The 106,680-nt window shown below is 43.2% G+C and overlaps 1 protein-coding gene, 3 long non-coding RNA genes and 2 pseudogenes across 7 annotated transcripts; 3 read left to right on the forward strand and 3 right to left on the reverse strand.

Moving 5' to 3' along the window:
• Positions 1-17,790: 17,790 nt before the first annotated feature.
• LOC147127745 (uncharacterized) lies at positions 17,791-21,080 on the reverse strand. The gene is made up of 6 exons (XR_015084189.1): positions 20,696-21,080; positions 19,657-19,731; positions 19,254-19,392; positions 18,973-19,074; positions 18,296-18,437; positions 17,791-18,026 (listed from the first exon to the last, which is right to left on the reverse strand). It is a non-coding gene; the product is annotated as an uncharacterized LOC147127745 (long non-coding RNA).
• Positions 21,081-27,201: 6,121 nt separating this feature from the next.
• LOC147127746 (uncharacterized) lies at positions 27,202-33,094 on the reverse strand. Its single transcript, XR_015084197.1, has 3 exons — positions 32,943-33,094; positions 27,646-27,911; positions 27,202-27,567 (listed from the first exon to the last, which is right to left on the reverse strand). It is a non-coding gene; the product is annotated as an uncharacterized LOC147127746 (long non-coding RNA).
• Positions 33,095-33,801: 707 nt separating this feature from the next.
• On the forward strand, positions 33,802-67,184 carry LOC147127747 (uncharacterized; annotated as a pseudogene). The gene is made up of 2 exons (XR_015084160.1): positions 33,802-34,252; positions 65,296-67,184. The product of XR_015084160.1 is annotated as an uncharacterized LOC147127747 (transcript).
• Positions 67,185-67,421: 237 nt separating this feature from the next.
• On the forward strand, positions 67,422-68,248 carry LOC147127748 (uncharacterized; annotated as a pseudogene).
• Positions 68,249-70,676: 2,428 nt separating this feature from the next.
• On the forward strand, positions 70,677-101,889 carry LOC147127749 (uncharacterized). Of its 3 annotated transcripts, XM_086020362.1 has the most exons (3): positions 70,677-70,908; positions 71,412-71,607; positions 99,557-101,889. In XM_086020362.1, exons 2-3 carry the CDS (start codon positions 71,544-71,546, stop codon positions 100,666-100,668), a joined length of 1,176 nt encoding a protein of 391 aa, XP_085876488.1. In that variant the 5' UTR covers positions 70,677-70,908; positions 71,412-71,543; the 3' UTR covers positions 100,669-101,889. The 3 variants fall into 3 exon arrangements, with proteins under 3 accessions (XP_085876488.1, XP_085876489.1, XP_085876487.1); XM_086020363.1 differs by lacking the exon at positions 70,677-70,908 and having other exon boundaries at positions 71,372-71,607; XM_086020361.1 differs by lacking the exons at positions 70,677-70,908; positions 71,412-71,607 and adding an exon at positions 94,810-95,304 and having other exon boundaries at positions 99,557-101,887.
• Positions 101,890-103,963: 2,074 nt separating this feature from the next.
• On the reverse strand, positions 103,964-106,374 carry LOC147127750 (uncharacterized). The gene is made up of 3 exons (XR_015084191.1): positions 105,669-106,374; positions 104,799-104,921; positions 103,964-104,639 (listed from the first exon to the last, which is right to left on the reverse strand). It is a non-coding gene; the product is annotated as an uncharacterized LOC147127750 (long non-coding RNA).
• Between the last annotated feature and the right edge of the window lie 306 nt (positions 106,375-106,680).

The following is a 106,680-nucleotide window of genomic DNA, read 5'->3' on the forward strand; positions in this document are numbered from 1 at the left end:
AAAACAGGCAGGACACCGGCCCTCGGGAAACAGGATTGAAGACTCCTGGTCTAGATACTCAGACAACTTACAGAATTTGTTGTCAATTTATGTTACTGTAAGTGGTGGGTTTTATTCTTTTTCACTTTTCAAACAACTTGAAAATGATGTGCCATTAGTGTTGCACAGTATGGTTATGTCTTTGCACCAGTTCCGACAATTTACAGATTACTAATTGTTTTTTTTTTGTGTGTGTTTTGTTCCTTGCACTACTTCTTCCTTTGTTTTGCACTACCCCAGGCTCAGACAACTTAAAATGTGTCATTGGTTCCAGGCATTGACTGTACAGAGGGTTGTCGAAGTTAAATACTGAAGTTGAACTATTTTTTTGCACTACCTCTTAAAAAACTAATGTATTAATGATAAGTACATTTTTTGGCGATAAAAAAAGTTTTAAAGTGAAATAAAACCAAAAAAAAAAAGAAAACCCTGTGCTTTAATTTGTTCCGTGTGGTATCGAAATGGTATCAAGTATCGATACTGAATTGGGTATCAGTATCGAAGTTGAAATTCTAGTATCGTGACAAGCCTAATTTGCACTTTAAATTTTTTTTGAAAAATAATTAATCTAATAAATGTTGTTGGGTCCAAAATGAACTTAAATTATTATAGCGTTTCAAAGAATTTGGGATTAATATTTTTTTAGATGTTTAAACCTGTTCTTGTTTTGTAGCAAAAAATAAAGAATCGTTTGAATAATCGTGATTTCAATAATTACCAAAATAATCTTGATTTATATTTCTTTCATAATCGAGCAGCCCTAATGTGTGGTGTCACAAATAAGATTTCAATTAATTGAAATTGATTTCACACAAAAAAATTGCCTGTTGATAGCATCCAATGATATTGACTAATAAATGTTATGTCTTGCCATGTCAAGGTGAAGTGATATGGTGCAAGTGGTATAAAAATGTAATGGTTTAATAAGCCCTCGAACCATTGGAAGTAAAAAGTTTTAAAGTGCACTTCCAGACTTTGAACACTGGATGACCACATTCAACACTAATTTGACTACAATGAACTCGCCAGCTCAGCTCAAGCGTGGTGATGTCGCTGAACTCATCTTAATGCAGCAGAAGCTGGCTTTACTACCTGCCAGGGAGGTCACTGTGTATGATGGTGATCCACTGGCACATCATTCTTTCATCTGTGCATTTGAGTATTTAATTGAGGGCAAGACTAGTAGCAGCGCAAGACAGGCTCTACTTTCTTGAACAGTACACCTCTGGCCAAGCCAGGGATCTTGTACGCAATTGCCTGCACATGGATGCACAGCGAGGTTATACCAAAGCCAAGCGGCTGTTCGAGAAACATCTTTTCTTTCTATCATGCCATCAGGACTATTCCAAAAGGGAAACCTCTATGCACAAAGAAGATGGAGGCATGCACATTATCTTGCGGACCTCTTCTGTAAGAGGTGGGTAAGAGAATATGTCCCCCTCATGCAACCAAGAAGCAAGTGGAATCATCCAAAACAAAACCTCAGTCCAGATGTCTGGTTGTTATTGTGGATGACACAGCACCAAGGAACTCATGGCTCATGGGCCGTGTGGTGAAGGAATTTACAGGATCAAAGGGACTTGTTCGGAGTGTGCTTGTAAGAACCAAGACCAGCACTCTGCAGAGACCGGTGGACAAGCTTTGTCTGCTTTTGAAAGCAGCAGGTTGAGCTTCAAACCTCGTGGACAGTCCACTCACATGCATGCACGAGTGCGCATATACACCTGACGTGCATACACCTGGGACTGCCGAACTGAAAACATTGGCTGCTGGGCACAATTGTCACCCACATACACACAAAGGGCACAAACCTTACATGAATTGCGAACTTTTGCTTCATGAACTATGGACTTTGCGTGCTCGTTTCATGAACTATGGACTTTTCTGTGTTAGTTTCATGCACTATTCCTTTCATGAACTCTGGAATTTGTGCGTTCACCCAAAGGAATATGGACTATACTCATGATTTCTGAATTTACTGTGCATATGTTTGTGAGGAATCACTGTTTGGGATATGATTTTTTTCCAAAAATGATTCATTATTGGCCCCTTGAATTATTTATTGGGTAATTGCTTCGCTATAGCCTTACCAATTAGGGGCCGGAATGTTGGGGCCAGAAGGAACATATGTTAGGGCTGCTCAATTATGAAAGAAATACAAATCACGATTATTTTGGTAATAATTGAAATTACGATTATTCAAACGATAATCTATTTTTGCTAAAGAACAAGAATAGGTTTAAAGATGTTAAAAAATATTAAGACAAAGGTCTTTGAAACGCTATAATAATTTAAGTTCGTTTTGGACCCAACAACATTTATTAAATTCATTTTAAAAAAAATGTAAGTGCAAATGTATAAAATAAAATATGATTTCCTTGTATAAACAAACGAGTTAACTTGCTATGCACTTATAAATTGACAAAGTAGTAAACTGCTTGGAGTAAAATGCCAAATTTTGACAGAATAACAGACATGCTATTCATCTATACATTTAGACCTTTGTCTGGAGCCTTTTTTTGTTTTGTTTTTAAAGTAATATTTACACATAGTAAACAAAGTTAAAGTAATTTGCTTCTGATAAATTATAAATTTAATATGCTGATTGGGTCAAACTAATTTAAATGTTGACTGCTACATACTAGTACGTAATCTATACAATACTTCTAAATTACAGTGGGCCATATATAAACTGTATTACAATTTAATGACCAATAATATGTTTGCAAATTGCATTTTTAGCAATTTGAAACAAAATGACCAAAAAAAATTGACTTCATATTATAGAACAAATTTAACTTAAGTGACAGTAATAATGTTTAGCATGGTTTCTATTTTTGTGCTCGTAAAAGTAGTGCATATTTGCACAAGATATGTTATTTAAAATAAATTCCCTTGTGCCGATTGCGAAGTGGAGTCTGTGCCCTAAACATTTTAAGCCTTGTCTGGGCAATAGATTCTGTTAAATTTTTGTGTCTTTCCAATGTTGATGGGTGGGGGTTGCTGCGTACAGTGTTTCTACGACTGAGATTTGCGTTGCAGACGCCGCCAAATCTAGCTCGGTGTTTTCTTGCTTTGCAGCGTTGCAGCGACAACTTGCACTTTATACGTCTTTGCTCGCCAACTTCCACGGCAAACCCAAAATGTAACCAAATAAGCGATTTGCCTTGCCTTGCTTGTTTACAAGTCATTCCTGTGGCGGGTCTTGTGCCATTTTTAGGTCTGTTACTCTGTTAAAACGTTGAGTAGGAGCGTGTGCAGTGTGACTTGCGGGCTGTCTGGCTGGCTGAGCTAGCTTAGAGAGGGCGGCGCAGCGGAGTAACTTGTGTGCGCATGCCTCAAAATAACTCAAAATTAGTATTAATAATCGTTTTTTTTACAATCATGCCAATTTTGTAATCGTGGAGTGTAATAATCAAAATTGTAATTGAATTTCGATTAATTGCACAGCCCTAACATTTGTTGTTCTTTACATAGAAAATAATGTGGACATGTTGATTTGATTATGATTATGTTTTTTTTGTTGTACAATTGTGCTGCATTATTATTGTTGTTGTTTTTTAATTGTCTGTGCTGCATAGTTTACTATGGTTGGTGGTGTCCAATATTCTCACTTGTCACAGTACGCCTTTCTGAACAGCATATTCGCATAGACCCTTCCCTCTATAGATTGAAAGTGGTAGTGCGGCCTGGGATCTTTAAATTAGATAATTATGGCACCTGAGGGTGTGTGAGACAAGAAGCCAGGCAGAAAAAGTGTTTGACCACATACACATATCACAAGCTGACCGAACCATAGTAAACCGTGACGACAGATTTGAAGTTGCAGCTTGATACTTTTATTGTTTGGTTCGGAGGACGATGGGGAATGTTTTGACTTTTTGTTAATGTTTTGGATCACCATTTGTTCCACTGTGATCAGTGCGTCAACAACACCGCTCAAGTGGCTTATTTTTGAATGGATAGAAGGCCACTACATCGATGCTTCCACAATGTCCTTACAATGCCTTTGCAGATGTTTTTCGCCTCTGCAAATGCCTTTGCAAAGGTCATGATGATAACAAAGGAGCATGTTATGCTCCATGATAATGGGGCACATTATGCTCAGAGTGAAACCCAAAGATGGAATTTGGTCATACAGTACTACAAAGTGATTACTGTTGATAGCAGTGCAACTTTTACTTTTTACTTCACAATAATTCTTGCTTTTATTTCCTTTTGAATGTTGTAATGCAACAACAACGTGGAGAAAATGAAAGAATATTCATGAGACCCTTGTGCGTTTATTGCTCTCAAAGAATGTCACACGCGTTGTGGAGAAGTAAACAAGAATAGAACTGTTGACTACATGAGAGAGAATGTAGCAATAAGATTGTGTTTACATGTTATTCACTGTATTGCGCTGCTGAGATATACAATGTTAAGTGTCAGGAATGTCTTAAAGCAGCACTGGGCAAGAAATCGACCTTCATAAAAAATTTTCACAACTCTTTTGATGAAACATTGTCATTGAGCGGGACTTCATGCCCTGACGTGGTCTGCATCGTTTTTACTGGCACAAAGCAACTTTGAGGAGGATGGGATCAACCCTGGCACACGAAAAAATACCAATGTCCTGACACTCACTTCCTCCTTTCTCTATAAGGACGATTCAGGATTTCACGACACTACGCGCTGGCACGTATTGGAAATGCAGTTGATTTTTGTCAAAACACTACCGCTTTTGTCCACAAGGCGCTGCCATAATCAACAAAACCTGACATATGACACAGTGTTGCTTTAATATTAGGTTCATTTTTACTTTATATTAAGTTTGTTTTAGACTATGACAAATGATGACAAATAACATACCTGGTGAATTAATACTATGATGTCGATTATACAGTACTATGATGTGTTGTATGTTGTATATATGTTATTGTTATAGTTGTCACTTTCTCGTGGCTCTGTTTCGATCTCCCCAAGTCAGGTGGTCCATCTGAAGGCATGTGTTCATCTTCGATCTAGATTGTCATCAGTGTTTGTCTCCAGCTCAAGTCAGCTGTTTTTTCATCCCACTCCGTCTGGATCTCAGCCGTCACCAGTGACTCAGCATAGGGTCAATGTGTACTGATATGTAATTTACTCTTCTTGTTCATATACAGCCAACAAACATATCCATGACAAAAACATCAATGACAATCAATAATTTGTTAGAAGATAAACCCCACTCGTGTCACTACATTTCTGTTAAAGATCGCTTAAAGTACACTGAAAAAAATGCTGGGCATCATTTACTCCAGGGGGTGTCAAAGTCAAATCGACGGAGGGCCAAATAAAAAATTTTGCGACAAGCCGAGGGCCGGACTGATAGAATATTCATTGAATTTTTTTTAAATATCCAGATTGGATCAGGTCCTTCGCGCCTGCTAATGATTTCACGCTTTATATTTCTGTAATATATTTCTTTGCCTCCATGTTTGTCACCCATCTGCTACTTTTCAGCTCGTACGTCACTTCTGCTTATGACCCGAGAAGACGCCGCTGCCCGTCTTGTGAAACAATATCAGTGGAACGTTTGTGTTTCTTCTGTCAAACTGGAAGCAATTTTCTGATTGACTCGGGCTGCAAGATTGTATGAACTGTACATAATGTGAAGTAAAACGGAGAGGATCATATGATTGGTATGATGTCTCCAGCTGACCCTATTTTAGAGTGGCAAGGTATGAATGTGGGTGATCCTGTCAGAAAACATAGGCCCGTATTCCACTTGACACGTCTATTTATTGTGGTCTGCAACAACAAAGACAAAGAATAACCTAGCAACATAATCCAATGCATATCCATTTGTTAACAATTTGCCTAAACATTACAATTCAATGTATTAAGAAATTAATCAGCCAAACAATACATACAATACACATTTCATCACTAGAATAGTTAGCATATGAGCCAAAATAACTAACTAGTGTTCATCAACATGACATCACTCACGAGAACATATCCATGCTATTATGTACCTGACACGAACCTAAATGATTAAACTCACTTGAACATTTACACACAACAATAAACGTGGTGAAACACGGGAAATCTGCAACTACTGAGTTTGCTGACACGAACAAACTACTAGCTAGCTGTGTTGAAGGAGGAGAAAGAAAAGAAACCAACCCGTCTCTCGCTATCAACACTTATCACTCGAGGAGCGTTCAATGCCTGCTCACAGTGTGGGACATCTCAGCACTACATCGAAACTCAATGAATTTATCAAATGCCAACAATTACTAATAATAAAACAACGTGTGATTGCTAACATTCAGTATTTCTTAATAAAGCGTGTGAAATCCTTAACGCTATTAAAATGCATGGATAATTTAAACAGTTGAATCATAATATTTTGTTAAATAAGTAATTAAAATATCCATCCATCTATCCATTATCTATACCGCTTATCCTCACGAGGGTCGCGGGGAGTGCTGGAGCCTAGTATGATTAAAAGGCAATTTGACTATCAATACATCTACTTGCTTTGCCTGTGGTCTAACAAGAGACGTTTGGAGTCTGTTAGCCATTAGCGGCTAGAGGCAGATGCGCGCCTCTTCGTTGTCGTGTACGGGCAGGGATTGAGCGAGTTGTTGAGTCTGTGGAATGGAATGGAGTGCTAACTGAAGCCACATTGCTCCCTATCACTGTCCGGTCACGCTCTTTGATTCGAGTGACTGTTTGGATGAGGCGCTCCGGTGAATCCCCCCAAATTCACATATAGTGAATGTAAGCTAAATGTTACCATAGCAGCTCAGTGGAAATGTGTACTTGGCGCACAATTTTAATATTTTGATTTATATGGACACATTTATCAGCGTTACGCGACGGAGGCAACTTGGCTTCCAGGTGGTGGAGGGGGGGGGCGTTGTGTAATGTAACGTAAGCATACCGTTCAGCTTGTTGTCTCTATTCTATTTTTATTTTAAATTGTTCGTTATTGAAATTTTAAATGTCATGTCTGAGGGCGGCACGGTGGTCGACTGGTTAGCACGTCCGCCTCACAGTTCAGAGGTCGTGGGTTCGATCCCGGCTCCGGCCTCCCTGTGTGGAGTTTGCATGTTCTCCCCGTGCCTGCGTGGGTTTCCTCCGGGTACCCACATTCCTCCCACATTCCAAAAACATGCATGGTAAGTTGATTGGACTGTCTAAATTGCCCCTAGGTGTGATTGTGAGTGCAGATGTTTGTCTCTGTGTGGCCTGCGATTGGCTGGCAACCAATTCAGGGTGTCCCCCGCCTACTGCCCAAAGACAGCTGGGATAGGCTCCAGCACGTCCGCGACCCTTGTGAGGATAAGCGGTATGGATAATGAATGAATGAATGTCATGTCTGTTCTTGATGTTGGATTTTATCAAATACATTTTCTTTAAAAATGCGACTTATACTACAGTGCGACTTATACATGTTTTTTCTACTTTATTATGCATTTTATGGCTGTTGTAATTGAATTAATTTTTTTTTTCAATGTTTAACAAAATCGGACTCAGTGACATCTACAAACTACAACAAATCATGGGACATATTTTGCTTAAGTTATTTTCTTCTGCATTACAATATCCTTGTTTTTTTTTGGTGTTCTGCAAGACTACTTGAATTCATAAATAAAAACGGAGCGACCAATTTAGCAAGAGCTATTAACAGTATTCATACAATACATACATTTTTGTCGACGTGCTGAATTATGGGTGCAGATGACTAAACTACAGTATGGTTACAGATATGACTAAATGTTGAAAACAGAGCTACATTAGCCACGTGCTAATGCTAACAGTGAAATGCATCATTTGATTGCAATCTATAGCCGTAAGCCTGTGAATCCAAAGCTATTATTTGAACGACTTTACGAAAAAAATATGATTAATAAATTGGATATACACGTTGCTGACCAGGTGTGTAACGGTTCACAAAAGTCACGGTTCGGTACATACCTCGGTATGGGGGTCACAGTTCAGTACGGGTTTGGTACAGCAATAAGTCTCAAATGCATAAGACTAGGTTGTTGTTTTTTTTTAGTTAGTTTTAACAGACAGCAGGCTACAATTCAATTTACTATAAAGCATAAAACATTCCCTGTTATGAAAGCACAAAATAGAATAAAAACTTGCGCTTTTGGGTTGTTCATAAATACTGATAATAATAATGATAAAACAGATTAAATACAGGAACCCCCCCTTTCTTGTATGGATAGAATGAGGTTGCAGCCAACTAGTAACTTTACCTTCATGAAAAAGAGCAGCAGAGGACAGCTCGTGCTCCACCAAGGCTCATGTGACCATGGTCAAATGTGACGGTTGCTTGGATTGATGCTGCAGCGGTTCATTTGCGTACAGCGGAGACGAGAGGGGCTTCGCTTGGTGGTAGGACTACGACAGCATTTTTCAACATCGCAATCAAATGGCCGACACACTATGCTAATGCTAATGCTAACAATATTGCTGTCTTGGTAAAGTTCAAGAACTGTAAAAAATAAAAATAAAAAAATTTTTAAAAGCCACCGAGTGAACATGACGCTGTTTGGCTATGTGTGACGTAGTATGCCCAATGCTGATTGGCTGCCGTGAGGCGGAATGGCCAAAAAGTTGATTTGTTTAATACCAGAGCTGGGCACTTGACCATTTTTTGCCGGTCCGGCAGCAACCCTACACCCTTGAACTGGGTACCCTTCCGGCCGCGACCCTCCGGCCATATTCATAAACATTGTCGGCCCTGCCCCATTACGCCCCCCCCCCCCCCCCCCAAAAAAAAAAACGTCCGTGATTGACGTCGCTGCGGGAGAGACGCTAACGGCAGAGGCTTTTTAAGGATCATTAGCTGGCTAATTTACTATTCGAACCCGCTGGGGACACACTTCAAATCCGCCAGTAGTACTAACCCAACTGCATGCTTACTTGCATTGCGAGCCCCGGGGTTGGATTTGTCGTATTGTATAATTATTTGGGTCCAACAGACGGCCAAAAGTCACAGTCAAGTTACTTATTTATTTTGCACACTTCCCCTCCTTCCCGGCCTTCAAAATAAAATCGTACCAGCAAACCACTATACAATGCAGGTTTGCTATGGCGTATTTCCGGAAGTAGGGAACGCCAGAAAAAGTGCATGAACTCCACCTTGATGTGCTAGTGTCTGAATATACTCGTGGACACAAATTGCTTTGAAATAAGTCGGGGGGCATCGCTTCAAAAGGACAGCGACAACAATGGATATCGTGTCTGCAACAACCATAAAGGGACCGCGATGACTAGTAGATAAATTTAATTTTATTGCGAAAACGATCTTGAAGGTGGCGGCTAAGGGGGAACGTGGGTGAGTAGCTTGTTTAGTAATGTTTACTTTGCAGCAGCAGCAGCAACGCGCTGCGTGGTGCATCCGTCTCCATGTGGGAAACTGTATGTCATCGCAACATGTGAGACAGCAACGTGAGCTCAAGCGTGTTTGTATTTCCTTATCGTCACATCACGTAAGCCGCGCTTCCCACCTGCAACTGGGGCATACCATTACAAGAGGGGGCGGGGGGGGGGCAATACCACAATCCCTATAACAGCAGTTGTCGCTCGCGCAGACGCGGGAGTAGAAAGAAGCCTAAAAAGAAGCCTTTCACCGAGTAGGCTAAGATTATTTTTGGCCGGCTCGCAAGCACGTCATACGCATGACAGCCGATTAGTGGGCCGGACTAAAATCAACTTCCGGCCATGCTTAGTCCAACCATTTTTTAAAATTTGTCACCCCCCCGTCCCAAAAATGGGCATCCGGCCGGGCCGGAGGGTCCGACCGGTCTGGCCCAGGGACGGACTGCCCAGCTCTGTTTAATACTAACGAATGGGGCGAATGGGCGGACTTTCTGTGCTTCGCTCCACGTCCCAACGCTCCAAACACATCATTTGCACCGCCCGCGCAAACTACATTGACTCCAATTGAAAGGCGCCGCCAGAAACGCTCCCAAGAGTTGGTGCGAACGTAGCATGAATGCAGCATCAGGCGTTGACCTTTTATTTCCCACCATCAGACGTATTTGTCGTACGACTGCATGCACCGAACCGTGAAGCCCGCACCGAAACGGTTATGGACGAATACAAAAATAGTTACACCCCTATTGCTGACTTTACCTGCTGTGAAGATGCGTCTCCTGAGCTGCTGGAAGCGCCGTCTGATCCGCTCGCGTTCGCCATCTTTGTTTTGTTCTCTACGCATGCGCGGGTGGACGAATCGCGGCTCGATCAGCTCCCCTTGGGACATGCCTGTGGCCTGCGTGACGCCATCCTAATTTGCATGTTGTGTTGATTCGTCCTCTCACAAAAGTGATTCGTATCCTCATCTGGCAATTCGTGCGTAGTGAATATTCGTAGTCGTAGAAGCGAGAGTTCACAAAACAATGCACTCACAGGTTTTTGAGTCCTACTAATAAGAAAATATTTCACACCCACAATTTTAATTCGCACTCATAAGAAAACATTCAAACCCTCACCATTTTGATTTGTACTCAGAGGGAAATAATTAAAACAAATTATTACTATTACGGATATGAATCGTTAATCACGCATATGCCTTTTTGAAAGCTATCTTACTCCATATAAACGAGGGTGTATTTTGCTGCTTAACTCATATTCCACAAACGCAATATTAATCAGAATGCCTTGTTCCAACTCGTGGGCCTGAATAGAACATATTCTGGAATAAATATGTTTGTGTTGACTTCCACTTTAAGGGTCCAATCAGTTTTGTCCATCCTTGTTTCAAGAGTTTGTTTTTACTTCTGCTGAACCACATTTCAAAAACAATGTGGTTCAGCATTAATTTCATTCATTAACAAAGAGTACCAACAATTTTGTTAAACTGTATATAGTAACAAGACTGACAGCGTGCACTGTATATTGTTAAAATTGTAAAGCATTTCCTCAAAAAGTGAACGTAAGAAGCGACCATACCTGCTCTGTGGAGAACGATTCTTGGCGGCATCCTGCTAATGGCGTCCAGTAACTGACGTTGTCGCTCGTTGGCCTCTTTTGCTCCAAAAAGTTCCTCCTCGTACTCTGCTGTCCTTCTTGCGTACATTTTCACACGGCAATCACCTCAACACTTGCAGCTCAAACTTGATCTCTGCTGAGCGATGTTGATCACAAACGCGTCTCTTTGTTAGCTGCTAGCAAGATAAGCTAAATTTAGCTAAAATAGGCCAGGAAGCTCCAACGTGCACCGAGACGTCTTTAATCGGACACAAAGATTTGGATTTAGATGTTTTACTCTAGAAAAATAGTGATAGGCGTCCTGTGTTGTGGCATGCGCACATCTGAGAAAAAAAATCAGGAAAATACAATTAAACGTGTGGAGCGAGTGAGTGAGTGTTTGTGCGTGTGGTGCGTTTGTGAGACACGTTTGTGATCAACATTGCTCAGCAGAGATCAAGTTTGAGCTGCAAGTAGGGTTGTCAACCGTCCCTTGAAATCGGAATCGTCCCGTATTTAGGAACGTAAATACGTATTGAGTTGTAAAGGGACGCACTTTGTCCCGTAATATCGTCAGGGTAAAAAATAATCTGTAAAATGTCGATGGGATATATGGACAACAGTTCTTAATCACACTACCTCCGCAAAGGCTAACTTCAAAATAAAGCTACCAAATAATACATTGCGTCATTGATGCCAATGCAATAGCCTTATCACACTTTTACCTTGTAGTTGACCTCCGTGGTGGCGTAACAGCTAATTTGACTTCCGTTTCTGACGTCTCAATTTGACACCTACATCAAACACAACGCCATCCGGAAGTCATATTCAGTCGCTAATTCAGGTCGCTAACAAACCGCTCGTTAATTACGCTGTCATTGTATGATACGGCACAAGTCTCCGGCGTTAGTGGGTAGCAGCTGTTATCATTAGCAACAAGTGCCTGGCTGGTAGTTCAACAGCTTGGCTTACTTTTTTAAAAAACTTCTTTTTCAATATTGTGGAGATTATTTTGTAATGCGCTGTCCATGTGTAAAGGAAGGTGCCTTAAATTGCACTTCAAGGTAAAAAAAAAAAAAAAAAAGAAATAAAACCATGTCTTCATTTATTTTATAAAAAAAACTTTTGCTCATTAAATAGTTTTAAGAAAACAATCAGCTCAAAATGTCTCGAAGAATACCTTATTACTGCACGTATAAATAAGAACATTCTTATTGTGTACGAAATAACAAGGTATCTTGCCTTCTATTGCGTTCTTAAATGCTAAACGGCCATAATAGACATTAGGAGTTTTTTTTAATGGGCAAAAGTGTTTTAATAAATAAATGAAGTCAAAGTTCTAATGATATTTTTCTTTTGCTAATCCAAAACACAATCTCCAACTCAAAATCTGTGACCGATCTGGTCATGATTTATGTGATCCGTTGAACCACTTGTGAGTTCCAAAGTCAATCTCCTGGTACTAATGTGAGTAACCCATCCATCCATCCATTATCTGTACCGCTTATCCTCACAAGGGTCGCGGGGCGTGCTGGAGCCTATCCCAGCTGTCTTTGGGCAGTAGGCGGGGGACACCCTGAATTGGTTGCCAGCCAATCGCAGGGCACACAAAGACAAACATCCGCACTCACAATCACACCTAGGGGCAATTTTAGAGAGTCCAATCAACTTACCATGCATGTTTTTGGAATGTGGGAGGAAACCGGAGTACCCGGAGAAAACCCACGCAGGGACGGGGAGAACATGCAAACTCCACACAGGGAGGCCGGGGCCAGGATTGAACCCACGACCTCTGAACAATGTGAGTAACCCATGCATGAAAAAAATTATGTGCACCCCCGTTAATATGGGAATGTGCAATGAATGTCAGTATTGTATGGACAAACAACATATAATAATTTTGGGGTGGAATAAACAAGTACAATAGATTGACAAATATGTTAAATAGATTAATAATACATCCATTCATCCATCAATTATCTATACCGCTTATCCTCACAAGGGTCACGGGGAGTGCTGGAGCCTATCCCAGCAGTCTTTGGGCAGTAGGCGGGGGACACCCTGAATCGGTTGCCAGCCAATCGCAGGGCACACAGAGACAAACAAACATCTGCACTCACAATCACACCTAGGGGCAATTTAGAGTGTCCAATTAACCTACCAAGCATGTTTTTGGAATGTGGGAGGAAACCGGAGTACCCGGAGAAAACCCACGCAAGCACGGGGAGAACATGTAAGCGCCACACAGGGAGGCCGGAGCCGGGATCGAACCCACGACCTCTGAGCTGTGAGGCAGACGTGCTAACCAGTAGACCACTGTGCCGCCCTCTCACAAGATTTTGATTAACAAAAGTAAAGAGGTTTCCTATAAAATTCTAAAAATTTACCGAATAAAACATTTTATGATGTCCACTGATAGTGTAGCGGTACACACGCCCGAGTTGTGTGCTTTCAGCGTGGGATCGATTCCCGCTCAGTGACGGTGTCTGTGTGTGCCCTGCGACTGGCTGGCGACCAGTTCGGGGTGTAGTCTGCCTTCGCCCATTGACAGCTGGGATAGGCTCCAGCAATTCTCCGCGACCCTGTATAAGATAAGCGGTTTGGAAGATGATATGACATGACATTTTATGATAACGTTTAAAGTTGATATTGATACCGGTTGTTCATATTGCTCAGCTTCTCCTGAAACTTTATCTAATTTTTTCTGGTATTGTGAGCCTACAATGAAAGGATGTAGCAGGATCTATTGTGAATAAACTTACTGCAAATGTTCTGTTGTTTTATGAGCATGTTATTTTGTAAAGAGTAAGAAAGACGACAGTGACACAGTTTTGGTGGTAAATCTGCTAACTATATTGGCAAATTTCTACATAAATGTAAATCACAAACCGCATTTTCCGGTGTTTGACAAGGGCTTTGAATTATACTTATCAATTAGTGCCTGCCAAAACAAGAAGGTCAAGAATACTTTGGCTGCATGTGTAAAGGTGCTGCAAGTATAAATTGTAAGTTAAAAAAAAAAAAGGTAATGACACGTTCCAATGACAACTGGAATAAAGTGGATCCCACAAACGTAGACAGAACTCAAAAATTTGATTTAACAAAAAAAATTGACAATAATGATTACTACCGAATAAAGTACAACAGAAGTCGCTGGCGAAACACTGCCAGGAAAAAACATGAACAAAAGGACGCTCGCTAAAATGCGAGGAGAACGAGAAAATACTAAATCACTTGTTAACCACGGAACAAGGAAAAACCCAATTAGAAATAAAACAAAAACAGCTTTACACGAACAAAACTCACCAAAGATACAAGCTAGGATGTCTAGAAAATCATTTCACTTGAGGCAATAAATGCGAGCAAGGAGGAATAATCCGAAGATCTGTCGCGATGGCAGTCCTTTTAAAGTCACTGATTGCTAAAGCACCACAGGTGCGGCAAGGTAGGACACGAACCCCCAAGTTCCAGACAAGGGAGACAGGCCCAAAACATGACAGTACCCGTCTCACCCCCCGCCCCCCCCTCAACGGACGCCCCCTGGCGGGCCACCCGGCTTTGACGGGCAATGAGCGTGGAAACCACGAAGGAGAAAAGGGTCAAGGATCCAGGAGCGGGGAACCCACTGGCGCTCCTCAGGGCCATAGCCCTCCCAGTCAACCAGATACTGGAAGCCCCTGCGCCAAGAGTACAGGATGGCCCTGACTGTGTACATGGGATCACCGTCGACCAGACGCGGCGGTGGCGGCGGCACCAGCGGGCAGGAACCCACAGGCTTGACCAGCGAGACATGGCACACCGGGGACCCTCAAGGTAGGTGGCAGGCGCAGCCGCACCGTCTCGGGATTCAACACCTTCTCCACCTCGAACGGCCCGATGAACCGAGGCCCCATCTTACGGGAAGTTCCTCCCAGATGCAGATCCTTTGTGGACAGCCAAACCTTCTGACCAGGAAGGTAGACCGGTGCCGGACCGGACCCCGTCTTCGGTCTGCGATCCGGCGGTTGCGAGAAGCATTGCGGGACAAGGCCGCCTCCTTACAAATCCGATGAGCACGTCGCAGGTGAAGCTGGACAAGGGAGTTCCACCTGGCCTTCTTGGGAAACAAGGGAGGTTGATAACCGTAAGCGGACATGAACGTGACCAACCAGTGGCAGACGAGACGAGTGTGTTGTGTGCATACTCCACCCATGGGAGCTGGACAGCTCAGGAAGACGGACAACTGAGGCACACACATCGGAGCGCTGTTTCCAGGTCCTGATTCAACCGTTCAGTCTGACCATTTGTCTGAGGATGGTATCCAGAAGACAAGCTGGCCGTGGCTCCAAGCGCCTTGCAAAACCTCTTCCAGACCTTCGAAATGAACTGGGGTCCCCGGTCAGAGACGAGGTCCGCCGGGATGATATGGAGTCTGAAGACGTGCCGGAATAGCAGCTGCGCCGTTTCTAGAGCTGTGGGAAGCTTGGACAGTGCCACGAAGTGGGCCATCTTCGAGAATCGGTCAATGACCAAGAATGACGGAGTTACCTCTGGACACGGGGAGTCCCGTGATGAAGTCCAGCGAAACATGGGACCATGGACGAGGCGGAACTGACAACGAGCGAAGTAAGCCAGCCGGGGGTTGATGAGTGGGTTTGCTGCAGGCACAGGTCGAACAGGCCCCCACAAAGTCCGTGATGTCTTTAATGAGTCCCGGCCACCAGAATCGCTGTGCAATCAGCGAGTGAGTACAGTGGACCCCCGGGTGGCGAGTGATCTTAGATGCATGTCCCCACTGCATCACGTTGGTGTGTAACGAACAATTTTCCCGCTGGACATCCCCTTGGAACCTCATCATATCCTTGGGCCCCCCTCCACCAGCTTCTCAATTTCCCACTGCAAGGCGGTCAGGAAGAATGGGTTCAGTCTTTGTGCATCTTCTGATGGCTCATGGAGGCGTGAAAGAACGTCGGGTTTCAGATTTCTCGAACCTTTACGGCAAGTCAGTATGAAATTGTATCTGGTGAACAACAAGGCCCACGTGCTTGTTGAGAATTTTGTCTTTTGGCTGATTTGATGTAGGCTAAATTCTGGTGCTCCGTGTACATAGTAAATTGTTCTTCGGCTCCTTCAAGCCAGTGTCTCCACTCAAGTAGGGCAAGCACGATGGCAAGCAGTTCACGGTTCCCCACATCATAGTTTGCCTCGGCGGTGCTGAGTCGACGGGAAAAGAAGGCGCAGGGGTGGAGCCTAAGGTCAACGCTGGAATAAGACGGCCCCCACTCCTGAATCTGATGCATAACCTTGACCACAAAAGGAAAATCTGGGAAAGGATGGGTCAATACAGGTGGATTTGTACATAATGCTTTCAGGCTGCTAAATGCTGCAGCCGCACTCTCGGTCCACTTGAATGGAACCTCATTAGAAGCAAGTCTGGTCAGGGGCGCCGCCTTTTGACTGTAATTCCGAATAAAGCGCCTGTAAAAATTGGCGAACCCCAGAAATCGTAACTGTGCGTGGTTGGGGATGGCCAGTCTACGACGGCTTGTTTTGACGGGATCGGCTCGGAGCTAACCCTTCTCGATAATAAACCTTAGAAATTGGACGGATTGGGTATGGAATTCACATTTCTCGGCTTTGACATACAACTTATTTTCTAACAGTCTTTGTAGTACCATACGAACATGTTGCTTGTGTTCTACCGCCGTGCGGGAAAAATTATGAATGTCATCCAAATAGACAAAGCAAAATACGTTGGGCATGTCTCTCTGTACGTCGTTGATGAAGCATTGAAATACGGCCGGGGCGTTGGTGAGGCCGAATGGCATGACTACACTGTAAAAAAAAAAAAACGTTGTTTTTACGGAAAAAAAAACGGCAGCTGTGGTTGCCAGAATAATACTGTAAAAAATACGGCAGACTGTAAAACACATTACAGAATAACCTGTAAATTTTACAGTATAAAACTGTAATCCTCTACAAAAATTGACATGATAAACTGGTAAATTCAACACAATTTTGCAGCTAAATTAACACAACTATGCCTTTTATTCAAGACATTTTTCCCGTATAATTTACATGCAGCAGTTGCTTATTTTACATCTAATCCCATTCAATTTCACTGAAAAAAACCAGACGCAATACATTATTAAACAGTAAAAGCTTCATTAAAGGTCAGTGATTTTACTGAATTATTCTGCTTATTTTATTAAAACGTTGTTTCATGCAATATAATTTGTAGAATTAATTACGATGTTTTGTTGTGAAATAAACATCTACTTACTATCATTGAATTATTTGACGAAAGTCTTCATTAAATGAGTATTACTGGTAAATATGGACATACAGTCAAACTGACAATGTCTAACCAAGATTTTCATCTGTAATGTTTACTGTTAAAACTAAAACCACCAAAAGAAAAATTAATGGGACACAGATAAAAAGTAGACCGCTTCTATACTTGATGATTACATTTAAACTGCCGTGAGATTTTGTTTGACTTTTACCAGAAATGGGAATAAAACTGTGACCTGTGGTATGCAGCAACTTAAAAAATATACAATACCAATTTGTCATTTCAAACCCCAATTTTATTTATTTTACTAAAAAACAAATACACGTGCAACAAGACTGTCACAATATCTTCATCTGTAACATAGTAATGAAATCTTAATGCAAATCTTTTTGTCCATCTCGGGGGGGGGGGGGGGTCATTTTGACACTTGGTGTCGACTGAAAATGACATTACAGTTGCTCAGGTAAGAACCAATCACAGCTCACATGTTTTCTGAAGCTGAGTCATGATTGGTTCTTACCTGAGCAACTGGGATGACATTTTCAGTCGACAGAAAGTGACAAAATGGCCACCCCCTGAATTGGCTAAAAAACGGTGGATCTTACTGCTTAATTTATATTCCACAAACGTAATGTTAATCAGTATGCCGTGTTTAAGTAACCTTGGATCAAATTGAGGGCTCGGGTTCATGTGTAGACGGGCACAGCTGCTCTTCTCCACTTCCATGCCATCTATATTGATGGAGAAGTATCTAGGGAGGAAGAAAAACAAATAGATGAATAAAATACAGATTTAAAGACACACACAAAGACAGACACAGAAATTCACAAAACACACACATCAACACTGACAGACTGACTCACAGATGCACTAAAACTCTGCACATTCATAAACAATCAAACTAACAACCTTTTAAAGATGTTAATCTAGAATGTTTATCATTAAAGTTTAAAGAATGAACCTACCCCCCAAAAAGTTATATGACTGAGACATCACCCCAGAGGTCAGACCATGACTTACTTGAGTCCAAATTCAGATGTCGTGCCACTCGTGATCAGATAGGTCTTGGATCAAGGTGAGGACTGTGGGGTTCAAGTGTAGACGGGAAGTCCTGTTCTTTTCTACTTTGATGCCCTTCTCAGGATTTATGGAGAAAAAGCACCTTGGGGAAATGGAATAGCAACAGACAAAATGTATTAATGATAAAGTGACTTCCAAAACAACTATAAAATATCACATCAAGTTACTTTTTACTTGTTTAAGATAAGAAGATAAGATAAGAATGCCTTTATTGATCCCACAGTGGGGAAATTTTCATTGTTACAGTAGCAAAGATATAGGTCACACAGGGGCGGCGGCATAATGTGGCCATTAATGTATAACATTGACGGCAAACATTTAGAATCAAACCTATGTAGATATACGCAGTAACATGTGTATATACACATGTGTATACACACCAACCTACATCTACATAAAAAATATGAGGAACACTCATTTCGGCCTGTACATAGTACAGAGGAAAAAATACTCTAAGTGACAGTGCTGCAGTGCTGTAGTGAAATGTAAGGAACAGCATTGGATAAAAATAAAACTAGACTAACAGTAGTGGGGAATGTTGAGTATTGCACGGTATTAGTTTGTAGTTAACATTCAATACACAGTAAATGTTGGTTGACGAATCCAAAATGACACACCTCTGCAGGAACTCTAGGGTGGATGCCAGCTTGGATGGATAATGGATGTTGAAATTGAAGTAGCTTCCAAACATCACCGTGTGGAAGTAAAACAGGATTGCCCTAAAAAAGAGGGAATCACACACAAATGAAACAAATGGTTATGCACCTGAAACTTTTCTGGGCTCGGACAGTCAGACAGACTCAGACACACATACACAGGATATAGTTCACAACAAAAACAAGAACCAAGAATTCATCCAGACCTAAAAAGAAAACAGACCAACAAAGTGTTAACTTACCACAGACAATGATGGTAGGGGTCAAAGGGAGCTTGTCCATCTGGACTTCCTGTGCCAGACAGGTGTCCTCCACATTAGAAAGCATCATCGCTTCAGTTTCTTCAAAATAGGCCATCAGCAGCAGGACCATTTCTTTTACCTATGAAAACAGGTAACAACCTCAAAAAGTTCCAGTTCTGGATGGCTTGGCCAGAAAGCTTTGGACCCTTATTGACAGTACATGGCTTTGTCAGCGCATCGGACCCTTTGTACTTGAACTGAGTGATTCTGCGATTCAGATGTGTATATGTAAACCACATATTTTTCTTGATGAAATATTTCAAATATGTCGTGACCCAAACAAGGCGGGAGACCCGGCTGACAAACATGAAAGAGATTTCAAAGCATTGAACACAGGGTTTACCTTAATGCCTTTGACGCCCTCCCCGTCTCCAGATGCGAGATCATTGATGGCTGAATTGTACGTTTCAGGAGTGCGCTGTGGACCACAGACATTGGGATCATTTTCAAACTCACTTCGTGTAGTTTCACAGTATCTACAAAAATACTTTGAACAATGAAAATTCTCTGTAAACCCCCCAATGACATGTGACCCAAGGTTGTCACCTGCAATGCTCCTTTAATGGTTTTCCCGCCCACAGAGATTCCATTCTCCGCCAGATCTTTCAAATCATCTAACATTTCTGAGAAAATCTTAGCACAGCCAAACCGTTTTAGGTCCTTCTCTCCGCACAACAACACAAGGGACATGACGTCTGTATTTGACCGCACATGAGCAGGCAAATTTGCCACAGATAGACCGCGATGACTTCTTTTTTTTTTTTTAGCAGAGCCAAGAGGATTCACGATTTCGAATGCATCCTGATACAAAATTAGCTTCAGGCAACCTGGATTTTCAAGGTAGAACTTGTTTGACTTAAAGGTTTGTCCCTATACATATCGTTTATGTTTTCCACCGAACTTCCTCTGTGTTTGCGTGACTTATGAGCAGTGAAAGATGATTTCTTGGTGAACACGTTTTTACAACCAATTACAGGACATGATATAGTTCGCCCTTCAACTATGTGCCCTTTCAAATGTTGTAGCAGCTCTTTTGCAGTCTGAAAATGGCGCGCGCATAGCGAAACGGCACATTTCAAATCTGTGACAACTGCTCTGCTGTGCGTCGGTTCGTGCACATTGTGTAAGCGGTAGAAATGAGCTTTGAAAGCGGTATACGTGCGAAATTACCGTTAGCAGTCGACGCTAACACACTGGAAAACACAACGTGGTTCATTTCTATGAACGCGGCAATGCATAACATAGTCTCTCAATGTTAGCAGTGATTTGCTACAAAAATGGCATGTAATCATGTTAAAGCTTGAATGCGCGGTTAAGCTAGCTACTCACAAGGTGCAAAAGACCAGAGTACTATGACTAGTAGCTAAAGTCAGTTATCTTACCGCTCCTTGTCTCTGCTCATCCACGTCGCGGCTCCTCTTTCACCTTGCTGTCCTCTCCTCGTCTTCCACGCTCCTCCGTCGATTTCCGAATTCCCGCCGGTTTTCTGCTACTCCGTCGTCTCGTCTTCCCTGCTATTGCGTTGTCTCGCGTTGTCTTAACTGCAACTGTGTCGTGTCTTCTCCCGCGTCGTGTTCGTCCCTATATTTCTACTCTTCACCTATTTTTGTCGCTAGTTGTAACTTTTTGTGTCTTGCTGCTCCTCGCTAGTATTTCTGCTTTGGGTCAACTGCTCCCGCGTTAAGCAAACACCCTCCAATGACAGAAGAGTTCACAAACGGTGGCGCTCTGTGATTGGTACTTGCAATTTGAAATTCTAACAAGATTGATCGAAATCATCTACACGCAGACCTTAATTTACGGCAGAAAAGTGTTTTGTAGGGCGAGGGTAGGCTGTATAAAAATAAACTCATTTTTCTTGACCAATTATGTATCCTATAGTATGGTGCTGCTTTTCTAACCACACACTGTATTTATAATGTAAAACTAAACTAACATTACCTGATAAATATATATATATATATATATTGTAACCTTACTATAATATGATACAAAAATAGGGAACTGATTAACACATAAGAGCTGTCAATTTAATGTCAAAATATAGGCAATTTTTTACCATGATTACTACAGTTCTACTAGCTGTAGGTTTCAGTTCTAAACATGTTTATATTGAGTCTCAACTTTTTCATGTTATCATAATTACAAATTTAACTGGAAATCACAATATAGGAATTTGTAAAATGGGATACAATTAATTTCCGTTCTTTAAAACAATCCATATTGTAATTTTAACTGTATTGCATTGGTTCAAGTATTACAAGTTTTTGATGTATATTATACAGTAATATGTCAATTCTACAAGGAAATATGATCATTTTCACATACACTAACTGTAAAAATAACAATTATTAATTGTTCTTTCTTTTACAATATATTGCTTTAAAATATACACTGATTCATTGTTATTCCATTTACGGATTTTTAATGTCAGGATTTTACGGCATATTAATGTTAATTTCACGGTCATTTTTTACAGTGTAGATACTCGAAATGTCCTAGGGGTGTCTTAAACGCAGTCTTCCATTCATCGCCTTCACGAATTCGAACCAAATGGTAGGCACTAGGGAGGTCTAGTTTGGTGAATATGGTGGCGGTCTTTAATGGTGCGAATGCAGAGTCCAACAGAGGAACAGAATACTTATTCTTTACTGTGATTTAATTAAGTCCGACAGTCGACGCATGGCCTCAATGTCTTGTCTTTCTAATCGATGAAAAAACCTGCTCCAACGGGGGATGTCGATGGGCGAATCAGCCCGGCCGCAAGCGAACTTTATATATAATCGCGTAGGGCTTCTTGTTCTGGTTGAGAAACTTGATACAATCTCGAGTTCGGGAGTGGGGACTTGGGCACAAGGTCTATAGCACAATCATATGGTCGATGGGGTGGCAAGGATTGGGCACGATCCTTGCTAAATACTTTGCCAAGATAGTGGTATTCCTCGGGGACATTGTCTACGCAAATTATTTCCTAAGGGGTCATGTCAAACCGAGGGTTCTCTCCTCCCGCGGACTTGAGACAATGCGCATGACAAAAGGTACTCCAATTTTCCAACGCTGGCATATCCCAATCAACGTCAGGGTTATGAAATTTTAACCATGGGAGGCCCAAAACGACGGGAGCTGCCCGCGAAGGCATGACTAAAAAATTTCTTTGTTCCCTAGGGCTTCCAAAAGTTTAAGGTCCACTGGACCGGTGATATGCGTAACTGTAGCCAGGGGACGCCCGTTGAGATCATTCCTTTAGCTCCTCTAAAGGGCAATCTAACGCGTCCACGATACGTGGGTCAACAAAACAGTAGTCCGCTCCGGGATCAATGAGCGCTGTAATTCTAACAGTATGACCATATCCCGCCACCTCCCCCGAAAGTTCCAGCCGACTCGATTTATTAGCACTGTTCAAAAGTTCACTCGGTTCCTTCTGAGTAGGAACCTACTCAGTGTTCGTTCCGGCCACTCCAGGAGGAGGTGTCGACGCACTGCTACCGAGCTGGATGGGGTCTCCGGTGCGGCGATCGAGTCTGGCAGTGCAGTTCGCCACTCGATGACCTACTTGTCCGCAGTAGAGGTACGCCCCGGTCTGGAACCGCCGTCGTCTCTCCTCCGGGAGCAAACGTCCCCCTCCGAGTTGCATCGGTTCATCTCTCGGGGTTGCTCTGCTCTGGGAGGCCGGCCAGTCCGGAGCGTTGGGACCAGGGAAGTGACCTTGGAGCCCCCTGCTGGGCCGGAGGGTCGCTGCAGTCATGCGAGTGTTTTCCCCATTCTTTCAGCGTCCCTCCCTCATACGATTATCTACTTGTATGGTCAATGTGATGAGTTGCTCTAGATTGCGAGTGTCGTCACGTATCGCTAACTCATCTTTCACGGAGAAGCGGAGCCCGCGACGAAATATGCTACGCAAAGCAATCGAAACCACTTTCTGCCGCAAGAACGCGGAAGGAAATAGCATAGTCGGCTACCGATTAGCGTCCCCGTGTACAATCCAACAATTGCCCCCCTGCCTCTCTACAATGGACGGGTTGGAAGACGCGACGAAATTCATGAATAAAGTCTGTGTAGGAAGACCGGAGCTCCGGCCGAGCGTTGCTCACAGCCATTGCCCAAGAGGCAGCCTGACCAGTCAATAAGATAAGATAAGATAAGAATGCCTTTATTGATCCCACAGTGGGGAAATTTTCATTGTTACAGCAGCAAAGATATAGGTCACACAGGGACGGCGGCATAATGTAGCCTTAATGTATAACATTGACGGCAAACATTCAGGATCAAACCTATGTAAATATAAGCAGTAACATGTGTATATACACATGTATATACACGCCAACATACATCTACATAAAAAGTATGAGGAACACTCATTTTGGCCTGTACATAGTACAGAGGAAAAATACTCTAAGTGACAGTGCTGCAGTGCTAGAGACTCATCATAAACGCTATCTTTGAATCATCGTGGTAGTAGGTGGAAGGTTGCTGGTCGAAAATAAGCGAACACTGGTTAATAAACTGACCGCACAGTCAAGGTTCCCCCCCATAACCGCAAGCCCATCTCATCAAACCGTTGCCGAAGCATGGACACAGCGCTAAGGAGCTCGGCTAGCGAGGACTCCTGCTGGCCCATCATCCGCCCTTGACTGACCAGCGCTTTAAATTTCTCTGCGTCTACGGGATCCATGGTCGGATTATGACACGTTCTAGTGACAACTGGAATAAAGTGGATCCCACAAACGTAGACAGAGAGAACTCAAAAATTTGATTTAACAAAAAAAAATACAATAATGATTACTGCCGAATAAAGTACAACAGTACAACAACAAAGGACGCTCGCTAAAATGCGAGGAGAACGAGAAAATACGAAATCACTTGTTAACCACGGAACAAGGAAAAACCCAATTAGAAATAAACAAAAACCCGTCAGCATAAACGAACCAAAAACAGCTATACACGAACAAAAACACGCGAATCAAAACCAAAGATACAAGCTAGGATGTCTAGAAAATCATTTCACTTCAGGCAATGAATGCGAGCAAGGAGGAATAATCCGATGAAGATCTGTCCTGGCAGTCCTTTTAAAGTCACTGATTGCTAACAGGTGCGGCAACGTAGGACACGCCCCCCAAGTTCCAGCCGAGGGAGACAGGCCCAAAACATGACCCTTTATTGAGGTAAATTTGGTGCAAAAGGAACTTGTACTTGTACCAAGGAAATATGTACTTGTAACAAGGAAATGGTAAAAAATTATATTCGTAGAGAAAACAATGGGGTGGCAAGGATTGGACGTGTGAAATAATTTTGTATCTGAAAAAAAAAAAAATTGTACCTGAAAAAAAAAAATTGTACTGTAAAAAAAAGGAAAATTTGTACCTGTAGAAACGACAACTTGTATGTGTGAAAAACAAAATTCTCATTGGTAGGAAAAACGACTTGTAATTGTGGAAATAAATTTTGTACTTTAAGCAAAATTTACTTGTACTTGTGGGGAAATACTGATTTGTGCCTGTATGGATGCCAATTGTAGTTGAAGAAGTCACCACTTGGAGTCACGAGTGGTTTTTATGCTACTGTACGCACACGTGACTTCTGCACCACATTTACCACTACCATGTGGGGCAAAACAGATTTGTACTTGTAGAGACTCACGATTGTACATTTGGAGGCGGGTGCTGGGGCGGGGCTAGGTGAAATGCGCCATCTCGACCAATCAAGTGCGACGGATTTGGGCGGCTGAAGTTCAACCTCATTGGTTAACCTTAGTCGCCCAGCGGGAGCGCGCACGCTGGCGAGCTTCATTTTAGTGATTGATGCTTCAGGATAGGTGGTGTCTCTTACCGTTTTTTTTGGTGCCATGCAGGGATAGAATTGCATCTACCGCTGTGAAATACCGCGGATATAGTACAGCAATACCTGTACGATGGTCCCCTGTGTTGGTTAAAACATTTCTTAAGATGAGTTAGCTGACCTACAAACGGCTAACATAACGCTAATGTGACGTTCACAGGTGCACGATGCACTCAGTAGTAATTACGGTGTGTGTGCATTGACTTCATATTCTTTATTTGAGCTATGCAGAAGGCTAAACGTGCAGTTGTAATCCCGATGTAATCGCAGCACTGCAAAGTACTTGCTCTAAATTGTCGTATAGCGCAGGTGAGTAGCACTCGACGTTTTTTTTTGTTTTTTTTAAACTCGAAGCACAGTGGCCCATCACCTGGAGTTTCAGGGGAGCAAGTTAAAAATTCTAGGGCCCATGCCGCAAACAGACTTCCATCCATCCATTATCTAAACCACTTATCCTAAAATTGAAAAGAAAAAAAAAACTCACTTTCTAAAATCTTAAGGGGGAAATGCCAACAGAGAATGTAATCCTGTAGTCCTGCATTATTGGCAGACCTCATTTCTACAAGAATAACATTAGAGCAGTTGCTATTATTAATATTAATTATGATTTGTATAGTGGAAAATTTGCAGTACAGTATAACCACTACACTGAAGAAATTGTCTTGAGTTAATTCAATTTTGTTTTGTTAGTACAAACAGTTCACTGTGCACTATATAAATTAAGATTAAGATTAGGAAATGTGAGTAGTGTAAATAGCTACAGTATTTCTTACTTTGTTGCATGCACTTCATCAGTGTTTTTTTTTTTTACTTTCAGTCTCAAGAGCATCTTCAACAGCTCCTCAAGTTTTGGGTGGGATGGGAGATAACCCATGCCTGATATGAAAGTGGTCGGTGGTGGGAGTGGAACATCCCACTTCAGCAACGTGCTTCTGGAATTTAAGATTGCCTGGCCATTACAGAAATTATACCGAATTTTGTGATCATTTAAAGTGGAAGTCAACCCAAACGTTTTTATTCCAAAAATATATTTTGTGCAGGCTGACTAGTTGAACCATGCCATTCTGATTAATATTGTGTTTGTGGAATATGAGTTATGCAGCAAAATCCACCCCTTTTTAGCCATCTCTGGAGGCGGCCATTTTGTCACTTCTGTCGACTGAAAATGACATCACAACTGTTCAGGGCTCAGGTAACGACCAATCACGGCTCAGCTTCAGAAAACAGGTCAGCCGTGATTGATCCTGAGCCCTGAGCAACTTCGATGTCATTTTCAGTAAATGAGTGGATTAACTCTTATTCCACAAACACAATGTTTATCAGAATGCCTTGTTTCAACTAGTAGGCTTGCATAGAACATATTATTGAAAAAAATATGTTTGGGTTGACTTTCCCCTTATAAAGAACTGCAATGCCACAACTGATAGTGGCTTTGGATTGTTATAGACTGAGGTTTTAATTTTGCAAGTTTTAACCAAGTAGTATTGATTTTGTGATCGATAGTTTAGTTACAGTTCATTCGATATTTGTACAGTTTGAAAACATTTACCAAGCTAGTTTTTTGTTTGGCCACACAACTAATGACCCAATTGTCACTTTGTCACATAAGCAAATAAAGACTTTGCTTGACATTTCTTGTGCAGTTTTTTCTCTTTACTTGAATTGAAATAAATACAGGTATCGCAATGACAAAAATAATATAAACGTAATACAATATATTGTATTATAATAACTTTCAGGCCACAATTTTGCATGGATACTGAAAATCTGACTGAATGTTGGCAATATGTAATATTCTGTCACATGGACAATCAATGTAGTAGTGGAGGTGGTTACATGTTTACGCAGGTTTTGCATAAATTTCAGTCATCGCAATCCTCAATCGGCCCGTGAACAAAAGTTTTTGCGAAAGGATTATACTATGTTTTTCCACTGGGATTAGACAAACTTCAGATGACCTTACCAGGTTCCAGAATGCCCCTAAATGGTGGCATTTGTGTACTTGAAATTTAAGTCAGAATTAAATATAATATATATCTTCATTTGTAACCAATAAATTTGGTGATTTGTGGTTTTAAATTGTTAATCATTTTATTTTCAGGGACTAACTCTTGCTTCACACTTCCATCCATTTTTAGGTAATGTAGTTTAAATGGGTGCAATTGTGAATATATATTTTGAATATCAATTTGTGATTAATGTGGCCACTGATTTTTCTACTTGCACTACTAAAATTTCCGGTTATGCCTATGCCTAAAATGAATGAAAGATGTCTGGAGCCCTGGGCCTTAAGCATACAATGCCGTGCGTGTACACTGCTGCTAAGTATTTGTCTATTCCCAAGCATGTGGACGGATTTGTTGGGTCCACAGCAGGATGAAGTCCAGCCAGTTCAGTTAATCATGGAGATGTGCAAACCCTGTAGATGATATGTAATAATTAATTATGTTGCCTGAAAAACTGCATGTTTTGTTTACCAGAGTTCAAAAGGACTTACACAATCATTAGACCCCTGTAAATTGTGCTGCAGTCCTATGTGCCACAATTGGGTAGCGGTACCATTTCACTTAGTGCTCATTGGATGATTGTCCCAGCCATCTTTGAAAACATTGTTGGGCTTGTAAGCGGGGAACAAAGACATTGACGGCAGAAATGGTGAACGCTGCTGAACAGGTTCAGATCATCTTCCTCCAGTTGGTGCAGCACGGCATGTAGTGGAGGCAGGTGATTGCTGCGTAGACATCTCGACAGAGAAGTTCAATTCTGTCAAGTCCAAATTTAATTAGTTCAGCTTTTAAAATACCCTTGTCTAGAAAGAAGATAAGTAGATATCATTGCAAACCATTTAAGTCATAAAATAAAAAATAAATCGAGTATAGGTTCAAAGATGAATCTACTAATTGGCTATCAAATTATGCTTTTATGATAATTGATTATTTTCATACTTGGTTTAAAATGACCCCTTATGAAGAATAAAATTAATGGACCACGTTTTCCCTCGCCCGGACGCGGGTCACCCCCTTCTGGAGCCAGGCCTGGAGGTGGGGCTCGATGGCGAGCGCCTGGTGGCCGGGCCTGCACCCATGGGGCCCGGCCGGGCTCAGCCCGAAAAGGACACGTGGGTCCCCCTTCCCATGGGCTCACCACTGGTGGGAGGGGCTAAAGGGGTCGGGTGCCGTGTGAGCTGGGCAGAAGACAGGGACCTTGGCGGTCCGATCCCCGGCAACAAAAACTAGCTCTTGGGACATGGAATGTCACCTCTCTGGCAGGGAAGGAGCCTGAGCTGGTGTGTGAGGCTTAGAGGTTCCGACTAGATATAGTCGGGCTCACCTCCACGCACAGCTTGGGTTCTGATCCCAGTCCTCTCGAGAGGGGTTGGACACTCTTCCACTCTGGAGTTGCCCAGGGTGAGAGGCGCCGAGCAGGTGTGGGCATACTTATTGCCCCCCGGCTTGGCGCCTGTACATTGGGGTTTATCCCGGTGGACGAGAAGGTAGCCTCCCTCCGCCTGAGGGTGGGGGGACGGGTCCTGACTGTTCTTTGTGCTTATGCAGCAAACGGCAGTGCAGAGTACCCACCCTTTTTGGAGTCCTTGGAGGGTGTGCTGGAGGGCACTCCACCTGGGGACTACATCGTTCTGCTGGGGGACTTCAATGCTCACGTGGGCAATGACAGTGAGACCTGGAGAGGTGTGATTGAGAGGAACGGCCCCCCCGATCTGAACCCGAGCGGTGTTCGGTTACTGGACTTCTGTGCTCATCACGGATTGTCCATAACGGACACCATGTTCAAACATAAGGGTGTCCATATGTGCACTTGGCACCAGGATACCTTAAGCCGCAGTTCGATGATCGACTTTGTAGTCGTATCATCGGACTTGCGGCCGCATGTTTTGGACACTCGGGTGAAGAGAGGGGCGGAGCTGTCAACTGATCACCATCTGTTGGTGAGTTGGCTCCGATGGTGGGGGAAGATGCCGGTCCGACCTGGCAGACCCAAACGTATTGCAAGGGTTTGCTGGGAATGTCTGGCAGAATCCCCCCTGTTTCAACTCCCACCTCCGGCAGAACTTTTCCCACGTCCCGGGGGAGGCGGGGGACATCGAGTCCGAGTGGACCATGTTTCGTGCCTCCATTGTTGAGGCGGCCGATCGGAGCTGTGGCCGCAAGGTGGTCGGTGCCTGTCGTGGCGGCAATCCCCGAACCCGCTGGTGGACACCAGCGGTAAGGGATGCTGTCCAGCTGAAGAAGGAGTCCTATCGGGCCTTTTTGGCCTGCGGGACCCCGGAGGCAGCTGACAGGTACCGGCTAGCCATGCTGAATGCAGCTCTGGCGGTTGCTGAGGCAAAAACCCAGGTGTGGGAGGAGTTCGGGGAGGCCATGGAAAATGACTTCCGGACGGCTTCGAGGAAATTCTGGTCCACCATCCGACGTCTCAGGAGGGGGAAGCAGTGCACCATTAACACTGTTTATAGTGGAGATGGGGTGCTGCTGACCTCAACTCGGGACGTTGTGGGTCGGTGGGGAGAGTACTTCGAAGGCCTCAACCCCACCAACACGCCTTCCACTGAGGAAGCAGAGCCTGGAGACTCTGAGGTGGGCTCTCCTATCTCTGGGGTTGAAGTAACCGAGGTCGTCAAAAAGCTCCTTGGTGGCTCCTCGGTGGATGAGATCCGCCCGGAGTTCATAAAGGCTCTGGATGTTGAGGGGCTGTCATGGTTGACACGTCTCTACAACATCGCGTGGACATCGAGGACAGTGCCTCTGGAATGGCAGACCGGGGTGGTGGTCCCCCTTTTTAAGAAGGGGGACCGGAGGGTGTGCTCCAATTACAGAGGGATCACACTACTCAGCCTCCCCGGCAAGGTCTATTCAGGGGTGCTGGAGAGGAGGGTCCGTCGGAAGGTCGAATCCCGGATTCAGGAGGAGCAATGTGGTTTTCGTCCTGGCCGTGGAACAGTGGACCAGCTCTACACCCTCAGCAGGGTCCTCGAGGGTGCATGGGAGTTCGCCCAACCAGTCTACATGTATTTTGTGGACTTGGAGAAGGCGTTCGACCGTGTCCCTCGGGGAGTTTTGTGGGGGTGCTTCGGGAGTACGGGGTACCGAGCCCCCTGATAAGGGCTGTCCGGTCCCTGTACCACCGATGTCAGAGTTTGGTCCGAATTGCCGGCAGTAAGTCAGATTCGTTTCCTGTGGGGGTTGGACTCCGCCATGGCTGCCCTTTGTCACTGATTCTGTTCATAACCTTTATGGACAGAATTTCTAGGCGCAGCCGAGGTGTCAAGGGGGTCCGGTTTGGTGGCCTCAGTATTGCATCTCTGCTTTTTGCTGATGATGTGGTACTGTTGGCTTCTTCAAGCCGCGATCTCCAACTCTCGCTGGAGGGGTTCGCAGCCGAGTGTGAAACGGTCGGAATGAAGATCAGCATCTCCAAATCTGAGACCATGGTCCTCAGTTGGAAAAGGGTGGCGTGCCTTCTCCGGGTCGGGGATGGGATTCTGCCCCAAGTGGAGGAGTTCAAATATCTTGGGGTCTTGTTCACGAGTGAGGGTAAGATGGAACGGGAGATCGACAGGCGGATCGGTGCAGCGTCTGCTGTGATGCAGACCCTGTATCGGTCTGTGGTGGTGAAGAAGGAGCTCAGCCGAAAGGCGAAGCTCTCAATTTACCGGTCGAGCTACGTTCCTACTCTCACCTATGGTCATGACCGAAAGAACAAGATCTCGAATACAAGCGGCCGAAATGGGTTTCCTTCGCAGGGTGTCCGGGCTCTCCCTTAGAGATAGGGTGAGAAGTTCGGCCATCCAGGAGGGACTCAGAGTCGAGCTGCTGCTCCTCCGCGTTGAGAGGAGCCAGTTGAGGTGGCTCGGGCATATGATTAGGATGCCTCCTGGACGCCTCCCTGGTGAGGTGTTCCGGGCATGTCCCACCGGCAGGAGACCCCGAGGACGACCCAGAACACGTTGGAGAGACTATGTCTCCCGGCTTGCCTGGGAACGCCTTGGGATCCTTCCGGAAGAGCTGGAAGATGTTGCTGGGGAGAGGGAAGTCTGGGCTTCCCTGCTGAAGCTGCTGCCTCCGCGACCCGACTTCGGATAAGCAGGAGATAATGGATGTATGGATGGGTTTAAAATGTTCCAAATCCCTCAATTTTCACCCTCTCAACAGTAAATACTCTCAGGTCTATGTAGCCTTTGATGAAAGCACCTTTTTTTTTGCTTTTTCAAAAATAAGATGTTTGCAAACATTTGCTCTTACTTAAATAAGAATGATCAACATTTTCAATATGCTCGGATGTGCCAAAGACAAATCTAATCGCTGAATCATAAAGGATTTGTGCATTTTCTGCACAGAAAATGTGAAAGACATGTTTTAGATTGAAAGGATAGAAATAAAATGTTTGTTTTGATTCATAAGGTTACTAAATAAAATTAATTATTTTAATAAGCAATAGTTGCAGCCCTACAGCAATTATGTTTTGAAAGTAGGTGAAAATTGCTGCGTTTGAATGACTGCTGGCCTTTGGTAAATTGTTGCTTTAAATTGTTGTCTTTACATTTTTAATTTAATTATCAACAGTAAAAGATAAATGCACTGATACATTAAAAAATAGTCATTATTTTAACTACAAAGAAATACACATAAGAGGTTTGAATGTCATAGTTATTGTAAAGCAATTCCATGAAAATGCAGTGCATCTAAGTACCTCTGATTGTGCACACTTTCCCCTACATCATTCTTCTACTACTAAAACATTCTGTTGGAAATTTACATCCTACTCAGTATGTTATTTGCGTCACGTTTAGCCTTCTGCATAACTCAAATAAAGAATATGAAGTCAATGCACACACACCGTAATTACTAAAGAGTGCATCGTGCACCTATGTACGTTAGCGTTATGTTAGCCGTTTGTTGGTCAGCTAACTAATCTAAGGCTAGGGTCACACGGCAGGCAAATGCGACCCAGATCGGATTTTTTTGCCCATATGCGACCTGTATCTGATTTTTTTATGACAGTCTGAACCGCTTAATTCCGATTTTTTTTTAATCCGACCTGGGTGGCTTTCGTATGTGGTCCTAGATCGGATATCCGATCTTTTCCAATGCGTTCGCGGTCTGAACCGCCAGGTCGCATATATCCGACATTAACGTCACGCGGAGCCCAAAAAGTGCTGCACGCAGGCGGAGGGAGACTGCTGGCAGCGAGGGATCGAATCTGCAAAGTTGTTTAGAGTAACACTATTGACTTAATATTTTACTTTAATTTAATCCCACTTGAAACATTAAGCATAAAGTGGACATTTATGGCGATCGTAGTAATTCAGCCACGGCTCAGATCGATTGATTTTTTACGCACGGTTGTGACGTGACGACATCATTAGTGATGTCTCCATGAAATCAGATGTTAAAGCGTCGCCTCGTGATTTTCCCCAAATACTGTATTTATTTCTACCTCCTATATAATCACTTGACTGTATAAATGCCGAGACACGCTGGACCGCATTTACTTCCACACACACTTCTTCTGCACATGCGCGTTACTTTGACGACGCATGTGTTCATACAGCAGACAAGACCCAGGTCGCATTTATAATGTAATATGAACGCGTATGCAAAAAAATTGAGCATTAAGACCTGCGGTGTGAACCTAGCCTAAGAAATGTTTTAACCAACACAGGGGACCAGCGTACACGTATTGACTATTGTTGTACTATAACCGCAGTATTTCACAGCGCTAGATGCAATTCTATCCCTGCATGGCATAAAAAAAACGGTAAGAGACAATACGTACCCTGAAGTCATGTCATGTCATCTTCCAAACCGCTTATCCGAAACAGGGTCGCGGGGAGTTGCTGGAGCCTATCCCAGCCGTCAATGGGCGAAGGCAGACTACACCCCGAACTGGTTACCCTGAAGTATCAAACACCAAATAGAAGGTCGCCATTCGCCAAGTGGTGGCTCTGCGTGCGCACTCCCGCTGGGCGACCAAGGTTAACCAATGAGGTTAAGCTTCAGCCGCCCAATTCCGCACTTGATTGGTCAGGATGGCGCATTTCACCTATCCCCCCCCCCCCCCCCCAGCACCCGCCTCTAAATGTACAAGTACAAATCTGATTTGTTCCACATAGTAGTGGTAAATGTGGTGCAAAAGTCACGTGTGCGTACAGCAGCAGAAGAACCACTCGTGACCCCCAAGTGGCGACTTCTTCAACTACAAATTGCCATCCATACAGGTACAAATCATTTTCCCCCGCAAGTACAAATTACATTTTGCTTCAAGTACAAAATTTATTTCCACAACTACAAGTCGTTTTTCCTACCAAGGAGAATTTTGTTTTTCACACAGACAAGTTGTCGTTTCTACAATTTTTTTTTCCAGATACAAAATTATTTCACACACCTTCAAATTGTTTTCTCTACGAATATAATTTTTTACCATTTCCTTGTTACAAGTACAAATTTCCTTGGTAAAAGTACAAGCTACTTTTGCACCAAATGTACCTCCATAAAAACCCCAATTTAAATACTTGGTTATTTGCATCTATCATATTATATAGGATAAGTTTCGATATATTCATCCCCGCTTATCAAATGCATTTTTAATGTCAATTCGCGCCCGACTTAAAGTGTGTTCTAGTGGTATCGCCGTAGATTCAGCCGCCCCCTCCTCGCACGCTCACGAACGTGCCCCTCCACGATCTACACGCTTGATTGTATTTTCCTGATTTTTTTTCCTCAGATGCACTCATGCCACAAAACAGGACGCCTATCACTACTTTTCTAGAGTAAAACATCTTACGGTAAATCTTTGTGTCCAATTAAAGTCTTCTCGGTGCGCCTTGGCGCTTCTTGGCCTAGCTTAGCTAAGTGTAGCTTAGCTCGCTAGCTTGTAACAAAGAGACGCGTTTGTGATCAACATCGCTCAGCAGAGATCAAGTTTGAGCTGCAAGTGTTGTGGTGATTGTCGTGTCAAAATGTGCGCCAGAAGGACAGCAGAGTACGAGGAGGAACATTTTGGAGCAAAAGAGGCCAACGAGCGACAACTTCAACAACTGGACGCCATTAACAAGATGCAGCCAAGAATCGTTCTCCACAGAGCAGGTTTGTTCACTTCTTACTTTCATTTTTGGAGGAAATGCTTTCCAATTTGAACAGTATACAGTGCGGTCTGTCTTGTAAATACAGTAAGTATTCTCTAGTAAGGAATCATATTTGCAATTTTGCATTGTTCAATCTTTACTTATAACAGAATTTCCTTATGTGGGAAACGACATGTCCTGTATGAACTGCAAGTATGTTAACAAAATACATGTGTAACAACACAAGCAATATAATGCCCCCCAAAATATTTTCCCCCAAATTTTTATTAAACACAAACTAAACTATAAAGTACAGGTATATGAACAAAATGCAGTACAGTATAACAAACATGGTCCAAATACTGAAACACCAATGCGTACAGTACTTAACTACAGTAAACTGTACTGTATTTTAGTGTTGATTTTTCTCATATTTGGGAAAAAAATTAGTATTATGAGTTGTTGTGTTCTTCATTCTTTGCTGTATGAAAATGTTTGTCTGCGTATCATTCAGTTTTGTTGCTAATTGCAAGAAACTGTCACGTTGATCATCACTGATGTCTGCGGATTCTTGTGCATACAAAAGCATTTTTCATGCCATCTCCATAGCTCACTTGCTGGACGGTGGCTTTCCATCAGGACCTTTCTCGTAGATTTGAGTTTTTCCGACTCCAAGTGTCTCCTGGATGTTTTTTACTTTGTGTTCATAATCGGATGCATTTCACTCTCTCTTTCACGGTCATTACCGTTCTTTGTTTGGACGCCATGAGCTACAGACGAAAATGTAAAGGAATACATTTTAAATCTTCCGCAATTTCGGTAAAAGGCATGCCAAAGAAGTAACTTACATGTCGCCGTTTTGGATCCGATGATGGCGGAGTGGTCAGAGTTTTTCCATAGTACGAGCGGGAGCTGCTTGAGTTTACGCGACTGCGGGCTTCCCTATGGGTTCCAGGTACAGTACCGGAACTTCCGTTGGAAGTAATCGATCGTTAGTGTAATATCGTGGAAGAAAATTTAATGCATACATTTTTTTTCAGAGTGAGGGAATTACCGTTTGATCCGATGATGGCGGAGCGTGGACTGCTTGACTGTGCGCTACTGTGGGCTTCGCTATTGGAATTCTTTCGAGTCATAATGGCTAGGGATGTGCGCGACTAGTCGTTTAACCGTTTAATCGTCTCCGATTTATTAAACGTTTTGTATTTTACTAGTCGGTTAAACATGGCATTAAGTATCACGCATCTTGTTCCACACGCCTCTGCCTCTGTAAACATGCTGAGCACCAAGAGGGAGAATTGCTCCCCCCCCTAAAATAAATCTTTTTTTTTTTTGCGTAAGCGTTCATATTACATTAAAAATGCGACCTGTCTTGTCTGCTGTATGAACACATGCGTCGTCAAAGTGGCCCGCCTGTGCAGAAGAAGAGCCAACATCACACCCGACATTGTGTTTGCGGAAGTAAATGTGGTCCAGCATGTCCAGGTCTTCAAGCGATTAGGTAGCAGGTAGAAATAAATACAGTATTTGGGGAAAATCACGAGGGGAGGCTTTATTATCTCATTTCATGGAGACATCACTAACGATGACGTCACGTCATAACCGTGCGTAAAAAAATCAATCTATCTGAGTCGTGGCTGAATTACTACGATCGCCATAAATGTCCACTTTATGCTTCACGTTTCAAGTGGGATTAAATTAAAGTAAAATATAAAGTCAATAATGTTACTCAAAACAACTTTGCAGATTCGATCCCCCGCTGCCAGCAGGCTCCCTCCGCCTGCGTGCAGTACTTTTTGGGCTCCGGATGACGTCAATGTCGGATATATGCGACATATATCCGACATTGTCGGTCTGGTTCAGACCGCGAACGCATTGGAAAAGATCGAATACGTATCCGATCTAGGACCACATATGAAAGCGACCCAGGTCACATTTGAAAAAATCGGAATTGAGACGTTCATAATGTCATAAAAAATCAGACACAGGTCGCATATGGGCAAAAAAATCCGATCTGGGTCGCATTTGCCTGCGGTGTGAACCTAGCCTAACACGGTGCTAGTGAATGAGACCCTGCTGGACTGGTAGTCGGTACCATTACTCATTACATTATTCATAATAAATGCCATGCATTGCATTGGACAATGTATCAGAAATGTATTTCTCTTTTAATTGTTCACCTTTATTCAGTCAGTTGTTGTTACATCAATAGAATTTAAATGAACAAACTGTCCTGAATGTTTGTGCTGAAATAGCCCCTAAATACACACATTTGCATTTTAAACTTTGAATTCAATATGTATTAAAATTCAAGTTTTCTTCCTTATAGATTAGTCCACGAATCGCAAATAAAATTTGAGACTAGTCAGGCAAATTAGTCAAAATTCCCATCCCTAATAATGGTGGACGCCATCGATCGTGGGAGCTTTGAAATAAGTAACGGCAGTGATTTCGACGCTTGTGGACTTTGAACCAGTAGAACCAGTCGAATGTGATATATGATTAAAGGGACGATGGCCACATTTTCACTAACAAGTTCATTTTATATATATTTTTGATCAGGAAAATGAAAAAAGTTGTCATTTTCTATTTTATCAATATATTTGGGAGAAATTAGAAAATAAGCGACTCTATGAATAACGCCCCTTGTTAATGAGCAGAATTAAGCCCCTACCGTTCTATCCTTGTTCGGCCGGAGTCACGGGAGGGACCGATTCCAAACTCTCCATTGGACATCATTGTACTTTCATTGCTTATAACGTCCAAAAACGGCGATCAATTGACACCAAAATTTATGTGGACATCTGTACTAATGCCCACTTCAACATATCAAAAGGATTAACCTCTCTGGCTGATTTATATGAGAATGAGGAAGTCAGCAGAGCTACATAGGCTGGAACCAGCGCACACTGCTTCTTTGCTCGAAAAAAAAAAAAAAACACTGCTTCTTTGCTGATCACGGTTAGGACGGGCGAGGCTGTAAACACCAGTCAGGATATTTACAGAGACTGAAGTGGAAATGAGACGTGCACATTTATTTGGATGAGGCTTGCCCCAGATTTTCAGCTTACAACGTGCCGTCCAATTTGGAAGGTAACAGCCGAAATCGCACGTTCCAATGCGGCCACTCTCGGCTGTGCAGCCAGCCCCGCTGGAACTTTTCGTTCGCTGTTCAATGAGGGCTTTTGTCACTCTCAAGCCGCTTCACTCGTGTAGAAGCGGGCTGCAAGCAAAAAGCAGAGACAACGCGTGCAACTGCTTGCGAGGCGACATCAAGACAGGCTCATCTTCACCTCCACACGCTGGGCAGACAGTAAGGAGCTAATGTTGTTGTGCTAACGCCTTTTGTTTTAACGGCCTGAAGCTAGTTGTTGCTAAACTTCCGCTGTCCCAATCCTACCTTTAACCGGGGAGGGAAGTGGGGGGCTCCAATCTGCCTGCTGCTGCTGCGAGCTGCGTCTCTCTCCCTCCTGAGACATGAGTTTAGCGTCGCTAAACGGCCGAAATATAACTAGTCGGGTTTCGTGTGCACATTCATGCTCTTGTCCGCTTCATCTTGTGAAAGTGGAGGAGCAATCGCCAGGGTATTTTTGATTTTGTGGAGGTGATCATGATGAGATCACGTTTTATGTCAATAAATCCAAACTATTGTGCAGAACACTTTTATACTTTCACAGTTTGAAGTGGACAAGAGTAGTAATGTGCATTTGCATTTTGGTGGCGATCGGTCACCGTTTTAGACAACAGAACTGACAAAGCGAGCAATATTACCAAGCATGCCTTCCTCGCGTGACGTAGACCGCTGAGACCAAAAACATAACATAAGCCACGCCCCTTTCTGGGGCATGGAAATTTGTCGTAAAACGAAAGATGACCTTAGGTTTTGGGGAGCTGTTGAGCCAGTTGCTTTCGGCTTTAATGGGTTAATCGAATAGCTATACTACTGTATGCAACTGATCTCAAAGTTGACTTTTGTTTTATACAAGAATAACATTGTGGTCCCCAGTGATGTGAACTTTTGGAGTTCTCAATGGGAAAAGGACTTGTGGGCTTCTCATGGAACTCAGCGTTCAGCTGGAACTTTAATTTTGAAACACAGATTCAGTGGGACTGTTATATCTTCAACAATTGATCCAAATGGTCACTTCATCTTTTTGGTCTTTTGTTTTTTTTCAATGAACAAATTTTTCTATTGGGGTACATCTATGGTTACGACAACAAACAAGAAAATATGGCATTATTACATACACTATATTCTAAAATAGGGGGGACGATGATACATGATAGATTTGATGTATGAAAGCGATTTGATTGATATTAGGAGGCTTAAGAACCCTTTAGCAAAATAATTTACTTGGAAAATCAAAACAGGGTCATTACAATCACAAATTGATTTTTGGTTAATATTTGATCCTTTATCTGAATATGTATCTAATGTGGAAATGCTGCCGAGACCTCAGACAGATCATAGAACCATTTTTTTTAGAGTTATGTTTGTCTGCTAGTCATCAAGTTAAGAGAGTTACCGTATTTTCCGGACTATAAATCGCTCCGGAGTACAAGTCGCACCAGTTATAAAATGCATAATAAAGAAGAAAAAAAACATATATAAGTCGCACTGGAGTATAAATCGCATTTTGGGAGGAAATTGTGCGTTTAGTACACATGATATCCACCGAGCTACGATGGTAACATTTAGATAACATTCACACATGTAGCATACAAGAAAGTTACTGTAAGATAACTTTAAACTCAAGTATTTTATTTATTCCCGACCATGTAAAATGTCTCCAAAAGTATTTATGTATTTGGTCGTAATTATGTCTTCGTCTCCTCTGTGCTCTGCTTCTTACGTGTGTGGCTGCATGATGCAATACCCCAGCCAGAGGCAGGCCTGTTTGTGGTTCATTCTTGTTCAACCATCGTCTGTTTGTAACTTAGACAATTGTGTGTAGTGAGCATACAACATTTATATAGGAGCTGAATTGTGGATGATTGTACTGTGTTGTTGACTTAACATACTAATCACTATCGCTAATGCTAATTACGATCGCTAATCGTTAGCATGTGTGCCTGTTTGTGGTTCATTCTTGTTCAACCATCGTCTGAAATTAAATTAGACAATTGTGTGTAACGACATTTATATACGAGCTGAATTGTGGATGCTTGTAGGTTGTTGACTGAACATACTATTCGCTAATGCTAATCCTGATCGCTAATCGTTAGCATAGGCTCATCTTGTTCATGTCTATGAAAATACATGTGTATGTAATGCATAGATTGATAGTATTTTCTGTTTCTTGTGCAGTTTCACAATATAAACAGGCAACTTCGCTGCACACAGTCTGTGGAGTTTGTTTGTGAATGTTTAGCTGTTTGGATAAGCTGGCTTCCTCGACTAGCAAGGCCTTAACAGTAAAATTGTCTTTTTATCATACCATTTTGATTACTTATTTAACAAAACATTAGACTTTAACCGTTTAAATTATTCATGCATTTTAATAGCTTTTAGGATGTATCTTATATGTCTTTATGTGGGTTACAATAACATGTGAAATAACATAGTTTGGGCGGGGGTGCGATTTATACTCTGGAGCGACTTGTATGTGAAATTATTATACACATTATATTGTATCTCTTTCCTTTTCAACGTCAGCAAACAATACACCAAACAACCACAGGAAGGCGTTCTAAGGCTGCATGAATAATTTAAACGGTTAAAATCTAACATTTTTATAAATAAGTAATTAAAATAGTATGATAAAGACAATTTGACTGTCTATCTATACAAAATAGTGTACTGTTGCTTTAAGACATTGGCTGGTGTCTTGCATCAGCCACACGTACGGAGCTGAGAGCGGGGAAGAGAACAAAGAGATAATTACGACCGAGTAGATAAATACTTTTGGAGACTTGGAAACATTCAACATGGTCGGGGAAAAATAAGACTTTTTTAATCGATCTACAACCGTTTTGGTGAGTTTAAAGTTATCTTACCGTAACTTTCTTGTATGCTACATGTGTGAATGTTAGCTAAATGTTACCATTGTAGCTCGCTGGAAATGATGTGTACTAAGAGCACAATTAATTTCCTCCAAAAATGCGACTTTTTTCTTCTTTATTATGCATTTTATGGCTGGTGCGACATGTACTCAGGAGCGACTTATAGTCTGTAAATTACGGTACTCGGACTTAGAAGATGAAGGTTTTATCCTTTTTTTTTTTTAGATTTTTATAAAGCCTTCGATTCTATTGAACACAAATGTATTTTTAAGGCTTTGGATATTTTGGGATTTGGAGATGAATTTAAGAAAGCCATTAAAACATTATATGCAAATGCCAATAGTTCTGTAAAACTTCCATTTGACACAACTAAGAGATTCAATATCAACCGAAGGATTTGTCAGGGGTAGGGCTGTTCAATTTTGCTTAACAAGAAAATCCCGATTATTTTCTGTCAAACCCAATTTTACGATTACGATTTCTTTCTAAAATGAAAAATGAATTAAAAATGAAGTATTTTGAATGTCTTATTTAAACTTAATTCTTCTTTCTTAGAACTCAAAATGTCAGTCAATTTAACTTAATACACACAGAACAATCCATTTGGATTAACAGCATTTTACTCACGCAATATATTTCAGATCTGTTCTTAATTAAACCAATAATGATAGAAAAAAGTGCATATACCATCTGAAACGAAATCATCAACATGTGAGAACGTAGACAGTCAATTCTGTAAACCAAACAGTCTGTCAGCAAGTAATTTTGCCAACCTGCTAGTGACTTGCCTTTCACCTTTCTCCCTGGTCTTATTTAAAGATAAATAAATGATTAGTGCAAAACTGTCACTCAATAATACAATGCACTGTCAAGTACGGATGCACCGGCTGGCCAGAGGTCCGTTGTTGAGGAGAAAAAAAGGGACGCCTTTCAGACGTTGAGTTACTTGCTCGCGGGTTGAATTGTACATGCGGGGCACACACTACACTACAGATCTATATTTGCCCGATTTATTAACTGAACGCTCACTTGCCTGAGCAAATACCAGAATTGCAGAGAGCCATGGATGGTGTTGTAGTTTTTCCGGTATGCGCGCTCGTGAGAGGAAGCGGAAATGCAGAGGAAACTACGGTGGCTTAGATACACCGAAAATAAAAAAATCGAACGTGCCGATTTGAACGTTTTTAAAATAGTTTTATCCAGAAAATTCAGTTTCGGTTCAAAATCGCTTAATCGAGCAGCCCTAGTCAGGGGTCTCCGATTTCAGCATTTCTCTTCCCTCTTCCGATGCGATTACTCTGTTCACTTGAAAAATAGTGATGTAAAAGGTTGCAGATGACACAACACTCTTTTTAAAAGATATGTCTCAAATTGATAACGCAATTAGAGTGATAAATGTTTTTCTAAAGCCTCTGGTCTCAAATTGAATATAGCAAAATGTGAGCTTTTTCCGGTCAAAGAATGCTCTGTTAGGAGTTTCTCAAGAATTGCTGTTAAGCATAGTTAAATATCTTGGTGTCATAATTGAAAAAGACCGAAGGGAAAGATTAAGTGACAATTTTGCTCCAATTATAAATTCAATCGAGCCGCGATTACTCCACCAGCGCATGGGAGAAGAAAACAAAGACTGCAAATGCGAGCGGATCGGACGGCGCTTCCAGCAGCTCAGGAGACGCATCTTCACAGTAGGTAAAGTCAGCAACGTGTAGTTCCAATTTACTAATCATATTTATTTCATAAAGTTGTTCAAATAATATCTTTGGATTCACAGGCCTACGGCTATAGATTGCAATCTAATGACGCGTTTCACTGTTAGCATTAGTACGTGGCTAATATAGCTCTGTTTTCAACGTTTAGTTATATCTGTCACCATACTGTAGTTTAGTCATCTGCACCCACAATGCAGCACGTCACCAAAAATCTATGTATTGTATGAATACTGTTAATAGCTCTTGCTAAATTGGTTGCTCCGTTTTGATTCATTTAAGTAGTCTCGCAGAACACAAAAAAAACAAGGACATTGTCGTGTTCAAGAAAAAAACCTAAGCAAAATATGTCCCATGATTTGTTCTAGTTGGCAGACATGTCACTGAGTCCGATTGAGTTATAAACTGAAAAAAAATTGTGGTTGAATTTACTTGATTATATGTCATCAGGTGGTTGCACAAAATAAAATCATCATTAAAGGGACGATGGCCACATTTTCACTAACAAGTTCATTTTATATATATTTTTGATCAGGAAAATGAAAAAAGTTGTCATTTTCTATTTTATCAATACATTTGGGAGAAATTAGAAAATAAGCGACTCTATGAATAACGCCCCTTGTTAATGAGCAGAATTAAGCCCCTACCGTTCTATCCTTGTTCGACCGGAGTCACGGGAGGGACCGATTCCAAACTCTCCTTTGGACATCATTGTACTTTCATTGCTTATAACGTCCAAAACGGTGATCAATTGGCACCAAAATTTATGTGGACATCCCTACTAATGCCCACTAAAACATATCAAAAGGATTAACCTCTCCTTGGCTCATTTATATGAGAATGAGGAAATGTGGAAGTGAGCAGAGCTTTATGCTGGGACGAGCGCACACTGCTTCTTGCTAAAGAACTGCTTCTTTGCTGATCACTGTTAGGACGGCCAAGGCATTAAACACCAGTCAGGATATTTAAGAATAAGAAGGCCTTTATTGATCCCACAGTGGGGAAATTTTCAGCGTTACAGCAACAAGGATATAGGTCATACATTATATATAACATTAACGGCAAACATTCAGGATCAAACCTATGGAAATATATGCTGTAACTATGTGTATATACACATGTATATACACACCAACATGCACCTACATAAAAAATCTGAAGTAACACTCATTTTAGCCTGTACAGAAGAAAAATACTCTAAGTGACAGTGCTGCAGTGAAATGTAAGGAACAGCATTGGATAAAAATAAAACTAGACTAACAGTAGTGGGGAATGTTAGTTATTGCACGTTATAAGCTCAGGTGCAGGACTGCACAATTGCACTAATGTCCGCCAGTTTTTAGAGACTATACAATGTTCTTGTATAGAGTCTGACAGCAGCAGGCAAGAAAGAGCGGCGGAATCTCTCCTTTGCACAGTGAGGGCGTAACAGTCTGTCACTGAAGGAGCTGTGGAGTGCTGATAGGGTGCCCTGGAGGGGTTGGGCCGGGTTGTCCAGCATTGATGACAGCTTGGCCATCATCCTCCTGTCCCCCACTGAGCCCAGGGAGCAGCCCAGGACAGAGCCCTGACCAGTTTGTCCAGCCGCTTCTTGTCCCGGGCCGAGACGCCGCCTGCCCAGGTGACCATTCCCTGGAAAATGACCGATGCAATCACCGAGTCATAAAGGTTCCTGAGGAGTGTCCCCTGAACCCCAAAAGACCTCAGTCTCCTGAGTAGGAAGAGTCTGCTCTGACTCTTCCTATAGAGGGCGTCTGTGTTGTCGCACCAGTCCAGTTTATTGTTCAGATGAACACCCAGGTACTTGTAAATTGAGACTCTCTCAACATTTGTTCCCTGGATATTCACTGGTGCAGGTGAAGAGTGATGGCGCCTACAGAAATCCACCACCATCTCTTTGGATTTCCTTGCATTGATCTGGAGGCGGTTCTGCTGGCACCTGTCCACAAAACCCAGAGTAAGTTCTCTGTACTCCTGATCATCCCCGCCTGTGATGAGGGCGACAATCGCAGAGTCGTCAGAGAATTTCTGCAGGTGACAGGTAGGGGTGCTGTAGTTGAAGTCTGAGGTGTAGAGGGTGAACAGGAAGGGAGCCAAGACAGTTCCCTGCGGGACCCCCGTGCTGCATAGGAGCACGTCAGACACACAGTCCTGTGTCTTCACATAATGTGGCCGGTTTGTGAGGTAGTCCTGGACTACTTTTTTTTTTTTTTTTTTTACAGAGACTGAAGTGGGAATAAGTAGACGTGCGCATTTTATTTGGATAAGGAATGGCCCCAGTTTTTCGACCGACAACACGCCATCCAATGGAACGTAACAGCCTAAATGGTGCGTTCCAGTGCAGCCACACTCAGCTGTGCAGTCAGCCTCCTTGCTGGCGGCTGCAAGCGGTGTCAGACAACGCATGCGACTGCTTGGGAGGCAACCCCGCGACATGAAAATCAACACAGGCTGGACGGACAGTAAGGAGCTAATGTTGTTGTGCTAATACCTTTTGTTTTAACGGCCTGAAGCTAGTTGTTGCTAATGGCCGTGCTGTTATCCTACTGTTAGCCAGAGGGGGATAAATGTCTTGCTAGCCTGAATGTTTGACTGCTGCCAGTCACGTCTGCCTCCTGAGATTTGACACAAGTTAAGTGTAGCTAAGTGTCCGAAATATAACCATTCGGGGTTTGTGTGCGCATTCCTGCTCTTGTCCGCTTCAGCTTGTGTAAGTGGAGAAACAATCGCCACGGTATTTTTGATTTTGTGGAGGTGATCGGGTGGGATCAGGTTTTATGTCAATAAATCCAAGCTATTGTGCAGAACAATTTTATACTTTCACATAGAGGTGGGCGATATATATCGTCATCGATATCGTCAATCTTGCTTTCACGATGTGTAATTTTCAGAGCTGGGCAGTCCGTCCCTGGGCCCTACCGGATGCCCATTTTTGGGGCGGAGGGGTGGGGGGGTGACACATTTTTAAAAATGGCTGGACTAAGCATGGCCGGAAATGGATTTTAGTCCTGCCCACTAATCGGCCCTCATTCGTGTGACGTGCTTGCGAGGCGGCCAAATTTAATCTCAGCCTTCTCGGTGAATGGCTTCTTTTTAGGCTTCTTTCAAAACAAATTGTGTCCGGGAGTATATTCAAGCTGTGCGCAGCACTAAAGTATGACACTGGCACATCATGCACTTCCCTACTTCCGGAAGTACGCCGTAGCAAAACTGCTGTGTAGTTGTTTGCTGGCATACTTTTATTTTGACGGCCGGGAAGTGTGAAGGAGGGGCCGTGTGGAAAATAAGTAATTTGAATGCTTGCAGACTTGTCGTCTGTTGGACCCAAATAATTATACAATATGACAAAACCAATCCCAGGGCTCGCAATGGAAGTAAGTACACGCAGCTGGGTTGTTGTGTCTTTCACAACTTAATAACTTCTTAACAGCTTCTTTTTATTGCGTGAACGGCATTCATTCACAGACGAGTTGAATCACTGATAGCACTTGAAATTACAATCACTCGGCGCATGTCGCAGTGCACCGAGGAAATCACAGGGCGAATAACTATGCCTGGAAAAGTAGGTCCATAATAAGTACGTGAGTAATTGGTGCGTTTGAAGCGTGTCCGCAGCGTGTTTGAATAGTAAGTTATCCAGCTAATTGTCTTTAAATAAACCTCTTCCGTTAGCATCCCTCCCACGGGGGCGTCGTGCACGTTTTTTTTTTGTTTTTTTTCTCGGTCGCAGCGGGGCGGGGGTCGATGTCCAATGTTTATGAATTTGGCCGGGGGGTCGCAACTGGAAGGGTATCCAGGTCAAGGGTGGAGGGTCGCGGCCGGACGGGCAAAAAAGGGTCAAGTGCCCAGCTCTGGTAATTTTACATTATCGAGTATTAATACTGCCTCGAAAAGCATAACAAGTCAGTCAACGGCCACAAAGTATGAGGAAATGCTGAAACCCTCATTCGGCAAATCAGGTTGCATTGACAGCAAAGGAGCAGGAAGTTATCATTCAACGAATCAGCGGGCAGGACCCAGTCACGTGACTGTCCACAATGCAGCCGCTCTGTTTCAAGTATGGAGGAGTGTCCAGCGGGTAATAATAGCAAGTCCACGTTGTCCGTAGTCTGTAAATGGTTTGAGCTTGACAAAACTGACATCGGTGGGAATAACATTCTTAGATGTGCCAAAACGGTCACCGGGAAGAGCAATTCTTTTCCACCACGGGCCATATGGATTACAAGGAAAACTTGGCGACCGCGCAAGCATGCGAAATAAAAGTTTAGTAAACACACATTCAGAAAACAGTCACAGATTTGAGCCAACAAACACAAACGCACTCAAGCACACACACGCCCAGTACTTTAGCAAGAAAGTCAAACGTGACAGCCTGGATGTTCGGTTAACATTCACCTTAGACGCTTTTAGTCCGCATCATTCATAACTAGCATGTATTCCTGAGGCATGTTGCGCAAACTACTACGGCGGCTTATGAGTATGATGCCAGGATACACCCAAACACGAATAAAGTCACAAGTCTACATATCAAAGTGATGAATGAGTAGGAAAATGCAATTTTTTGGTAAGTTGCAGCTTTGTTATTCAACTTTATTCTGAATACGGTGGCCAATGTATGAGAATAGGTGTTGTCATGACGCCTTTTTTTTTCTCTCGCTGGATGACACTTCTGTCACACAAATCACGTACCAAATACATTTATTTCCCATTCTGATTGATGTAGTTGACACCCTTTTCTCATTCTGATCTACTAGTCTTGTTCTAGTAGTTGGCAGTGGTACACCAGTACTTACTTACTACAGCTCAAAATGTCATATCATTATGGAATAACAGCAGAGACATTTAAATGACATAAATATTCCCAAAAATCTATGTAAGTCTATACATAGTTTTTTGTACTTTATTGTTACATATTGTCATAGAATATCATTATGTTTTACAGAAGCTGTATTAGCAATTTAAAAGAGATGTTGTTCACAAACGCTGTCTATCCACAATTGGTCTATCAAGCAAGTGCAGATTTAAAATATTTTTTGTTGAATATCGTCAAATGATTGAGGTCTTTTTAAAACATCGCGATTTATTTCTTTTTTTGCCCATATCGCCCACCCCTACTTTCACAGGTGTAAGTGGACAAGAGTAGTAACGTGCATTTGCGTTTTAGACAACAGAACTGCTAAAGCGAGCAATATTACCACGCTTGCCTCCCTCCTGTGACATAGACTGCTACGACCGAAAAAAATAACAAGCAGAGCTCCAAAAGGGGGTGAGCCAATCTGTCGTAAATCTAATCACAAAAATTAAATCACTTAAATCACTACAGAGGCTTTTAGGGGCGGGGGGTGTTAGGGGCATTTTAATACTGATGTCATTTTTACATGCAAACCTTTTATATAAGTGCCAATTTTAAGATCATCCAAGAGTCCCTTTAATTCACCTTCCTTTATACATGGACAGCGCATTACAAAATCATCTCCACAATATTGGAAAAGAAGTTTAAAAAAAAAAAGGGAAGCCAAGGAACAGCTGTGAACTACAAGCCAGGCACTTGTTGCTAATGACAACAGCTGCTAGCCACTAACGCCGGGGACTTGTGCCGTATCATACAATGAGAGCGTAATTAACTTGCGGTTTGTTAGTGTCCTAAATTAGCGACTGAATATGACTTCGAGATGGCGTTGTGTTGATGTAGGTGGCAAGCCAAGACGTCGAAAACGGAAGTCAAGTTAGCTGTTACCACCACGGGGGTCAACTTCAAAGTAAGTCAAGTAATTACGTTGACTTAATGATAATGCGCACATTTTTTTTTTCACCAACCATTCTGCGGATCGTGCCCGGCCCGAACCGTGATTCTTGATCCGTACCGCTCATGGTTCAAAGATGATCCGTTGAACCACTGTGTACAGTACGCAAAGGCGCGTCGTGACTCACATGGCGTTACACGTTAGTGTAGGGATGTCCCAAACGATTATTTTTCTCCCGATTAATCTATTGACTATTTATACGATTAGTCGATTAGTCTAACAATTAATTTTTCGACTAATCTAGCGATTATTTTTGACTTGACGATTATTAATTCCAAAAACACTTCTGAAAGCTTATTTATATTCTTTGTTTATTAAAGTAAAAAAAAACTTTTGAAATTGAACAGTCACATCTCTTTTAGGAAGGTATCATGACGTGTGAACATGAATGAGGTATTTATCCATACATTACGGTGAAACAATGTGTGCGTGCATGTGCAGCATTCCAAGTAAAATAATTAACAAAAATAAATAACATCAGTTTGCTTAAACCTGAAACAGATAAAGCAGTGCATACTTAAATATAACAATGAAAAAGCACACATTATATATTAGTACAGTCACGGACTATGGTCAGCAGGCCAGTGTTTCCTCTAGGATTTTTTTTTTTTTTTTTTAAAGCAGTGGGAGGAGAACATCCTAAATACACTCTGCATGCTGTGCTTGCGCCCACAGAGAGCTTTACGGAGCAGATACATAAACTGATGTCATGTGTTACTGTTTATATGTACATAACGCAGCGGAACCAACCTAACATTACCGACAAGCACCAACACAATTGGACTGGAGTGAAATAGCTCGGCGAATGTTAGCAAAATAATGCACAAAGCTGAAACACAACACGGCGCAACTTTGACTGCAACCCGCTGCTTTGAGAAATGAAACTTAACGATGCACGTTAATACGTCCTACATAACAGCAATTTTGGGAAAACCGGGGGATATTAGTTAATAAGTTAGATGGATTTACGATACTCCAGCTTTCTGCTTTCTCTCGTCTTCCAGTAGTACTTGGTGACGGCGCTTAAATTATTCGTTTATGGCTGATGTGCCATGGTGACGTGACAGTAAATACAGTGTTAACTTGACTCGGATCATCCAATCTTCTCGAAATTTTACATATTTGATGATAGGCAAGGGATGAAGACATCTACGAACTTATTTTTCATAGTGGTCGTAGCGCCACCTAGTGGCCAAATGAAATACATGTTATTTTCTTTGTTTTTATCCTAGCGGGTTAATCGGGTCCACCTCATCATCAATATATATATTTTTTTTTTGTGTAATTTGTAATAAATTGATCGCTAGCGCGCCCTACAAATTTTTAAGAAATTCAGCCCCGATTGTACGTTTCTTCGACATTTACAAAAAACTGTTGTAACAGTTCAAGGCCTACAAAAGAGCCATATGCTAAACCAAACAGGAAGTCGGCCATTTAGAATTAAGTTTAAAGTATGAATTTGCTCTGATTAAAATACCTGCTGGAACTTGACCCATATGATACTTTCTTCTAAAAATCTACTGACATTTGATAAAAGTCTCTTGGAGCCAAGTGCTAAACCTAACAGGAAGTCCGCCATTTTTAATTTACTTTACAGTTCAACATCACACTTTAAAAGCAGCTGTAATGTCATCCACATGATAATATCTTTTTTTTTTTTCATTTCACACGTGATAAGAGTCTATACCTGAAGACATCAACAAACTAACTTTTCATCGTCATGGGAGCGCCACCTACTGGCTAAATGAAGTACATGTGTTATTCTTTCATGTTTCTCTCCTGGCAGATTTGCCAGATCTCCCTCATATTTCCTCGGAAGAGTGTTTAGGCCTTCATGATGTTAAAACATGAAGTTTGAGATTTTTCGCAAAAAGCCGTTGCCATGGTAACGCCCAGTTTGCCAATAACACAATGCTGATTTTAAGTAAACATGCACAAAAAGTCATGAAACCTTGCACACATAGAAGGCTTGGTAAATAAATCAATAATCAATTATTCAATTGTGCAATCTTTAAAAGATGGCTCGCTACCGCACCCTAGAAAATTTATAAATATTGGCCCCGGTTGCACGCTTCACCTACATCGACGAAAATTTGACAGTATATAAAACAGAAAAAGAACTACAAAAAAAGCCTCTTGGTGCCATATGCTAAACCTAAGAGGAAGTCTGCCATTTTGAACTTACTTTCAAGTTTGGACTCACCTTGACTACAAAAGCTGCTGTAACTTGATCCACGTGATAATTTGGATTATTCAATTCCGATGTGCGAGCATCCCAACGTGCCGGGACCCCAACGTTGCCAGGCCTGCGAGGGCTGCGTGCAGATCTTATTTAGTATTATTTTTCACAAGAGCTTTATTTTTGAGAAGTTCAAGACAATAAAATAATGCACCTGCTACTGAACACCAATTGATTGGCTAATAACCTGGTCTTGCTATAGAAAGAAAATATATATGACAAACACAACGCTGCATTTTATGGGCAAGCAAGGAAAGTCTATCTAATCTAAAATGTCTATGTAAACATGATGTATATGTATGTACATTGTTTATGTATAGGCTGCAGCTGCGTATGCTATAAGCTAAATATTATCTGGATATGTGCATTTGTGTTTTGAACTTGTTGGCTCAATGTTGCCATTAGACGTACTTAGATTAGATTCTGACTTTTGGGTCATAAACTGCATCGCGTCAGTTCCATGGCTAGGCGTCGGCCGAATGAGCCAGCCGGACCGGCCCGGGCAGGATCATCGACCCCGCGAAGGGCGACTGCTGCCACCGTGGCGGCTGCTGGGGAGATAGATCCGTGGCCAGGGCCGGGCGCACGCCCAGAACACAATCACATCACAAGACAAGCTAGTTGAAACTATTTAGCGATTCCAAAACCCAGAACAAATCATTTAAAATCTTCAACAATCTACAGAGCAATCACAGGATGGAACTCATTACTTGATACGATTAAGATTATACATACAAAGTCCACTTTCAAAAATATGTTAAAAAAACTCCTAATGGGAAAAATAGTCAAAATAATTATATTGTGAATGACATGCAACAATAACGCCCTGAAGCTGAACAAATACTTTAGGAAAAACGAAATAAAAAATAAAAAAATGGTGCGACATTAAGAGATGACATCTGTGTACGACCAAACGGCAGACCTATTTTGTAAAGATATCTATACAAATGTTTCCCTACACCACAATGACTGTTTTACATTGTTCATATGGTCTAAGATAAGATAAGATAAGAATGCCTTTATTGATCCCACAGTGGGGAAATTTTCATTGTTACAGCAGCAAAGATATAGGTCACACAGGGACGGCGGCATAATGTGGCCATTAATGTATAACATTGACGGCAAACATTTAGGATCAAACCTATGTAAATATACGCAGTAACATGTGTATATACACATGTATATACACACCAACCTACATCTACATAAAAAGTATGAGGAACACTCATTTCGGCCTGTACATAGTACAGAGGAAAAAATACTCTAAGTACGTGACAGTGCTGCAGTGCTGTAGTGAAATGTAAGGGACAGCATTGGATAAAAAATAAAACTAGACTAACAGTAGTGGGGAATGTTGAGTATTGCACGGTATTACAGTAGTGGGGAATATTGGGTATTGCACGATATGAGCTCAGGTGCAGGACTGCACAATTGCACGAATGTCCGCCAGTTTGTAGAGACTACACAATGTTCTTGTTAAAGAGTCTGACAGCAGCAGGCAAGAAGGAACGGCGGAATCTCTCCTTTGCACAGTCTGTCACTGAAGGAGCTGTGGAGTGCTGTTAGGGTGCCCTGGAGGGGGTGGTCCGGGTTGTCCAGCATTGATGACAGCTTGGCCAACATCCTCCTGTCCCCCACCGAGTCCACAGAGTCCAGGGAGCAGCCCAGGACAGAGCCGGCCCTCCTGACCAGTTTGTCCAGCCGCTTCTTGTCCCGGGCCGAGACGCCGCCTACCCAGGTGACCACTCCCTGGAAGATGACCGATGCAACCACCGAGTCATAAAAGTTCCTGAGGAGTGTCCCCTGAACCCCAAAAGACCTCAGTCTCCTGAGTAGGAAGAGTCTGCTCTGACTCTTCCTATAGAGGGCGTCTGTGTTGTCGCACCAGTCCAGTTTATTGTTCAGATGAACACCCAGGTACTTGTAAGTTGAGACTCTCTCAACATCTGTTCCCCGGATATTCACTGGTGCAGGTGAAGAGTGCTGGCGCTACCGAAATCCACCACCATTTATTTGGATTTCCCCGCATTAATCAGGAGGCAGTTCTGCTGGCACCAGTCCACAAAACCCTGAGTAAGTTCTCTGTACTCCCGATCATCTCCGCCTGTGATGAGGCCGACAATCGCAGAGTCGTCAGAGAACTTCTGCAGGTGACAGGTAGGGGTGTTGTAGTTGAAGTCCGAGGTGTAGAGGGTGAACAGGAAGGGAGCCAAGACAGTTCCCTGTGGGGCCCCCGTGCTACAGAGGAGCACGTCAGACACACAGTCCTGTGTCCTCACATACTGTGGCCGGTTTGTGAGGTAGTCCTGGATCCATGTGGTGAGGTGGTGGGCCACCCCCGCCCGCTCCAGCTTGTCTCCCAGTAGGGTGGGCTGGATGGTGTTGAAAGCACTGGAGAAATCAAAGAACATGATCCTCACAGTGCTCCCCGCCTTCTCCAGGTGGGAGAGTGAAGTGTGGAGGAGGTAGATGATGGCATCATCCACACTGATGCCAGGCTGATATGCGAACTGGAGTGGGTCCATTGAGGAGCTCACCAGGGGGCGCAGGTGGACAAGGACCAGTCTCTCCAGGGTCTTCATCAGGTGAGACGTCAGCGCCACTGGTCTGAAGCTGTTGAGCTCCTTCGGGTGGGGGGTCTTTGGCACCGGGACCAGGCAGGATGTTTTCCATAGCTGGGGGACCCTGCCCAGCTTCAGGCTCAGGTTGAACATGTGCTGGACAATTCCACACAGCTGGTCTGCGCAGGATTTGAGGAGCTGGGGGCTGATGCCATCTGGACCCGCTGCCTTCCTCGCCTTCATCTTCTTCAGCTGGTTCCTCACCTGAGATGTTGTGAAGGCCAAGGCTGGGCAGGAGGGAGTGGTGGCTATCTGGTGTAGCTGGGAGCTGGAGACTGTGGAGAAAAGGGGGGAGGGGGTGACACGCCCAGGAGGAGGAGTAGGTGGAGGCTGCAGCAGGAGAGACTGAATGGAGGCAGGCATCTGATCGAACATATTGAAAAAGAGATTCAGCTCATTTGCCCACTGCAGGTCCCCCCCAGTCCGGGTCTTGGGTTGTCCGTGGCCTGAGATGGTCTTCAGGCCCCCCCAGACTCCCCTGGCGTTATTCTGCAGCAGCTGCTCCTCCATCCTCTTCCTGTAGGACCTTTTCCCCTCTCTGATACTCCTCCTCAGCTGGCGCTGCACAGTCCTCCGCTCCTCTATGTTGCCTGACGCAAAAGCCCTCCTCTTCTTCTTCAAGAGAGCTTTTATGTCTGGTGTGATCCAGGGTTTGTTGTTGGAGAAACACCTTACTGTCCTGGTGGGTATGGTGTTCCCCATGCAGAAATTTATATAGTCTGTAACGGTGTCCGTTAGACTACTAATGTCTTCCCCGTGAGCATCGCTGAATACTTCCCACACAGTTGTGCTGAAGCAGTCCTTTAAGGCCTCCTCGGCCTCTCCAGACCATCTCTGAACCGTGCGGGTCACAGCTGGCTGCCTGCGGACCAGAGGTTTGTACACAGACTGGAGAGCCACCAGGTTGTGATCAGCTTTGCCCAGCGGGGGGAGGGGCAGTGATGTGTATGCCTCCTTGGTGTTGGCATAGAAAAGGTCCAGTGTTTTATTGTCTCTGGTGTGGCAGGTGACATACTGTGTGAATGAAGGCAGAGAGGAGGAAGGGGAGGCATGATTGAAGTCACCAGAGATGAGTACCAGGGCATTTGGGTGCTGTGTTTGTAGCCTGCTCACTGCTGCAGTCAAGACATCACAGGCTGTGTCGCCGCTGGCAGCTGGTGGGACGTGGACGGTCACCGCGATCACATGACTAAACTCTCGCGGGATGTAGAATGGCCTCATGCCAACAGCTAGCAGCTCAATATCCCTGCTGCAAAGCTGCTCCTTAATCGTGATGTGCCCAGGATTACACCATCCATCGTTCACAAACACAGCCAGCCCTCCTCCTTTCCTCTTTCCACTCTCCAGCATCCTGTCCGCGCGAATGATTTGGAAGCCGTCCAATTCTACGACCGCGTTCGGCGTTAGCGCTGTTAGCCACGACTCCGTGAATAGCATCAGGCTAGCCTCCCGGAAGTCCCTCTCGTGCCGGGTAAGCGCCGCTAGCTCGTCCATCTTGTTGGGGAGCGATCTAACATTCCCCATGATAACGGACGGGAGGACGGGATGGTATCGTCTCCTCCTTTCCCGGCGTTTAACCCCCGCACGAGATCCCCGCCTCTTCCTCCTCAGCTCACGGGGGATATCGGGTCTCGCCCCGGGAGCCGGCGCATGGTTAGCCCAAAGTGCTAACAGCTGATTCCGGCTGTAAACAATGGGGGCTCGGCTCCGAGCCAAGTCGCCGCACACGATCGCGCAAAAAATAGCTATCAGCAGCAGCAAGAATACCGCAGTTTGGGTGTCCATTTCTACGCAAGTTACGACTATCAACAATATGAAAAAGGTATGAGGTAGAGTAATATTAAAGAACAAAAACACACCAAAAGGCTCACTGATGAGCCGGAGCTACTGTAGCGGGCTGCCACTCGCGCGGCGCCGGAAACCAAAGTGAGGGGGGAAATATTGTTTGGTCATCATAGATGCCTTTTTAAAATGAATGGAACTATTCCCAACCAATCATCTAGATGCATTGACTGTGGCAAAGGCACTTTGAAGGGATTTCATCCCTAGATATGATATTTCTAAAAAAAAAATATACACTGATAACGGTACCTGTTTCGTCAACCAAATTGTGAAAAAGATAGGACTGATGGTTCACATTGATCTGAAGAATCATTGTGCTGACCACCCTCAAAGTGATGGATTGGTGGAGAGGATGGATGAAACAATAAGGGATTAACTAAAGAAGTGCATTAACAACACAGGTAGTACTTTTCATTATAAAATAACACTTGGGCAACACGGACACAAAGTTACAAATTACATTTTTGTATGGTTCATGAGCATGTAGAACAGTGATTAGAAAAAGATTTTTTTTTAAAAAAGGGGGGGGGTAAGGCACACACGCACACACACACCTACACACACACACACACACACACACACACACGAAGCAGCAGAGGAGGCAGCTGTTGGCATTTATGACACACTTTCAGTAGACCAGATAGCAGATAACACGCCACTCGACGAGACAATACTGACAGACATGCGAAGTGTGCGAACCTTTTTGGGAAAATAAAAGGGGGGAGTAAGAATTGACGGATCATATGTAGTAAAGAAGGTGACCCCATCCTTCCATAAGGCTTGTTTACATGGGCAGCAATTAAGAGTCCTGGGCCTTGCCACGTCTCTACAGGGGGGAGGGATGGTACAGATAGCGGAACATCACTTTACTGCATATCGATGTGAGCATGTGACTTGTATCAACCATAAGTCATAAGGAAATGCTAGTGAGTGTGTTTTATACAAGTCACACATACAAGCACAGTGTCCTTTAGGTGGGATTTTGGTATTCGACTGACCAACAGAGGGGTACCAACCATTTTTTCCAATGACACGTATTGGAGCTTATAAACATCATTCAATTCTAAATGTAATTAAATGTTTCCACAACATTCCAATTCTGAAATGCATTTACAAACCCAATTCCAATAAATTTGGGTTGTTGTGTAAAGCATAAATTAATAACAGAATACAATAATTTGCAAATCATGTTCAAATCTACATTTAATTGAATACACTATGTGCTGGAGCTTAGAGGAATTTCACTTTAGGGGTTTGGCGGATGCCTTAACTACTTAATTACTTGTACCAAATTCAAATGAGGTGTAGAGAGAGCGAGAGGGAACCAAATCAACAATTAGAATTTATTAAGTGATTATTAATGACAAACAAATTTAATTGGGCGCCCAAATTGAAACTAATAAAATTTTCTGGCCAACGTTGCCGCGGTTAATGGAGGAGAGAGGCAGGGAAACTTTTCCCCGCCGGCGAGTAAGTGAGTGCACCTGCTGCCAAACGTCGGGGAGGAGCTCCACTGTCGAGGGCGGCTGACCGTTGTGACGACGGGGGACTCAGAAGACGCTGCCCTGTACAGCCGAGGCTCACAGCCTGCCCTTGCAGACCGTGACGCAACACGAACGGCTGTGGGTGTCCCTTGGTGTCCGTGTGGTGAGCTAGCTGCTTCTACCTAGCTCGCGATCGTGTCTGGTGGCCGCTGTGCTTCGAACGACGAATGCGTTCTCTCCGCTGTGGTGAACAACTCCTCAAGTTCTTTAGCGAAAGGTGGAGGCACTCAGCAGCTAGTAACCTCGCTGACTGTTAGTTTCCTTCGACTCACTTGGCTTCTCGTGGTGCTCCGTACGATGGGGAAAAATGTCCAACCTTTTTATCGCGCTCGTCGCGGGCGTACTAATACTGTACAGTACAGTCGCATGACTTAACACTTAAACACAATCATTTAACCATCTGCAGAACAAACTAGAACCTAGTATACAAACAGGCGTAACAAACTAGAACCTCTTTATACGAACACAATATGACATATGGGCAAATTATAATAAACTCCCACATAAATTGCAGACCCTTCAGTACAGCCGTCCCCTGATTCGCGGTGCGAATCAGCAACTACTAAATGAGGGTGCGCTGTCTTGTAGTCAGTCGGTCAGGTCAGGCGGGTCAGGGTCAGAGTCAGAGTACGGAGGTAGCTGGATCAGTCGTGCCACTGGTCTGTTGTAAGATCTTCCTCCAGCGTCCACAACCGCTGAGCGGACTCTTCCGTCGTCCCCTTTCACGATGTTCTTCACCCGTCCGATGAGCCAGCGAGCTCGGGGAGTGCCTGATCCACGATCATGACTGGGGTTACTGGTTCTAGGTTGCCTCTTTCTTTGAGCCACTTGCGACGGCCTTGCAGGGATGGGAGGTACTCCGTAGTGAACCTCTTCCACAATTGGTCGGCTAAGGCCTGACTATACCTCCATTGTCTCCTGCCAATGATCTCAGTGGAGGCGTAGACCGCAAGGGGGAGGGCAGCGTCTCGCCACCCCATCATAAGGCTGTTCGGTGTTATTGGGTCGAGATCGGCCACATCGCTGCTGACGTACCCCAGTGGCTTGGAGTTCAGTATTGCTTCAATTTCCACCAGCACGGTGTTGAAGACTTCTGCTTTGGGGACCTGAGCTCCGAGTGCGGCACTGAGGGCAGACTTCACGGACCTGACCTCTATCTCCCAGGCCCCACCGAAGTGGGGTGCTTTTGGAGGGTTGTACGAGAAACTGACCTGCTGACTGGCCAGCTCTTTCTTCAACTCCTCACTCATCTGGTTGTAGCTCCTGATGAGCTCAGTTTCTTCTCCACGGAAATTCGTCCCATGATCGGACCAGAGGGTATGGGGTCGCCCTCTCCTTCCCGTGAATCGGCGGAGCGACTGGTAGAGGCCGTCTGCTGTCATTTCTGCAAACCCCTCGAGATGGACAGCTCTCGTGGTGAGGCACTTGAATATGATTCCCCATCTTTTAGCAGTTCCTCTCCCAACTTCTGCCCTGATGGTGAAGGGACCAAAACAGTCCATACCTGTGTTGTAGAAGGGCGCTTCTTGGAGGCGCAGGTGGCAGGGTGGAAGGTCAGCCATTCGTGGCATGACGGGCTGAGCTCTTAGCTTCTGGCAGACTGTACATGACCGTTGGTATTGTCGCACAGCCTCCCGTCCGCGAAGAATCCAAAACCTCCTGAGCTCTGCAATGAGCCGCTCCGCACCTGGATGATACAGCTTGGTGTCATGGTGGCGGATCACCACGTTGGTCACTGGATGTTTCGAGGGGAGTAGGATGGGGTGTTTGCTATCCTCTGTGAGGCCCTGAGCCCGTTGAAGGTGTCCTCCGACGTGTATGACGCCCTTATCGTCCAGCTCGGGGGCCAGTAGTCTGTTTACTGTCTCGTGGAACTCTCTACCTTACGTTCGAGACATGGAATTTCGACTGCGAAAGCCTGCTGCTGCAACCTTTGCAGTAACATAATTTCAGCTGTGGCGTAGTCGTCGGCGCTGAGGGGTCGTGTCTCCCAGGTCATGGTTCCTATGGTGGAAGGTCCGTTCCTGGAGCTCCTCTAATGTATGGCAGTCTTCAGCCTTTGGACCATCGGTCTGAATGTCTTGTAGTCCTGTGAGTCCGCAGAAGATGGACTTCTTTAGTACCGCTTCCACCTCTGCGGTATCAAAGTTTGGGGGAGGAGGCCACTTGGTTTCTGTCTTGCGAAGAAAATCTGGTCCTTGGTGGTAGAAGTTGGGACGGGCCAACTGCTCGAGGGTTGCACCTCTGGTGATCATGTCGGCCGGTTTGACATCGGTTCCTACATAGCACCAACAGCTGGTTCCCACGAGCTCTTGGATCTCCGTCACCCCAGTCCCTACAAAGACCTTGTATTTACACGAGGTTGACTGGATCCACTGGATGACGGTTTTGGAGTCGGACCACATCCAAACTTCATACAGTGGCAGGTGGAGCTCCTCCTTTAGCATCTTTCCCATCTGAGCTCCACTTAGAGCAGCGCAGAGCTCCAGTCTGGGAATTGACTGTTGCCTTTTGGGCGCAACTCTTGAGCGCGCGAGGATGAAGGAGACGTGAACTGTACCAGCGGGCTCTTCCGCACGCAGGTATGCTACTGCACCACAGGCCATCTCGGATGCGTCACAGAACACATGAAGGGAGATCTTGCTGCTGGTCAGACTCATCCCCGGAGGAAAGTAGCTCCTGGGGATCTCGACCTGTTGGGGGGTGGGGAGCTCTTCCTCCCATTCCTTCCACTTCGCCCCAAGTGACTCAGGCAGGGGTTCATCCCACCCCCTTTTCTCTGTCCAAAGCTCTCTGATCAGAACTTTGGTGCGGGTCGTGTAGGGGTTGATGCGACCCAACGGGTAATATTGACTTGCCAGTGTACTATAGATCAACCTCATGGTGACGTAATGACGAGGCTCAATCTTCCTGTGCCATTAGCACAGGGTGTCAGATTTGAAGCGCCAAAGGAGACCGAGCGTCATCTCCTGGGCGTTGTCACTGGGCTGGGAGACCCAGGTCTCACTACTGCCAGACTTCGCTTCCTCCGGGAGGTCTTGGATGACCTCATGGTCATTACTAGCCCACTGTCAGACATCAAAGCCAGCGGTGGCCAGGAAGGTGCGAAGATCATGCACCAGCTTGCGTGCCTCTTCTGCTGTCTCCACGCTGTGAAGGCAGTTGTCCACATAAAAACTGTGAGGACAACATCGGAGACCCCAGGGGGCGCGGTGCCGCCGTCGACGTGACGCTGCAGGGCGTAGGTGGCACAACAAGGGCTGCAAGTCGCCCCGAAGGGCAGCACCTCCCATTGATAGATGGACAGTTCTGGGTCGTCCGGATTTGTTCTCCACAGGAACCTCATGAGTGGTTTGTCTTTGTCGAGCAGACAGACCTGATGAAACATACGCTTCATATCACCACTGAATGCGGTCTTCTGCCTTCGAAAGCGCACCATGACGCCGAGGAGAGATGGAGTCAGGGTGTTATTGCCTGGCAGGAGGTGGAGGTTCAGGTTTTGCTGGCGTACTTGGAAGCCGCAGTTTAAAACCACTCTGTTCTTTCCGTTGTGCTTGACATTGTGGTGGGGAAGGTACCATGACTCAGCACTTCTTTCCGCCTCTGCAGGTTCCAGCTTCCTGACGATTCCCGACTCAATGAGTTTGTGCATGTCCTCAGCATAGGCGGTAGCTGTCTCGGGGTCTTTACTGAGTCTTCGTTCTGTGCTAAGCAGGCACGGCATCGCTATGCTAGGGGGAACTTTGAAGATTGGCATGGGCTTTCTTCTCAAGAGCGGTGTAGCAGATCTAAGGACACCGCGCTCCCAGACACGCTTGGTTCTCGCATGTAGAAGATCCATAGCACTCTTGTCTTCCTTGGAGCAAGTGTGCATCTTCTCGTTCTTGTATAGAGTGACGTCCATCTGTCACAATTTCTGGATGTTCTCCAGCAGTGCCCCGTCTTCATGTCCTGCTCCTATGTAGAGGCAGTGGGTCCGTTGTTCCCATTTCTTAGATGGGTGGGGCCCTGGAGGGTCCAGCCCAATGGGGTCTGCAGAGCAACAGGACATCCAGGTGGACCCTGAATGATGTGCTTGGGTAAAGTGAGACGCATGTTATCAGAGCCGAGCAGGAGGGTGGGCTTCACCTCCTTTGCAGAGTCGATCCCTAGGTTGCAGAGATGAGGGTACCTCTTCATCAGGAACTCCATGGGGTAGACGTACTGGGAAAGGCACAACTCGGCGGCAGTAAACACGTGACTCACTTCGTAGGCTTCTTTAGGTCGTCCGACCGGTGTGATGATAAGGGCCACATTCTTTCCACTGATGGTCATGCGCCCTGATTGGATGGTGAGAAGATCCATATTCTCTGCTTGGCCCTTGAGTCCTCGTGCAGTGGCAGCCTCACGCATTAGCAAAGTCTTGCCACGGTGCCGAAGGACCACTGGCACTATTTTCAACAGCACGCGGGGACTGCTACCCCTAACAGGGCCCACATAGTCGGTGCGGATCACTTATCTAGATCTAGTATCCACTGTTTCTTCTCCTCTGTAGTCTTCTCTTTGAATATGGGACAGTTGTCCAGCCAGTGGGTCTTGGTACAGCACTGGGACTGGGGTGGAGGTCTCTTCTCTCCTTTTTCTTTGAGGAGACGCCCTGTTTGCCTTTCAGGTTCTCTCATTGCTCCTTTACTGGGGTTTCAGGGATGGTCGTCAGTACCCGTGTGGACCGTCCCTTGTTGCTTGAGGTTCGGTCAGACTTGTCTCGTCCACAGCGCCTCGCCTCTTCAAGCTTGGGGAGGCGGATATGCCTCATCTCAGACCTCAGGAACTCTGAAAACTCCACAAGGTTAGACAACGGTTGGTTGGGGTAGAAACGCTCATGTTTCCGTCGGAACCTTTCTTCCCTCTCTTTTGGAATCTTCCTAACAAAGCGTTCTATGTTGGAGCCTGCGTACAACTCTCTGTGACCGGCGTCCCCTTGGAACTTCAGCATGCTCACCAAAGCCTGTATCTTCAGGGAGTACGCGTCCAGAGCATGGTCGTCCTTTATGTCTGCCATTTCTCCCAGCTCATAGAGCTCATCCAATATGCGTGCCACTCTTCTCGCAGGTGAGCCAGTCGCCCTTCCAGGTACCTCCTTGGGGGTCTGGGAGACCTCGTCGGCCGCTCCTCTCTTCCATGCTGGCAGCAGATAGGTGAGTTTTCTCTGGTGGATGCTTTCGATGTTTGCCTTGAGGCAGAGGCAAATTGCAGTTGCGCGGCTGCGAGCCGTGTGTTCTCCAAGGCTTGGGCTGCCGCTCGATCGCACTCCCGCTCCAATGCTTCTGCGGCTCTCCTTTCTCTGTCGAGCGCATCTTGCCGGAACCGCTCCTCTCTTATGAGTGCGTCCTCGCGTTGTTGTTGCAGGAGTTGGGTTAGGATTTCGGAGCTTGTGCTTTTAATGATTGACTTGCTTGAATGCTGGCTGCCACTGCTGCGTCGAGATAAGCAGGACTTTCTGCTGCCGGGCCTACCATTTCGATGGGTGTCTAGGAAAAACTCGCCTGGTTGGAAGTGATGGAAATCTTCCCCCTTGTGTGGCTTCACATTCCCCGAAAGGTGTCTTGGCTGGATTCTGAATCTGTTCCTTCTGAGTCACTCTCCTCCCTTTCCTCTTTCCTAAATTCACCTTGGTTGGCAGTGTTAAGTGGCAGGGGATTAGTAGAAATTAATCTGGTGTTACTAGTCTGGCCTGCCATCATTTGTTGCTCATCCTCTTCAGGCAGCTGGGAAGTGTTAGTAGTCATATCTACCTGCGGTGTGGTTGTAGCACCCTCTACTGGCTGGGGTGTCTCTAACGTCAGTGTGGTACTGAAGTCCACTAATGTCTGGTCAGCTGGTGTGTTTAGCACACGCTGGTCGCTCTCTGGACTAGGACTACTGTTTGTCTCTTCGTCTGGTGTTCTCATGACATAGTCATCTAGTCTCAAGGGCTTTCGGCGCTCTGACAGCGCATAACTTAACTTCAGCAGGGGAAATATGACATTTTACTGCAAACTTTTCTCTCTAGACATCCTATTCTGATACATTCGGCTTGAAGGACCAAAATTTGTGCTGGAGCTTAGAGGAATTTCGAGGTTTGGCGGATGCCTTAACTACTTAATTACTTGTACCAAATTCAAATTAGGTATAGAGAGAGCGAGAGGGAACCAAATCAACAATTAAACAAATCAATCAATTGCGTTCTCTCCGCTGTGGTGAACAACTCCTCAAGTTCTTTAGCTTAAGGTGGAGGCACTCGGCAGCTAGTAACCTCGCTAACTGTTAGTTTCCTTCAACTCACTCGGCTTCTCGTGGTGCTCTGTACGATGGGGAAAAGTGTCCAACCTTTTTATCGCGCTCGTCGCGGGCGTACTAATACTGTACAGTACAGTCGCATGACATAAGACTTAAATTCAATCACTTAACCATCCGCACAACAAACTAGAACCTAGTATTCAAACAAGCGTAACAAACTAGAATCTATTTATACGAACACAATATGAAATATGGGAAATTATAATAAACTCCCACATAAATTGCAGACCCTTCAGTACACACTACAAATGACAAGATATTGAATGTTCAAATTGATCAATTTTATTGTTTTTACCAAATAATCATTCACTTTGAATTTTATGGCTGCAACAGGTTCCAAAAAAGCTGGGACATTGAATACCCATGACCTTCAATCCCTCAGGCAGCACTGCGTCAAAAACCGCCCCTGCTTATTTCAGCAAGTCAATGCCAAACCACATTCTGCACGTGTTAAAAAGTAGGCTTGTCACGATACTAGAATATCAACTTCGATACTGATACTGGGTTCAGTATCGCTCCTCGATACCATTTCGATACCACACGGAACAAATTAAAGCACAGGCTTTTTTTTTTTTTACTGTAAAACCTTATCGCAAAAAACTTGAATTATCATTAAAACAATAGTTTTTTTAAGAGGTAGTGCAAAAAATAGTACAACTTCAGTATTTAACTTTGACAACCATCTGTACAGTCAACGCCTGGAACCAAGAACACATTTTGAGCATGGGGTAGTGCAAAACAAAGGAAGAAGTAGTGCAAAGAACAAAACACACCAAGAAAAACAATTAGTAATCTGTAAATTGTCGTAACTAGTGCAAAGAAAGAACCATACTGTGCAACACCAATGGCACATCATTTTCAAGTTGTTTGAGGTAGTGAAAAAGAATAACACCCACCACTTACAGTAACATGAATTGACAAAATCTGTAAGTTGTCTGAGTATCCAGACCCACACGTTTATCTATTAAGGCAAACCAACAAGTCACAGATAATAATAATAGTAATAATAAAAAAAATTAATAAATTAAAATACTTTCAGTTATTGGCCATCTTCTCTGCTCTTCAATTTCATGAACTTTTTACTATTTGTGAACTTTACCATGGATTACTCAAAGTGCTGTTTTCAACCAGTATTTATTTTAATACATTTTGTGCATTATTATCTAGTATTATTTTTGAGAAGTTCAAGACAATACAATAATGCAGCTGTTACTGAAAACATGCTACTGAACACTTGGCTAACCTTGTCTTGCTTTAGAAAGGGAAAAAAAAAAAAAATATATATATATATATATATATATATATGACAAACACAACGCTGCATTTTATGGGCAAGCAAGGAAGTCTATCTAATCTAAACAGTCTATGTAAACATATGATGCATATGTATGTGCAGTGGTTCTGTATATGCTGCAGCTGCGTATGCTATAAACTAAATATTAGCTGGATATGTGCATTTGAGTTTTGAACTTGTTGGTTCAATGTTGCCATTAGACGTACTTAGCCGATTCTGACTTTGGGTCATGTGCCCTACCCATTCTATGGCTCGGCGTCGGCCGAATGAGCCAGCCGGGCCGGGCGACCGCTGCCACCGCGGCGACTGCTGGGGAGACCCGTGGGAAGGGCGCACGCTCAGAGAAGCAGACGCCGCGCCCCGCGCTTGCCAGCCGGTAAGAAGTGAGCGGAGGGGCTGACCGAAAGGACCACGGCAACTCGAGTGGGGGCGAGCTTCCGTGCTATTGCGACACAGCTTCGGCTGCAGGAGCCTGGGGCGCACACTTTTTTTTTTTTTTAATCGGTCGTACTTTGTTTGTAGCTCATGCGCGCGGCTAACTAGGGAGTTGACGAGCAGTCTGCACTCGGCAGAGCAGGGAGGGACGGACGGATGGAGGGAGGGACGGAGGGAGGGATGGATGGAGGGAGGGAGGGCGGGATGGAGGGAGGGGCAAGCTTCGCGAGTGTGTGCGGGAGCAGCAGACCATTGGGAGCAGACGTTGGCAAACCGCTGTTGGTATCGAAGTCAGTGGTTTGGTATCGGTAATATCGATGCCACAGCAAGCTAGTATTGTATCCGTTCAAAATGTTAAGTATCGAGTAAGTACCGAAGTATTGATATTTTTGACAAGCCTATTAAAAAATGTGTGGGATTTAGACTGGCCTGCTTGCAGTCCAGACCTGTCTCCCATTGAAAATAAGTGGCGCTTTATGTTTTTGTCTTCATAATTTATTTGTTCGTTTGTTGTATGACTTGTTTTCGCTCCTTGTTCAGCACTTTGTATACAGCGGTGGTTGTCTTAAAGTTCTCTATAAATACAGTTGAGTTGAGTAAAATACAACCTGGTTTATAAACATCTGGAAGGCAGTAAGAACCATGTCAGACTGCTTTTCGTTGATTCCTCATCAACTTTTAACATGATACAGCCTCATGTTCTAGCTGATAGGCTTTTGTTTTCCTTTGGTCTACGTGCGCATTTGGTCGCCTGGATTTTAGATTTCCTCACAAATAGATCAACCGGTTCCCCTCAAGTGTGTGTTTTATCTGCACTTCTTTGACTTGAATAACTGTATAATTGAGGTCTTTGAAGACTTAATATTTCATTTTTTCTTAAATTGCAGTGCATTGATTTTAGTGAGATTTTTATATCGCCATAGCAATAAATGCATTTGCAACAATAGTTTATTAAAGCAGCTTAAATGATACAGTGTAAAGACACAAAATATGAAATCATTAGAACCTATTGCATTATATCATGAATATACGAAGCCGGTACCGCTTTTGATAGGGCCACCACTAAATAAGGTGCAATGTCAGACCATGTGCAAGTCTTTTCACAAATAACCAAAGACTAAATTTTAAAAAATGCATCAGTAAGTCAGTTTGCTAATACCAAACAGTATTTTGTAATCGTAACTCATCTGGCTGTCCTAATCACCCTCATTCTTCAGATAAACCATAATACCATGTGTATTTGACTTCTTGTCTTGCAGACATCAGTCAAGATGTTCATCCTGAGCGGCAGAGGCCAGAGCACCCTCATATTAAAGAAGAGGAGGATGAGGCAGTCCGCCATTTCAAAGAGGAAGAGGAGCAGATGTCTCTTTGCATCGAAAAAGAGGAGGAGCCAGAGCATCCTGACATGAAAGAGGAGAGAGAAGACCCCCACTATATTAAAGAGGAGGAGGAGGAGGAAATGTGCAAGCTGCCATCGACCGGTGTCCCTTTGAAGAGTGAAGATGAAGGTCAAAATAAATGTGAGGTGAGCAGAGGGGAGGAGCCTCCAAGCAGCAGCTCATGTCAACACATGACAACAGAAGGTGATGGTGACCACTGTGGAGGATTGCAAGCAGACGGCCTCTTAGCTCCACTATCAGAGAGTGACGACATGTCGTCACATGCTGCTGATGATGATGATGATGATGATGATGATGATGATGAGGAGGAGTTTATAGGTGATAACGAAAGCTGGAAATGTTCTCACTGTGGGAACACATTTGCTTGTAAGAAGAGTTTGAAACAACACATGAGAATACACACTGAAGAGAAACCTTTCGCCTGCACAGATTGTGGCCAAAGATACTCTCAGAAGGGAAGCTTAAAAAGACACACAAGAACACACACCGGTGAGAAACCTTTTTCCTGCTCAGTTTGTGGCCAAAGATTCCCTTACAAGGGAGCCTTAAACACACACACAAGAACACACACTGGTGAGAAACCTGTTTCCTGCTCATTTTGTGGCCAAAGTTTCTCTCACAAGGGAAGCTTAAAAAGGCACACAAGAAGGCACAGTGGTGAGAAACCTTTTTCCTGCTCAGTTTGTGGCCAAAGATTCTCTCAAAAGGGAAAGTTAAAAATACACACAAGAACACACACTGGTGAGAAACCTTTTTCCTGCTCAGTTTGTGGCCAAAGATTCTCTCGGAAGGAAAGCTTAAAAAGACACACAAGAAGCCACACTGGTGAGAAACCTTTTTCCTGCTCAGTTTGTGGCCAAAGTTTCTCTGAGAAGGGAAACTTAAAAACACATGCAAGAAGCCACACTGGTGAGAAACCTTTTTCCTGCTCAGTTTGTGACCAAAGATTCTCTCACAAGGGAAGCTTAATAGTACACACAAGAATACACACTGGTGAGAAACCTGTTTCCTGTTCAGATTGTGGCCAAAGATTCTATGAGAAGGGACACTTAAAAAGACACACAAGAAGCCACACTGGTGAGAAACCGTTTTCCTGCTCAGTTTGTGGCCAACGTTTCTCTCAGAAGGGAAACTTGAAAATACACACAAGAAGCCACACTGGCGAGAAACCTTTTTCCTGCTCAATTTGTGGACAAAGATTCAATCGGAAGCAACGTTTAAAGACACACACAAGAACACACACTGGTGAAAAAAACGACTTCCTGCTCAGTTTGTGGCCAAAGATTCTCTCTGGAGCGAACCTTAAAAATACACACAAGAACCCACCTTGACTTTTGATGGGGAAAGTGGGGGATTGTAAATATGATTCTGATTGAAATACAAATGATTAATGAGTCTTCTTTGTCAATGAAAAAGGTTGAATACAGTATGTTGACCTATGAGGTCCTTGTTTGATTAAGCTATTCAGTGTTCAGGTATTTAGTTGTTTGCTCTTATTATTATTTCTTGATACATAGTACTGCTTCCTTTATTTTTTCATTGATACGTTTTTTATTATTTCCCCATCCACCAAGATTAAGTAATTCCTTTTGTCGGTCAAGGTTTTTTTTGTGTGTTTGTGATAGTCTTTCACTGGACAAAATCAGGGTTCATTTGGACGTTAAAATCCTGTGAATACGGAACCTGAAAATTCATTCTCCTAATGCTTCAAATGTAATTGAAAAATAAAATCTTCTATAAGCTTTTGGAGAGGTCATGAAAATTTTGTGTGGATATTAAGATATTAGTTTAGATTAGAGCCATACACACCACACATTCCTGCATCACATAGTGATATTGTTTCTACCGAGGTGGTGCAATGTGTTAATAATAGTACTCGAGAGCTGATAAATAACTACCATATTCCGACAGTCTTACACTCCCGCCGCGCTTACAGTTCGAGGTACAATACAGGACCTGGGGAACGCAATCTTATTCATATTATGATTAGGAATCCTGATATAGGCAATTATCCGGATAAACCTATTTTACTGAAACTCGGTCTGTTTAATATTCGATCACTCTCTTTGAAAGCCCTGTTAGATAATGACCTCATAAGAGACCAGAAACTTAACATGATTAGGCTTTGCGAGACCTGGTTAAAACCTGATAATTTTTTACCGCTTAACGAGGCCATGTCATGTCATGTCATCTTCCAAACCGCTTATCCTATACAGGGTTGCTGGAGCCTATCCCAGCCGTCAATGGGCGAAGGCAGACTACACCCCGAACTGGTCGCCAGCCAGTCGCAGGGCACACATAGACACTGTCACTGAGCGGGAATCGATCCCACGCTGCCCGCACACAACTCAGGCATGTGTACCACTACACTATCAGCGGACTGCTTAACGAGGCCTTGCCTCCAAACTTCGTTAGCTCACATGTTGCACGCCCTGTTAAGAAAGGTGGGGGTGTAGCCCTTATTTATGAATCTGATTTCAAACATAGCCTGCATTCTAGCGACGTCTTTAAAACATTTGAAGTGCTCATTACGCGATCTATAGCCTCATTTCCGGTTTTTCTCGCAGTTATTTATCGTCCCCCCGGCTCGTACGCTTGATTTTTAGATGAGTTCTCTGAGCTTTTGGCGGATTTGGTAACTCATGCAGATAATATAGTGATTATGGGTAACATTCATATGAATCTCCCATCGGAACCACTTACAGCGGCGTTTCAGAAAATAATTGATAGTTTTGATTTTATGCAGATAATTAACAAGGCAACGCATAAAAATGGTAATACTTTAGATTTGGTACTAACCCGAGGTTAGAGCGCAAATGCCGTGCGACTAAACTTGAGGTCTTCCATCAGGCATGGTGTGATAGCTTACTAATATACAAAGAAGCGCTCGCCTTAGCCAAAACTAATTACTTTTCCAGATGAAGTGTTCTAAATAAAAACAATCCTAAATATTTATTTGATACAGTGGAAATGCTAACGCAACAGCTGCCGACTTCAAATAGCTCCTCCCATTCAGCCTATGACTTCATGCAATTCATTGCGCAGAAGATTGAGCGCATACGGGATGCGATTAAGGACACCGCTCCTAAAACCCTGTTGAATTCCACGAATACTGATGCTAGCAGGGGTATTATGGCTGACAACTGTCTGACAACCCTATCTCTTTTTAATATAGTATCTCTTGAAAGCCTAGCAAAATTAGTTGGTGCGGCAAAACAGACAACTTGCGTGCTCGACCCGCTTCCTGGTAAACTCATCAAATAACTGTTTACAACCCTAGGACCCTCCGTCTTAAATATCATTAACATCACTCACCTCGGGCACTGTACCAACAGCTTTTAAGACAGCTATTATTCGACCCCTGCTTAAGCGGCCAAACCCTGATCCAGAGAACCTCAGTAATTATAGGCCAATTTCAAATCTCCCGTTTATTGCGAAAATTCTTCAAAAAGTTGTAGCGCAACAGCTTAGTGACTATATGGCCGCTAATAATCAATTTTAAATTCTTCAGTCAGGATTTAAAGCCCATCACTCTACTGAGACGGCTCTCGCTAAAGTAACTAATGATCTTCTCCGAGCTATGGACTCCGACACCTCATCAATACTACTTTTACTTGACCTTGGTGCTGCTTTTGACACCGTCGATCATAACATACTATTAGAACGCCTTGAGGGATGTGTTGGTATCTCAAGCTCAGCACTTTCTTGGTTTAATTCCTACCTCTCAGAAAGGACACACCGTGTAATTCAGGGCAATACGACTTCTGAGTTTTGTAAAGTTAGATGTGGAGTCCCGCAGGGATCCGTACTAGGACCCCTATTGTTTAGCATCTACATGCTTCTGTTTGGTGATTATTTATTATACGTAATTATAACATTAGTTTTCATTGTTATGCTGACGATACTCAATTATATATGCTGCTCGAGATAACGAATCCGGCCAATTGCTGTAATTTAGAGGCGTGCCTTGCCGAGATTAAACAACGGATGTCTCTCAATTTTTTGCTCTTTAACTCCGATAAAACCGAGATGTTGATTATTGGCCCTGCTCGTCATCAGCACCTATTTAAGAACACCACTTTGAGGCTCGATAAATGTACTATTACCCAAAGTGATTCAACAAAAAATCTTGTGTTATGTTCGACCCAACTCTGTCTTTTCAAATGCACATTAAGAATATTACTAGAACTGCATTTTTCCATCTCCGTAATATTGCTAAAATTCTGTTGATCAGTGATGCATAGATTTTAATCCACTCGTTTGTTACATCTCGCCTCGATTATTGAAACGTTCTGCTCTCTGGTCTTCCCATGTCTAGTATTAAAAGTCTGCAGTTAGTCCAAAATGCCACAGCAAGACTCTTGACAAGGACGAGAAAGTTCGATAATATTACTCTGATATTAGCCAATTTGCATTGGCTCCCAGTCCACTTGAGATGCGATTTCAAGGTTTTGCTACTTACCTACAAAATACTGCACGGCTCAAAAGTGCTGCTGCTGTTGAGCATCGGTGAAAAAAAGAAACTATTCGCTTGACACGTCTAAACAAACATGATACGCGGCCAACTTTGGACCAGCCGCACTAGCGTTGAGTTCATTGCCTGCACGATAAGCACTTGATGTGTGGCTCAAAGCCAGCCTCAGGTATCGCCACATCCATGTTGCGAGCGTTGTCGGTCACAATAGCGACTCCGTGATTAGGCCTCGGAAGTTCCCATTCAGTGACAGCTCCTTTTAGGACATCTGCTATATTCACCCGGACTCAAAAACGCCGTCAAAAGAAAATAGATCTCGTGCTGTGCAGGGACGAGAAATCTCGTGGCGTTCTAATCCACGCACGAGATTTCGTCCCATCCCTAATGAATATGTACATTTGTTTTTATCTACAAGTTATTAACGTCTTTATTGACCTGTGCGATCTCAAAACGGCGGAAAAAGGCAACATCTGAGGCTAGCAGTTCTCCAGCCTTGCGGTAGGGGCCGCGACTGGGTAGCGCCGGGCCAAGCAGCTAAAGGCTAGCCACAGAAGCCAAGTTACAATATGGTAGCGGGTCAAGTGCAGCCATCCATCATTCTTTTTTTTCCACGCTCGCCTGGCCTTACTATATAATGGAGGATTACATTTTGAAACTTAAACAATTTTCTAAACTGGACTTTCGATCAAAGCAGGAGGTCATAAATAAAGGAAGACCAACGGCGGGCCTACACTGTTTGATTCAGTCGCCACAACAGCAGACCCGCTCTTTTCAAACGGAATGGTATACACGAAAAGATTGGCTGTGTGGATGTCCAGCGAGAAACTCTGATGGGATATTGTGACTTGAAGAACTTGCAAAGGAATCTCGTTAAACATGAGCAGTGGACCAATCATATTCAAAGCCAGATTGCGCTCAAGACGTTTGGGAATTCCAGGATAGACTTAGCATTGGATGAACAACGAAGACTCAACATTAGCGTTCACAATGCAAAGGTAAGGGAGAACCGAGAGATTTTAAAATATCTCATCAATGTCACCTGCTTCCTTGCCAAACAGAAACTAGCATTTCGTGGAAATAATGAAAGTACAGACTCTTCTAATCGTGGCAATTATGTTGAACTCGTGTATGTTTTTGCAGAAATCGATGTCAGGTTAGCTAAACACTTGGAAACATCCACTGTATTTTCTGGTTTGTCAAATAGAATACAGAATGATTTAATCGAAGCACTTAGTGATGTTATTCGAAATTACATTAAAAAGGAGCTCAGTGAAACTCCATTTTTTTGCGGTAGAAGTCGATGAGACCACTGACGTCACAAACCACGTTCAAATAGCATCATTTTTTAGCAAATCCACAAAGCGTATTCACTTGCTGGATGTTGTCAAGAGGAGTTTGCCCAGGACAGGGCCTACAAGATGGAACTATAACTCTAGACTGCTGCAGACAATAAGCATGCACCAAAATGATCTGCGCGCTTTGTCTCATGTCATTATAGAAAATTCTGACAGTTGGGATAATGACACGCTGATGATGGCAGCAGGATACGATCGGTGGCTGTCAAAAGCATCAACCTGCTTTCTTCTCAGGGGTGGAGCCAGATTGGCACACTGCCCACCCAGTGAGATTCATGAAATATATACTTTTAGCACACTTTTTGGAGCGAGGAGGAAACCGGCTGCTTCATTCCTGTGGTGAGTGACATCAATATCAAGTGTTTTATTGACAGTAGGACTGCCACAAACGATTATTTTTCTAGTCGACTAATCACAAACAGTAGTCGCAATTAGTCGACTAATCGGATAATATATAAATCGCAGCAACAAGCTGCTGCTCTAATAATAACCATCACTCGCTTACAGGTTGAATTCTTTATGTACAAACTAATAATGACAATTAAGACAATAGTAGATTCAACTTGTATTAAACTTTGCAACTCAATCCATCATTCCTGACATGTTTATAAATAAGGGAGTGACTTAAATTGATGGTGATACTCTGGCCTTAAAATTTTTAGCTGTAATTCTTTAGTGCATTTTAAAATGGAACCGAAACTATACACTATGCAGAATTGTACTAATACAGTGAAATTATCTATAAATACAAAAAGAAGTACAGTAATTGTATACATATTTCACTCTGCTTGGGCACCAAGACTTTTTTTTTTTTTAAATGGAAGGTAGTGAAATCAGAGGAGTAAATTGGGAAAATGTTCTGTGCTAAAGTAAACTAAAATGAACACTTGTATTGGTTTTTAATTTGGTCTTAATTTAGACTTTATCGAAAAGGTTTTGTTTTTCTTCACTAGTATGCATAATTTTAAAAGTAGTACCGGAAGGATATGAAATCAGGCATAAGGAAGGACCTTTTTTTTTTTTTTTGCACTATAGCGTATTGCAACAAATGTAATAATGGGTTTTATTGTTATGTGATGCCGATGAGTGGCACATATGTCGTTTTTGTGTTGAGTGCTGATATTTCCCAGTTCATGAACGCATCACTCCATTCGCGAGTAAGAGAGAGAGAGACAGCAAGCGTGCGCTTCCTGCTTCGATGTCCAACACGGGCATAAACACACACAGTTTTGGTTGTTAATAAACACGAATTTACTGAATAATGGCTGCTTAATCCATTGAAGATGCTACGATACGTACCAAATAGGACATTGTGTTACAGTGTTACATCAAACACACACCGTAACGTGTGTGCTAACTGCAACGAGCTTCCAGACACAACTGTGCCTATGCCAGGTATTAAATCAGGCATAAGACATAACTTGCTTTCTTTTTTTAAAATTATCCGGCGTCCCCATCGTGCTGCCATGAAAGGCAGGTTTGCATTGTATTGAGTGTATTTGGTGAAATGCGACGTAACTTTCCGACTCTGTTGCCAACACGAATTAGAACCCCCGAGACACTACTTTACCCACAATGCTTCTGATGTTTACAACAGAAAGGACCCGGATTACAACCACTGCTTATGCGTGTTGCAGATAGGAAACCAGCCAGCGGGAGAAGAGCGAGACGCGGATTGTCGACGTCGTCGTGATTAGTTGACTAATCTTGGCAGCCCTAATTGACAGTTGAGAGTAAGCAAGCCTTTTGCTGGAGACAAAAGAGAAGAGGAGCAGGCACGGGCGTCCATCCATCCATCCATTATCTCCCGCTTATCCGAAGTCGGGTTGCGGAGGCAGCAGCTTCAGCAGGGAAGCCTAGACTTCCCTCTCCCCAGCAACATCTTCCAGCTCTTCCGGAAGGATCCCAAGGCGTTCCCAGGCAAGCCGGGAGACATAGTCTCTCCAGCGTGTTCTGGGTCGTCCTCGGGGTCTCCTGCCGGTGGGACATGCCCGGAACACCTCACCAGGAGGCATCCTAATCAGATGCCCGAGCCACCTCAACTGGCTCCTCTCAACGCGGAGGAGTAGTGGCTCGACTTTGAGTCCCTCCCGGATGGCCGAACTTCTCACCCTATCTCTAAGGGAGAGCTTGGACACCCTGCGAAGGAAACCCATTTCGGCCGCTTGTATCCGAGATCTTGTTCTTTCGGTAATGACCCACAGCTCATGACCATAGGTGAGAGTAGGAACGTAGATCGGCCGGTAAATTGAGAGCTTCGCCTTTCGGCTGAGCTCCTTCTTCACCACGACAGACCGATACAGGGTCCGCATCACAGCAGACGCTGCACCGATCCGCCTGTCGATCTCCTGTTCCATCTTACCCTCACTCGTGAACAAGACCCCAAGATACTTGAAATCCTCCACTTGGGGCAGAATCCCAACCCCCCGACCAGGAGAGGGCACGCCACCCTTTTCTGACTAAGGACAATGGTCTCAGATTTGGAGGTGCTGATTTTCATTCCGACCGTTTCACACTCGGCTGCGAACCGCTCCAGCGAGAGTTGGAGATCGCGACTTGAAGAAGCCAACAGTACCACATCATCTCTACTTCCGGTTCCGGCGCCGCACAAGTGGCAGCCCGCTACAGTAGCTCCGGCTCATCGGTGAGCCTTTTCATGTGTTTTTGTTCCTTAATATTACTCTACCTCATACCTTTTTCATATAGTTGATAGTCGTAACTTGCGTAGCAATGGACACCTAAACTGCGGTATTCTTGCTGCTGCTGATTGCTATTTTTTGCGCGATCGTTTCCGGCGACTTGGCTCGGAGCCGCGCCCCAATTGTTTACAGCCGGAATCAGCTGTTAGCACTCCATGCTAACCCTGCGCCGGCTCCCGGGGCGAGACCCGATATCCCCGTGAGCTGAGGAGGAAGAGACGGGGATCTCGTGCGGGGGTTAAACGCCGGGAAAGGAGGAGACGATACCATCCCGTTCTCCCGTCTGTTATCATGGGGAATGTTAGATCGCTCCCCAACAAGATGGACGAGCTAGCGGCGCTTACCCGGCATGAGAGGGACTTCCGGGAGGCTAGCCTGATGCTATTCACGGAGTCGTGGCTAACAGCGCTAACGCCGAACGCAGTCGTAGAATTGGACGGCTTCCAAATCATACGCGCGGACAGGACGCTGAAGAGTGGAAAGAGGAAAGGAGGAGGGCTGGCTGTGTTTGTGAACGATAGATGGTGTAATCCTGGGCACATCACGATTAAGGAGCAGCTTTGCAGCAGGGATATTGAGCTGCTAGCTGTTGGCATGAGGCCATTCTACATCCCGCGAGAGTTTAGTCATGTGATCGCGGTGACCGTCTACGTCCCACCAGCTGCCAGCAGCGACACAGCCTGTGATGTCTTGACTGCAGCAGTGAGCAGGCTACAAACACAGCACCCAAATGCCCTGATACTCATCTCTGGTGACCTCAATGATGCCTCCCCTTCCCCCTCTCTGCCTTCATTCACACAGTATGTCACCTGCCACACCAGAGACAATAAAACACTGGACCTTTTCTATGCCAACACCAAGGAGGCATACACATCACTGCCCCTCCCCCCGCTGGGTAAAGCTGATCACAACCTGGTGGCTCTCCAGTCTGTGTACAAACCTCTGGTCCGCAGGCAGCCAGCTGTGACCCGCACAGTTCAGAGATGGTCTGGAGAGGCCGAGGAGGCCTTAAAGGACTGCTTCAGCACAACTGTGTGGGAAGTATTCAGCGATGCTCACGGGGAAGACATTAGTAGTCTAACGGACACTGTTACAGACTATATAAATTTCTGCATGGAGAACACCATACCCACCAGGACAGTAAGGTGTTTCTCCAACAACAAACCCTGGATCACACCAGACATAAAAGCTCTCCTGAAGGAGAAGAGGAGGGCTTTTGCGTCAGGCAACATAGAGGAGCGGAAGACTGTGCAGCGCCAGCTGAGGAGGAGGATCAGAGAGGGAAAAAGGTCCTACAGGAAGAGGATGGAGGAGCAGCTGCTGCAGAATAATGCCAGGGGAGTCTGGAGGGGCCTGAAGACCATCTCAGGCCACGGACAACCCAAGACCCGGACTGGGGGGGACCTGCAGTGGGCAAATGAGCTGAACCTCTTTTTCAATAGGTTCGATCAGATGCCTGCCTCCACTCAGTCTCTCCTGCTGCAGCCTCCACCTACTCCTCCTGCTGGGCGTGTCACCCCCTCCCCCCTTTTCTCCACAGTCTCCAGCTCCCAGCTACACCAGATAGCCACCACTCCCTCCTGCCCAGCCTTGGCCTTCACAACATCTCAGGTGAGGAACCAGCTGAAGAAGATGAAGGCGAGGAAGGCAGCGGCCCCGGATGGCATCAGCCCCCAGCTCCTCAAATCCTGCGCAGACCAGCTGTGTGGAATTGTCCAGCACATGTTTAACCTGAGCCTGAAGCTGGGCAGGGTCCCCCAGCTATGGAAAACATCCTGCCTGGTCCCGGTGCCAAAGACCCCCCACCCAAAGGAGCTCAACAGCTTCAGACCAGTGGCGCTGACGTCTCACCTGATGAAGACCCTGGAGAGACTGGTCCTTGTCCACCTGCGCCCCCTGGTGAGCTCCTCAATGGACCCACTCCAGTTCGCATATCAGCCTGGCATCAGTGTGGATGATGCCATCATCTACCTCCACCACACTTCACTCTCCCACCTAGAGAAGGCGGGGAGCACTGTGAGGATCATGTTCTTTGATTTCTCCAGTGCTTTCAACACCATCCAGCCCACCCTACTGGGAGACAAGCTGGAGCGGGCGGGGGTGGCCCACCACCTCACCACATGGATCCAGGACTACCTCACAAACCGGCCACAGTATGTGAGGACACAGGACTGTGTGTCTGACGTGCTCCTCTGTAGCACGGGGGCCCCACAGGGAACTGTCTTGGCTCCCTTCCTGTTCACCCTCTACACCTCGGACTTCAACTACAACACCCCTACCTGTCACCTGCAGAAGTTCTCTGACGACTCTGCGATTGTCGGCCTCATCACAGGTGGAGATGAATGGGAGTGGCGGAGATGATTGGGAGTACAGAGAACTTACTCAGGGTTTTGTGGACTGGTGCCAGCAGAACCGCCTCCTGATCAATGCGGGTAAATCCAAAGAAATGGTGGTGGATTTCGGTAGGCGCCAGCACTCTTCACCTGCACCAGTGAATATCCAGGGAACAGATTTTGAGAGAGTCTCAACTTACAAGTACCTGGGTGTTCATCTGAACAATAAACTGGACTGGTGCGACAACACAGACGCCCTCTATAGGAAGAGTCAGAGCAGACTCTTCCTACTCAGGAGACTGAGGTCTTTTGGGGTTCAGGGGACACTCCTCAGGAACTTTTATGACTCGGTGGTTGCATCGGTCATCTTCCAGGGAGTGGTCACCTGGGCAGGCGGCGTCTCGGCCCGGGACAAGAAGCGGCTGGACAAACTGGTCAGGAGCTCTGTCCTGGGCTGCTCCCTGGACTCTGTGGACACGTGGGGGACAGGCTGGCCAAGCTGTCATCAATGCTGGGCAACCCGGACCACCCCCTCCAGGGCACCCTAACAGCACTCCACAGCACCTTCAGTGACAGACTGTTGCACCCTCGCTGTGCAAAGGAGAGATTCCGCCGTTCCTTCTTGCCTGCTGCTGTCAGACTCTTTATCAAGAACATTGTGTAGTCTCTACAAACTGGCGGACATTAGTTCAATTGTGCAGTCCTGCACCTGAGCTCATATCGTGCAATACCCAATATTCCCCACTACTGTAATACCGTGCAATACTCAACATTCCCCACTACTGTTAGTCTAGTTTTATTTTTATCCAATGCTGTTCCTTACATTTCACTACAGCACTGCAGCACTGTCACTTACTTAGAGTATTTTTCCTCTGTACTATGTACAGGCCAAAATGAGTGTTCCTCATACTTTTTGTGTAGATGTATGTTGGTGTGTATATACATGTGTATATACACATGTTACTGCTTATATTTACATAGGTTTGATCCCGAATGTTTGCCGTCAATGTTATACATTAATGGCTACATTATGCCGCCGTCCCTGTGTGACGTATATCTTTGCTGCTGTAACAATGAAAATTTCCCCACTGTGGGATCAATAAAGGCATTCTTATCTTAAAAAATAGCAGGAATGCAATACTGGGGCCACCAAACATGACCCCTCGACACCTTGGCTGCGCCTAGAAATTCTGTCCATAAAAGTTATGAACAGAATCGGTGACAAAGGGCAGCCTTGGCGGAGTCCAACCCTCACTGGAAACGAATCCGACTTACTTCCGGCAATGCAGACCAAACTCTGACATCGGTGGTACAGGGACCGGACAGCCCTTATCAGGCGGCTCGCTCCCCCATACTCCCGAAGCACGCCCCACAGAACTCCCCGAGGGACACGGTCGAACGCCTTCTCCAAGTCCACAAAACACATGTAGACTGGTTGGGCAAACTCCCATGCACCCTCGAGGACCCTGCTGAGGGTGTAGAGCTGGTCCACTGTTCCACAGCCGGGACGAAAACCACATTGCTCCTCCTGAATCCGAGATTCGACCTTCCGACGGACCCTCCTCTCCAGCATCTCTGAATAGACCTTGCCGGGGAGGCTGAGGAGTGTGATCCCTCTGTAATTGGAGCACACCCTCCGGTCCCCCTTCCTGAAAAGGGGGACCACCACCCCGGTCTGCCAATCCAGAGGCACTGTCCCTGATGTCCACGCAATGTTGTAGAGACGTGTCAACCATGACAGCCCCTCAACATCCAGAGCCTTTATGAACACCGAGGAGCTTTTTGACTACCTCGGTTACTTCAACCCCAGAGATTGGAGAGCCCACCTCAGAGTCTCCAGGCTCTGCTTCTTCAGTGGAAGGCGGAATTGAGGAGGTCTTCGAAGTATTCTCCCCACCGATCCACAACGTCCCGAGTTGAGGTCAGCAGCACCCCATCTCCACTATAAACAGTGTTAATGGTGCACTGCTTCCCCCTCCTGAGACGTCGGATGGTGGACCAGAATTTCCTCGAAGCCGTCCGGAAGTCATTTCCATGGCCTCCCCGAACTCCTCCCACACCTGGGTTTTTGCCTCAGCAACCGCCAGAGCTGCATTCCGCTTGGCCAGCCGGTACCTGTTAGCTGCCTCCGGGGTCCCGCCGGCCAAAAAGGCCCGATAGGACTCCTTCTTCAGCTGGACGGCATCCCTTACCGCTGGTGTCCACCAGCGGGTTCGGGGATTGCCGCCACGACAGGCACCGACCACCTTGCGGCCACAGCTCCGATCGGCCGCCTCAACAATGGAGGACGTTCCCAGCAAACCCTCACAATACGTTTGGGTCTGACCGGAATCTTCCCCCACCATCGGAGCCAACTCACCACCAGATGGCGATCAGTTGACAGCTCCGCCCCTCTCTTCACCCGAGTGTCCAAAACATGCGGCCGCAAGTCTGATGATACGACTACAAAGTCGATCATCGAACTGCGTCCTAGGGTATCCTGGTGCCAAGTGCACATATGGACACCCTTACGTTTGAACATGGTGTTCATTATGGACAATCCGTGATGGGCACAGAAGTCCAGTAACCGAACACCGCTCGGGTTCAGATCGGGGGGGCCGTTCCTCCCAATCACACCTCTCCAGGTCTCACTGTCATTGCCCACGTGAGCATTGAAGTCCCCTAGCAGAACGATGGAGTCCCCAGGTGGAGCGCCCTCCAGCACACCCTCCAAGGACTCCAAAAAGGGTGGGTACTCTGCACTGCTGTTTGGTGCATAAGCACAAACAATAGTCAGGACCCGTCCCCCCACCCTCAGGCGGAAGGAGGCTACCCTCTCGTCCACTGGGGTAAACCCCAATGTACAGGCGCCAAGCCGGGGGGCAATAAGTATGCCCACACCTGCTCGGCGCCTCTCACCCTGGGCAATTCCAGAGTGGAAGAGTGTCCAACCCCTCTCGAGAGGACTGGTACCAGAACCCAAGCTGTGTGTAGAGGTGAGCCCGACTATATCTCGTCGGAACCTCTCAGCCTCACACACCATTTCAGGCTCCTTCCCTGCCAGAGAGGTGACATTCCATGTCCCAAGAGCTAGTTTTTGTTGCTGGGGATCGGACCGCCAAGGTCCCTGTCTTCTGCCGCCGCCCAGCTCACACGGCACCCGACCCCTTTGGCCCCTCCCACCAGTGGTGAGCCCAAGGGAAGGGGGACCCACGTGTCCTTTTCAGGCTGAGCCCGGCCTTTGTAAGATCGAGGCAAAAATGGATGGAAGAGGGGGAGAGAAACTAGACATACATTTTTAGATTAGAAAAATCAAACTCTAAAATTAACACTATCCGGCAATTTTAAATTGATAACGTTATCTGTGTAGCTGGGATAGGCTCCAGCACGCCCCGCGACCCTTGTGAGGAGAAGCGGTACAGATAATGGATGGATGGATGGACGTTATCTGTGATGATCCGAGACAAATTGCTATATACTGCTCAAATTTTTACAGCAAATTATACACTTCACAGTATTGTAATAGGACTGCGTCTGCTCTCCTAGATTCAATTAAAGTGAACAGTGTTGACGACATAGAGAGATCTGTGACGCTCCTTTGACTCTCCAAGAAATTACCGACTCAATTAATAGGCTTAAACCTAATAAATCTCCCGGGGTAGATGGAATTATTTAAGAGTTTTATAAAGCATCCGCAGAATGGTTAGCTCGCTTCTTGTTAAAAGTATTTACAGAAAGCATTGATAATGATTCGCTCCCTCCTACATTAACACAAGGTCTGATTACGCTCATTCCTAAATCCAAAAAAGACGTGTTGCTGCTGGATAACTGGTGCCCTATTTGTCTTTTAAATAACGATTACAAGATATTAGCAATTGCACTTGCCAAACGACTCAAACCAAACTAGTATTGGATGCGATCATAGACGAATCTCAGTCCGGATTTATGAATAACAGGCACATATCTAATAATATTAGATTGGTGCTAGATATTCTAGATTACTCTGAACTAATCAATGACAACAGTTATATTCTATTTCTGGATTTCTGTAAAGCTTTTGATTCAGTAGAACATGACTTTATTTTTAATTCTTTAGAAAAATTTGGTTTTGGGCAATTTTTCCGCAAAGACATTCAAACCCTATATGCTAAAAATAACTGCTCCATTAAATTGAGTACAGGTGTACCACACCTCGTTTTGACGTTAATCGGGGAATCCGGCAAGGAAGTCCGATTTCTCCTTACCTCTTCCTCCTTGTCACGCAACATTTGGCTAATCATATTAAATCAAGTGTACTGAAAGGTAAAAAATAAGAATATTCCCTTTTGTCAAACTTTTGACAGGTGTGACGTCACGCAGGAAGTGACGTCAAACTTTTGACAGGTGTGACGTCACGCAGGAAGTCCCGCCTTAACCACGCCCTTTAATGACATCATTTTGCTGTCCATAAGTCGCACCCCTAACAGCGCGCTTTGATGACGTCATGTTGCAGTCCATAAGCCCCATCCCCACCCCAAAACACGCCCAATACCTCATCTAACCGCACCCCTCTGTAGTCCGGAAACGCAATTTTACCCCTAACCCCGCCCGGTACCTCACATCCGGTCGGCCATTTTACGTTGCCACGCATCGTTTCCTGTCCGCCATTTTGGCACTTCCTAGTCCCCACCCCTTTAACACGTCATTCATGATTAACGCCTCCTTCCGGTATGACCAAATATGGACATGATGCTTCCGCCTCGTTCAAGACATGCCGGGCATGTTTTGAACAGTGATGTCACCCTGGTCCAGGCCTGTCCTGGCTGCAGCCATCTTTTCCGGCATGCCCAAATATGGGCATGGATGAGATCATACTTCCGCCTCGTTCAAGGCATGTCCAGACATGTTTTTAGGCTGCCGCCATCTTTTCCGCATGCCCAAATATGGGCATGGATGACATCATACTTCCGCCTCATTCAAGGCATGTACAGACATGTTTTTGGCTGCCGCCATCTTTTCCGGCATGCCCAAATAAGGGTATGGATGAGCTCACACTTCCCCCTCGTTCAAGGCATGTACAGACATGTTTTTTAGGCTGCCGCTATCTTTTCCGGCATGCCCAAATAAGGGTATGGATGACATCATACTTCAGCCTGTAACATGAAACTCATTGTATAGCCTAGGGTAGGTATCTGGGCATGTTCAGACATGTTTTTAGACCCCCCCCCCATATGCAGCGCACTACCACACACTAAAACAGAAAGTAAAACAGATCTTCATGAAGGCATCATGATTGAGGGGATGTGTATTTCTATTCATAAAGGCTGTGGATCAAACGCTCATCAAAAATCAAGGATTTATTTGGAAAGAAGACATCACCCGCCCACTGAATCATTGACTCAAACCTGGTCTTTGTTCGCCCCTGCCGCTGGAATATTGGGTTACACATTTGCCTATGAAACACCTGAACTACACCTGTACACCATTTAGCATGCTTGGTTATGTTTTTTTAATGAGAATCGCAACCCTTATTGTTCTACTACACTTTGTTAGGACGTTTCCCATACAATTATGAAGTGCCCACTTGATTGAATTCATCTTAGCGCAATACCACGTCATCTACACATGTACCTATGAAACAGCAGAACTACACTTGTACACTATTGTGCATGATTGGCTTTGTTTTTTTAAGATTGAGAATTGCAACCCTTATTGTTCTAATACAGCTTTGTTAGGGCATCTTCCATACAATTAAGACAACATAATTGTGAAAAGTCTGAGTGCGAAATACCACACATCTACAAATGTACCTATGAAACTCCTGAACTACACCTGTACATCATTGTACATGCTTGGCTATGTTTTTGTTTAAAAGACTGAGAAGTGCAACCCTTGTTGTTCTAATACAGCTTGTTAGGACGTATCCCATACAATTATCAGGTTAGTTTACAATTAAGGCAATATAGGTTGGAAAGTCTAAGCGCAGGTCTCTTCACATACCACGACACAAACGGCTCTCCCCCCACTCCACCCCTCCTTTTCTGCCTCCTTAAAATGCAGGCAGAAGGGCCTCATTCAGGTGTCTATGGGCTCCCCAGAAAGGTGTGTGCGTATGATAAGTCTTACAAAGAGGTGCTTTGTTCATCAGTGGTAATACTTTTGCTTTCACGTTGTTGATTAGGAAGTTAGCCTTGGAAAAATGTGTGGGTGTAAGCCTACACAGTTTTTATCTCGTCAGGATGGGTGAGAAAACCCAATATTCCAAATAACCCATGACCTTTCAAATCGTAAATTAAGAGTCAAATGCAGAGAGGTATGAACGATATGAACGGAGTGGCACGAGAAGAAGAATCTCAGTGGAGCACCATCTCAAAGAAACTCAGAGACAAACAGACCATAAAAAATGGACAGTAAGTACATACTTTAAAATACTTCTCCTAGTTTCATGACTAACATGAGTTTATGTCATCTAAATGTGATCTTGTTTTACATCTAACTGAACGCGCATGAATAACACTTGTACATGTTGTCATTAGCTATTGTTTTAGGATTTTAGCTACCCATGCATTCATGAATAACACTAGTTTATGTTATTATCTATTTGTGTGCGAGTGTGTTTGTGTGTGTGTGCGTGTGTGTGTGTGTGGGCGTGCATGCGTGTTTAGCGTGTGTGTATGCATGTGTGAGCACATGTGAGCAATGCAGTCGCGGGAGTCAATCAGAGGAATGTAGATAAGCGGTGGCTTACCGGCGATTTCTTGAGAAGCTTTGTGTATCAAAATGCGTGTCCATTTAGGATGGGTGGGGGGCAACTAGTCTATAATAATAATAAACTCACTTTTTACAAATTCTGAATGATTAATATGTATTCTTTTTCTTTTCAGAACAGTACTGAGGTGTAACAAGTTCCCTACATATGAGCATATGAGGTAAGTGACAAAGGGACTCTAATCACTAGCTTGTCTGTAAACAGAGCGTACAATGTAACTTGGTGTGTGGTTTTTTTTTTGTACCTTTAAAAAAGTCCCCTTCCTCTGTTGCACGCCTAAGAGAACGTACCCAAATGGTCTGCTTATGAACCTCCAACCGTCAGCAACCATAAATGCAGACGTGTCAGGTAGTTAAAACCATTATTGTGGAAATAATATTTCATTAAAAAATGTATTCATTTATTTAAAATCATATTTAATCACTTACATAAGTTTTTTTTAAAGATGGTCAGCTTCAATGTTTAAAAACTTTAACATTGACTAATGTTGACCTTTATTATTAATGCAAATTAATGTGTAGACTAATTATATAGACTCTATATTTGATCATTATCTGCTATTGTTGACCTTTTCTTTATTAATAATGCAAGTATTGTGTAGTCTTATATTTAAACACCTACATACCGTTTTTACAAATTAGCCAGTCTCAACATTTAAAATCATCAACATTTACTTGATGAATCCCTATCTTTATCAATAATGGGCAACAGTAGGTAAAAAACACAGGACACAGACAAACTTGAGATACATGCAATCTAGGCAGTGTTGTGTGTGTGTTTCATGAAGTATCTCGATGCATATAAGAATAGTTTTAAGAAACTTTTAAAGAACTTTTAAGAAAATAGGTGGCTACATCTAGAAATGTTAAATTCACATTGAGTTCACAAGAGTTACTTGAGTACATCCAGAAGTGTTAAGTACAAATTGCACATGAACAGGTGAACATATTTTGTTACATCTGGTATTACCTTTACCTTTTTACCCTTAACTGATTTAAAGATATTCAGGGAATTTTCAAAAAGTATTTATTGATAGAAATAAAAAACATCTAAAAAATGACAAATCAAGGCACTTTGGACGAAAGCAAAACACCAGTCCACGGACCCGCCTGGGAATAAACTCGCCCTACTGGGAAACCAAACAATTCTCTGGGAAACCTGACTGAAGATGTCGTGAACACTAACGATGCTCATGCAACTCTATACAAGTAGACTGTTGAATGGTTGAGAAGGTGTTACTGTTTGACCTAAGGGACAGGGTTGATGAGAACAACATCTGACAAGCGAAACAAGGTAAGCGTTTATTCCAAACAAAAAAAATATAGATTGCGACACTTTCCCTCAACAAAATGACTTTCTCTCAACAGGTTCATCAGTGTTGAAGTCTATGGCTTGTCACTTCTCGTTGTAATAGTGATCCTCCAACAACTTTCTAGCCTTGTCAGAGATGTTGACGTCGGTAGGGGGCCATGTACTCCCTCGGAGCTTGTCAAAAATCTTCTTTTCCGATAACTCTCTCTCTCATCTGGGCCGTGTCTTTAACTTGTTGATACTTGGTGGGCACTTGATACAGGTTCAACATGTAATCAAGGCTTAGGGAGAAATTTGTTGTTACAGAGTAACCTTGTCACATCATAAAAGTGTGTGTCATAATAATAATCTTCCCCCTCCACAGTCGGACACGTGTGATGACTCTGACTAGGGTGATCATTTTTACAACCTCCACATTCTTCTTTAGTATATTTCACTAATACACCTTGCAACAAGTGTATGATTGACTGTTTGATACATTTATATCTAGATGCAGTCATCCAGCCATTTGGAGGCATCATCCATGCGAGATCCTTCTCCTCCTCTGACTCCGACTCCTCCTTCTCGGGTTCCTCCTCCTCATCCTTTTCTGACTCAAGCTCCTCCTCCTCTTCTTCCTCCTCTTCCTCTGCGTCTGTGTCATCCTTCAATTCATCGTCATCCTTCTCCTCCCCCTTTTGGTCCCCTTCTTCAGTCAACGTCTCTTTTGGTAAAGTCTTGACAGCTCCGGGCAAGGATGTTTAAGGGATGTCCATGGGGGTATGTTCTCCTTCTCAGCCTCCTTGAAGCCCGACAGCTTCTGCTGAGGGCACTCCGTTGTAACAACGTGGTCAGCGGTCACCGTTGGTTCCACCGTGAGGTTTACGTCAGCCACATTCACTGCCGTTTCTTCACAATCATTATTGTCTTGGTTGCCGATTATCCGTGTCAGAGGTTTGCAGGTGGTGGGCATTTGTCTCAACATTTTAACCCCGGGTCCACTCTCCATCGGCTGACCCCTTTGAGGTCCCAATGGTGCCCATACCGTTTCTATGCGTCTGGATGTCTGTTGGGTCACTGGCATTGTGGATGGGACAGGTTGTTATGGGTTGGTTTGGAGGTCTGCTGTCTTATACCTACCAAAAGGGGTTGTGGATGACACGCCTCTTCGTCATAGGCGTGGTTTTCTCGTTAGAGAGATAGAGAGAGAGAGAGAGAGAGAGAGAGAGAGAGTGCATGTGAGAGATGGACGGGGCGTGGTTAATTGAAGGACATTGATGTACCCACCGTATGAATTCGTATGCGGCTCGAGGTGGAAAAGTTCAGTAATAACCCAATATGACAGAACTGTGGCCCCTTTCACTGAAACGATATATTGTGTAGGTTTTACTTCCTGCTCTGATAAATTAGATGAACTCTCATAACGACTTTTGAAATATCAGGATTCTGTATTCAAACGTGTGCTCATAAAAGTATACGTGAGGAAGTCTGCGTAAAACTGTGATAGTCATAAAAAGCATGTAAAACCTGAGTCACAGTTCTACACTATCAAAAAGTAACTCTAAAAATACTTGCTTTAATACATCAATGCATGTTAAACATGTGAATCATTGCGCTAAGCATGTTCAAATAACATTGATAATGACATTCACTTCATTCAAAACTTTTTAACTTTTATGGATTGACCTCAATTAACATGGATCATGACATTCACTTCATTTAGTCTGCATACTCACATTGTATTGTTGGTTAGCTGAAAAACAACATTCAAGTTGACATAACTTCATCAACTTAGCTTGATACCTTCATTTTTCTCCACATGTGGTTTCCTTTTTCAGGGCCCAGCTTCATCCTTCTTGCTAAGGTGGATGTGAGGAGGTCATAAAAAAGATAAGGCATCTTGAACACTCCAGTATGTGGGGTCTACTCATGCACGTACTGATTCATTGTTGAGGAACTTTTATTTCATGATGTCTGTACATGAATGTACAAATAGGGTGAAACAAGGAACAGTATATTGTATAGGTTTTACCTCCTGCTTTGATTAATGAGTTTACATCAATCTCTAGCCATGATTTTAAAACTACCAGGATTCTAAACAAACATTTACTAAAAGTATCCATTAAAGTAACAGGTCGATGTTTAAACACTGGAGATGTAAGAAAACATGAAGTTCAACAATAGCAGATGATCAATTACACATTATAATTAGTCTCTACATTAATTGCATTATTAATAAATATAGGGATTCATCAGGTAAATGTGGATGACTTGGTTGAGACTGACTCATTTGAAAAAACGTGATGTGATTAAATATGAGTCTACACAATACTTGCATTATTAATAAATAAAAGGTCAACATTAGTAAATGTTAAAGTTTTTAAATGTTGAGACTGACCAATTTGAAAAAAACGTTATGTGATTAAATATTAATCTACACAATAACTGCATTATTGATAAAGATAGGGATTCATCAAGTAAATGTTGATGATTTTAAATGTTGAGACTGGCTAATTTGTATATAATAAAGAAAAGGTCAACAATAGCAGATAATGATCAAATACAGAGTCTATATAATTAGTCTACACATTAATTTACATCAATAATAAAGGAGGTCAACATTAGTCAATGTTAAAGTTTTTAAACATTGAACCTGACCAACTTTAAAAAACCTTATGTAAATGATTAAATATTATTTTAAATAAATGAATGAATGTTTAAATGAAATATTATTTCCACAATAATGGTTTAAACTCCCTGACACGTCACTTATGGTTGCTGATGGTTGGAGGTTCATAAGCAGACCATTTGGGTACGTTCTTCTTAGGCGTGCAACAGAGGAAGGGGACTTTTTTAAAGGTACAAAAAAAACCACACACCAAGTTACATTGTACGCTCTGTTTACAGACAAGCTAGTGATTAGAGTCCCTTTGTCACTTACCTCATATGTAGGGAACTTGTTACATCTCAGTACTGTTCTGAAAAGAAAAATAATACATATTAATCATTCAGAATTTGTAAAAAGTGAGTTTATTATTATTCTAGACTAGTTGCCCCTCACCCATCCTAAATGGACACGCATTTTGATACACAAAGCTTCTCAAGAAATCGCCGGTAAGCCACCGTTTATCTACATTCCTCTGATTGACTCCCGCGACTGCATTGCTCACATGTGCTCACACACGCATACACACACGCTAAACACGCATGCACGCCCACACACACACACATACACACACACGCACACGCATCCCTTCAAGGGAGGGCTGCATACATACACACACGCATGCCTTCGAAAAGCTTGTTGTAGCTGTGCTGTTTATCAGAGTTTGAGCTACACTACAAATTCTACATGGATTGAAATCACTCCCTTTGAAGAACACAGGTCAAACATTTACACGTCATCTGGTTACAATACGTGCTATGTGCATATGATCTAACTTGGAGAACTTGGATGTTTACAAATACATCATACCAAAGTATTGTATTTAAAAAATATAGCGATATATAGATGGCATAACTTAATGTTCTATTTGGCATTTTCATGAATATGCACGAAGACATAGTTACATCTGAAACAGGTATAATGATTTCACAGATTCTTATTCAGGAATGCATGGACGGCTAAAATCCTAAAACAAGTAGATAATAACATAAACTAGTGTTATTCATGAATGCATGGATAGCTAAAATCCTAAAATAATAGCTAATGACAACATGTACAAGTGTATTCATGTGCGTTCAGTTAGATGTAAAACAAGATCACATTTAGATGACATAAACTCGTGTTAGTTATGAAACTAGGAGAAGTATTTTAAAGTATGTACTTACTGTCCATTTTTTATGGTCTGTTTGTCTCTGAGTTTCTTTGAGATGGTGCTCCACTGAGATTCTTCTTCTCATGCCACTCCGTTCATATCGTTCATACCTCTCTGCATTTGACTCTTAATTTACGATTTGAAAGGTCATGGGTTATTTGTAATGTTGAGTTTTCTCACCCATCCTGACGAGATAAAAACTGTATAGGCTTACACCCCCACATTTTTCCAAGGCTAACTTCCTAATTAACAACGTGAAAGCGAAAGTATAACCACTGATGAACAAAGCACCTCTTTGTAAGACTTATCATACGCACACACCTTTCTGGGGAGCCCATAGACACCTGAATGAGGCCCTTCTGCCTGCATTTTAAGGAGGCAGAAAAGGAGGGGTGGAGTGGGGGGAGAGCCGTTTGTGTCGTGGTATGTGAAGAGACCTGCGCTTAGACTTTCCAACCTATGTTGTCTTAATTGTAAACTAACCTGATAATTGTATGGGAAACGTCCTAACAAGCTGTATTAGAACAACAAGGGTTTTAAACAAAAACAAAGCCAATCATGCACAATGGTGTACAGGTGTAGTTCTGCTGTTTCATAGGTACATGTGTAGATGACGTGGTATTGCGCTAAGATGAATTCAATCAAGTGGGCACTTCATAATTGTATGGGAAAGGTCCTAACAAAGTGTAGTAGAACAATAAGGGTTGCGATTCTCATAAAAAAAAACATAACCAAGCATGCTAAATGGTGTACAGGTGTAGTTCAGGTGTTTCATAGACAAATGTGTAACCCCATATTCCAGCGGCAGGGGCGGACAAAGACCAGATTTGAGTCAATGATTCAGTGGGCGAGTGTTGTCTTCTTTCCAAATAAATACTTGATTTTTGATGAGCGTTTGATCCACAGCCTTTATGAATAGAAATACACGTCCCCTCAATCATGATGCCTTCATGAAGATCTGTTTTACTTTCTGTTTTAATGTGAGGTAGTGCGCATATGAGGGGAGGGTTTAAAACATGGGGTCTGAACATGCCCGGATATCTACCCCAGGCTATACAATGAGTTTCATGTTTCATGTCTGTACATGCCTTGAACGAGGGGGAAGTATGAGCTCATCCATACCCTTATTTGGGCATGCCGGAAAAGATGGCAGCAGCCAAAAACATGTCTGTACATGCCTTGAACGAGGCAGAAGTATGATGCCATCCATGCCCATATTTGGGCATGCGGAAAAGATGGCGGCAGCCTAAAAACATGTCTGTACATGCCGTGAACGAGGCGAAAGTATGATCTCATCCATGCCCATATTTGGGCATGCCGGAAAAGATGGCGGCAGCCAGGACAGGCCTGGACTTGCCCAGAGTGACATCACTGTTCAAAACATGCCCAGGCTTGTCTTGAACGAGACGGAAGCATCATGTCCATATTTGGTCATACCGGAAGGGGGCGTTAATCATGAATGACGTGTTAAAGGGGTGGGGACTAGGAAGTGCCAAAATGGCGGACAGGAAACGATGCGTGGCAACGTAAAATGGCCGACCGGAAACGAAGCATGGCAACGTAAAATGGCCGATCGGATGTGAGGTATCGAGGCGTGGTTAGGGGTAAAATTGCGTTTCCGGACTACAAAGGGGTGCGGTTAGATGAGGTATTGGGCGTGTTTAGGGGTGGGGATGGGGCTTATGGACTACAACATGACGTCATCAAAGCGCGCTGTTAGGGGTGCGACTTATGGACAGCAAAATGACGTTATCAAAGGGGTGTGGCTAGGGGAGGACATCTTCTTCCGGACTACAAAATGACGCAATCAAGCAGAATATGACGTCACAAAGTGGGCGTGGTTAGGCGGGACTTCCTGCGTGACGTCACGCCTGTCAAAAGTTTGACGAAAGGGGAATATTCTTATTTTTTTAAGGTATTATGGTGGCGGAAAAGGAAATAATTATTAGTCAGTTAGCAGATGATACCACTGTTTTTCTCAAAGACTCTCTCCAGATACCCCGTGCTCTGGAGATAATTTCCATGTTTTCCAAGTCTTCTGGTTTATATCTGAATGTGAATAAATGTGAGCTCATGGCAGTAAAAGACTCAGTTAGGGACTCAATATCAAACATTCCCGTCAAAGACAATGTAATATATTTGGGAATTTTTAAAGACATCATAAACAGAAGTACTTTGAATTTTGCACCAATTATCGAAAATACTAAAAAAAGATTTACTCTGTGGCTTCTTCGAGATCTGTCTTTAAGAGGTAGAACTCTAATTAAAGCAGAGGGAATTTCAAGACTGACTTATGCTGCACTTTCATTGCATGTAGATATGAAAACCATTAGAGACATTGATCAGATGCTCTTTAATTTTTTATGGAAGAATAAAACACATTACATTAAAAAATCTGTTGTTATGAATACATATGAGAGAGGGGGGCTTAATTTTCTGAACTTTGACTTGCTGAACAACACTTTCAAAATTAACTGGATCAGATATTTTCTGAATAATCCAAATTTGATTTGGAATTGCATTCCAAATTATATATTTTCTAAAATTGGGGGATTAAAGTTTCTTTTGATATGCAATTATAACATCGAATTATAACCTCTACGCTTGTCAAACTTCCATAAGCAAGCACTCCTTGCTTGGTCAATAATTTTTTTACTTTACTTTAACTTTACAATACGCCTTTATTCTATTTGGAATAATAGAGATATACTTTATAAGAACAAATCCATATTTTTTGAGAAGTTCATTGAGTATAATGTTATTTGGGTGAGTCAATTGTTTAATGATAGAGGAGTTTTATTTAATTTCTTCAATGCTTCCAGATACCTGTGACCTCTAAACAGTTTGCTGTAGTTTTTGATGCTTTTCCTTCTGGTGTATCTGTGCTGTTTAGGGGCTGCATTGCCTATGGCTCTGTATTTGACACTCCTATTACTGATGTTATTGATTCCCGAATTGGTAAAATAAGCCTCAACCCTTTCATTCATAAAAACAATCGCAAGATCCATGCTCTTTTCCAAGCTGAAGTTGTATCTAACACTCCTATAATATCATACTGGAACTGCCGTGTAAATAACTTGCGTTGGAAAGAAATCTGGACCCTGCCTCAAAAATATTTTCTAATAAATAAGGTGAAAGAAGTATCATTTAAAATTATACATCGATTTTACCCTGTGAGATCCTCCTTTATTAAGTTTAATTGTAATATTGAACTGGACTGTGCCTTCTTTGACTCCCATTCAGAGACTGTTACACATCCATTCTGGAAATGTGACTATACTCACAAATTCTGGCAAGACATTTGTAGATTCATCTTGGACAACATCTTATGTAACTTTGAACTTTCTTTACGGAATGTATTTTTTTTTTTTTTTTTTAATTATGACGTGTCATTTGAAAAAGAATATTATTTAATTAGTATTGTATTGTTTCTTACAAAAGAGATTGAGATATATTTATATCTGGTTGTAAAAATAAGAAAGCTGTTAAAACTGAAATTGTGTTCCCATTTTAATATTTTCAATACGTCTTAGCTTTTATTTAGGACCCCTGGCATTTTTTATGTTTACCTATTTAATTTTTTATTTTATTTATTTAATTTTTTATTTTATTGTATATGTCTTCTGTGTGAAATTAGGTCCAAGTTGTTAATTAAAAATTGTCAAAAAAACCCCCAAAAACCACCAAACGCGGATGATGCGTTACTGGCGGTGCGTTTGTATTGGAGTCAATGTAGTTCGCGCGGGCGGGCGCGGTTGCGCGCAGGGCGAAGCAAATGATGCGTTTGGAGCGGTGGGAAGCACCAAAATTCCGTCCATTCGCCCCATTCGTTACGTATTAATCAAGTAAACGTTTTGAGCAGCCAATCAGCATCGGTCATACTGTGGCAGCCAATCAGCATCGGGGATACTGCGGCAGCCAATCAGCATCGGGTATACTACGTCACACACAGCCAAACAGCGTCCTGTTCACTCGGCGGCTTTTTTTTTTTTTTTTTTACAGTTCTTGAACTTTACCAAGACAGCAAAAAAAAAAAATAATTTACCAAGACGGGCAATATTGTTAGCATTAGCATAGTGTGTCGGTCTGATTGTCATGTTGAAAAATGCTGTCGTAGTCTACTACCAAGCGAAGCCCCTCCCGTCTCCGCTGTGAGCGAATGAGCGGCTGCAGCATTTCAGGTTTCAAATTTCCCGCGGTCAAACGCGAGCGAATCAAGCGACTCGGAACGCTTCATTCGCATTTGGTGTGAACGTAGCATTAGCAGACACATTCAAAGAAGTGACTACGACGTCTTTAGAGAACGGTAAGTGACACTTCATTATCTGTGAAAATCAACGTATTTAAAAAGTTATTACAGTGGTACCTCTACTTACGAAGTTAATTGGTTCTGGAAGAAATTTCTTAAGTAGAACATTTTGTAAGTAGAGACACGTTTTCCATGTAAATGCCATAATCCGTTCCAAGACCCCCAATATTCAGACATAAATGTTTTATAAAGCATAAAAATGCTGAAAACATGTAACAAATACATGTTACAATTAGATTATTGCACAGTAAATTAGGAGTTGTGCATAATGTAAAAAAAACAAAGAATAGAGTAAGTAATAAAAATGATGGTCGTTTACCTTTTAATTGCTGTCCTCATCACTTTTTGCCCTCTTTGGTTCATGTTCTCTCTCAGAAGTGTTTTTTGCCTGGCGTTTTGTAAAGAACTGATTTAATTACGTGGCGACTGTCGATACATTACGGTCATATTCTTTGGCGAGATCAACCAAACGCATCCCTTTTTCATCCCTTTCAATTATCTCTTGCTTTGTTTGTATGGACAAAAAAAACGATTTTCTCCTTTTTTTTTCTTTTCCTCGTTTCTAATTCACGTAAAACTATCGGAAGACCTCATGGCCCGAGGGGCGAATGATGAGGATGCTACGTAGAAATATCCATCACATATATATCTATCTACCTGTCAATCTACACACATAGACACCTGCGGTAGAGGTCCCTCTTAGACAATGGGATGCCAGGAAGATGCTAGGTAATAGCCAATGGCAGAGAAGCTATGATTATGTTGCGTTCAGGAAACTCCAGAGCTGCAATTAGCAGCCCATACTGTATTTTTACCTTTCGTATCCTGAAATTTCTTTCATAACAAGAGGCAATATTTTCCTGTTGAGGTGTTTCATCACTTGAAAATTTCGTATGAAGAGATGTTCATAAGTAGAGGTAGAGGTCCCACTTTACCTCGGTTAAAAAAAATGATTGAGGCATTTTTTTCTGCCTTGTGTACTAGTTTATTTATGCGTGCACTGTGAAGAAGAAGAAGTCAAGATAACAATAGCAACAATTTTAATGCTCTATAAGCCAGTAAAGGCCGAGATACACCAATCGGACGTCAGTAAGCGTCGGGGCGTCTGATTGTGCCGTTTCATTGATGTAGCGAACCCCGTTATAACATTGGACCCCTTCAGGAAGCGTCTGGTGGGCGTTTCATGTTGAATCGGCGTCGTGAGTCGGGACATTTGGTCACTCTGATTGGCTGTTAGCTAGCGAATCAGCACACGGGGCACGAACGGGAAGTGACAAATGCGGACAAACAGTGAGCATCCCTTCGCTGCCTTAATCTTCTTACAAGTACAAGAACGAGGGTTGACAATATAAGTATTTCACTATACTGTGTCAAGAGTGTGAGAGTTTGCGTCGCGTGGGAGTTCATTGTGAGTGAAGAATATGGCTGAATGCATTGTTTAAGTTTTTTCTAATCCGTCTCCGGCCAAGAGCTTTCCGGTTGGATTTTTCTAACCATGAGGAATATTGACTACCGCCGCCGATGGTATTACATCTCACGCATGCGCAGAACATACTTTAATGGTCAGAGTCGCTGTCTGTCGTTGCTTTGTTTTTGTTTTTTTTTCCAGCGTGACGTGCCGAGTCGGCCGAACGCCACGGGGTGTAAGCGTCTGTCACTGTTGGCCAGCATCTTTTTGGTCTATCTAGGCCTTTAGTGCCGGTCACTGTTGGCCAATGTCGGATTGGTCCATCGAAGCCTCTACACACGGCCAACACGCTAAGGTCAACTTCAAAATAAACTTTATCTTACTGAATAATATATGGACATCAATGCCTGGGCATACTTTTATTTTGAAGTTGTTCCCAGCAGCGTGTTTTCTATTTAAATTGTATTTATCGGTGCCTGTTGCCAGTGTTTAACACTAGCATTGCTATAGAAGAATTATAACAATGTGTTTTCATAGTTGACCTCAGTGGTTGTGTTTCTTGTGGTTCTGATTCTTCGTAACTGCATTTAAATGTTATGTTGTTTTAGTATTTTGGTAATGTCTTTTTGCAATCTTTGCTTTAAAATGCTTTAAATTTTATTTTGCTGTAAAATGTTGTGTTATGCATTTACACGTGTGAAGCATATTGTGTTTCCTGTTTGAAATGTGCACAAAACGGGGCCTGAAATATTCTGACGCAACTTGTGCGCAAAGTATGTGACCTAAACTTGATGGGAAAAATTGCGGAAGTATACAGCCGTTACCACAAAACAAAACTTCCACAGCATACCACACATTATTCAATAGCAATGCAGTCGGGTACGCTCGACGGAGTCCATGAAAAAGTGTACTGAAGAAATTCAAGGGGGGGAAAAAGTGACCATCAAGGTTAGGTCACATACTTTCAGGATGCTGGGAAGGACGCTTCACTCGGTGTGGCACAGTTTGTTCTAGTGGACTTGCCGTAATTTTTTTCCGCTGCCGATTGACTTTTACCAGAGCACAGGCTTCACTGTATCTTCCTGATTTTCTATCAAGATTTACTCAAAAGATTCAACGCAGACGCCCATCGCTACTTTTGTTTACTTAAATATATTATGTAAAATCTTCGTCCTCGCTTTAAGTAGTCTCGATGCGCGTTGGTGCTTCTCGCTTTAGTTTAGCATGGCTTAGCTTATTTTAGCTTACCTTAGCTTTGCTTGCCACTAACAAAAAGACGCGTTTGTAATCAACACATCGCTCAGCAGAGATAGAGTGTGAGCATCGATTCTTGTGATTGCTGTGTGAAAATGTGCGGAAGAAAGACAACAGGGTACGAGGAGGAACTTTGCGGAGCAAAAGAGGACAACGACGCCGTTTTCGGGAAGTCTCCTGTTGGCTCATGCAGAGCAGGTTTGTTCACTTAAAGTTCTAACTCGATTGTTTAGAGTCGTGCTTCCACAGAAGGTCGGCTATCTAGAGCAACCACGCGGTCCAAATACAGTACTGTATGTTTGTAATGTCTACACAATCTGCGGTGCGCGTTTGTAAAAAGATAAAGTATACAGTAAGAAACGTCTAATATATTTTAAGCATCTTAAAAAGTTCTATTAAAAGCATCCGATAAAGAAATTAAGAGTTGGAATTAGAACGAAATTCCCAAATCTACCCATACTGTATTACAAAAAGTAGAGGAACACCATTTTAAAATGTTAAATTATATCTATCCATGTTGAATGATATCTATCCTTGTAATGATTTTCTGGGACAAACTTCAGAGCAAACTTGGTGTGTGTGTGTGTTTTTTTGTAATATAATAAAATCGGAGTCCACGACATGATGTCAGCGCGCATGCGCAGCAGGTCGGCCATGTTTTGCTCTTGAAGTGGTTTATTTTATTTGTATATATATATATATATTTCCGTGCAACAACCACAGTATCTATCTATCCATCTATCTATCTATCATATATCTTTTTATATGCTTGTCGTTCCAGCTCCATATACTGTATACATATATTTTATTAATCACTAGCTGGCACAATTTGACAAAACACTGTGACTGAAGCATGAAAAATACAAAACCGAGCAAACAACTAACATGTTGGTGTAAGTGCAATCATAAAAAACATGACCTGAGGTCTCTGTTTCATCGTTACAAAAATCACAATTCATTTGCAGAGACATTAGACATTATAATGGTTAGCTATGCTCTCGGGGTCTCTCTTGTTAGAATGCACAGTTTGAGGATGTTGCTTGTGTGCTCCATTTTTTTAATTCTGTGTAATTCTTTTCTATGGAAAAAAATGATTGGTTGCTAGTTTTGATTGACAAAAATAAAAAGATATACATCCATCCTTGTAATGATTTTCTGAGACAAATTTTAGAGCAAATTAACTGTGGTTTTTATTTGTATTGATGATATATAGAGACATTAGGTCATATTTTTATTGTACATATTACATACACCCAAATGTTGGTGTTTGTATTTGTCATGCTTCACTGAGAAGTGTTTTGTTGAAATATGAACCATATTGATTAATAAAAAAAATATATGTAAAAAACATGAAAGAAAATATATACCATAGCTAGATAGATAGCCCACTGTGGATAGTTGCATGGATAATAAAAGTAAAACACTTTTCTATTGGAGCAAGACTATGTGAAAGTATTGCATGTGTCTTTCATATACTATATTTCAGGAGTAGGAAACCCCGGTTTCTCAAGAGCCATATCCTGCCTGATTTTCAATCTCTCCCTACTACAACACAACTGATTCAAATGATCATGTTCAGCATGTTCGGTCGAAGTCTGAAACGATCCTGATCATTTGAGTCAGGTGTGTTGTAATAGGGAGACATCCAAAGCAGGCAGGATATGGCCCTCGAGGAACCTGAGTTCCCTACCCCTGCTATATATTGCAGAGGCGGCACCAATCTTTTTTGTCCCAATGTTGTTTCCATAGGCTAGCGAACAAACATGGCCGACCCGCTGCGCATGCACACTCAGATCGTGCCGGGTACTCAGAATACATTTTATGTAATTATTATTCGATTTTATTACTTTAAAAAAAGCACAGTTAGTTTGCTCTAACTCAGAAAATCATTACAAGGATAGATATCATTGAACATCTTAAAATGTGTTTCCCTACTTTTAGTCGAGTTGAGTATTTTGTCCTAATCCTGACTCAGATTTCTTACGTGTACTTTTTTTAATAGAACTTCATTTTTAAACATAATGAAAATATATGTGACGTGAAGGTACGTAGATTGTATGTGTACGTTTCTCATACATTTAATCTTTTCACGAATGTGCACAGCAGATCGTTTTGGCATTAAGTACTTATTTTGACCAGGTGTCGTTGCCGTAGTTAGCGATCAAAGACGTTGACCTTCTGCTTATGTGCGACTCCCATTGTGCTGGGGTCCCACGTGGCGTATTGACAAGCACTTTTACAACATTCCCGTTTTTACTTTTAATGGGGAGACTTTAATCAGAGCAGTGTATGAATATGACATTATTAACATCAAAATCACGTGCGGCTTGATCCAATTTCTGTACATATTTTGCACCGCAGACAGTAATAAATCCTTTTTTTTTAATAGCCAATTAATAATCCCAAAAAGTAGAAATATGAAAAAAACTGTTTCATAAAACAAGACAAAAAGCAATCAAATGAAGACTATATCACTTAATTTCGCCAAAATTATCTGCCACCAGAAAAGTAAATTTCTAAACTTTTTTCTTTTTTTTTAAATTAACTGTCGCTTGATGTCTTAGAATGGGTATTTACATTTCTGCTCATAAGTTTTACAAACACTGGAAGGATTTGTGAAATACAGTACTGGCAATAGTTTGGACAAAAAGATAGTGGTTGGGTGAAGTCTTATGTTGTTCCATACAGTGCCTTGAACCAGTATTCATACCACTACAACTTTTTCACGTTTTGCCACCTTTCAGCTCAAATTCAAATGTTTTTATTTAGATTTTGTGATCCACCAACACAAAGTAGCACATAACTGAAAGTGAAACACAAACGATAGGTAGTTTTCCAGATGTTAAGCAAATAAAAATAGAAAAATGTAGTTTGCATTTGTGTGGGTGAAGAAATAATTATAAAATAGTTATCACACATTTGCTGATTAGGCTAAATGAACATATGTTTGAGTGATTTAGTTTATAATATATATGTGTATTGTAAACTAAATATAAGAACGATGTGATATTTGCCTGCAATGAAGAATATTGCTTCCGCTCTTGTATGTGCTCGCAATGAAGAAATTGCTTCTGCCTTCATATCTATCAATAGCAGACTTGTTGACACCATCTGATAAGGTTTAGAAGGTTGTGGATGTTACTGAATGTTTTTGCAATGTAATGCTTTGGCCTAATTATGACACATGGACAGTAATCTTTCACTCACATACACACACAGAGAAACAAGTCCAAGTGTTTCCAATGGCTTGCATAAGTTCCCTGCCCCTTAGGTTGGAAACACCCATGTAACCAGGGACTCCTGAAAGTTAATAAAGAGAGGTTACGGAGAGATAAGGTTAGAACGTATGGGGCGTTCTCCTCACGAGGACAGTGGGAAGCAGAAATGGTGTGATCTCTCCGCTCTCCTCATGACCTGGTAACAAGGAACTGAGAGTCTTCCTCTTCAATGGTGTTGTGTTATGAAATGTCTAATTGATGAACCTGACAATGGGCAAATAAAAGATGCCCGGGATATACCCCTTGCACAACTGCAGCTTTAATTGTAGTGTTGTTGTGTGGACACACGTGAGTTTTGTGCTAAATATCTCATGAAATATGCTGCAAAGGGGGATTTGTACTTGTGGAGTGAGGGGCGGGCACTGTTGATTTTTCTGTTACTGACTTTATATTTTTTGCTCCCAACATTGTATTTATTGTACTTTTCCACAAAATTTTAAACTTACCAAAACAAAATTGTTCTCATAACAAAAAAATCTATCTAAACTATTGACCAACATTCGTATTTCTCTTGTAATATATGTATAGCATGCACACACAGCTCAGCAAATGACAAATGAATGCAATAGTATATGAAAACAAAACAAATATCATAATAAACTAATAATAACAAAACAAACAATACAATAGGTCTCTTAACCTAGCAAGCCCAAATGATGTCAACAACACGGGTAAAGTTATGAACACTTCCTTAAAGCGGAAGTCGACCAAAGCATATTTTTTTCAAGAATGCAGGCCCACTCGTTGAAACACGGCATTCTGATTAATTTTGCGTTTGTGGAATATAAGTTAAGCAGCAAAATGCACTCATTTTTAGCCATCTCTGGGGGCGGACATTTTGTCTTCTGTTGACTGAAAATGACATCACAACTGCTCACAACGACCAATCACAAAAAACAAAAAAAAACACACATATAAACACACACGTAGTTTTCCAGATGTTAAGCAAATAAAAATAGAAATATATATATATATATATATATATATATATATATATATATGAACTCCCAAAAAAACAAAAAAAAAACGGGTCGCGGCCGTAGATACCGCATGTAACGTTCACATTGTGGTGACAATTTTTACTCACCCACCCAAGTTGATGTCAAATCTGTGGGAAACACTGATATGAAATATAATAATACCATGTGTGTTTGTCTTCTCGTGTCTTGCAGACATCAGTGAATGTGTTCGTCCTCACATTAAAGACGAAGACGAGGACGAAGAGGTCCTCCAATTTAAAGTGGAAGAGGAGCAGCAGTCCCCTTATGTTAAAAAAGAGGAGGAGCGAGAGCACCCCTGCATAAAAGAGGAGGGAGAAGAGCCCCCCTACATCAAAGACGAGGAAGAGGACCAGGATATCTGCAAGTTGCCATCGACTCGTGTATCTTTGAAGAGTAAAGATGAAGGTCAAAGTGAGGCGGGCAGAGGGGCAGAGCCTCCAAGCAGCAGCTCATGTCAATACGTGCCAACAGAAGGTGATGGGGACCACTGGGTAGGATCACAAAGAAACGGCCGCCGACCTCCACTATCTGATAGTGATGAGATGTCATCGAATGGTGATGATGATGATGATGAAGAAGGTGGTATGACATGTAGCAATGACAACAAATGCTGGAAATGTTCTAAGTGTGGGAAAACTTATGCTTTCAAGGGACGTTTTGAACACATGAGTCTACACTCTGAAGAGACACTTTTTTCCTGCACAGTTTGTGGCATAAGCGTCTCAGAAAAGTCAACTTTAGCAAAACACCAAAGAACCCAAGCTGGCGAGAAACCCTTTACCTGCTCAGATTGTGGCCAAAGATTCTCTTTTCATGAAAGCATAAAAATACACACAAGAACACACACTGGTGTGAAACCTTTTGCATGCTCAGTTTGTGGCAAAATATTCTCTAAGAAGGTAAATTTAATAATTCACACCAGAACCCACACTGGTGAGAAACCTTTTGCATGCTCAGTTTGTGGCAAAATATTCTCTCGTAAGGGAAATTTATTATGTCACACAAGAACCCACACTGGTGAGAAACCTTTTGCATGCTCACTTTGTGGCGAAATATTCTCTCGGAAGGGAAACTTACTAAGTCACATCAGAACCCACACTGGTGAGAAACCTTTTGCCTGTTCAGATTGTGGCCAAAGGTTCGCTCGGAAGGAAACTTTATTAAATCACACAAGAACCCACACTGGTGAGAAACCTTTTGCCTGCTCAGTTTGTGGCCATCGCTTTGCATGGAGGGGTTCTGTCAAGAGACACAAGTGTGCTGGTACAATCAAGAAGCCTTAAATGAAAATGTGAGAGACACTCGATTAAGTTTTAAGTTTCCGTTGATTATGGCGGCACCATATGGACAAAGGCGGTAGTGTTTCGCCTGAAGTCGACTACATTTCACATGAGCTTCAGCGGTGCTTAAATACCAACCATGCACAATTTGCGCTAATATACATTTCGGTCTCCCAGGGAAAGTATTCCTCTTCATTCGTTTCTTCACATTGTATAGTTTCATCTTATCATACCTCTATGCACATTGCGGTTAATTTTGTTGATTTCCAGCAAGCAACACGCTGACTTGTTTTGCAATCACTGTAGTCAACTCAACAAAAAAACACAAGAATCCCGTTTTTCTCTCGAACGATTACGCAATCATCAGAAACTATTGTCATGTACACAAATTACATGGTAATATCACAAATGTGTATAGATGGTTTCACCTGGTGTAATAGGAGCTTGCATGGCGGGAGTTGGTTGTTGCCCCGCCTCCAAGGAAAGGGCTTTAGACTTCATAACGGCAGTGTGTGGTGACGCACGAGCAGTGCATTTCCTTTTAGACTGTAATTTTAACTTCGCTGCCAAATACTGTAATCGTGTGCATTTAATCGACATTGGATTACAGTACAAAGTGCAGAGTTCGAGCGACTTTTGATTTCACTTTCAACATCCCGGACGAGATAACAGGTCCTGCGTGCATTGTTGTCTGGTCTGGCAGCCACCGCAGGCGTTGGAGGTTGGAGGCAACGTAAATAAAAGCCGGGCTGCCGAGATGTACTCACTAATGCCAACTTTATCGCATGCATGTGACCCTGCTTCTCATGCAAGGTTGTAGTATTTAACGTGATAATTATTGACAAAATCTGCATTGTTTTATTCAATGTAATATCTTTTTTTTAAATTTGGTCCTCGTCTCTGTATCTACTAAAATCCGGTGTTTTTAACCACTGTTTTTACCAAAACCACTGTTGGTCTGTTTTTAAGCAATGTATGCGCTATGTACAATGTTTTTGTGATTTCCATATGAAGTAACTTCTTGATTTATTACATGGACTGTGAAGAAATTTTGACTTTTGATAGGAAGGTTGGAAAGTGTACATACAATTCTGCATTTAATACAAATAATGAAACTTTTTATTATCAATGAAATAGGCTGTTTATGTTGACTTTGGAGGTTTGTTGAAGCTATTCAGTGTAACCCGAGTTCCTTTTATATTTCTATTTTTTTCATATATTTTTGTTCTTCTAAGTTGTTTGCTTGTCAATTTTTTTTAATCGTACTGTGTGTGTGTGTGTGTGTGTGTGTGTGTGTGTGTGTGTGTGTGTGTGTGTGTGTGTGTGTGTGTGTGCGTGCGTGCGTGCGTGCGCGTGCGTGCGTGCGTGCGTGCGTGGGCGTGGGTGGGTGGGTGGGTGGGTGTGTGTGTGTGTGTGTGTGTATATATGTGAATGTATATGTATATACAGAGCTGGGCACTTGACCATTTTTGTGCCCGTCCGGCTGCGACCCTCCACCCTTGACCTGGGTACCCTTCCGGCCGTGACCCCCGGCCATATTCATAAACATTGTCGGCCCCGCCCCATTCCGCCCTCCGACCAAAAAAAAAAAAAAAAAATCATCCATGATTGACGTCGCCGCGGGAGAAATGCTATAACGGCAGAGGCTTTTTAAAGATCATTAGCTGGCTAATTTACAATTTGACAATGCATTTAATTTTATTGCAAAAACGATCTGGAAGGTGGCGGCTAAGGGGGAACGTGGGTGAGTAAATTCTTTCGACACACAACGCTGCTAGACTAGTTCCTTTGCAGCAGCAACGAGCTGCGTGGAGCATCCTCTACGTGTGGGAAACTGTCATCGCAAAATGCGATATAATGGACCGATCAGAGCAGCAACAAATCCTCATGTGTGCGTGGCATGTATTGCAGACCTGTCACCAACAGCACAATGCATCAGTCATGTGAATGAATGTGGCAGTTTGTATAAGAAGAGACGTGAGACACCAACGTGCGTTCAAGTGTGTTTGTATTTCCTTATTTTCACATCACGTAACCCGCGCCTCCTACCTGCAACTGGGGCATACCATTACAAGAGGGGGCGGCGGGTGCTGGGGGGGGCAATACCACAATCCAGATAACATCGGTTGTCGCTGCGCCGACGCGGGAGTAGAAAGAAGCCTTTCACTAAGTAGACTGAGATGAAATTTTGCCGCCTCGCGAGCACGTCACACGCATGAGGGCCGATTAGTGGACCGGACTAATATAGACTCCCGGCCATGCTTAGTCCAGCCATTTTTTTCAATTTGTCAGCCGCCCGCCCCAAAAATGGGCATCCGGCTGGGCCGGAGAGTCCGACCGGTCCGGCCCAGGGACGGACTGCCCAGCTCTGTGGATGTATGTATATATATCGATCCCGGCCCTGGCCTCCCTGTGTGGGGTTTGCATGTTCTCCCCGTGCCTGCGTGGGTTTTCTCCGAGTACTCTGGTTTCCTCCCACATTCCAAAAACATGCTTGGTGGGTTAATTGGACACTCTAAATTGCCCCTAGGTGTGAGTGTGAACGTTTGTTTGTCTCTGTGTGCCCTGCGATTGGCTGGCAACCAATTCAGGGTGTCCCCCGCCTACTGCCCGAAGACAGCTGGGATAGTCCCGCGACCCTTGTGAGGATAAGCGGTATAGATAATGGATGGACGTTTTAGCCCTTTAAATTGATCAATATTGATCTTTCTACCACGCTGTGTATTTTTTTTTAATGCCCATCAGGTTAAGTCCTTCTGTAAGGAATGGCTTGAACAAGTGTTAAATATTCTCTTCAATTTTATACTGAAAAAAAGAAAACATAATTAGATAAAACATTTTACAAAATCTTGAAGGTTTAAATAATACAATATACAGATGCTAAATGTAAAATAATTATTTAGTATTCCAATACAATATACCTGTAATTAACTTCTATAACAATAGTACGGATCTGCGATTGGCTGGCAACCAATTCAGGGTGTCCCCCGCCTACTGCCGAAAACAGCTGGGATAGGCTCCAGCACTCCCCGCGACCCTTGTGGGGATAAGCGGAATAGATAATGGATGGATGGAATAATATCTATCTTATTCTTAAGAATAGTATCTTATTTTGACAGAGTTGGTACAGCTACATTTTTAAATGGTAAAATAACACTAATGCTGACTTAACAAAACAAGTCAACAAAAAATACTGTGAATCAAAATTTAGATGTAAATACACAGACTTGAGTTTTAATAGAACTTTATTGCACAGAAAAGGCAAACAAAAAATAAGCCTCTCGACTCCATTAAAAAAAAGTGCTTTTTTTGTGCGAAATCTTAGTTTACATCCAACATTCATTTACATGGTTCATAAAACAAACAAAAATATAACTCAGAATTGAGCCATTTTGGTAGTCCTGTCAGGTTCTCCATGATGACTAATCTTATAAGGAGAATGTGGAAAGCAGCAATGAGCAGCATTTGAACAACTAAACATGACTGCATATATATGGATCACCTTTCCTTGAAAATACTTGGTTAAGTTTACATTATTCTTGTGAGCATTTTAGTTCAAAGTCCTTTAGCTGTTTTAAACATAATATCCTCAAAATTGTGCCATTTTTGAAACCCTGTCAGGTTCTCAGTGATACGAAAAAGCTACTACATATAAGGTTTTCTTGATAAAACTTGCTTCAATTTAGGTCTACACAGGATGACTTGCGTAAAAGCGTGGTTTTCAATGTTTGAGCTTTTCTTGGGAGTCTTTTTCTACCAAGCTCCAGATCTTCTGCAGAGCCTCAATGTTGTGCGCAGACCAGAGCGAACAGCATCAAACAGCAAATGGGACATTCCCCAGTTCATCCAGAACATTGACAGCATCTATGATGATAACCACATCATCTCTGACTCTGCCCCATCTTTTCGAATGGCATAAATTCCAAAGATCATCTCCTTAATTTCAGCATGGTTGCTTTCGACAGCTGCACCCACTAAGAACAAAAACATTCATGACTCATCTCTTTAAATAAATATGAACATAACTACTGTGACAGATTATTCATTGACATTTCAAAGTTAAATACTATATTTGAAGTGCACAATTTTTAGTGAATGACAAATGCCATAGGATAAAAAATATAATTCTATACCCATAACATGTATTCTTTCACCAGCTTGTCTCCTTGAGGTACATGCACAGGGTGTTGAGGATACACTCTCTTCTGACATCAACAACGTTGGTCTGAGCAGTGTCAGTCAGTATGCCACAACAACTAAAATAAACAAATGAAAAAAATCTAAAAAAACACATTTTAAATCATGAGGAGCGTAGGTATCACAACACATACATAAGTATTGGTAAATCACTCTAATGTCTCACATTATTTAAACTCATTCACTGCCATTGAGACATTTACTTGTCTTTTCAGTCCAGCCATCCAATCACAGGAACGTATTTATATTATTTTTTCAAAAGTTAGAGTAAAATAGGGTCTGAAAATGTCTGGGAGTGAATGACTTAAAGACTAAATCCAAACTTTTCAAATTTTAGATTTGTGCAAATCTGTAATTTAATTAATTGAATCTGCAATCTATCAGAGATGGATTTTGTTGTAATCAAATTTCTTCTTTTTAAATGTTAACCTTTTTTTTTTAAAGATATATAGGTTTGACAGGCTATTTTTCCATTAACATACTGGAGATACGGGAACCAAGATGCTCCTAATATTTCTTCCTTGAGTGCCACCTTTCTCGCCAAACACCCTGATCAAGTCTTGTGAATTTAACAGACATGTGAACAAAAAATTGTCGTTCAATTATTAATTTACCAACGTACCAATAAGTGTACAGTACTCCCACTGGTCTATATCACGCGCCGTGTTTAACATTTGTGAGCAGTTTAGGCTTAACCAAAAGGCAACAACACACTAAAGCTAAAATTGGTGGTCATACATCTAAAATAATTAAGAAAACAAAAATAAACATCACAGAGAATAAAAAGTGAAAATGAATTTACTGACTGATATGTTTCTCCCCCGTAGCTGGTTTAAATAAGATGAATGCACGGAGCTTCAAATTGCGTGAGACAAATATGAGTCTCACAACTTTCTGTAATGTAACTGCACGAAAGCACGCAATCTTAGCTGATGAAGATGGTATCTCGTACGTTACTGCCACCTATTGCTCTGGAGCGGTATTGCATATGGGTTTCCTATTTAAGACAATTGGGTTGTGTTGGCATAAAGCAATCATGCCGTTTTAAGACTTTTGCCTGTCAGGTTAAAACTACATGGTTGAAACACGTTTAAGCACTAAACATGAATAAATAAAGCAGAAGCTACATGTCACAATTTTGTTGATAAAACGGACACCCATGTTGATTTTTTTTAGTTTAGCAAATGCGGCCAACTTTTTCACTGTGTGCTGGTAAAAAATTGGTGTGTTTTATAGTCCGGATAATACGGTAATCCAAACGTAACTAAATATAGTCAAGTTATATTACTTCAGTATTATGGCACTTGGATTACATTACTAACTACAGTTTTTTAACAGGTAACTGTAACTGTATATATCCACTTTGATGTCAGCCGCAACCCCCACACACGCGCACAGATATTTTCAGGCCATGAATATTTGTTATATCGGATTGAGGTGGGAGCACTTTTCAGTTTAGGGGACTCAAAGGGGTAGCAATGGCCCTGCATCCGCAGATTTATCCCTCAAGCCAATAATTTTCAGTCAATCCTGTGATGTAAAGGAAATTCCTGTTATAGAGCTCCCGACATCACGTGACTAATCCCCGCGTGCATTTGTTTACACAGCCAAGATGACAGAGCCGCAGCGGCAGCAGTTTCAGTTATATTCTGTTTCTGTACAACTAGTGAACTCACATCTAAATTGGATGACAAAATGAGTGGACCAGGAGTGCTTTTTCAACACGGGCAGATGCAACTGAGTACTTGCGATCGACTCGGAAGGTTACAAAGTTTAGTTTACTGGCTGTGTGGACTTAAAACTTCATGGCTTTAATAT

This window comes from Filicampus tigris, chromosome 21 (genome assembly GCF_054856515.1).
Source record: "Filicampus tigris isolate MCC_2025a chromosome 21, RoL_Ftig_1.0, whole genome shotgun sequence".
Lineage (NCBI taxonomy): Eukaryota > Metazoa > Chordata > Actinopteri > Syngnathiformes > Syngnathidae > Filicampus > Filicampus tigris.

Bases quoted from the DNA above. Each gene is read 5' to 3' on its own strand.
- LOC147127749 (XM_086020361.1), top strand. From the start codon at position 95,202: ATGTGCGGAAGAAAGACAACAGGGTACGAGGAGGAACTTTGCGGAGCA. The intron at 95,305-99,556 runs GTTTGTTCACTT...CGTGTCTTGCAG, and splicing joins TGTTGGCTCATGCAGAGCAG to ACATCAGTGAATGTGTTCGT.